The sequence below is a fragment of the Momordica charantia genome, assembly GCF_013281855.1.
Source record: "Momordica charantia cultivar OHB3-1 chromosome 3 unlocalized genomic scaffold, Mcharantia_2.0 BLBB01000003.1, whole genome shotgun sequence".
In the NCBI taxonomy this organism is placed as follows: Eukaryota; Viridiplantae; Streptophyta; class Magnoliopsida; order Cucurbitales; family Cucurbitaceae; genus Momordica; species Momordica charantia.
Window position 1 is genome coordinate 12,776,664 of NW_028275161.1, and position 117,830 is coordinate 12,894,493.

Sequence of the window (117,830 nt, forward strand, 5' to 3'; positions counted from 1 at the left end):
CTACCAATTTAACATGTAGAATAACAACTCAACTGAACTTTTAAATGGTACTAATATTTTGTTTCAAATAAAATATATTATTCGTTGTCAATTTTTCTTTTTTAAGAAAACAACAATAATCTTTTTGTATTCTCTTAAATTATTTACTCATTCTTTTATCTTTTGTATATTATGTAATAAGGAAGAATGAACCAAAATTAAAGAATTGAAATTTGAGAGAGAAACTGAATACTATGTATACCATGTCATTGAAAAAATATGGAATAAAGAATCACATGACCAAGAAAAATAAAATAAGAACAAAGCAAATAAGAAAACAAATACTAAAATATAACATGAATATATTTTAAAACGTGAAAAGAACATTAACTAAATATTAAATCAAACTTAAAAATAACATTAACTAAATATTAAAACACGAAGTATCATGAATATATAACTTAAAAGTAATCCACATAAAAATATTAAAATAGTATAAAAGAAATAAAAGTTGAAGATAATACGAAAACATGATTTTGTTACTCTACCTCTTAATCGATTAAATATGTTTCTAAAATCTCAAATATTCTTTTGACATGGTTCAGTTTTCACTCATGAAGATAAGAAAAATCTTTATTAATATTTTGAAAATGAGTTTTAGGTCATAAAAGAAAAAGATATAATCTTTCATTTTATAGATTATTTGCTATAACACCTATACGTGGATAGATGCATCACTTCATCAAAATAGTTGTAATTTTCATTGGATTAACTTCTCTCAACACACCTTTTCACTCGAACAGTTACAACTCTTTTGGATTAAACTTCTTGTTTCATCGAATGGTCACAACTTTTTAGATTTGTTATCTCAATAGACACTTTAACTCGAAGAGTCGTGTCTCTCGTAGAAATATGAAGGGCAAAATAGGTATATATTCAAAAGTTGGGGACAAAATGGGAAGGCAAAAATTCTCTTCCATAACCCCATTTAGATATAGTATAGATATAGATATAGAAAGTATAGATACTTAATTTATGGGTAAAACTAATAGATTTATAAATTTTTTCACAGAGATAATAGATTTATAAATTATCACAATGGTTGAAGCACATAAATAATATATATAATATTTACCTTCAAAAATTTTTTTTTTTTTGCAACACTACGTTCAAACTATTTATATGTATACTTTTGCTATAAAAAAAAAGTTAAGTTTTTTCCTCTTAAAAAATTGCTTTAGTTCTTTCGAAAAAGGTACTAAAAGAAAAATGTTTTCTTTCTTCTTTACATTTTTTCTTCATCATATCAAATATATATATATATTTATATATTTGCAAATTATTTAAAAAAACATAATTATGAAATAAAAGAATTAGGTTAAATTTTAAGTTCCGTTTAATAACTTTTAAGTTTATATTTAATAACTCATAAGTTTCTAAATTTTAAAAATTATTTAATAGGTTCCTAAATTTTTTATTTATATCTAATAGATTCCAAAATTTCAACTTTGTGTCAAATACGTTCTTGGACTTTCAATTTTATGTCCAATAGTCTTAAACATATTCAAAATTTTATAAAATCACAAACCTATTAAAAACATAACGAATAGTTTCGTTTAAGATTCTATTAGACACGAGATTCAATTTGATGTCTAATAAATCCGTTCATTTTAAAAAATTCTGATTATGTTTGAAACCTATTAGATACAAAATTGAGTGTTCAAGTATCTGTTAGACATAAAATTGAAATTTTATAGAACTAATACAGAATTTTAAGATTTCAGAAACCTATTAAATACTAATATGAAAATTTAGGTGTTAAACTCAACCCAAAAAAAAAAAACTACAATTTTGATGAAGGAAAAAATACGTAGGAATACTTCTAAGTTTTATCATCTATCTATATATATATATATATATATATATATATATATATAAACAATTTATTTATACTTTCTACTAAATAAACTAATCTCAAACTGGCCAAAGCGAGCATAGCTCATCGGTAATTGACATATATCTCCAACCAAGAAGTTGTGAGTTTGATCCCCACCCCACATATTGTACTAACAAAAAAAATCCGAAGCTATATCTAGTTATAGTTTTTTAGTATTTATGTTGGGTAAATATACGTTGTATATATAAATTGTGCAATACTGGCAAACAGATTACAATTTAATTGACTACAAACAATACAAAATTTGACAATTTGATGAACACCAAAACTTGATAAATATAGTCGAGGCATGATTCGATAGTGCTGACCTGAAAACAATTATTCGCTCTGCACAAGTTGCTAGTAGACTACAACTATCGTTTCAACAAGATACAACGACTAACTCTGGTAGAACTGCAACCTCGAACTTCTCGGATCTGGTAGAATTCTTAGATATACTTGCTCTAAACATAAACAAGAAGAACAACTCAGAAGAAGAGAGAACTCTTGTGGGAGGAAGAGAAAATCCAATTGTAATATACTTGGATATCTCGAAATTAAGGAACACAACAACTATATATAGTTGTCAAAATATGTAACATCTCACAAGTATTTTTAACACATATGTAACTTTTTTACATATGTTACATATGTAACTTAGCACATACAAAGTTACAAATGTGTAACTTTGTAACCTTAACAAACTAAAGAAACAATTTTTCATTTAAATAAATAACTTCAAGTTTAATAAATAAAGAAATAAAACCACTAAAGAAATAAACATATTCACAATGTATACGTGAATACATTTATTTAACTTTCACTTTCTTTCACACCTTAAAATCCAACAATCCCCCACATGAAAGAGAGTGAGACAGACAAAACACGACCAAAACATTGAGAGCAAACAGATAAGTTATGCATCAGGAGAGGTGTCTTTTGAACTTGAACATTCCTTAGTGAATATCTATCGAATTTACCGAAGAAATAGTGAGAACTAGCTCTGGAACTATCATTCTCATGATAAATTGAGACAACAAATATCACACATAACTTATCTTTTATCTTTGAGTTCTATACGATTGTGTCCATTTTGGTCTTGGACGAGATCCTGAATTCATGAAAGCTTTAGAGAACATAAGCCATTTAAAAAGTTTTCATAGAACTGACCTAATTCTACTCTCACATAGGTGATATTGATTAAGAGTATTCTGTCACTACCCCTCTTGTAATCAAGATATCAATATGACCTTAACATCAACAGATCATACACATAACATCATAAAAATGGGAAGAAACTACATGTTTCTTAGTGTGTCAACTATGAATTATCCAGTCAGTTTGCCTATTGAACCTAGATCTTGGGATCTCTAGTCAACTAGGTTATGTTACCACAAGATACTTCATTTCATAGGCTTTAGCTCCATTTCTCTCGATGTATATGCTCTTGCTCTCTTAACAATCATTTCGTCAATGGATCTGCAATATTTTCTTTTGATTTCACAAATTAATGGAAATTATTCCATTAGAGAGCAATCGCCTAATATAATTATGTCTGCTTCTTATGTGTCTTGACTTCCCATTGTAGACATTATTCTTAGCTCTCATTGAGGCTGATAAGTTGTTACAATAAATATATATGACACTTACAGACTTTGGTCACAATGGAATATCTTCAAGAAAATTTCGAAGTCATTCTGCTTGTTCTCCAGCTTTATCAAGTGCTATAAACTCTTATTTCATAGTAGATCATGTTATACACGTCTGTTTTGAAGATTTCCATGACACAGCTGTTCCACCTAAGGTAAATATACCCACTGGTTGACTTAGTCTCCATGCTATCAGAGATCCAATTAGCATCACTAAATCCTTCCAAATACAGATGGATATTTTGTATAATGCAATCCATAGTCTAAAGTGTACTTCAAATATTTAAACTTTGACTAGGCATTCCAATGATCATGCCCAGGATTACTAGTGTATCTTACCAATCTTCCTACTGAATAGGCAACATCAGGTCTTGTACAATTCATTATGTACATTAAACTACCCACAACCCTAGAGTATTCTAGAGAAGATACACCTTCATAATTATTCTTCTTTAACTTACAATTTGGATCAAATGGAGTAACTACCGGCTTACTCTCAAAATGTCCAAATTTTCTCAACACTTTCTCTATGTGATGAGATTGAGAAAGTATATATCCACTTGGATTTCTCATTATTTTGATTCCAATGATAACATCGGCAAGACCAAGGTCTTCCATATCAAATTTGGAATTCAACATCTTTTTAGTGGAATCGATGACACTTCTACTTGTGTCCATTATCAACATATCATCTACATATAAACAAACAATGATGCAATATTGGTCTATGATTTTAACCTAGACACATTTGTCACACTCATTTATCTTAAATCCATTAGATAACATAGTGTGATCAAACTTCTCATGCCATTGTTTTGGTGCTTGTTTTAACCCATAAAGAGACTTGACAAGTTTACAAACTTTATTTTCAAGTCATTTTACAACAAACCCTTCAGGTTGTTCCATATAGATTTCTTCATCTAAATCTCCATTTAAAAATGAAGTTTTTACATCCATTTGGTGTATTTCCAAACTTCGTAAAGCTGCTATAGAATTAACATCCGTATAGATGTAATCCTCGTCGCTGGAGAATAGGTATCAAAGAAATATAGCCCTTCTTTCTGACGATAGCCTTTAGCTACTAAACGGGCTTTATATTTATCAATAGTGCCATCAAATTTTAGTTTTCTTTTGAAAATCCATTTACTCCTAATTGGTTTATTTTCAGGAGGTAAATCAACCAATAATACCCAGGTATTGTTCTGTAAAATAGATTCTATCTCACTATTAGCTTTTTTTCAATAAGGTGCATCTAGAGATGACACATCTTCTTGAAAAGTTTGAGGCTCATCATCTATCATATAAGTTATGAAATCAGGTCTAAAGGAAGTAACTTTATTAGCTCTTTTACTTCTTCTAGGTTCGATCTTAGTTTCCTGATCATTTTTTGACCTTTCGAAGAGCTAGCCTCATGATTCCTTTTGGTACCGTTACCTTCTTGTATTTCTTCCTTAAAAGGAAATATATCCTCAAAGAATTCAACTTTAATAGATTCCATAATAGTATTCTTATTAATATCAGGTATTTATAATTTAATCACTAAGAATCTATAAGCAGCACTATGCATAGCATAGCCTATAAAGACACAATCAACTGTCTTAGGTCCAAGTTTTGTCCTTTTTGGTAAAGGAACTTGTACCTAACACCCTCACACTTTTAGTATTTTATATGAGGGAACCTCATTTTCCACACTTCATAAGGTGATTTATTAGTCTTTTTATGTGGAATTTTATTTAAGATAAAATTTGCTGTAAGCAAACCCTCCCCCCATAAATTATGGAGTAAACCTGAAGTATTTAACATGCAATTGACTATGTCCTTAAAAGTTCGGTTCTTTCTTTCAGCTACACCATTTTGTTGTGATATATAAGATGTCGTAGTTTGATGGATTATACCATTAACAACACAAAATTCAGAAAGTAGTGATGATTCATATTCACCACCTCTATCTGATCTAAGCACTTTTATTTTTCTCTCAAGTTGATTTTCAACTTCTACGTTATATGTTTTGAAAAAATCTAAGGTTTCATCTTTACTATGTAATAAATATACATAACAATATTTACTACAATCATCAATGAATGTGACAAAGTATCTCTTACCACCTTTTGTGAGAGTATTTTTTAAGTCACATACATCACTGTAGATTAAATCAAGTAACTCATTACTTCTTTCCACAGACGAAAATGACTTTCTATAAAATTTTGATTCAACACAAACTTCACATTTGTGTCTATTATCAATGTTAAAATTAGGTAATAGTCCTAAACTTACCATTCTTTGTAAAGAATGGTAATTGATATGCCCAAACCTAGAATGTCATATATCACACAACTCAAGAATATGAGCAAAAGAGTTGCTATTATTATTATTATTCTTGAGCACTTGTGCCAGTACATTCAATTTGAACATGCCATCATTTAGATAACCTTTTTCCCACATACATAGCTCACTTGGTCAGAATAAACTTATCTGACTCAAATATAAGCTTGAACCCATTTTTATTGAGTAGAGTTCCTGACACTAGATTCTTTCGAATCTCTGGCACATGCCACACATCAGTGAGGGTAAGTATCTTTCCAGAAGTCCATTTCAACATGACTTTTCCTCTGCCTTCTACTAAGGCTGTTGAAGCATTTCCCATGTACAGTTTATCACTGCCATCTAGCTTCTCATAAAGTGGTGAACAATGATTTGTCCCCACAAACGTGCCTAGTAGCACCAGTATCAATCCACCAGCCTTTGGTGTCAGATGTCATATTTACCTCAGAGATGACATCTATTAGGTTGTCATCTTCCACAATGTTGGCCTGGTTGTTGGAGTTTTGTGCCTTCTTGTGTCTACAATTTGCAACTATATGACCACGTACTTTTACCACAATCCCAGCAGATTGCACGAATGTGCTTGTTAGCATCATTAATTGGCCCAAGATTGACGTTCTTCGTCTTGGAATGTTGCTTTTTGGGACGATGTCTTGAAGCATCAGCAATATGTGCATTAGTTTCAACTTTTTGTGGCTCTTTGTCTCCCTTTTTGTTGTCCTCTTCAATGCTGCCTTAACATGCAGAAGAAGACCCTTTTTATTTTATTAGGCTGCTAACTTTACCGGCTAACGGGGGGTTAAAAGATGGTGCATGAGCGAAGTAAGAATCTTTTGTAACTAGCTTCCGTCGCATGAATAAAGGAACATGGTTCTTTCTATATCCGTCTCCCTCAATCCCCCCAGGGGGTCTGCTTGCGGAGTTTCACAGTAAGATTATCCATGGACAACTCCTTGTATTTGAGATAGATAGCATTTGAATTCTCTCCAAGTAGGAGGCAATTTCTCAATCACAGCAGCAACTTGGAATGGTTCATTAATAACCAATTCTTCACTTTGCAAATCACTAATGATAATTTGCAATTCTTCCAACTAATTGACTACCAACTTGGTATCAACCATTTTATAATCTAAGAATTTTTCAACAAGGAATTTCTTAGTAGCAGCATTTTCCAGCTTATAATTATTGTCTAATGCCTCCAACAATTGCCTTAAAGTATCAAAGACATTGCAGTAGGCATTATACAAGGTGTCATCCAGCTAACTCAGAATGTAGTTGCAACATAGGAAGTTTTAATGCAACCACGCTTGCTTGACAGCTTCAGTTTCAGGAGTGATTACTTCTACTGGAATAGTTCGGCGTACCTCCTTTAGGATGTGAGCAAGGTTCAAGGTGGTGAGGTAGAAGATCATCTTCTGTTGCCATCTTTTGAAGTTTTCTCCCTTGAACTTCTCTGGTTTTTCAGCATGAGATTTGACAATGGTCGATCACATCATCGTTGGAGCGTTGGTGGAAGTATTTGCAGCCATCATTAATTGTCTTCAGATTGTTGGGTAAATATACGTTGTATATATAAACTGTGCGATACTGGCAAATAGATTACAACGTAATTGGCTACAAACAATACAAAATTTGACAACTTGATGAACACAAAAACTTGATAAATGTAGTCGGGCACGCTGCAATAGCGCTGACCTGAAGATAATTATTCTCTCAGCACAAGTTGCTAGCAGACTACAACGATCGTCTCAGCAAGATACAACAACTAACTCCGGTAGAACTGCAATCTCTAACTACTCGGATCTAGCAGAACTCTTAGATACTTGTTCTAAACATAAACAAGAAGAACAACTCAAAAACTTTTGTGGGAGGAGGAGAAAACCCAATTGTGATATGCTTGCATATCTCAAAATGAAGGAACACAACAACTATATATAGTTGTCAAAATATGTAACATCTCACAAATATCTTAAACACATATGTAACCTGTTTACATATGCTACATATGTAACTTATCACATACAAAGTTACAAATGTGTAATTTAGTAACCTTAACAAACTAAAGAAACATTTTTTCATTTAAATAAATAACTTCAAGTTTAATAAATAAAGAAATAAAATCACTAAAGAAATAAACATATTCAAAACGTGTATCTGAATAAATTTCTTTTAACTTTCACTTTCTTTCACACCTTAAAATCCAACAATTTATACCATACAAACTAATATCAAATATAAGGGTTTGTAGTTCGATTGTCAAAATTACCTAACTTAGTGTCATTATATAAAAATAAATATATTTTCCGTCAATGTGTTTAAAACTATATTTATACGAATTGTTCCACTGTAACATGGATTTGTTATTGTATGTATATATTCTTAATCTTTAAATTTTGAACTAAAAATGATACGAAATATTTCTTTCTTACCACTTGGCTAATTTGTCAATTTTATTTCTAAATTTGTCAATTTTATTTCTAAAATTTCAATTTTATTAAATTAAACCGAAAAGAATCAATCAAGCAAACCTATTATTAAAGGTACTTAAAGAAATCTAACCAAATGTATGATTAAAAGAATTTTATTAAAAGTTTTTAAGAAAAAAACTAACGTGGAATTGTATGTCATCTGATACAACCATGTTGTTTTAAAAATAAAAAAAAACTTACAACGATACGTACATTTTTTTAAGTACAATATGTTAATGTGAGGATTCGAACTCATGACCTTTTAATCGTAGTGCCTTAATCTGTTAAGTTATACTAGATTGACTAGATGACATATACCTAATTTAAACAATTATACTAGTTTGTTGGAGTAGCTACATATCCATCTTACTAACTTAGAAATCCTATGTTCAATCCTCAATGCTCTAATTACTATAAAATATTAGCAATCACTATATAATAAGCCTATATTATTTCCTCATTGAAACTAAATGTAATTCTCAAACCAATAAATTTAAGATTGCTCTTAACTTCAATGGTTGTTTCACTGTTAATAGTCCATGTCTTAGCGGTGACCCTTGTCTTTTTTGGAGGGATCTGGTTGACATTACTATTCGGTCATTCTCCTCCCATCATATCGAATCCAGTGTTAGCTAATCCTCCTTCCATTGGTGCTTTACGGGCTTCTATGGCCATCCTGTTGCTCACAAAAGAGTCCAGAATTGGGAGCTTCTTAAACGTATTTATAATCTGGATGATTCACCCTGGAGGGGACTTGAATGCTTTATTATGGCATCATGAGAAGACAAATCCAGATCATACAGATGACAATTTGATCTCAAATTTTTGTGCCGTCCTGGATTACACATCACTAATTGACATGGGCGATACTGGCGACAAATTAACCTGGTGCAACAATAGATTGGCAACAGCCCAACAGTGGATTATGGTGGATCACCATAATACTTGACGGATTCCTTTGTAACAACTCTTTCTCCACAATTTTCCATAATATTATGGTGGATCACCTCCATTGGTCCAAATTTGATCACCGAGCCATTTCGGTGAATATCTTCCCAAATCCAATCCAAAGTAGGCATTCTTCTCGGAGACCTTTCGTTTTGAAGAGATTTGGACCTGTCATGATAATTGCAGGGATATTATCAAAGAACAGGTTGTTGGGTGGTTAACAACCCTGACTTCTCTCTTGCCGCCGATCTTTATGCCACTTATATGGCTCTAATCCGATGATGAGCTTTAACAATTAGAAGTATTTTTTCCCAAATTAAGAGAACCAAGGCTGCCCTTGCATATGCCTATAAACAGCCCTCACCCATTGATTTTAATGTTATTCATGGCTTTAGAGAATGATCTGGCAAACTTGCTTAAACAGGAAGATATTTATTGGAAACAACGTTCTCGCGAGGATTGGCTTAAATGCAGTGATAAGAATACAAAGTGCTTCCACAAAAAGGCCATGCTTCGGAAAAAATGTAACACAATCCTAGGTATCACTAGGGATGATGGGTCCTAGATGGAGGAAATTGAGGAGATTATTTGACTTTCGTCAACTATTTCCAATCAATCTTCACCTCATTTGGTCCTTCTTCGGCATCTATTGATCATGTTCTCCAATTCATCCTGACAAAGGTGATGCCTAGAATGAACTCACTCCTTACTGCCTCTTTTATTTAAAGTCGAGATTGAGTTAGCTAGTAAGCAAATGTTTCCGACCAAGACACCTGGTCTATATGGGTTTCCAGCCTTGTTTTATAAAAAGTACTGGGATGTCATTGGAACAAAAACTGTGGAAGATTGTTTGGGTATCCTAAATAATGGAGGCAGTCTTCAGGATGGAATGCGACTAATCTGCTTTAATTTCAAAGACTAATAACCCAAAGCATGTTTCTGACTTTCGGCCTATCATCTTGTGTAATGTCTCTTACAAGATCATCACCAAGGTCTTGGCTAAACGCCTCAAACGGGTTCTTAATGACATTATCTCTCCAGCTCAGTCCGCCTTTGTGCATCACAAAGCAATAAGTGATAATATAATCATATGCCATGAATGTTTACACTTTATCAGAAGCAAAAGAACCAAAAGGAAAGGCCAAGCCGCTCTCAAGCTTGACCTCAGTAAGGCTTTTGATAGGGTGGAATGATTCTATCTGGAAAAGCTAATGCTGCAAACCCTAAGGCTTTTGATAGGGTGGAATGAATCTATCTGGAAAAGCTAATGTTGAAACTTGGGTTTGCAGCTTCATGGGTCTATATTGTTATGAAATGCATTACATCGGCTACGTTACCTATCTTGGTTAATGGTAATCCAACAGGTCCTGTCACCCCTTCACGTGGCATCCGCGAAGGTGACCTTCTATCGTCCTATTTATTTCTTCTCTATGCCGAAGGCCTTTCTCAGATGCTTTACAACGCCACCTCGATAGGAAAACTTCATGGAGTCTCTTTTGACTCTGAAGTGGTCCCTACTATTTCGCATCTCTTGTTCGCATATGACAGCTTGATTTTTCTAGATGCTAACGAACTTGAATGCCTTTTCCTGAAGGATTTACTAGTTACTTATGGTAAGGCCTCAGGCCAGTCTATTAATTTTTCTAAGTCAGTTGCCAAATGTTCACGTGGATAGACAAGCTTACCTGCAGTCTCTTTTGGGCATTCAACTTGTTACGGACCTTGGAAGCTATCTAGGTCTACCTTTCTCTTTCACTAGGAGGAAAGGAAATGACTGGAACTTCCTCAAAGATAGGATTTGGAAAGTGATGCAGGGTTGGAAGTATAAGTTTTTTTTTTCTGTCTGGGGCAAAGACATCCTTATTAAAAGTGTGGCCCAAGCCATTCCCTCTTATGACATGAGTGTTTTTCACATTCCGAAAGGGTTCTGTAATGATATTGCTAATATTTTCACCCGTTTTTTGTGGGACTCCACAAAGTGACAAGAAGAAAATGCATTGGATGTCTTGAGATCGATTATGTCTCCCTAAAGGCTCGGTGGATTGAATTTTCGTCACTTGGAAGGTTTTAATAAGACCCTCATTGCAAACAAGCTTGACATTTTCTTAGGGATCTATCTCTATTGGCCTCCAAGGTTCTAAAGGCGATTTATTATCCACACTCTTCTATCCTGGAGGCCAGTGATCGCTCGAACTCATCTTATTTTTGGAAGAGCCTCCTTTGGACTGTGACCTTCTTGCCTTAGGGGTTCGCAAGCCAGTAGATTGGGGAGATACCATCAAAGCTTTCTCAGATCCTTGGTTGCTGAGGGAAGATTCTTTCAAAACAATTTCCTCTCTACCTCCTAAGGGTGATCTTTGGGTTTCTAGCCTTATTGTTTCCCCTAGCTGTTGGAACATTGAAAGGCTCTCTAATTTATTTTGTCAGGAGGATATTGATCTTATTCTCAAAGTCCCGCTGAGCTCAACAAACCTATCCGACTACTGGTTATGACATTATGATAAGAAGGGGTTATTTAGTGTCAAAAGTGCCTACAAACTCTTCATGAGTACTAAAATTACATCAAAACCTAGTAGTTCAATAATCAGAAAGAAAATTTGGCAACATATCTGGAAACTCAGTGTTCGCACCAAAATCAGAATCTTCCTATGGAAGTCGGTGCATAATATTATTCCTACGACATATAATCTCAGGAGAAGAGGCATTGAAGTTTCACTTGTATGCCTTTGTTGTAAGAACAAAGTGGAATCTACAACTCATGCTCTTTTCAGGTGCCTGCGAGCAAAAGAGATTTGGTCTTCTGTTCTCCCCAAGCCCTGCGTCTCTCGGATTCAAAGATCCCTTTCCCAGACCACTAGGAGTATTGGCAAACCGTTCTTTGTAAATCTGAGATTGAGATTACAGTTATTACTTGTTAGGTTATTTGGAATGACAGTAATTAAATTATTCATCAGAAAGTTGTTCCAAATGTCCAATTAAGGAGTGAGTGGATTACCTTGTACTGGGCGGCTTCCGAAAGGAGAATGATGCTCCTCGCTCGTCTCCAGCTCCTCGTGGCTCAGATGATTCTACAATTCCCCCTCTAACGGGGTGACCTTCAAACTAAACTCTGTGCAGCTTGTGGAAAGCAGAGTAGCTCGACTAGTTTGGGGTTTCTCGTCAAGATTTGTGCTGCGGGTTGTCGATTTTGTCTTGTTGCCTACCCGCCTCTGCTAGCTGAACTTTTAGCCATCCGAGAAGGCCTTCAATATGCGATCTCCCTCGATTACACAAGCATTTATGTGGAATCGGACTCGCTTACAGCCATCAGTCTAATCATGGGATTACGAACACTCCAAGAGCTGATAAGCCTTGGGTCCATAACATACAAGCTTCTTCCCTTACCTTTGACAACTGTTGTTTTGTGCATGTTCCCCGTTCAAGCAATCGGCCGGCTGATCCTCTGGTGAAATTTGGTCTTCATTCTTGTAATTCTCTGTCTTGGACATATTTTTTTCCTCTCTAGCTACATCATTGACTTTTAGAGGATACCTCACTTGTTGCCTCAGTGGCTTTCTTGTCTTAATGAAAGTATCTTTTACTCAAATAATAATAATAATAATAAATCTAAAACTTGCTCAAGAACCAACCAATAAAATTACATAAACAGTATAAAATTCAACTAACAACACACTCGGGATAAGCCACATAAACACTATAAAATTGTGAACTTAGCAAGAAATTTAAGCATGTACAAAAATTCTCAAAATGAACAACAAAATGTCCAAAATGAGTAAGAAAACATCCAACATGACCAAAAGGTTTAATTCTCTAAGGTAGTCACAAATCTACCCTAATTATTACAACTTAGGGTTTACTTTGATAAATGAAATGTTTTATGTTAAAAGAAAAGTATTTTAGCTAGTGTTTATCATTATTGTTTTTTTTCTTTTGAAATTGTTTAACAAAAACTTTGACAAACAGACATGTGTTTTATTCATCTACAGAATGATTAGATTTCTAAATGAACAAGTATATATTTTTTTAAAAAGAAAGTGTATTAAAAAGCCACTGGGGCATTAAGTGAAGGGAGATCCCCTTGAACAAACATGAAAAGCCACTGAGGAGAGAAAGAAATCATGAATTTGGAGCTAAAGAAGACACCCCCATTGTGCTAGATAATCCACTGGTTTGTTGCAATCTCGTGGAGTATAAGCAAAATTGATGGAACTGAAGGTTGATGCAAGGTGTCTGATTTCAATTATCCAGTTCAGTTCATCTCCCAGAGTTGAGATATCACCTTGAATCAAACGAATTGTTGAAAGAGAGTCAGATTCCACCTGTAGAAGGGGACAATTAAGAGATTGGGCAAATTTCATGCCTTCCAAAATCCCGTTTGATTAAGCAAAGAGAGGCGAAAGAGGATAAGGGATGAACACAAATTTTGCCGCATGAAAACGCCCATTCTATTTGCGAAGAAGGAGACCTAAGCCTGATGGGGAAATGTGACATGCATCATCCACATTCAATTTAAGGTAATTTTGTGGAGGGGGAACCCAAACCTGATGAATCTGACCTCCACGGGATACCGAATTGGATCAAGAAAGAATCCCGGATGGAGTTTGAAGCCGATTAGAATGGGACTCAGATGCGGAACGATTAGAACATCCTGCTTGAGCGAGTAGAAAGTTCCACGTATACGAGTTTATCCAATCACATTTTTGGCCTATATCAGATAAAGGAATTCCATGGAGCGATGCATTCCTATCACTCCAAATAGCTCAACAGGTTATTGCCGCTAACTCCCTTTCTTCTGATTTTATTTTAGCAAGAATAGCCACCAAAGATCAAGAAAACTAATATCTGAACATGCAGGAAAGAAAGACAGAGAAGGAAACAACATATTCCAAATGAGACGGGCTTGCTTGTAGAGGAAGATAGCATGAATATAACTCTCTAACTTCAAAGGACAAAAAGAGCAAACAGGTAACACTTTGAATTCCTTACTTGTTTAGAATGTGATTTGTAGGAAGATGTTCATGAGCTGCTTTCCATAGGAAAAGTTTAACTTTGGTAGGGATAGATAGGCCCCAAATAGAATTTGATTAGCCTCCATGATGAGAATTGCTGGTAAAGGGCTCTAAACATTTGAGGTTCATAAAGAGTTTGTAACTACTCTTGACACTGTAGGTTCCCCTTTTATCATGGTGTCATAACCAAGAGTCTTGAAGATTATGCGGGCTTATAGGCAGCACAAGAATGATGTCTTTGTCTTCAGCATAAAAATAATTAGAGACTAAATTCTCATCTCATTTGCTTCTTTGGTTAATAAACGTAGAAATCCGAAGATCAAAATTACCATTGTGCACTGTAATAGGACGAAAATGAAGGGGTTGAGGAATCCAGGGGTTGGAAAAGACCCGTACAGAGGATCCATTACCAATGCGATAACGAAGCCCTTTAATAAGAAGCTCTTTCCCTCAAATAAAGTTTTTCCAGGAGTAAGAAGAGTTGCAAGAGTCCAAAGCATCGAGCACACCCGAGTTTTGGAAATACTTGACCTTCAGAACCTTTGAGACTAAGAGGATTGGATTTTGAAGAAATCTCCAAACATGTTTAGCCACCAAAGCTTGGTTAAAACCTTCAAGGTCTCTACAGTTTAAACCCCCCAATTCATTAGGATAACACAAGTTGTCTCATTTCATCCAATTAATCTTCCAAGAATCCAACGTAGACCCCCACCAAAAGTGGGCAAACATACGAGTGATTTCATTGCAGAAACCTTTTGGGAGTTGAAATACACTCATAGCATAAGATGAGATAGCTTGACCAATACTTTTGATTAGGACTTCTTTTCCTCTGTAGAAAAGAAAGAACGCTTCCAACCTTGCATGGCTTTCCAAATTCTGTCTTTGAGAAAATTCCAATCCAAGAATTTTCTTCGGTGAAAGACGAAGGCAACCCAAGATAGAAGCCAAAGTCTTCACCAAGTTAACATGTAGAATAGTCTAAAGATATTTTTTCCTCTCAGGGTGAACATTCGGGGAGAAGAGAAGGGCTGATTTTATGTAGTTTATGCTTTGGCCCAAAGCGCGCCCGTATGTTTCTAGAAGCCGCTTAATGGTGAGGCATTCAGATTTAGATGACTTGAGAAAGATGAGGCTGCTATCTGCAAAAAGAAGGTGAGAGATAGTCTGGTTAATATGATCAAATTGGATACCTGAAAGGCGACCCGAACGGTTGGCATTGTTGATAATCGCAGAGAGACCTTCTGCACAGAGAAGGAAAAGATAGGGGATAATGGGTCGCCATGTCTAATTCCTCAAGAAGCTTGTAAAGCCATTAATGAGAATAGAAAATCACCGTGGAAAGGCATCTCATAATTTGGAAGATCCATCTGTCAGCAAAACCCAATTTTCTCATGAAACATTCTAGATAATACCATTCAACCCGATCGAAAGTTTTGCTTAGATCCAGTTTAAAGGCAGCCAAACCATTTACTCCATACTTGTTGTTTTTAATATAATGAATGCACTCATGTCCAATAATGACATTATCAGTGATAGTCTGATTTGGAATAAATGTCGATTGAGAATCAGAGATAACAAGCCCGATGAAAATTTTAAGCCGATTAGTGATGGATTTTGTTATAATCTTGTAAGAAACATTACAAAGGCTAATAGGCATATAATTCGACACTAACCTCGACTGTTTAACTTTCGGAATAAGGGCGATGTATGTAGAGTTCCAGGCTTGAATATCAACATTGTTATTTAAAACATTCAACAAGCCTCCACTAATTTTGGTCCCACAATTGCCCAATAATTTTGATAAAAAAGAGCTGGTAGACCATCGAGACTTGGAGATTTCGTCGGGAACATCTGTTTTACTGCAATCACTATCTCTTCTCGGCTATAAGGAGCGAAAAGACGGGAGTTCATTTCCAGTGAGACTTTGTGAGGGATGAGATGAGTAACAACTTCAATGTCTGTAGAGGAAGGACTAGAAGTTGTGAAAATGGACTGAAAGTATGATATAAATGGAATCACTTAGTGTTGCGATCACCCCATTTAAGTCAATTTTGATGGGAACGCTGTTTCCAATAGATCTCCTCCAACTCAAGAAGGCCAGTAAGATCATCCTCTAACAAGTATTTGAGGATGTGAAGAAAACATATAATCAGAAATAGAGTAGATGAGCTCAGATTTGAATGAATGTTGATTGAGGAAAAAATACACTTTTTAAAGGACACGTCATCTACTACTTGAATGGATACCTGATTAAATTATTTCACGTAGCATTAATTCGGATTATTTCTAGTTCGGCGAATGACCGAACTTGTGCTCAACATTCCAATTATTAACCGCATAACCATAACACCTCTTTTAATGCATGTGGTTTACTAATAAATGAGGAGATAACAGTAGGTTTCAAATTTAAAATCTTACTCCAACGATTATCAGAAGGGCATTATAAATATTCTAAAGTAAATGAGGACAAGGTACGCAAATTTGAAGATTCACATCTATTCAACTTATTTCTATCTTTTACTGACAAAACCTTTGGAGTGTTAACTCCTTTTGCAGGCTCTCATCTTTGAGTGTTCTTGAAGATCTATTGTTCATTATCGGGAATTTTACGGTAAGAACAAATGTGATATGATCAAATATGGCTAAGGCAAAGCATAACCTTCTCTGTTCAATGCCCAAATTTATGTTGGGTGGATAATTTCAAAACAAATTTAAATTATCAATTTGAGCATAGCTCAATTACTTAAGACACTTAAGACTGTGAATTTAAATTTCCACTTCCACATGAAAAAAACAACAAATTCAAGTTTATATTAAATAATTAATGGTAAGAACTAAAAGAAATTTACACGTGAAGTTGAAAGATTAATAGAAGATTTGAAAATCGAAGGATTATAAAAAAAATATATAGTAATTAAAAATATTGGGACAAAATAAGACCTAAACTAAATGTTTAAATAAATTATCAATAGCATGATGAAAAACAACAATAAAAATTAACATGGAGTTTAAATTTATAACAATTTTTTAATTATTAAAAGATTTATTTGAATTCAATCATTAGTTTATATGTAACATATTAAAAAGTTATGATATTTGAAAAAATATATTCTCAATTTACCACTTATAATAGTTATGAATCATTGTGAATAACATATTTAATCTAAATTATAAAATGTGATTTAAAAATTAGAATGGTAGCACATGTGTTTGATCTTTTCAAAGCGGCCGCGCAGCACTCTCGAGAGATCTTCTCCTCACCTCAGACGATCCCAACTCCCTTGGGAAGCGTATTAGACTACTCGAGCCACAAGCCATTTGACCATTTGAACTCAAACGTATAGATGGTTTCAACCCAAAAGGCCAAGGGTTAGAGGGATTACCTTTGTAGTCGTTACTTGAGCAGACAGAATACTCACTATACTCAAGGTCGAAAACACTCCACGAGTTTGGGACCGACCAAACAAGCATGCTCCGAGGGGTAAAATATGAAAACCTAAGTTTAACCACACAAAGGGATTTGGTATTTTGGGGGGGGGGGGGGTTTGCACACGGCAAAGGGTGAGAGAAACTCTCTAGTTTATTCAATAAGGATTCAAATTCAAAGGTCTAATACAAGAGGGGTGCAAGCCTAAAATTTAAAAACAAAAATATAAATGATAAATACAGGAAAATATAAAAACAAAAATAAAAATGATAAATTCCTAAAATCTAAGAAACTTGCCTAAAAGTGAGAAAAGTTGCTAAAAATTAAAAAGAAATTATCAAAATAAAATCCTTCAAAATATCTCAAAACAAAAAATGAATTGTTTTGGAGTAGGCGGCAAGGCAAGTTGGGGGCGCCCATGCGGGCTGGCGGTGGCGCGCGCGCAGTGAGGCTAGCACTAGGGGTGGGCGCGCGCATGGGCGGGCCCTCGTGCTGGAACTCATGGCTAGTAGGTGTGCGTTGTGGGCGTAGGCAGCAGGCATGCGAGGCGAAGCACGCAGGCGGTAGAGGGGTGCACGGCGACAAGGGCATGCTGCAGGGGCGTGGGTGCGCTGTAGGCGGTATACGGCATAGGGAGTGCGCAAGCAGGGGGCATGCGGCGTGGGTGGTAGGCAGGGGCGTGCGGTGTGGGCGGCAGACAGCACCGTGCATGAGAGGTTTTCGGGCATAGTGCCGCTGCATTATAGCGCTGCAACGCTACGGCTGTCGCTTTTTGCTGCAGCAGCGCCGTGGTGCTGCCCTTAGGCACTGAGGCGCATCACGGGTGTTTTTAGACGTGTTTCTTTGGCTTCGGTTCGCGGTTCGAGGGCGGTTGCGGGTTTTTTCTTAATTTTTTTGGTATAATTTTTATTTCTTAGGGTGCCAAAAATCAGTTCAACTTTGCTATTTAATTATTTTATGCATTATGAATGTGTATTTTAATTAAAAGCATATTGCATATTGTATGTCATATAGTTTTAAAATCCCACCAGTTACATGCATAATATGTATGTTTGATATATAGTATGTATGTATGATCATACATTATATAGTTATAAATGTTATAATGTATGAATGCATGTTTTATTTTCATGATTAATATAAGTGTTGTATTAATTAGATGAAAATAAAGTTGCATTGAGCATGACATTACTTTAATTAATATAATTGTTATATTAATGTATGCTTGCAATGCATGATTATACTTTCAATTTCTTAAATTTTAGAAGAATTATAAAATTTTGGTAGATAGAAATTAAAATCTATAATAAAGAATTGCATGCAAACATAGGGTCTAAGTTAATTAATTTTAAAGGGGTTTAAAATTAATTAGACCTTAGGTTACATCTTCTAATATGATTAGGGGTAGTCTTTTATTTTATTTTAACTAGGTTTAAAATGAAATGATAAAAGACTAAATATAAAATATTGCCTATAAGGGAACCTTGTCTAAGAAAGGTTCTATCTAGGTTGAGGTATTTAAGCTGACCGTAAGGGAACACATCTACCTGGGAACCGACCTGAGGGTTGAATTAGTCAATATTTTATATACATGCAATAGTGTCGCTGGTTTATTAAAATGTTTAATAAACTAAAACATTAATGTACAACTACCAATATAAAAAGTTATATTTGGCCGACTAAAAATTCACTTAGTTAATTTCACTTAGCCGAGATTTATCTAAGTAATATACCCTAATTTTAGAATACTAGGTGGGAGCAAAAGAGAATATGTGATATACCACGTATATGTTTGATATACAAGGTGTATATAACATAATTTTCTCTCATTCTCGTGTTCTCCTTTATATTCACACTGTGAGTTCCATGCTCGGCCTCGTGTCGCCCTTGGCACGGCCTCCCTACGGAAGGTGTTTGCATAATTCAATATTGAGGTGAATGGAGATAGTATTCATAGTAAGTGGGAGAAGAACGTGTGACAACATATCCTGCGGTCTCCACCATTGGTTTGCACCGTGAGGTTTCATACATGACCTGCGTGTCGTCCTGGAGCGACCATCCCTACGGAGGGTTCATTGTATGGAATCAAGACCAAGGCAAACTCCAAAAATGGATAAGGGTCTTTTAGGTTTTGCTCCAATATTTTCCTTCTCTACGGCGGGATTATTGGGGCGGACCTCTGAGGTCCGAAAATGATAGGTCATACTTACAGGGAGTTGTTAAGTTAGTTAGCAATTTCCTGATCAAATAAACGATGACTAAAGTTTATAGGAATAAGAGTTATTCTGGTGTAAAATTTAGTTGAGAACGTCTCAATTCAGTGAAGGAATACCTGTCTTCCCTACGGTGGTTGTTGCTCTAAATCACTGAAGCGTCGTTGCAAAACAATTATGTTAGGGTGCTTGATTACTTTTGCTAAAATATGATTGGGTTTAAAGGCTAATGCATGAAACTAATATATGTTTGTTTTTACTTTCAGCATGTCTACTTCTATTATTGCACTCCTAACCGCGCAAAAACTTAACGGTGAGAATTACAAACAATGGAAATCGAATCTAAACACTATTCTCGTGATAGATGATCTTAGGTTCGTCTTGCAAGAAGATTGTCCTCAAGCTCCTGTGTCTAACGCCACTGTGGCGGTGTGCAACATCTATGACAGATGGATCAAGGCCAATGATAAGGCCAAGGTCTACATCTTGGCGAGCATATCTGATGTGCTTGCTAAGAAGCAAGAGGACACGGTCATCGCTAAAGAGATCATGGACTCGCTACAGAGCATGTTTGGACAACCGTCCTCAGGCTCGACACGAAGCCCTTAAGTTCATTTACAACTCCCGCATGAAGGAGGGCTCCTCAGTGCGAGAACACGTTCTCAACCTGATGGTCCAATTCAACGTGGCAGAGTCGAACGGGGCTGTCATAGACGAGCAGAGTCAGGTCAGATTCATTATGGAATCTCTTCCGAAGAGTTTCCTACCATTCTACAGTAATACGATTATGAATAAACTGGAGTACACTCTTACCATACTCTTAAATGAGCTGCAGACCTACTAGTCTCTTATGAATAGTAAGGGACAAGAAGGGGAGACAAATGTTGCCACCTCAAAGAGGTTCAACCGAGGTTCATCCTCTGGAACCAAGTATGCGCCCTCTTCTTTTAGAAGTAAGACTTTCAAGAAGAAGAAGGCTGCTAGTAAGGGGTCTAAACCTGACTCCGTTGTTGCCGCTGCCAAGGAAGGCAAAGCCAAGGTTGCAGAGAAAGTAAAGTGTTTTCACTGCAATATGGACGGGCATTGGAAGCGTAACTGCCCAAAATACTTGGCTGAAAAGAAGAAAGCCAACGAAGGTAAATATGATTTACTTGTTTTGGAAACATGTTTAGTGGAGAACAATGACTTCGCTTGGATACTGGATACAGGAACCACTCATCACGTTTGTTCTTTATTTCAGGAAATTAGTTCCTGGAGGCAGCTTAACGCCGGAGAGATGACTCTCAAGGTCGGAATGGGAGAGGTCTCAACTGTGGCAGTAGGGGAGCTCAAGTTGTTTACAAATAAGAATATGTATATATTATTAGATAATGTGTACGTAGTTCCTAAAATTAAAAGGAACTTAAATTTAGTTTCTTGTTTGTTAGAACTTTTATATTCTATTTCTTTTAATTTAAATGAAGCGTTTATTTCAAGAAATGGTGTCAATATCTGTTCTGCTATGCTTGAAAACAACTTGTATGTGCTAAGATCAACCATAATTAAAGCAGTTTAAAATACCGAGTTGTTTAAAAATGCTAAAACTCAAAATAAAAGGCAAAAAGTTTCTCCTAAAGAAAATACCCATCTTTGGCACTTAAGATTGGGTCACATTAATCTCAATAGGATTGAGAAATTGGTTAAGAGTGGCCTTCTAAGTGAGTTAGAAGACGACTCTTTACCACCATGTGAATCTTGTCTTGAAGGCAAGATGACTAAAAGACCTTTTACTGGAATAGGTTATAGAGCCAAAGAGCCTTTAGAACTTATACATTCAGACCTTTGTGGTCTGATGAATGTTAAAGCTCGAGGAGGGTATGAATACTTCATCTCTTTTATAGATGATTATTCAAGGTATGATTATTTATACCTAATGCAACATAAGTTTGAAGCCCTTGAAAAGTTCAAGGAGTACAAGAATGAAGTTGAAAATCAATTAGGTAAAACCATTAAAACACTTCAATCCGATCGAGGTGGAGAGTATATGGACTTGAGATTTCAAGACTATATGATAGAACATGGAATCACGTCCCAACTCTCAGCCCTTGGTACACCTCAACAAAACGGTGTATCAGAAATGAAAAACATAACCCTGTTGGAAATGGTTTGATCAATGATGAGCTATGCTCAATTGCCTAACTCGTTTTGGGGTTACGCAGTGGAGACTGCGGTTTACATTTTGAACGTAGTTCCATCAAATGGTGTTTCTGAAACACCCTTTGAGCTATGGAATGGTCGTAAAGCTAATTTACTTCACTTCCGCATTTGAGGATGCCTGACACACGTGCTCATGACTAACCCAAAGAAACTGGAACCTTGTTCAAAAGTATGCCTATTCGTAGGTTACCCTAAAGAGACGAGAGATGGTCTATTCTTCGATCCTCAAGAAAACAGAGTGTTTGTATCGACAAATTCCACTTTCTTGGAAGAAGCCACGTTCGAGATCATAAACTACGGAGTAAGGTAGTGATTAACGAGATTTCCGAAGAGGCTACAAACACGTCAACAAGAGTTGTTGATCAAACTGGCACTACAACAAGAGTTGTTAATGAAGCCAGTACATCACGTCAGTCACATCCACCTCAAGTTGAGGGTGCTTCGACATAGTGGGAGGGTTGTGTCACAACTTGACGCTATGTTGGTTTAACTGAAACCCAAGTTGTCATACCTGATGATGGCGTCGATGATCCATTGACCTACAAAAAGGCAATGAAAGATACTGACAAGGACAAATGGGTCAAAGCAATGGACCTGGAAATGGAGTCGATGTACTTCAATTCCGTTTGGGAACTTGTAGATCAACCTGACAGGGTAAAACCCATAGGGTGCAAATGAATTTATAAGCGAAAATAAGACGTTGAAGGAAAGGTATAGATCTATAAGGCGAGCCTTGTGGCAAAAGGCTACACACAAAGGGAAGAGGTGGAATATGAAGAAATATTCTCCCCTGTACCTGTGCTTAAATCCATCAGAATACTTTTGTCTATTGCCACATATTATGACTATGAGATATGGCAAATGGACATCAAGACTGCTTTTCTAAATGACAATCTTGAAGAAAGTATTTATATGTCTCAACCCGAAGGGTTCATAGCACAAGGTCAAGAGAAAAAAGGTTTGCAAGCTTAAACGATCAATATATGGATTGAAACAAGCATCTTGATATTGGAACATAAGGTTTGATACTGCGATCAAATCTTATGGTTTTGACCAAAACGTTGATGAGCCTTGTATATACAAGAAGATCGTCAACAACACTGTAGCCTTCTTAGTGTTGTAGGATGTAGGATACCTCACTGACATAAAGAAGTGGCTAGCGACCGAGTTCCAAATGAAAGATTTGGGAGAAGTTCAATATGTTCTTGGCATCCAAATTCTAAGGGATTGTAAGAACAAAATGTTAGCCCTATCTTAAGCAACTTATATTGACAAGATGCTTGTTCGATATTCGATGCAGAATTCCAAGAAAGGCTTATTACCCTTCAGGCATAGAATTCATCTGTCTAAGGAACAGTGTCCTAAGACACCTCAAGAGGTTGAGGATATGAGACGTATACCCTATGCTTCAGCAGTGGGCAGCCTGATGTACGCTATGATGTGCACTAGGCCTGACATTTGCTATGCAGTAGGGATGGTCAGTAAGTACCAATCTAACCCAAGATATGATCACTAGACTGCTGTTAAGGGAATCCTCAAGTATCTTAGGAGAACGAGGGACTACAAGCTCGTGTATGGCTCTAAGGATTTGATCCTTACTGGATACACTGACTCTGACTTCGAAACAAATAAGGATTCAAGGAAATCCACGTCGGGGTCAGTATTCACTTTTAACGGAGGAGCGGTAGTTTGGCGAAGCATCAAACAAGGATGCATCGCTGACTCCACCATGGAGACTGAGTACGTTGCAGCTTGTGAAGCAGCAAAAAAGGTGGTTTGACTGAGAAAGTTCTTAACAGATTTCGAAGTAGTTCCAAACATGAACTTGCCCATCACACTTTATTGTGAAAACAGTGGTGCTGTGGCAAATTCTAAAGAACCTCGAAGCCATAAGAGAGGCAAACACATCGAAAGGAAGTACCACCTTATACGGGAGATAGTGCAACGAGGAGATGTGATCGTCACAAAGATTACTTCGGAGCACAACATTGTTGATCCTTTTACGAAGGCACTCACGACTAAAGTGTTTGAGGACCATCTAAAAAGTTTAGGTCTACGAGCTTTGTACGATTAGTCTAGGGTAAGTGGGAGAAATGTAATGGGTATAGTGTATGCCCTAGTTTATTGTATTTGCCCTTTGCCTTATGATAATGTACACCCCACTTGAGTTTAGTTCAAGTGGGAGTTTGTTGGGTGTGTTGCCCTAAACTCGTAGTTTGTATTTATGTAGAAACAAATGTATATTCAATAAAGTTTTATTCAATAAATTTGTTGTTGAATTCATAACATTGCATTGTCCAAAATCCAATAAACTAAACATCCAAGGTTATTATCATTTAACAGGGACAATATATATATTGGGTATATAATTGATATACCCCTGATATACGAGGTATATATTTGATATAACCTTGATATACAAGTGGATAATGTCCCATGAATAACCTAAAGGTTTATAGTATATGGATAAGGCTGGGTGCCTTATCCTAGGAACACTATGGATACGGCCCACTCTATAAATGTTACAGACGACTCGATGCAAGTCGTTCGTGTGGAGACATGCAAGTGGGGGTATCCTATCAATGAGTTTGTATAAGACCGGACTACGAAATAGCCAATCTTTAGATGTAACGTCGTTGAATAATAGATTGCTATTTCATAGGATGACCAGACAACTCATTTTCAATCCTGAGTGAGTTATGGACTTCTGTCCGTGAAGGCTCGTCCTTTGATCTGTATGGGTGAGAGTGGCCCGAGTTGCTAACTCAATATTCCTACCATTTTGGGGACGAGATCGAGTGGGAAGCTGAGAACATAACTTCACAAGATGGAATTCACTCCTCCCGACTTTAAGGGAGTAGATGCGTGTTCTCTTAATTACTGACTCCGGGACTTGAACAATGAGCCCCACCCACTCACTGGCCCGACAGGGACTTCTGGTTATTGATCGGACCATAACCAGATTGTTCATTAGATGAGTAGTGGTATTTAGGAGCAAGGTGTAACTCAGGGGTAAAACGGTAATTTGACCCAGCTTGAGTTACGAGCACTCGTGAAGGATTGACTTTTTATTAATGGTCGTATATCCGTGGACACGAAAACATTCTGCAGTGAGAAGAGTGCAACTGCGGGTCTTTGGTGGAGTGACCCGTAGTTAATTAATGTTGATTAATTCGGTCAATGAGTTTGACCGATTAATCTCGTATCGTTGGAGCTTCTGATCTGTAGATCCATTAGGTCCCCTTGTTAGCTCATAACGGGTAAAACGAGGATCAAGTTTTTGGAAGAATTTGAACTGTTCAAATTGCTCAAGGGAATATATGTATATTGATACATTATAATATATAGTTAATTCTAAATTGAGACTATATATATAAGAGAAATTATTTGAATGAGATTCAAATAAAATTAATATGAATTAATATGAATATGATTCATATTAAAACTATAGGTTAAAAAACTAATGCACATAAGATGTACATTAAATCTATAGATTATAGAAGAGAGAATATGGTTTAATTAAATATGAGATATTTAATTAAATGTTAAATAATTAATTGTTAATTATTTAATATTACATTTAATTAATTAGTTATTAATTAATTATTAATTTGATTAATAATTTTTTAATATATTAAATATATTAATTTTAATTAATTAATGTTATTAATTACTAACTCCCCTGCATTTTAGCAGGGGAGCGGGTAGTTTAATGACGTGGGGTAACTCCCTACGTCATTTTGGTTTTGGTTTTGAATGCAGAACTGTTCTGCTGAATAAACAGAACAAGAAAAACAAAGAACTCCCAAGGAAATTTTCTCTCCATCTCGATCTCTCTTAGTACTCCCTCTCATTCCAAACGAATTGCTCCCACAAGCCCAATCTCGGTACCCAGAGGATAGCACAGAAGACCATTTGGTGTTGTTCGAGAGATTGAATCATTGAAGAAGAGTTCTTCAAAGGTAAGGGAAAACATTTTCCCCTGTATTTTCATCTTTGCACCTTTTGATTTTGTTTTCTCAAAATTGGTGAACAAAGATCCGCTTCCGCTACGGGATTCACATCCTATCAGGTGCGTGCGGTAAGGGGCGCACTGAGAGGTTGGCGCGATAATGATGCACGTGCGGTAGGGGCGCGCACTTGGCTGGGTGTGCGTGCGGGCAGCCTCTTGATGGGGATTTATCCTTGGGGTGTGGCCATTTGTTTGGCTTCTCCTCCACTCTTCGCTTCCTCTTGATCCTTGTAGGTTCTCCATTGGCCTTCAAAATTGTCAAAATTTGTTGTTGGGTCCAATGAAGTCTCTTTCATTTTGTGGGTCTCTCTTCAAGCCTATACTCTTTGTTGGTGTAGGTGGAGTCTTGGAGCTTAGGGTCTATTATGATCACATCATCTCCTCCTTCTTGATTTGGATTCTCCTCGAATCAAGTGGTTTACTTACATCCAAACGAAGCAAGTTTATCCAAGGATAAGCATCTATAATAGGACTATTAGCTTGATGATGTTGAAAAACTTCATTTTCTCTCTTCTTGTCAAAGATCTTCACTAGGTCTTCATGTTGATTCTCCTCATGTGGCTCGGCCTCTTGAGGTATTTGGGATCCTTGAGTGGGCGGCTCAAACGAACTTCATTGTTGTTGTTGTTCTTCTTCTTCTTCAATTCCTCTCTCCAACGGTGGTAACCTCCTTGGCACGGCCTCGGGTAGTATATCCTCAATTTCCTATAAACACTCAACACAAGTACTAGGAAAAGTATTTTCTTCTTTATTGATTTAGGAGATTATTACCTTCTAGATATAGAAGAAGAAATTGTGTAGCACATAGAGCTCGCTCTAATTCATCACTTCTAGCTATGAGGGTCATAACTTTCTCATTATTTTTAGGGGCCTTCTCTTTCTTTTTATTTTGAAGTTCAACAACTTCTTTCTTTTTGGCCTCCAACCTTTTTTCTTCCAATTTCAATTGATCAATATCTACTTCTTTAGGAGAAAGAGGTACAAGTGTGATTTTCTTTCCTTGATGCTAAAAAAAATATTTATTAAAAAAACCATCAAAACTTACCTTTTTGTCAAATTGCCACGGTCTCCCTAGCAAGAAATCACTAGCATGCATAGGCACAACATCACAAGTTACCTCATCTTTGTACCTACCTATGTTGAATGGAACTTGAACTTGCTTTTGGACCTTCACATCCCCACTATCATTTAACCATTGTAGGCTATAAGGTTGTGGGTGGGGTTTGGTCGTTAATTTCAATCTCTCCACTATATCCTTACTAGCAACATTAGTACTACTCTCACTATCAATGATAACACTATATAGGGTGGAGTTTAATTACTATGCACCTAGTACAGAATAGGTTCTCTCTTTGTGCCTCAAGGGTTCTTCCATATATTGTACATTGAGGTTCTTCCTAGCCACTAAGCCCTATATTCTTTGAATCCTCTTCTACTTCCTCTTTTTGACTACTTTTTTCTCTTCTCTCCCCAACTTCTACTTTTTCTTCCTCATCATCCGTGACTAGCTCTCCCTCTCTAAAGATCATGGCTCTTTGGTTAGGGCAATTTCGGCTTATGTGGTCTACTCCATGACACTTAAAATATTTAATCTCACTAGCTCTAGTCTTAGGAATTCCAGGTTGGGTTTTGGACTTGGATGACTCTCCCTTTTCATAAGTAGCTTTCGGTTTTGACTCTAGGGGCCTGCTCTCAACTTTGCTACTAATGGTCTTAGTGGTAGATTCGACATACCTCTTAGCCTTCCTTTGGTTTTGCTCCTCTATTTTGACGGCGAGGTGTAGAAGTTCCTCCATGTCGTCATAGTGTTGCAAATCAATCTTGTCGACTATGTCCAGGTTAAGTCCATTTAAGAATCGGGCCATGGTGGTTTCTTCATCTTCTTCTAGTTGCAAACAACTCATCAACATGTCCATCTCTTTGAAGTAGTCTTCAACTTTTTTAGTGCCTTGATAGAGTTTATTAAGTTTCCTTAACTCGCTCTATGGTAGTATGGTGGCACAAACCTCCTCTTTACGAGCTTCTTGAATTCGATCCAAGAATCTATGGGTCATTCGTTGTTCCTCCTTTTATGAGACATCACTTTCTCCCACCAAGTTAGTGCGTAATCTTTAAAGTGAGTGATTGCGAGAATTACCTTCTTGCCATCATCATAGTTATGACATGCGAACACTAACTCAAATTTCCTTCTCCTATGATTAAAACTCCTCGGGTGTAGATTTTCCATGGAAGGTTGAGATTTTCAATTTGATACTCCCTAAGTAGTCCTCCCTTTTTGGCCTCTCTCAGTTAGGTTGGAATCTTCCTCTTTCTTGGCCAATGTATGCTCTCCTTGGAGGACCTATATTAAAAGGATCTTCATTAGCAAAATATTTATCTAAAGTCATTATCTCTTCTTCTTGAGAGTCTTCGAATGCCTCTCTTTGACTCCTGGGTCTCCTTTGGTGTGGCACTCTTTGTGGCCTCTCAATCCTTGAACACGAGTGTTCATCATTTGTAAAGATCTGGTAAGATCTTCAAGTCATTGCGTGAATCTTGCAAACACTTGGATTTGATCTTCTCAAGTCTTTCATCGCTCACTGTTAGGGTTGACCTTTTATTGTAGAAATGTGTGTTGATAGGCCCTTTTGACCATAAAAATAACCCTTTCCCATCTCATTATTAGCTAAAAAGGCTCACATATTCTTAAAGTAAAATATGCATAGAACATTTCTTGATAATTTGCAATATATGGTACTTTAGGAAAAATATGAGAAAAATGTTGTCAAAGTTGGAAGAAAATAACAGAATTCTATTTGCAGGAAAAAACACTTAGCGCTTTTTTGGTCAACATTTCTTCAAAACGTGTCTTTCACTTAATGAAGGGCAATGAAGTTATTTCCAACATGTTTGAATCAACCTAAAATTGTGAGTCCAAGTCAAAGAAGGTTTGTTGAGAGAATCTCAACCCATCTCCACCTAAAATGGTGGGAAGTTCAACCATCTTGAGGGCCTATAAAAGGAAGTCACTCCCCCAGCAGCAAAGCATCCATTCTCATCTCGTTTTCATCTTACTTTCTTTTGTTCTTAGCTGTAGAGTTCGTTCGTAGGCTTTAGATTTACATTTTAGTTGTTCTTTTCTTATATTTTCATTCTTTTACTTATGGTATTGCCTTTAATTCGAGTTTGTATTTTCGTTCTTCGTCTATTCCGTTCTTTTAGAGCTCTTAAGCAAGTTTACACTCCCCTCACGCTCGAAAGAGAAGAGGGTCAAGCTAGAACGTCTTGTACGCTGTTATTCTTTATTTAAATTCAATGGAAATTATTTCTTTTATGTTTATGTGTGTTTTATTTCATTTAATTATGCACTAAATTAGTTATGGACCTCTCTGTGGAATGTCTTAGTCAAATGATTTGATTTTCGAACATGCTCGGAATTTAACAAGATTGTGCCAATCTTGGGTTGGTTTCTAAAAAATTGTCTTTACGTCTTTTTTTCCATTTGGCCACTGGGAATTTGACTTATGCACTAAAGTCCAACTCTGAGAAGGGTGAGTTAAGTAAAATAATAGGAAACCAATATAGGACGTGACTTAGACATAAGCGCATAAAACACGGTCCTAGATATAGGTCATCTGACCCATAAATGAAAATGAGTTGATAATTACTTTATAGGATTGTAATCACACATAGAAATGTGATTGTAGGTTACCCTAGCCTCTGCAACAACCAAAAGTGGTTCGTGAAAGAGTAGAGCTCATATTCCCAAGATTTAGCCAAATAGTGGTTGGTGCATTTTTTCCGAAGTGTGTATCTTCCATATTTTCCATCAAAACTAAGGTAGGAAGCAGAGAGATTGTGTTTTATTAAATTGCTTGATATTTGAAACCCCAAACAACATCATTTCATCACTATTTTCTTCATAAACCACAATTGCATTTTGAACCATTCACTTATTTAAAACCATTTTGAAAAGCACAAGTCCCTAAGGATTCGACCTCGGATTACTCCCAAGTATTGCTTGTGACCGTGTACACTTGCACGTGTCTCTTATCTTTTGAAGGTAGAGAAAGTCCCAACACTCACGTTGGCCTTGTCTCGTTCTTCTTGCAAGTCTTGAGATTTTCCTCTTATTGTCATCACTACACAAGCAAGGTTAGAAAATAATAAAGAAAATTCTCACTCACTTCCTCACTTGACATCTTGGCTTCTCTCATTTTGGTAGGGTGGATATTGGTGTGGATACCCTTTTGGAGATGCTCACTTGGTTGTTCGTGGCGAATTCGGCTCTTGAACAAGAAAGCACAAGCCTATAAGTAACTATGCAAAAATACCTTCTTTTTTTTATTTTTACTAGAGGTCGATGGTATAGATGATACCAAAGACAAGAAACAAATGGTATGAAAGAAATATCAAATGATACTACAAGAAGAATGAAACAACCAAAAGATATAAACAAAGAAAGATAAGATGCTAACCTCGAGCCTAATGCTATTGGTACTAAAGACTTGACAACAAGGTACAACTTGAAGTCAAAGCACAACAATAAAAGAACTATGCAATAAAAATCAATGAAAACAAAAAAACTTTTAAAGATGTACAAAATTCTACTCGTAGTGTAAACACGCGCAAAAAAAAATTTCTTACCAACAAAACAGTGAACTTTGCGACAAGAGGGGTAACTTTGGGTAAGGGATGCGTGCTGTATACGGCTCAGATTTGACTCAGATCAGTGGCAAACTAAAGTACAAGGGGTGTACTTAACGTGTATGAGCTGCCAAAATGTTTTGAATTCGTTGGACGGGGCTACTCTCTCAAAAAGAATTATGAGGCTGCACTAGGGGCCTCTCTCGGGTAGCTCAGTGGCTTAGGCGCCTGTCCTCCTTTTGGGCTGTCTTAAGTTGACAAAATTATCCACAAATATTTTTAGTTTAAAAATAAACCAATAAAGGGACTACTTGCCAAAAATAATTTGATTTGGACGGATTTGATTGCTCAAAGAAATTCTCCAAAATTATCCAGCTCCAAATATGGAAAGTTTTCTACTTGGACATCTTCTCTTCAAACGTCGATAACTTTCACTGGGCCTCCATGGATTGTATTGATCACATGAGGTCGGTCTTTTCACTTAGTGGAAGTTTTTGACTTCTTCCTCCTTTGCTCTTTTCTACTACTTTAAGGATTTGAGCTTTCATCTCGGTCTCTCTTTCCAACATACTTTTTTAAGTAGCCCTATCAAATCACAAGTCGTAGCAGTCCGAGGTGTAGTGGTTGTGATCACGGTGGAACCTGCAATACTTTGACTTATCGCGCTGCATGGGATCCATTTGCATAAGTCTGGGATTTGTCACCAAGTCTAAGTTTGCATCCTGTATATTTGTCAGGATCTCGGATAGAGGAATTCTGAGTTAAGTGAATGAGCTGAACCTCTTGGGCTTGTCGCTCTTCTGGTCATCTCGTAGATTAAAGTCTGGTCAGCGGTACATATTCGGCTGTTACTATTGCCATTGTTGTTCTTCTTCTCATCTTTCTTCTTCTCAAACTTCGTCGGAGAGCCCTTCTTCCGATACTTGTCGTCTTTGGACATCATGATATCCTTAGCCTCAATAAACTTGGTTGCTCAATCTAAGCAACCCTTCAAGGTCAGCTCCTGCTTCTTTGCCAACGACCAGATTAACTTCTCGTGAGTCACGCCATTGCAAAAGGCAGATCAAGCTAACAGATTGGTGCAATTCTGGACCTTGATTTTCTGCGCAAGGAATGGTTTGATGTAGTCTTTGATGGGCTTTTTAGGCCTCTACCGGATTGAAAAAAGGTAAGTATCTGAGTGTTTGGCATCCTTATGGACTGCAAACAGGGCCACAAACGCCTTCCTCAATTGCTTCCAGCTTGCAATTGAGTACGAGGCCAGCAACCTAAACCACTTCCGAGTTGGTCCCTGCAATGTGATGGAGAATGCTCTGCATTTCATCGTGTTTGAGTATGCGTGGAAATCCATGATCGACTCGTAGGTCTCCACATGGTTGATGGGGTCCTTTGTCCCATCGTACTTGTCCAAGATCGGTAGGCATCTCTCTGCATGACAAGTGCATTGAGGATGGCCTAAACGAAAGGAGGCTCGTCCGACTCATCATCTTTAGTAGTCGCCTTTCCGGCCTTCTTCAGATCTCCTTTCAACTCACTGATCAGCTCCCTCCTCAACTAGTCGATCTGCATCTGTAGGCTCAGGTTTCCTACCGATTCCTCTGGATGTTTCTTCTCGGGGTCCACACGCTTTGGACCTCGCATTTTGCTTTGTTCTCCAACTTTGGAGGGTCGGGGTGACAGCTCTGGACGGAGGTCGTCTAACTTAGGTCGGTCATTGCCGCATGGGACCAGTTTCGGAACTATATTTTCTGCTGGTCACTTATGAGGTTCTTGCCCACCTTTTCATTCCCTTTATTTGGGTCGCGCTAGAGCTGGGGCTGTGGGAGGCCAGGTAGCGGGACCCCTGCATTGAGTAATGCATAAGTTATGACGTTAATGCTCGCCTGCATCTCGATCAGTTGTGACTGCATCTGCTTGGAGGATGGCACCTCCATAGGCGTGGACTTGGTCTTGCGAGCATTAGCTCGGTTTTTTGGTTTCCTCGGGAGCGGTGGGCGGTCCACATCCTTCCCTGGTTTGCTGTTAGGCAGTCCTCCATCTCCGTTTTCGTTGCTTCCAAAACGGGAACTATTGTCTTCAGCCATTTGTAAGAGTATAAGTAAGTTTTGTATGCCGGTCCCTACAGACGACGTCAAATGTTGATGTTGTTTTCTGCCGAGCTCATAGGTTGGTCATGTGCCAACGAGGACGATCTGCCGAGGTATCCAAGTGAACCTGCACAAGGAACAAACACTTCGACGCGCAAGTTAGTTGCAAGCTCGAGCTCTTTAAGTCGTTCTCGAAGGAAGTTTAGTACCTGCTCCATGGGTGGAGTGTCCCTTTTATAGGCAGGTGGGGGGAGACAAGACCGTTAGACGGTTACGACATGTGGTTGCGGTTGTCGGGTCCTCTAGGTCGGTGGTCGGACCTAAGGTCAAATTCCTCAGGTCGGCGAAGGTATTCTTCTTTCATCTCAGATCGGTATTAATTAGTCCGTCGGGTTCCGATCGTCCGTTTTCTTAGATATGATGCTCCGAACTGAGTTGATACTTACACGTGTCGATTATGATTTTTTACGATCAACAAATTTAGTTCTAAATTTTGATCATAATTTAAAGCTAAATTAATGTGAGATATTCCGGTACACTTAAACATCGAAATTTTCGCTTACGTTTTTTAAGAATTTGGAAAATAAAATTTTGAAGTTTTTTTTCTCCTTCTAGGTGGCTTAATGTCTCACTAAAAATTATAATGTCATCAAGCAATTTAACATTTATCACCTAAAAAAATCTTACATTTTCAATATTTGAAATACTTTCTCTTTAATTCCTCCAACAATGTTTTTGGCATCATATTTAAACAATTAGGAATTTGTAGTCACTAGCATATGCTGTTTTATTTTTCCTTTTTTTATTTCCTTCTAAATTCATGTCAAAATATTTAATATTTAATTTCAATGGAAAATATATTTATTTAAATTTGAATTTTAAAAAAATAATAATAGTTAACCAAAAGTTCAACGGTAATTAAGATGTACCTCCAACTAAAAAATAATTTAATCTGAACCACATGTAAATGTGGTTGATTCTCACTAATAATTCTAGAAAGTCGTGGAATGTGGACTAACTTTATATCATTTCAAAATTACGTGGCCTTTATTTCACTGTTTCCTTCTCTCTCATCCTCATTCTTCTCCCAGTATTGAAGTCCACTAGCTACACCAATTTCTCCCATTCCGCAGCAAATTCCTTCATCACCTTCTGCAGCAAATTATGACTGCTCAAAATCGGTTACTCTTCTAACTATTGAATGCAATTTTTTTTTCCTTCTAATCGATTCAACGTCCAAACGAGTAATGAATCGATATTTCCATAGTAAAATATAGAAACAATAGTGAAAGTGTATAATGTCAAGCTGAGAGAAAATTTAAATAACCGTATTATTTTTCTTTTTGGAATCCGTGTGTCCGGGCCAGCTTGCGCGCACCTCGACTAATCACGGGTCAACCGCCTGACCCTACATTTGGTTGACAAGGTAACTCGTAGGATATTTAAATAACCGTATTATTGAGAGGCAGCTCGCTAAATAAGTATTCCGAGTACAACAAATAATAATGTCTAAGTTACTCTTCTAACTCTTAAATGCAATTTCTTTTTTTTCTTTAATTCATCTTACCACTATCAAAATTTGTAGTCATATTGCGTTAATTTGAACATTGCTTAAACCTTGTTATTGAATCTATTTACTATCTAAACATAAAAATTTTCTTAAATTGTAGGTTTTAAGAGTGGATAAAAATAGAACAAAATTAAAAATTTGGAATGGAAAATTTAGAAATTAAGGGATCGTTTGGTAATGTTACCATTAGAAAGGTTTTGGTTGTTCCAAAATTTCTATACAATTGTGAGAATGTTTCGAAAGAGGGAAAACAAAAAACAAAATTTAAAAAACAAAGTAACGCTACGTAATTGAAATGGAAAGAATGGACCAAAATGGTATTTAAACGGAAGTGACGAGATTCGGTGGCTGAAAATATATAAGTTCTTTATACGGGTGTCATATAATTACTCAATTGAGGGAGATATCAGAGGATTAGGTACCATACGAACAGGCTTGACAAAATCCTTGTCTACTCATTTGAGTGATTTTTGATGGTGTCCTTTAATCTCTGTAGAAGGGATTGATTTGATAAGATACAAACACTGGTATTAGAGAAAAAAGAGGGGATTAATTTGATAAGATACAAACACTGATATTAGGGAAAAAAATTGGGTTATTGAAAATCGATCGACCGAACCGAAATGGTTAGTGTCCGACAACATGTTGATCGGTTGAGATTTTGACCTAAAAACCGATCCGACGACAACGAACATGCCTAACGGACTTGTGTGCTTTTAAAATAATATAAAATTAATAAAATTTTAACCTATGAGTGCCACGTAAGTATTCAACTTTACTAACGTAATTTTTTACTCTAGATCTTTAGAATTATTTTTCAAAGTCGGAATCAAACTGTCACTTTTTTAAAGGTTAAAACACAACTGGTCGCTATACTTTTACTAAAGTAATAATTTAGTTTATGAACTTTAGTTTATAACGATTTAGTTTTATACTTTTAAATTGGTTACAATTTAGTCCCTATAATTTAAATTTGTAACAATAATCCCTATAGTTTAAAATTTGTAACAATTTAGTCTCTTTTGTGAAAATTTTTGTCAAAATTAAATATCTATTTTTATGTTATAATAATTTAGTCTTTGTAATTTATAAACACATTTCATCAATTTATAGATCTAAATGTGTAAGAAACTTAACTAAATTTTTCCCGATGGGACTAAATCATTACAAATTTAAAACTACTAGGATTAAATTGTTACATGGTTTTGGGATCAAATTGTTACAAAGTACTTCACTAAAAATAGAAGGACAAAATGTATTATTTAATATTTTATTTTTTAAATTTAAGACCAAAGTATTTCACCGTTTTGTTTTTTTATTTCTTTCCATTGGTTTGTTTGAAAAAGTAGAAAAGTAAGAGAAAAAACCGACTAAACCGATCGAACCAAAACGATTCGGTTATATTTTCTTTCTAAAGTTTGCCCTAATTTCTTCTCTTCATTTCAGTACATAGCCATTTTCTCTACTACACTCGGCCTCTACCACTCCCCCCATATCCATTGCAGAACTTCCGACCGGCGACCACCACCCCTCACGGCGTTCTGTTTGTGACGCCTTTCCACAGACTCACCAAACTCCCCCCAGAGCTAAAGTTTGTCTTTTGTACTCACTTGGTCTTTCTTACTGCTTAGATCTCTCTCCCTTATTTGCTCTTTTTTACATCCTTAATTTCTCTCCAATTTGTTTCTTTTAAAATTCTGCTCTGTTTAGATATCCTTAATTTCTCTCCAATTTCTTTCTTTTGAAATTCTGCTCTGTTTAGATAATAGTTGGATTGAAGAAGAGAACTTTGAGTTAGGGGGTGGATACGTAGATTTATTTATTATTCCATGTAGGAAGTTTGCATGGGTTAGATTATTTATCATGTTCCCCATGTAGGCAGGTTTTTGAGTCATTTGATGGATATGTCCATTCTAGATAATAAACCCACTTCATACTTCCAAGTTAATATGATCTGAATTTTATTTTCTTGAAATAAATTTATATCTAAGAGAGGAAACGGTGGAAGAATAGGAATGGAATTTAAAAAATGCCATAAATATTTGGGACCATTCTTTATGTTTCGCTTATAAAAGACAGTATTGACAATGGTTGATTATTTTATAACTATTTTTTATTTGCTGCATTCTTCTTCTTTACCATTCTGCTTAACTTATTTTATATCTCATTATCAAAAGCATTTGATTTACAGGGCAAGCACAATCTATCTCTCGTTGGTTAAGAATTTACTAGCCTCTCACTGGCTTTTTCTCATTCCTCAAAGAGCTTTTTGCCTTTTCGCCATTCTGTTCTGAATATAAGGTATAGACATGACTCAACCTTCTCTGTCTCCCTCTCTCCTTTGAAGTTCTACCTTTGTGCTTTAAATTTGGGAGTAAGTTTACGTTTTGTTCTAAGACTAATGTGTGTGTGTTTTCCGGGTTTTGGTGGGTTGGGGGGAGGGGGGGGGGTGTCGTCATTGGGTGAATGTGAGTATGAGCTTCACTTATGTTGTGGAATTTGAAATGTCAGGGGAATAACTTGGTTCATGATTGCATTCGTTGTTCTATAGCTACCCTACCCAGACAAATTAGTGTATTTTAGGTATTGAATTCACTTTTAGCCCTGTTTTGACTCGTGTGTATCAATTGAACCTGTCGAGATTTAACCCTGTTTTTTTTTGCCTGAAACCAGTGTGGAGGGTATCTAGTTCCTACTTTGCTGTGAGATTTTTTCATATATTGTTTTAACATATGATTGACATTTGGTCATTCATAATTTGTTGGGGTATTTCAAGTTTTATCATTTAGTCTATGGTTATATAGTATACTAGTGATCTTAAAAGATCTGCATGAAATTTACACACACACACACACACACACACACGTACATACATAGATATGCACAGTCTTAAAACGATGTAGGAAAGTTCAGAACTCGATTTGCTTGTCTGCCTTGTAAGTGTTTGTGCATGACAATGGCTGTCCTATGGTAGACTGCTTGAAATTATATATATGCACAGTCTTAAATGATGTATGAAAGTTATAGAACTCAATCAGCTTGCATGTTGTATTTTTTATAATGTTGTTGGTGCCTGCAGGTTTTTTAGTCTTGCTGAAATGGCATCAGAGAGTGGGAAAAGCTTTGCTAGGAGGGACAATCTCCGAGAGATTGAAGCAAAGGTTCGAGCTTTGTGGGAAGAGTATGATGTTTTCAGGGCAGAGGCATTAGAAACACCTCCTAAAGTGGGCGAGAAGTTCTTTGGAAATTTTCCTTTCCCTTACATGAATGGATTCTTGCATATTGGTCATGCTTTCTCCGTTTCAAAATTGGAGTTTGCTGCAGCATATCACAGGTTAAGAGGTGCACGAGTCCTATTACCATTTGGTTTCCACTGTACAGGCATGCCTATCAAGGCCTCTGCTGATAAGCTTGCTAGGGAAATCCAACAGTTTGGTGATCCTCCAGTCTTTCCTAGTGAAATCGAAGACCAAGAAAATTTGAAAGTAGAAGCTGAGGATGCTAATGAAAGTAATCCAACATTACCTGACAAATTCAAGGGCAAGAAATCTAAGGCAGCTTCAAAGTCAGGTGGACAGATGTACCAGTGGGAAATAATGCGCAGTTTTGGTCTGTCTGATAGTGAGATATCCAAGTTCCAAAGTCCTTATAACTGGTTGACATTCTTCCCTCCTTTGGCTATGGAGGACCTTAAGGCTTTTGGTTTGGGTTGTGACTGGAGACGTTCTTTTATTACTACTGATATAAATCCATTTTTCGATTCATTTGTACGGTGGCAAATGCGGAAGTTGAAATCTATGGGGAAGATTGTGAAAGATGTAAGATATACTATATATTCGCCCTTGGATGGCCAACCCTGCGCCGATCATGATAGGGCATCTGGGGAAGGGGTTCAGCCACAAGATTACACTCTCATTAAGATGGAGGTTGTGCCACCTTTTCCTCCTAAAATTGGAGTGTTGGAGGGTAGAAAAGTGTATTTGGCTGCTGCAACGTTGAGACCTGAGACCATGTACGGTCAAACAAATGCATGGGTACTACCTGAGGGTAACTATGGAGCATTTGAAATTAATGATACTGATGTATTTATCATTACTGAACGAGCAGCCCTTAACCTAGCCTATCAGAAATTTTCTAGGGTCCCTGAAAGGCCTACATGCTTGATTCGTCTGACTGGTAATGATTTGATAGGGCTCCCATTGAAGTCCCCTCTGGCCTTTAATGAGATCATTTATGCCCTTCCCATGCTTACAATTCTCACGGATAAGGGAACTGGTATTGTGACCAGTGTACCTAGTGATGCCCCGGATGATTATATGGCCATGCATGATTTAAAATCAAAACCAGCTCTTAGGGCCAAGTATGGTGTTAAAGATGAATGGGTTCTTCCCTTTGATATTGTGCCTATTATTGATATCCCAGAATTTGGAGACAGGGCTGCTGAAAAAGTTTGCTTGGATCTGAAAATCAAGAGCCAGAATGAGAAGGAGAAGCTTGCTGAAGCTAAAAGATTGACATATTTGAGAGGATTTACTGATGGAACACTGGTTGTCGGTGAATTTGCTGGAAGGAAAGTGCAGGAAGCAAAGCCTTTGATTCGGAGCAAGCTCATTGAAACTGGCCAAGCTATTCCATATAGTGAACCGGAGAAGCGAGTTACCTCCCGGTCTGGAGATGAGTGCATTGTGGCTCTTACCGATCAATGGTAACTGTCTCTTACAAGCAACTCTTTAGTTTATTTATTTATTTTTTATAAACTACCGACTCTTCCTAATCTCTACTATAATGGTATTCCTAACAGGTACATCACATACGGGGAATCAGAATGGAAGAAGTTGGCTGAAGAGTGCTTGGCCAACATGGATCTGTTTTCTGATGAGACTAGGCATGGATTTGAGCACACATTGGGTTGGCTCAACCAGTGGGCATGCTCACGAAGTTTCGGCCTTGGAACGCGCATCCCTTGGGATGAACAATTTCTAGTTGAGTCGTTATCTGATTCCACCATTTACATGGCTTATTACACCATTGCTCACTTCTTGCATAACGGGGACATGTATGCGTCCGGTGCCTCTGCAATAAAACCCGAGCAGATGACTGATGAAGTGTGGGATTTTATCTTTTGTGGTGCTGCAGAACCAAAATCATCTAGCATCTCACAGTCAATTCTTAAGCAGATGAAACAGGAATTTGAGTACTGGTATCCTTTTGATCTTAGGGTTTCTGGAAAAGATCTTATTCAGAATCACTTGACATTCTCTATCTACAATCATACTGCAATTATGCCAAGGCACCATTGGCCACGTGGGTTCAGATGTAATGGGCACATTATGCTCAACTCTGAGAAGATGTCCAAGTCGACCGGGAATTTTAGAACTTTGCGTCAGGCAATCGAAGAGTTCTCTGCTGATGCCACACGATTCTCATTGGCTGATGCTGGTGATGGTGTTGATGATGCAAATTTTGTCTTTGAGACTGCAAATGCTGCAATATTACGTTTGACGAAAGAAATTGCATGGATGGAAGATATTCTAAAGGCTGATTCTTCTTCATTCTTGAGAACGGGCCATCCATCAACCTATGCTGATCGTGTTTTTGAAAATGAAATCAATATAGCTGTCAAAATGACTGAGCAACACTACAAAGATTACATGTTTCGAGAAGCTCTAAAGACTGGTTTTTACGATCTCCAAGCAGCTAGGGATGAGTATAGGTTTTCATGTGGTGCCGGGGGCATGAACCGTGATTTGGTTTTCCGTTTCATGGATGTGCAGACACGACTTATTACTCCGATATGTCCACATTATGCAGAACACGTTTGGAGGGACATGTTGAAGAAGGAAGGATTTGTTGTTACTGCAGGCTGGCCCTCGGCTGATTCTCCTGATTTAACACTCAAAAGTGCAAACAAATATCTGCAAGACTCAATAGTTCTGATGAGGAAGCTTCTTCAAAAGCAACTATTAGGATCCAAAAAAGGCAACAAGAAGAGTGCTCCCGTCACATCGGTGATCGAGGACAAGAAATTGACTGGCTTGATATATGTGAATGAGCAATTCGATGGATGGAAAGCAGAATGCTTGAGGATACTTCGAAGTAAATTTGACTCGACTAAACGCACGTTTGCACCGGACAGCGAAATAATGGAGGCACTACAGAAGAGTTCAGTTGGGCAGGCAGCGGATTTCAGACAAACACAGAAGCTGTGTATGCCATTCTTGAGGTTTAAGAAGGATGAGGCTGCTGCACTTGGGGTTCAGGCCTTGGATTTGAAGCTTCCTTTTGGGGAGATGGAGGTTCTTAAAGAGAATTTGGAGTTGATCAGAAGGCAAATAGGTTTAGAAGAGGTGGAAGTATTGTGTGCATCTGACAGTGATGCCCTTGCAAAAGCTGGTGCTCTGGTTTCACTGCTGAAGCAGAATCCTCCATCCCCAGGGAATCCCACTGCTATTTTCTTGACAAGTTGAGAACAATACTCAAGGCATTTTTGGTGAGTGGTGAATTGTCTTTTGGGTTAATATAATACACTCAACTGTTTTATTAGAGCTACTATTTTCGTTTTGTTCGATTTTCTCTTTTATAAAGAGAGAATTTCTCTTAGGACAAATGGGTAAGGATAACACTGGATACAAAACTGTGAGGATGGGTAGAATGTTATATCTCTGAAGATATTTCTAGGTTAGAGAAGCACGGATACGGACACGAATATGGCACGTCATGAATGTGGTGACACTTCATTTTGCACAACATAGCAAAGATAGGTTTATTAAACCATACCATTTTTTAAATGTGAAACTAAATGAGTGAAGTATTTTGCTCAAATTTATTCTTTTGTCCTTTATATCTATTTCTTATACTTAACCAGTGTTATGTGCCTAATATTTATATTCCCTTAGTACAACTACTGTGACACATGTATTGAGCTAACAAGTGTTGATTTGTGTTCAATAAGTGCTGGAGTGTCCGACGTGTGTTTGTTACCCAAGCTTTCAAGTGTTTGTGCTTCTTTGATTCTAACTATTTGTTCTTGGTATGATGAAGGGAGATGAGGCCTCATTACTCAATATGGTACATAAAGAAGTGTCATGAGTACATCGTCAGTGGCATCTCATGTTCGCCATCTGCGTATTTGCCATCCGCGTATTTGCAATGTGAGGATCGACTATCGGGTCGAGTTTTTCGTTTTGAACTTTTCACATCGGCACTATTTTTGACTTAAGTGAACATAATTTATAGTTTCTTGCAGCATACTGTCGATCTCGAAGTACAGGGTTCATGATTTTTCGTTTTAAATTCTACAATCCTCTCTTCTGTTGTTAGCTATGGTAAGGCTTCAATTGCGAGCATGCCTGTTGCCATAGAAAACTACTTAATTTGAAGCTTTAGGAACTGAACTGACAATGTGTAATATTTTGTTAATGTTAATTTGTTTGCATTTTGTTACATAACATGTGACATTTCCTTAACAAGAAACCATGAGATTGCAGTGTTGCTAATTTTCAGTTGCAGATTGGTAATATTTTCCCCAATTTTCAATTAAAACTATGCTCAATTTTGGTTGTTGGAGACTAGTGCAAGTGGTTGAAATTATTAATATTGAATAATTGTATTTTATTAATAAAATTTTGTATTTAGGATCAGCTTCAATTGAAATCTCTATTACAGATGGGTATATCGAGCCTATCCAAGGTCATTTTTTCTTTTCTTTCTTTTTTTTTTTTTTTAAATTCTCGTATATAAATTGAATGGGAATTGATTATTTAAAGATTAATTCTAACTGATAAAACTTGATGTAAAATCTATTGAATCGAAATTAACCAATTAGTTTAGTTGAAAGAAGTAATGTTTTCAATAAATTGGTAAAATTATAGATAATTAATTAGCACTAATGTGTAATAATTGGTTAGTGAGAATAATAGAAATTGTTAGCTTGACCAGTTTTAATTGACAAGAGTACATTAAAATGCACTAAAAAAAAACATTAAAATGCAATATCTAATTAGGTAAGTTCGCTGATATAAATAAAATATGTGTTTCTTACCCTTATTTCTATCTTGACCGCCATTATAAAACTAACGCTCATTATTTTTTTTTGAATATATGTTTTTTATTTCCTTCTCTTAGTTGTTTAACATTTCAATGGTGGTCGGAACAACATAGATCTAGAAGTTGACCTAGTGCTCTTACCATCAAGTCCTAATTACACTGTAGTTTAGAAGACTCGTTTTTTACCCGACCCAATTTATGTGTGTGTATATATATATATATTTAAAATAAAACTCCCTGATGTAATTAAAATATCTCATTCACTTGAACTATGCTTAGTCTATATTGATCTTCAATTTCTTAAGTTGCCTCATTAATATATGCTTTTTAATGATCATATCATTCAAATCAATCAAATTAACTGTCTGTCAACTTGAACTTAACTCAGCAAGTTAAAGATGTCTATGTTCAACTAAAATAAACACCCCACCATAACAGTGAGTTGTATTAAAAAAACAAATCAATCGAACTAAAGCGAGAACATATTTAATCACTCACTCATTTTTTCCACGTAACCAAGTTGGTGTAGTAAACCAAAGATGCTATAATTAGTTAGTATACAATTTCCTTCCATTTTAGTAGCATCCGAAATCGGCTCATTTCATACCATTTCCAACACATGTTTTGATTAAAGAAACCAAAACAAAAAACATACGTTGTGGATCCGAAGATCAGATCAGATCAGATCAGATCAGTGTTTGGTCTGTGTGTTCCCTCCAAGAACAAAACAAAAAACAAAGAACGAAAGCAAACATGGGAAACAAGAACATCAGCAAGAACAAAACTGAAGATCCTGACAAGAAGGGGGGAGTGTCGTCCCCATGGTCTCGCTCCACCTCCCAGCCACACCGCCTTGCAACATTCATCGGACTCAAAAGCCCCGTCGTCTGGATTTTCCTCATCATCTTCATTCTCTACGTCGCTTACTCCTCGAACATCCTCACTGCGGATCGCCCCGAAGAATGCGCCCCCACCTTCACGGAAGAGCACCTCCACAACATCTCCACGGTCGCCCAATACAATCTCCCTCTTTTTGAGGATGGTGAAGTCGAAACCGACGAAACCATCCAGCCGGTCCTGCCGCTCAAGTCCCAGCGCTACGACACGGACCTCAAACATATCGTCTTCTGCATTGCAGGCTCCGCCAGCCTGTGGGCTAAGCGGAAGGAGTACATAAAGCTGTGGTGGCGCCCCAAGGAGACGCGGGGAGTGGTGTGGCTCGACAGGCGAGTGGCGACGCGGAGGAACGAGGGGCTGCCTGAGCTGCGGATCTCGGGCGACACTTCTCGGTTCAAGTACACGAACCGGCAGGGGCAGCGGTCGGCGGTGAGGATATCGAGGGTGGTGTCGGAGACTCTGAGGATGGGGATGAAGGAGGTGCGGTGGTTCGTGATGGGCGACGACGACACGGTGTTCATGGTGGAGAACGTGGTGAGGGTTCTATCAAAATACGACCATAGGCAATTTTATTACATTGGGAGCTCCTCGGAGAGCCATGTGCAGAACATTTACTTCTCTTACGCCATGGCTTATGGTGGGGGAGGGTTCGCCATAAGCTATCCGCTGGCTAAGGAGCTGGAGAAGATGCAGGATCGCTGCATTCAGCGCTATCCTGGATTGTATGGGAGTGATGATCGAATCCAGGCTTGTATGGCTGAGCTTGGGGTGCCCCTCACTAGAGAACCTGGATTTCATCAGGTAAAGTTGAGAAACCAAAAGAGTATTCATTCAAACCAGCTTTTATTTTAGTCGTTAATGTTTGAATGTTTTTGCATGCAGTACGACGTGTACGGAGATCTATTGGGACTTCTAGGTGCTCATCCAGTGACCCCCTTGTTGACCCTCCACCACCTTGACGTGGTTGAGCCAATATTTCCACGCATGACGCGGGTGAAGGCCCTGCAACGCCTATTCCAGTCCGCAAGACTCGACTCGTCGAGCATAATGCAGCAATCGATCTGCTACGACAAGAAGCAGCAGTGGTCGATCTCGGTGTCGTGGGGGTACGTGGTTCAAATCCTAAGAGGAGTGATCTCCCCTCGAGAGCTGGAGATGCCCACAAGAACATTTCTGAATTGGTACCGAAGGGCAGACTACACAGCCTACGCCTTCAACACAAGGCCTGTCACCAAGCACCCTTGCCAGAAGCCTTTCGTGTTCTACATGACTACGACGCGTTACGGTCGGGCCAGGAAGCAGACCATTGGCGTCTACTTGAGGGATAAGTCTCGCCACCCCTATTGTCGCTGGAAAATGAATTCTCCTGACAAGATCGACTCCGTCGTCGTCTTGAAGAGGCCCGATCCCTATCGATGGCAAAAGGTAACCCTTCCACCCTTATCACATGTTTAATAGGTCGTTCAATTCTGAAGAGTGTTTGATGAGTTCTTAAAATAAAACTTAGGTGTTTATCGCCAGTAAGTATATCTCATACTTCCTGTTCCTGTTAAAAAATTGACAACTATAAATGGATCTTTTATTCACAAAATTGAAAGTTAAAAAATTTATTATTCAGAGATGTATTAAATACATTTTTAAGTTAAGAATACCTATTGGACAAACTTCAAAACAAAACTTATAATTTGACTCATCGTTACTTCATGTTAAATTGACTAATGATAAGCTTTATATGACATTATAAGTGAGGTTGCATACCGAAAGAATTAAACTTATAAGTGGAAAATTCCTAATTATTGTCCTCCAAATTTCTAGCATGTCAGCAAAATTTGGACTTTTCCTTTGACCGAACTCACTATGTATTATGTCAGGTAAGTTTATCATCAATTTAATATTTACGAGATATAATTGAAAATTACCGTTAAAATGTAATGGATTAAATTGAAAGTTTTAAACACCAGGGACTAAATTGAAAGAAAACACGGAAAATATTCGACATTTTTATTCACCTAATTTGTTTTTGTTTGAATTATATATAATATTGATATGCAGTCGCCAAGAAGGGATTGTTGCAGAGTTCTTCCATCACATAAGCCATCCACAATGTACTTATCAGTGGGAAACTGCCGGAATGCTGAAATTAGTGAAGTTGATCAATCATAGCTATCTCCAAATCATCATTTAATTAGAAAAATCCAACCTAGACTTCTATAGAATCTAAATTTTCATTACTTTCAATAGTTTTTTTTTTTTTTTTTTGTTATTTGTTTTACCAAGAGCAGAGATCATGGAAAAAAGTGATGAATTATTGTAATCACGACATTAAGAAATCAACTATTCTTCTTCAATTCAAATAACCAAGTTTTTGTTTTTCTTTTCTAGTTAAACTAAAACAAAATACCTCCAACTCTAGGGTAATTAGTTTCAATAATACCTCTATACTTTGCAGAAGTTTTATTTTTACCTTGAAACTTTAAACTAGTTTCGAAATTACCTTTCCGTATGCTATTATGTTAAAATGAAGATGGAAAAGTGACTGGGTGGGTGACTCGTAAATAGTGGTATATGTAGCATATAGACGACAAGTTTCAATTATATGTCTCTAAATTAACTTAGGGTAGGTTTCGATTATGCTATTATCATTTTAAAAGTTTCATTTTAACCTTCATCTTTGGAATTGTTCAATCCAACCTCATTAGCTTTCCTATTAAAATGAAGATGAACATATAATGGAGCGATTGGTTGAGAAATAAAAGTTACATGTGAGTGTACTTTGATGGTGAGCTATAAAAGAGTTGAAGTGTTTTAATCACATAAAAAATGTCTTGATTAGAGTGGAAACAAATTTAAAGAGATAGGGTTTTGGGTTGAAATGATGCGGAAGCCACATAGTGTGAAATAAAGAGATAGGGTTTTGGGTTGAAATGATGTGGGAAGCCACGTATTGTGAAAAAAAAAATCATGTATTGGTAAAAATCACAATCTTTTTTACTCAAATACTGGAAAAGTCAAGCAAGAAAAGACCTCAACAGAAAGCTTCATAGTGCATGGAATGAATATGTTTATGAGAGAAAAATTGTGGAAGAGTGGGGTCGATGAGTATATGAAAGCTACGATGATAACAAAGAACAAGACTAAATGACAAAGGAAGACAATTTTCATCCTCAAATGTAAAAAATATGTCGACAAACATTGGTGTTTAGGCTTGATTATCTTCGATTTCTTTGCTTGTCTCTTCCTCTCCTCCATGCATGCTCTAACATTTATTTTTGTGAGATGGATGTCCCAAATTTTATCTAAACTTTGTGATCTACTTAGCCCTCAAAAAAAAAAAAAAAAAAATTCTCTTTTGATTGGAAGGAGGAAACAATATTTTACCTAATCCCAAAATTCGTTTCTTTGGCCCCAAAATTATATAACGTCATTTCGAATGTGACAAATAAGACTCTTTGATTTTTTTCTACCGCTCACCACGACGTCATATTTCCATCTTCATTTTAAGCGGTGAAAATAATGAAATGATTGATCTGAAACAATTTCCATGGTTAAGGGTTAAAATGAAACATTTAAATGATAAGGACATAATTGAAATGTCCCCGAGAGATGCACAATAGGAAGAGACTTGTGGTGATTTTTCAAGTTTCAAATTTGAGATCACAATGTTGTATAGATGAAACATATCCTAAAGTTCAAGAGCACAAATAAAATATGAAACATTTGCTACATGTACCACTATTTTACAAGTCACCAGTCTTCTTTTTTACGGAAGGGTAGAAAATAGACTAGAAAATAACATGGTATCATCCCTGGCCGAAACTAGGCTACAATGGACAGTAGTGCCATTCAAAAGCTGATTCTTCCAAAGGAGGAAATTGTTATCATTTAATTTGAGGGTCAGAGGCTAGAGGTAATTTTGGAAACATAGGAGCAAAAAGGGCTTATGAGGATGAGGACAAAAGTAAAACTGATGAATCCAAAAGGGCTGAACGCGCAACAAATTGGATTAAGTTGGGGTTGTCGGAGAGGTCTCTACTATGGAATTTGCTGGAATCAAAGTTTTCAGAGGTCCCGAGAAAGAATATGAACCTTACGTCCAAATACATATTTCTCATTTCTGGAAAGTAAAGACTGCACTAGCCCTCTTTCACACTCTTCATGTAGTTGCTCCTCATGTAGTTGCTGCATTACTAACGTTTAAATTTCTGTTCGAAGTGTCAAAGGAGATTAGGGTGCAGAACTTCCCTAGGTGCTAGTACATCCGATATTGTCTCTTGAACTACCCCCAATTTTTGATTGAAGTTTTGTTTTATCTTGTTCCTATTATCCTTAGATCCAAAAGTAATATGTTTCTTTCCTTCGGCAGTACGTCTCAACAAAGCTGATCAATTTGGATCTTGGTCCATGATACATTTTATTGATTTTGATGATTGAATTTCTCTATGAAAGAAAAAAAAGGTCATTCAAATTAAAAAATCACTAGTGGGAGGACAAAAGTGGGACAAAGGACAAAAGAAAAGTTGGGAGCTTTGATATGAAACTCCCTTGCTAAAACACACTGAAGTGCGTGCTTAGGTGCAAGTGCACACACGTCCTAGTGCGGTTTAAAAGCCTTATTTCTTTGGACGACCCTCTTAACTTTTAGAAAATGTTGCTAATATTGTAGCATTGAACTTCTGTCCACATGTCAATATTTCCATTAACACTGTGTGAATTAACATCTCATTTATATCATAAAGATTTGACAAAAAAGAAATATATATATATATATATATATTATATATATATATCAACAAATTATCAATAATATGAAAAATGTTGACAATAAGAAATTTATTACTTATTTAAAATTATTAACTTAATTTGTCAAAATGAACATAACTCAACGGTAATTGACATATAACTCCAACGAAAAGGCTGTGAGTTCGAATCCCCACTCTCACATGTTGTACTAAAAATATATATATATATTAACTTAAATTCTTTTTGACGGTGTTTTAAAAATGATATTTAAACCTTGCTTAAGACTACAACGTAGAGACAAAGATCTGACTACAATGGTGATTCGCTTCCATTCTATATGTATTGTACTGCTCACAAAGAATACCCACAGATGCAACAAGAATCTGCAACCACTTTAGAACTTCAAATTACGACAATTATAAACAACGATAGTCTCAGTTGTCAAGAAAAATTGTCAAAATTTTGCCCATACCACAACTAGTTCGATATGATAGTGAGCTACATACTTTCCCTACGCAAATAAATAAAATACGGCCTATAACTCCGACTATATACAAACCCTGATCACTGAAAAAGCTGAATGCCATCGATACCTGATTGCAAAACAACAAAATGATGAGCTTGTTGAACAGATATTTATCACAAAGTAACTCCTTGAAACTGAGCAGAAAACAAATAAATCGTTTTAACTATTACATTATATAAAATACTTTACTTGTTGAACTCAAGATAGAATTGCATCTGGTCCATAAGGCAGATGTTGTGGCACAGAAGCTCTGTTTAAAAAAAAGAAAAAAATGCTTGGTTAATTGTTCATGTCAATTCTGAACTCTCTGATAACCTTGAGAATATCTTATGTTAACTCTAAACCATAATGTTGGAACTTCAAATCAGGATTGGAGACATTAAGAAAGTATGCATAAGACAGTGCCAATGATATCAAATCTCACAAAAAGGAAACTTGAGCTTACTAAACCTGACTACAGGTCAGAATACAGTATGGTTGAGTAACAGCATCGTTTTACCATATAAAATGAATTGATGTCTGTTCTATAAGAAAAGGAGTAGATTCATACCTTTGTCTAACCTTTAGCATGCCAGTGCCTAGTGGCATCGGTATGCCCATGATTACACATTCACTGACTCCTTCAATTTTGTCATCCCTTCCGTTTACCGAAGCATTAAAAAGATGATCAGCGGTTTTCTCGAATGAAGCCAGCATCAGTACACTTTTGTCCATTTTTTGAATGCCAAATCTTGTGATTCCAAGAACTTCACCCTGTCACACAGCCGAAACATTTGTTGCTTCATCCTATACATCACACATGTAATTAACAATATTTTTTTTTTTAATTCCAACACAGAACTTACCCTGAATGTCATCAAATCTCCTAAAAGCATCATATGACGTATGTCTATGCTCATTCCATGACTTTCCATGGTATATTTTATCTCTTCAATAATACATTTCCTTGCAGCTTCAATTCCGAGTACTTGTTGCACTTCAATGATGTGATTACTCTTTGTGCTGCATCCATCAACTCCCTCCGTGCCCATAACAGCTTGAAGTCCCGTTCTGCAAAACGATATAACATAACATATATATAGATTATTATTCCTTTCCCCTATAGTTGTTGGGAGTAAGAGGCTACTAAGGACCTTGCAGACATTAGAAAATCACTGCAACTGGTATTAAAAACAGTATCAAAATCGAGAGGAACTCATCCATTGAAGGCCTTCTATGAAATTAATAAGCTAAAAGCACCTAAAAGAGAAGCTGTCTTCCCCTATTCATAGAACAGGTGTCATTAAAAACAATTTGGATTCTAGAGATGAGAATACAGAGGCTAGATCAAGTAAAGGTTGCAAAATAGAATTGGGGTAAAAAGGGTAGTGAAATTTTAGCCTGAAACTTCTTAAAAGTTAAAAGTAAAAATGGGATTTGATTGCCTCAGGGCGCAAGAACCATTCAACACTTCCTCTTTTCTGGAGAACGTACAAAATGCTTGTGGGGGTGTGCCACAATGAAACAAGGGAATGAAATTGCGTTGGAAGCTCTTTAACCTCCCCACAGTGAACAGGCAATTCAAATAAGCAGGAAAAAGTCATAAACTAACCCTTCAACCAGCAAACTGAACTTTTTGGCATTTCTTACTTTGTCCTTTTCCTCTTTGATGACAGCACGCCCAACAGTTTTTATACCCTGCAATTCAATAAAGTTAGTTATATATCTCCTAAAAGTCAAAAAACCAAAGAACAAAAATTGGTCTATCCTGATTAATAAATTTGGTTCACTCACCTTTACAACGACTATTGGAAGCATGTTTTTAAGGAAGTGTAGATTAAAATGAAGTTTACTCCTATCTGCGTCTTGAGGAAGAACTCGTAACTTTCTATCATCCAAAACATTAATATGCTGCAGAATAATGTGGTATTTGAGATCAAAGGAACCTTGAAATTAGTCAAACAAGAAAAAGAATGAACAATTACTCTCACCTCATGCTTCAGTTTGAGTTTCGGAGTAAGAAGAATTGCTTGTTTTACAACATTGGCATCTATATAGAGTTCTGCATCTCTGATTTTCTCCATGTCAAGTTTGATTTCTATTAAAGCTGATCTGGAACTCATTACAATTTGTATGCACTTTGCAATCTGATCAAAGGCAAGACATCAAGAATGATCAATCAAGATGAAAACCGGGAGGTCCCAGAATGTATACTAAGAAAACTTTCTATCTACTCCTTATAGATTAAAAACTACAAAAATGTTATAGGGATTAAAGTGGGTAAGAACCTCCATATGCCAGATAACAGTAAGTATACAGTCAACAGAGAATTATTTCATTATTCCTCTGAAGTTCCCGTGAATAAAATGTTCTTGTGATAGTTAGAATCAACCTGTTTTGGATACAAAAAGAGGAGAAAATAAAACCCCTCCTAAATGTCTTCGGGACAAGTTTGATAGACCACTGACATTAAATGGAGTTTGTATCTTTGATTCTCAATGAAAAGTTCGTATCTTGTTAAAAAAAAACACACACACACTTGTTGAAGGGAAAATAGAATAATACCAAGAAAATAGTGAAACTATTAGTTGAGGAACAACATTTATTTTTAATAAAGATGAGCCACGTGGTAAAATCTTAATCGTTTGTACAAAATCAAGAATTAAAAATACACAGTTGATTAATGATAAGGTGAGGTTTCTAATTGATGAATTAATAACAAAAATGCATAACATCAGAGTTGCATAATCCAAGTTAAATAAACTATATACCTGTCCTAGATTTGTTTTCTCTATCCGAGCTTTTACCATTCGGGCAATATTCACATTATCATCATGCTTAAGTGCTGCAGTGACAATTGGTGTGCTAATCCTTTTGGCTCCATTTATAATTTCTTTGATCCGGGGAACACCAAGAGTAACGTCTATCAACAAGTTAAAAGATCACAAGAAGCACCAATAATATCCAAGGACCCCAGTATTGTATAGAATATGTTATTGTTCAAGATATCGGTTACTATTCTCATTAAAAAGAAAATGGAAAGTAAAAAAACAAAGGATACTCATGCTAGCAACTCCTGCAAAGTGAAATGTTTTTAGTGTCATTTGTGTCCCAGGTTCTCCAATACTTTGAGCTCCAATGGCACCGATGGCAGTTCCAGCTTCAATCTTTTTTGTATGGTAGCGAGACAAGCAGGTGTCCAAAAAAACCTAAGATAAACACATTTTAATAATAAGAAAATAATGCAGACATGATTTCTAGGCTCGATCTAAAATTATCCCAAACCAAAACTAGTTCCCAGTGAGAGAAGAAAAAATCATATTCCCTATTCACAAGGAGACCATCATGTAATATAAAAATACTGGCGGAACAGACATGGCTTGCTAATGAGAGGTATTTATCATTGTCATGGATCACTAATTTTGCAGCCAAAACACCTTTGGTGATCAAGGGAAAAAAAAAAATCCTTAAAAGACAAACTGCCCAACACTCATTTTGCCAGCCAAAATACCTTTGGCGATCAAGGGAAAGAATAACATCCTAAAAGAAAAAACTGCCCAACTGTGAACTGTGAAGTACAAGGTCTGTGCAAAAATTTCCATTGGGTTCATCAAGGCAGTAGTGACAAGAAGAAGACTGCAAGAAAGGAACATCAAAGTGGCAAGAAAGTAATCCAAGAAAATGACTCAGAATAATCCACAGAGGACACCACAAGTGACTCAGAAGAGGAAGGATTTCAAGAATACAAGAAAAGGACATGCAATGTAACTTGGGAGGATTCTCAACAACTGGAAGACTTCTTCGACTATGAGGGGGTACTGAGCATAGAAAAGTTAAAAAGGTTTCCTATAAATTGAAAGTAGGGTTGCTGCATGGTGGGATTCATTGACCGTGAATCATAGAGGAATTGGAAGAACTCAAATTAGTCATTGCCAAAGATGCAGAGCCTGCTGAAAGAACGAATTCTACTGATTAATTTTAAGCAACAATTATTCGAAACTTACCAAGATTGCCAGCAAGGAGACAATCCAGTACATGATGGAGTGGTATAGGCTCAACACGTACAAATCTTGCCAAAAAAACAAAAACTAAGTATTAAGTGATTGCCAGGTACATTCATGGGTCGAAGGAAGAATTTCATGACAGAAGTGACCACCATCCCCTGGGTGGAATCGACAAACCCATTTCTACGGGATAAAGAAATGAGATGTTTGAAAAATAAAGCTGAGAAGGCGAAAACGAACAGGTTAAAAAAGGCATCTAAGAAGCAAGGACACAGAGACACGAGACACAACACGAACGCAGTTACACATTAATTTCTAAAAATCTAGGACAAGGGCAAGAATCACGTCAAGGATATGTTTATTATAAAATACATTTTCTAGATACATATTATTTTTGTACATTTCAATGATTCTCATGCTAAAACTTAATTATTCTCACGCGAAAAATATAGTAAACTGACTTGGGTCTTTAAATTCAAATACCCAAAAAACAATCTATGAAACCAAGACTTCGCACCGTTAGAGTTTAGGTTTGAAAGGATTAAAAAATCTTCCATGGCAGGAGCTCGGAATGGTTAGATTGTTTTGATATAGCACGAGGCTTCCCAATGGTGCTCACTTTCAAAATTATTTGAGAACTTCTCCCCCAGTATTATCTGTTGTTCTTGGATGCTTTTATTTCTTCTATATAGTTTACCAAATGGCTCCTTTATTTTTATCTTCGTTATATATCTCTTAACACTTTTCCTCGCTTGGGAGTTTTTTTTTTTGTTTTTGTTTTTTTGTTTTTTTTTTAAATTTCCATTCATCAATGAAAATTTTATATCATGTTAAAAGGAAGAGCAATCGAATGAAATATCCTTGGAAGAACAAAATGAAGTGACAGTATTAATGGAAAATTTTGCCTAATACCTGTAGTTGTCTGTGTGTGACACCAGCTATATTTTGGACTACCTTCTTCCGAATCACAATGTTATCATTCTCAGAACTTCCAATGATTGTTTTTCCTGCATCTGATTCATTATCTGCCAACAATGCGCTCCATGCTCTTTTCTGTGTTTCTACGTATTTGTTGAGGAAAATCTTGAGAGATTCAATGAATGCTACAGAGCAACCCCCCTCCGGAGTAGCATCATTTTTTGAGAGCCTATCTTCTACTGTTTCAGAAAATTCTGATGGAGACAATATTTTGTTTCCATCGATAGGACATGTAGCCTGTACAAATGCAAATGATACTTTTCTTATTCTGAAGTAAAAAAAAAAAATGTGAGCACCTATTTTACAAGAAAAAGAAAAAGTAAGCATATGAGATTTGCTTCCAAACCTTAGCTTTCAAAAATAATCGCTCAAAATTCAAAGGTGCTCCACTTTTTCCTTCCATTTGCGCTGGATCCATTCCATCATCCCCATAACAGAATTGAACTATACATCCACCAGCATTTCGTACAGAGCTGTCATAATGAATGGATAAATCTTCCAATGCTTTGATCAATCTACGAGACATGTAGCCAGTGTCGGCTGTTTTCACCTGAAAAGTATCATTCAATGATATGCATTTCAAAACTTCACTTACTCATCTTTCACACTAACAAATCTCAAATTCATCCCTACAGTGTACTTCTATACCTATTCCATAAGAAATTCAAGACTAATCCTAATGATTACTTAAGGAGGCTCTAACACTAATTTAGTTCTCAAGGATTTGCCCAATCTCAAAAGTTTAATATAATATTGATGCACACTTGCACTTTAGTTTCTTGAAGAATAATGAAATCTATCTCTTATTAATGAAGAGGAGCCTATTTATAGAGGCTGCCTCCTATGAAAGTACACGGTAAATACAAGTTATTGTGTAGTAACTACTAAACTAACTAAACAAAAGGTATTCCTCTGACAATCAAATGGTAAAGCTGTAAAATAATCAGCTAGCTACTACATCACGACGGGTCTCCAAAACAAAGTTCACTTGGGGTGATGACCAAGATTAGAGGTCGGAAAAGTACCCACAGCACAACCCACTGAAGATGCCCCTGCCCATTTATGAATCTTAGTGGACTCTTTATTGATGTCTATGACTAAACTCTTGCTTCTATTAATCTTAAGGCCAGAAATGATTCAAAGAGAGACAAAATGTGGTTAAGGTTAACCAAAAAAAAAAAAAAAAAATTCCCTACCTAAGGGAAGATGTGAGAGATGAAATCTTTCCCTCCCCACCCAAAAGCCTGTAATGACCTCCTTATCTACCCCAGTAGGCACTACCTTGCTAAGATCATCCATGACTAATAGGAAAAAGAAAGGAGGGAGAGGGTCGCGTTGCCTAAGGCATCTAGAAGCTAGAACTCTACCCGTAGGTTTACCATTAATCAGAAAAGAGAACTTAACTATCCTACTACGGTTCCAAATCCATAATCTTCCTTTCAATCCAAAGCCTTTATTCTAAATGACTGTATCCAAGAAATCCCAATCTATGTAGCCCATGAGCTTTTTTGAATTTGATCTTAAAGATGACACTCTCCTAGTTACGGCTCTTACCATCTTTAATAGCCTCATTTGCAACTAAAATTTGATCCATAATTTGTCTCCCTGCAATAAAGGCCACTCGGGGATTTGAGACTATGCTGATCAAAACCCTTCTCAATCTATCAACCAAAACCTTCGCAATAATTTTATCCAGACTTTTAAAAATGTTTATAGGTAAAAGATCCTTACCCCTCCATGCTCGAGACACACAAAAGTTTCATTTATAGTGTTATCAATGATCCTGCCTCCTGAAACTCGCTAATCACCTTCCAAACATCCTCTCTTATGAACCACTAGTTTTCTTTTAAAAAAGCAAAAAAAAAAAAAAAAGTCATTTGGGCCAAGGAAACTTATTACCCTCAAAACCAAAGATCACCTCTTCATATCCTTCAAGAAAAAGGGAGATTCCGACTCTTCCCTATCCCTAGCAGAGATGAAACTCCAATCTAAAACATCAACAAAAGGTTTGGGATAGAAATAGGGAAGAGAAGAAAGAAACGACCACCTAATCGACTTCAAGGGCCTCAACAAAATTATCTCCCCAGAGATTGCAATCTTGCAAAAGAAAGAAGTGTTACAATCACGATCACCCTCTTTGATTTAATTAGCTGGTTGTCACCATCAAACATCCTTCTTATGGATAGGTTCCTCAAAGTTCCCTTTCACTTTGACCTTCTCTTCACTCAACTCCTCGCTCATGGCTTCTACCTCATCCAAAACATCCAAGAACTTGATTCTATCCAATATCTCCAGCTTTCTAATTTCACGATCTCCAAAAACATTTTGATTCCACTCTTTCAAAACCAACTTGAGAGAGTATAGCTTCCTCATAAACCTAAAACCTTCCCACTTTCCCTAGCATTCGACCAAGTGTAAAAAGACAATTTGAAGGACGGATGGGAAAACATGTTCTCAAACCCGGAAGGGCAGGGACCTCACCTAATAGGGCAGACCAATATTAAAATTGATGCATTCAAGGATTTGGGAACATATCAAAGGAAAAAGGATATTCTTTCTCTTCATAATGACATAATCGGGGTCAACGTCCGATTGAGTAATTGATTCACTTAGTTTTGAACTTCTTATTTCCCATTTAAATAAAAAAAGACAGAAAACAAAAAGAAAACATAAAGCTAAATTCCCCATAGATATTGAGTAATTATAAAGCTGTTGAAAGGTTATAATAGACCTACCGCTGTGTCCACAAGGCCTTCTCGTCCTCCCATAGTATGAAAGAAAAACTCTGTTGCTGTCAAGCCACTGTAGAAGGAATTTGCAACGAAGCCTTTGGCCTGCATTATGATTAAGAAATGTTTTTTTTTTTATTTTAAAAATCAATACTACTTCAAACATATAATATAACTATGTTACATAAAATAGAAAATGTAACCACTTAGTTATTACATAATTATTCGATGAAGGAGCTAAATCAGGGAAACTTTGGTAGCCATAGATGTTGTGTCAATTCCACCTTAGACACAGATATGAATAACTTGGTTTTAAACAAGGACAGAAATATGTTGAGGTGCAGTGTTAACATTATATGAGATAAGTATAATGGAAGATTTTCTGCCCTTACTCTTAGGAATTTTAGATGTCATACTCGGATGCAATACTTTTTTCCTTTTCCACTTCTCCCCTTTTAATGGTAGCTACTGATGCACACAAGCACAATGATTTCTTGAAGAGAATTTTACATAGCCTTTCTTAAAGAGGTCAGCCTCCATTTATAGAGGCTGGTTGCCAACTAACTACACGGTAAAACTAGTTACTGTGAAGTAACTAACAACTAACTAAAAAAATAAGGTTTAAAAGCTAGAACTTAAACGAAGGTCTTATCATAACAACAGAATACTACATCAGTTACTATTCAAACTATATTGAATACAATCAAACCTATCTTAGCCAAATGGCTTATACTTTTTGTGATTTAACATAACATTCTCCCTTTTTAAAAACAAAATGCTAACTTTTCATTGATACATTGAAAGGAACAAATATTCCAACATCTTACACTTCAGGTGATTTAACATAACATACAATAAAAGAAGTTTTAAATTCAAACCCCTACAATGTTATTTCCCCCCTATTTTACACTTGAAGTTCACATGTTAGGCCTTTTGTTAATATTCAAACCCTCATGTGGAAGAAAATGTTAAAACCTGATGAAAAAATTAAAATTATCTAAGCCAGACAACAAATTTTTGGGTCTAGTGGTGACTTTAAATCAGTAGGTTACAAGAGAGTAATAGTTCAAGGTTCATGGGAAGAACAATGCTCCACTGTCCTACTTTTCTTCTTAAATTGACTAAATTACTGGTATTTTTCCCTTAAAGATAACTTACCTCCAACATCTCCCATCCTAAATACATTGGCTACCGGCTGATTCAAACAAAAATGATTTACCAATGTCTAAACAGTCTTACAAAAATAAGTTTTTCAAATAGAAGCCCAAAGAAAAAGAGAGGCAGATCTCACTGCTGGAGTTTTTGCTTTTCTCTGAAAATGGGGAAGGCTCCGATCTATGAATCCATCAGGTGCACGGCGGCCCCCAACTGACTGTTGACCAACACAAGCAATCATCTGGCTAATATTAATAGGAGATCCTTTGGAACCACATTGCGACATAATCAATGGGCTGTTTCTCCAATGTAAGTTTTGCATACACACCTGCAGAAGAAAATGCCAAGATTAAATATGGTGGATTGAATAACAGACATGATTTACTACAATCATGGATAAAACAAACCTCAAACGAAAATTAAAAAGTAATGATATAAGCTTCTAACAAACTACATTCATTCCTACCACCTTTATTACTCCCATACCACCCCTGATTAACCCACCTACCACTTCATATAAAGATGTGCTGTCCTCTGCACCCATTAACCTTCAGAATCCTTCCCCCTTGGAAGATCCTACATCACAGAACTCCTTTGCCTACAATGACCTGAAAGTTTCCATGGAAGAATATTCTGAGGCAACAACACCTTGTCCATGAATGTGTATCCTCTAAGTCAGAAACGCTGCTTTTACTTCTTTCTGGTTTTATATTTGGCTACCGGTCTCACCATTGACTACCCTCTTCCCTCACCTTCACTCTATTTCCTAACAGAAAATAGGATGAATTTGGCATATGGGACATGAGATTTTGTTGGCATCTTAAAGATGTTGGAATTGAAGAATGGGCTTTGCTTACAAATCACCTTGCCTCGGTCCACCTCACCCATTCTGATGATTTTGGATATGGAAGCTTGACAATAAGAGTATCTTCTCAACCAAATCTCTCCTCCTAGACTAGACATGGGCACAAAGAAGAATTACACCCCCCCACTCTTCCTAAAACTATTTGGGATGACAACTACCCAAAAAAGATAAAATTCTTCATTTGGAAGGTAGCACGCAACGGCATGAATACGAATGATCGATTGCAACATCGGTATCCATACATGGCCATCTCTCCACATTGGTGCGTTCTATGTAAAAGTGATGCGGAGTCTCAATCTCACATCTTCCATATTTTCCCCTTTGTATCAAAATTTTGGGATGAGATTCTTGTCTTTTGATTGAATGTGGCTTTACCCTTTGGCACCAAAGACCTCACATACATTCTCATGGGCCATCCCTTCATAAAAGAAAAGGAGCTCCTTTGGTTGATAAATCGTAGGCTTTTCACCGAACAGAGCTTTCTTTTGATGGACTCTTTGATAACATTATTTTCCATGCTATCAAGGTGTAAATTATCATCTCTCTCTTACTCAGTTTTGATTCACTTTTGACCAATTGGAGAAATTTCTTGTAACTCCTTTAGTTTGTGGGGTTAGCACCTCCCCTTTTGAAATTTTACACGTCAGTGAAATTATTTATTATTAAAAAAAAAACAAACTACATTAATTCCTCAGGATCAAACACCAGCTTAATTAGATGGTACACAAAGGTCCGTGTATCTGTCAGTACACGGATGTGTTCATTTTCATATACTGAAAGTTCCATCATTGACATTAGAGGACAGAGCTTGTAATATAAAGAATGGAACTCAACAATCAAAATCTTACATTTGCAGTAGCTTCTCGAATACCGTTTAAAATTTGAGTTATCTTAGCCTCCAAACTTTGAGCAGCATCACAGCCAGCTTCAGGAGGTAAATTTCCTGTGTTGAACAAATTGATCTGCTTATCACAGTTACGATAACCCTCCAAAATAGTTGTTTGTTTTTGTTTGATCAATTGCTCTCCAGGTTGCACATCATCAATTCCAATAGAGAAACCATGGTTACCTATCCACCGAGCACTGCATTTATTCAAATAATGGTATGATTTTGAATATTATCATCAATGCCAACACAAATTTAGCAGCAAGGATGTCATATGTTCAAACTCCCATAATAACAAACTTTTACATAAAAACAAGTTTAATTGCTAATGATTGGCAACTACCTCTGAGCAGTCCAACTACGATCAGAGACTGCACTTGACACCTATCAAGCAGTAACATAACTTTTATGCTAACCTAAGCAAAATGTATTATGGATATAGTAGGTACAGCTGCTAAGTGTTATGTACTGGCTGGTACTTGGTCTATGTTAAATAGTAAGGCACATGGCGTCTAAGGTAACCATTAAAAGTGCTTGAAGGTGAGAGGCACAATTACCCTCATAGCTGATCAGACCAAGGCACATAATATAAAGTGAAAGATACATACACATTCTGGAACAGAGTTGGTGTAACAGAAATATGATGTAGCAGTGCATGGCAAATTTATTAATTACTTTTATAATATTCAATATGCTAATGTGACATTAAAAAATTATTTTGTTTGTTTGTTTTTTTTTTTTTTTTGTGCTATTGCAGCTAAAAACTCATTGCACCCAAGACTATTTATTTACTTAAAATCAATTAAATAAAAATTAGTTAAAAAAAAAAGAAAAATAAAAAACACAAAACCTATCTTTAGGACTCGTGCACCAAACAAAACCAATTGAAAAGAAAAGAAAGAAGTAGCAAAAATAAAGAAATTCAAGGGAAAGGAGAAAACCCACACTTTTTGGAGGGTATAGAATACCCTCCTTCATGGGTATATGAGAAGCCAAGGAAATGGTTATTCCCATTCCTTATCTTCTAAGTTCTAACCCCTGTTCCAAACAAGTTAACTCTAAAGCCATTCCCATTCCCACCCTCTGATTCCCCTGTACCAAATGCCCAATGATGGAATTGTGTAAGGATCAGAAACTTCTCACTCCACTGAGTTGGATATTCTACAAGTACGCTCCAGTCAAATATGCCATAGGAGCTGCAGGCATTGACCTATAAGATGTATTTTTGGTCCCTGAAAGCCTGGTCAACAAAAATACCAAAGAGGTGGTGTCCAAAAGACTGCCAAAATGAATTGCACTAGAAAATGCCCAAAATCTTAACCCAGAGGCTATACAAGTAAAGGCAAGTTAGAAAAGGTGGTCTTGGGGTCTATCAAATTTGCATTCCAGAGGATACTTGTGGTTGGAGTGAGTAGAAAGTTCGAATTTCGAATCTGAATCTTATCATTTGTATCAAGAATCTGAGACCACCCAAACTAAGAGACAAGAACTTACATAACATACTATGGGACACGGAGAGCCTAAAGATTTTTATAGAATTGTGGATGTCAAAAACTTGTAGATGGAATGGATCTAGTCAAAAAGGTGTCCGATATATCCAAAATCCAAGTGAGAGAGTCTTCTTCACCCTATAGAGTTGGAGTGATCTTTGGTAAGACCCAACTTATTTATTTAAACCAGAAATACAAGCAAGGGAGCTAGAGCTCCTTAACTCTACCTTTCTACACTCAAAATTTGAACCTCAAAATGATACAAAAAAAACATACCCCTCCTCTCAACTGAATAAACCCTTACTCATTATGTGGCCCTCCCTTCCTCGCTCGCTTACATGTATAAAACTTGGTAACTTGGGGTCTATCAATCTTCTTCAAGCGGCAACAAAACCTATTCCAATCAATTTGTTCCCTATCCAACATAGGGCATCTAAAGATAATGTTCCATACAAATTGAGGGATCCAAAATTTCCATATCAGTGCTTTGCTTATGCATTGTCATAGCAAAGAATTAGGAGAATAGATTTAAAAGGTTAAATATATAATTTTATCTCTGATCATATGTCAATTTTAAATTTCATCCCGAATAAATTAAAAGCTCCAATTTCATTCTTCATGTATTGAACTTTTTTTCCAATCTAGTCCATCACTATACATTAAAAGATTTGTGAATTTTATAAGGGTTGTTAATATAATACCATTCACAATGAGTCTCCATTTTGTATAGCAGCAAGCCACTTCAAGTTAGAGATTTAGTATGAGTTAGATTTAATGGGTTGACATGTCCATTAGGTTGATCAAAGTATAAGATATTTTCAATTCCACAAATAAAATAAATTTTAACGTCATATTATTATTTCATAATAAATTTTAGCATCTTATGAGAGTAAGGATTTGATTTAAAATAATACATAAAGAATGAAAATGAAACTTTTAGAAGATTAGGGATGGAATTGAAAAATAGCACAAATATAAAGTACAAAATAATATATTTAGTCATTTTTAAAAATAAATCTAAAAATAGGTTTTTTTTTTTATATCCGTGAGTATCCGGGCAAACTTGCACGCAGCTCGACTAATCTCACGGGACAACCACCTGATCCTACTACAGCCCAAAAAAGCAAACTATTGAAAGATATCATTAGTTTGGTCCCCACTGTAATAAGAAAAGCAAAAAAGCTACAATCACCAACAATGAAAATGGAATGCAACATACAGTGAAAGGAACCTGTTACAGGTTGCCAATTACCTCAGCTTAGCAAGACGATTCATGCAAACAGCAGCAGCATGTGCCTTGTAATCTCTAAGAAGAACAGAATAAAGACCATCCTTGTTGCCATTTCCTGGGATAGGATCAGAAACTTAAAGTATGAAAAATGACTTACCAAGAGAAAGAAGAAGTTTAAAAATTTTGAAATCAACTTAATAGTGTTACTTAAATACAACCAAGTCAGCCAAACTTACTTAAGCATTGAATAAGAAGGCATAAGTAGAAATATTTAAAGGACGTTCATTGTCATTGCCTTCTTAGAAACAAAGTATTATACAATAAACTTACCTAAAGTAGCCTTCCCAACTTGACCTGATATTAGCTCACTATTGCGGAAGTAGACAAACCCATCATTAGGACACATAGTTTCTCGCTCTCTCTCATTTCCTTTAACTTTGCTGTAGCTTTTCTCCTTAACTGTAAGATTCAGGTAGACCTTCATGCTTGCATGTGGGCGAACCAGGACACTAAATAATTGTTTGCCAGTCCAAAGTTCAATTGGCTGCAACAGACCCCAACACAATTTAGAAAAAGCAACATGTTCAAGAGAAAAAAATAAGATAACCTCGTTTATATTTTGTGATTGTATGAACATAACATCAGATAAATTCAATAGCACAATAAAATAGAAGGCAACCATTGAAGAGGCACAAACACTAATATAAGGAGGAGCCATTTTCTAAGAAGTTGCAATTTTTATGATAGAACTCTCTTCTATTATTCATAAACAGAGAGGAGGATTACAACGCCCAGGGGAGGTTTCAAGGGCTCCCTACCTCTCTACGCTCTCGCTAACAGATACTAGCTAAAGCCTCTCCCTCTCTCAACAGAATTGGATGCATATTTGGTCTTTCTGAACTCCGAGCTTGTCAAGCTTCATAAAGAACGGGTTTTGTTGTTAGAAGAGTATGCTAGAAGAAGATTGGAGATACAAGCTGCTCGGGTTAGAGAAAAAGCTGAAATTCAAGCCAAATTTTTCCAGGAACTCAAAATCCTCTTTCTAAAAGATAAAGATGGAGCGGACAGAGGGCCTGAAGTTAAAGACTCTTGAAGATTATCCTGTTCGTGTTCGTGTCCTCATATCTTGGTGGATCGTTTTGATTAGCATGATCTTATTGTTGGCTTTCATAGTTCTTATTTTGATGGTATCACTCCTTGTTGAGCCTCTTTTTTTGTTTTGTTCTCCCTTCGCTTTCTCACTCTTTCAAAAGTTTGTATCTTTGAAATTTTTCTCTTTTTCATATATCGATATAAGGTTGTTTCTTGTTAGAAAAAAAATGACCTAACCATAACTAACTTGGGCCCCCAAGTTAGCCCATAGACGCTCACTGTCCACTTTGCCTTTCTACCTCTCTTACTTGCATACACCTTAGTAGCTAGAGGGCTATCATCACTCCACCCCAAAGAAACACCTTGGGTGAAAATTAGGAAATTGAGCAGTTATACTGGCAATCGGTTTCCAGGTAGTTTCTTGAGTAGTTGCACCTTCCCAATGCACCAGCACCTTCGGATCACTCAGAAACTCTTACTCCCAAGATTTCAGCCGACTGAACCCTCAATACTCCCTCGATACTCCCTCGGTAGTCAAGTTCTTCGGAGGGTAAAACAAGCAGCGGTGAGTGTTCTCTTTAGAGTTTTTATAATTTCAAATGAGTTCTTTACCCCCTTCATTTGTTTTACTGCAGACTCTTCCCATTATTTAGAAAGTTGGCTTCAATATCTAAAATTATTATTGGAAAGATTGTGTTAGGATCCCAAATACAAGGACCTAAAGAGAACCTAATGAGATAACTATATTGTAATCTCAAATCGAAACTACAATATCGATAGCCTTTTGAGAGGACTATCTCTCCCCAAGAACTCTCTCAAGTTCCTCACCAAAATACTATTCCCCAAGATGCTCTTCTTCTTCCCTACTATCCTTATTTATATCCATCTTACCCCTAACTAATTACCATACTACCCCTTCATACTAACAAACTAATATTGCCCTATACCCTTAATAAGGCTCCCACAGATTGCAAAAAGAAATAGTTTCTTGTGAAGAAGCTCGGGCTAGAAGAAAGGTAAATCTGCCATCCGAATGGTAGTTGGAGTATGAGACCAGAAGATGAGCCAGATTTTATTTTTTATTGAAGATGGTCTCTTAAAAGATGAAGTTTTTCATTGTAAAGCTGAAGTCTCGAGCCCTCCTTTGCTTGTTCTCTATTGATGTTTTTACAGCCTTTTAAGTCCAGGTGGAGGGGTTCAATTCAATTTTTTGGCACGTCTCATTGTCAAGCTTCATGGATTTTGCGCAACAAAGTGTCTTTTTTATTCTTCTGATTTATCCTTTGGCGGTTTTCTTTGGCAATTTTCTGTACTTCTTACTTTCACTCCCATTGGCAGTTTGTATCCTCTAAACATTGTATTTCCCTTTCATTATTTCAATGAGAAGTTCATATCTTGTTCTAAAAAAAAAGATAAAACTAAATCCAGGGACAACAACTGCATGAGGGAAAAATCTTCTTTAGCACCAAGAACGGAGACCAAAACTCTAAAAAGAACCAAGTAGAAGATAAGGCACAAGAACAGACTGTAGCCAAAATGCTAATAAGGAGAAAACATCAAATACAAAGCCTCAATGCTGTCTTCAAAAAGCCTCCATATATAAACCACTAAATGTCAAACCATACACTGGTGAAAGACTTTGAAAACCTCATCAACCAACCAACCGAACTAAAACTGCAAAGCTTTAAAATAAGGCATATTTTAAAGCTTTGCAATTTTTCTGAGTTCTGTTTTAGAATGCTTTTATCTCTTTTGAGCTTGTATCGCTCTTGTTGCAATATTTATTCGTTATTTTTCTATTCTTCTCTCTTTTCTTTTCTTTTCCACCCCCTTGGGGTTTTGTATCTTGAACATTTTTCTTTTTCATATATCAATAAAAAGTTGTTTCTTGTTAAAAAAAAAAGGAATAAAACTAGCAGAGTGTAACCCACACCCCTTGCAACTGGGAGACCTAAAAAATTGGATGGATATATGGTACTAGCTGATTCTGGCGATGCTAATTTGTAGGCCACAACACCTACCTTCTCAATTATAGCATTTCTCAGTTTTTATTCTGAAAGGTGGAGGCTAAAACGAAAAAAATAATCTACCGTTTAAGTATTAAAAATTGCACTAGAAAATAATAGAAAGAGGGGCAAATAGAAAATGTCTATATATCTATCTAAATTGAATTTTATTGAATTTGTATAGAAATGATAGAATGATTTTAGATAAAAAAAAATACGAGTCTCCGCAAAATGGAACGGCACAAAGTTTTCTACTTTTCTTTTTTCAATAACATAGTCGAGGGAAAAGCGAGTGCCCTATATCTTGCCACAAACTTGCAATAGTATCCCATGAGGATGAGGAATCCCCTAAGTTCTTTTATACTAATACAAGCCAGTCTCGCCTAACCACAATTTTAGCTAGGTCGGCTACCACTCCACTTCTCAAAACAATATGACCCAAGTATTCGATTTTGCAGAAACCAAATTGGCATTTCTTCATTAGCGATCAGTTGGTGCTTGGATAATGCCTCTGCAGAGACATGCTCTAAACCAAATTATTGTAAAAAAACCATAGCAAACTTAAGGGTCGTAACACTTCATTCATGGCAGATTGGAATGTTGAAGGAGCATTTTGCAAACCATAGGATATGACAAGGAATTTGTAGTGGCCTTCATGGGTCCAGAAAGTTGTCTTGGCCTCTTGGGTATATCCCGCTTTAGAACTTGAATCTGATGATACCCTCATTTCAAATTGATTTGAAAAATGTTATGGCACCATATAACTCATCAACCAATTCCTCACCCACCAGAATCAGAAATTGGTCGGGAACTATGACTTTATTCAACGTTCTATAATCAACACAAAATCGCTAACTTCCATCCTTTCTTCACACAAGTAGAACTAGGCTGGAGAAAGGACACGTGTTGGGCTGCATGATTCCAACTAACAACATCTCACGCACCAATTTCTCAATTTCATCCTTCTAAAACTACCAATATCAGTAAGGTCTAACACTCACAAGCTCAACTCCAGGTTGAAGCTCAATCACATATTCTCTCCCACAAAATAGTAGTAGCCTAGTGTTTTAAAGAAATATGGAAACAAACTGATGCGTACTCCAAGCAATTCAACAGAAATCTCAGTAGGGCTGGACCATCCAGCCTCACTTAGTGCCAGCGCAACAGCATTAAATTCTCGCAAGATGCCAGATTTCTCTCTCATGATAGCTTTCATCATTGCTTTCAATAATACTTTGGTCTTTTGCAAACTAGAATCCCCTCACAATACGACTTTCCATTCACCCATTTTTAATTTCATAGTTAACACTCCAATTCAGTGTGAATGCCCCGTGTGTCGTAAGCCACTATACACCTAGAATTACATCAACGTTTTCCAACATAATTAAAAGGAAATCTTGGATAGTCATCACTTCTGGGCAAACAAGAACCACTCATTATAGATTCTAATGGATTCCAGGGTCCTAGTTCCCAAAGCCACCCCATACCCCAAAGTTTCACTCGACAGAAACCTCAGCTCCTTCACTAAACCAGTAGAGATGAAGTTATGAGAGGCCCCATTATCAATTAATACAAGGACGTCCTTTCCATCGAGCGCTACTTTTACTTTGAGAATCTTTGTTTTAGGTGAAGCCAACCCTAACAATGAGTGTAGTGATAGTTCGACCATAGTCACATCCAATACCTATAAAACACGGACACTTATTTTTGGGCGAAGTATCTGTGTCGGACACGTGTCGGACACAGATACGCCCGGACACGTGCCGGACACGTGTCAGACACGCAATTTGGCGTGTCTGAATTTTTTTTTTTCATATTGGACACGGCTGAGACACGACCTGTGTAAGTTGGTGGGTTTTCTGGGCCCAAATAGAAAGGCCCAATGGCCATTAGTAATTATTAATTAAAAAACAAAACAAATCAATAATAAAAAGTAAAAACCTAATACCCAGTACCCACCCAACCCACGATAACAATCTCCCACTGCACACTTCTTTGCCACCGATGCCGCTGCCACCGCCGCTCGCCCTTGCCGCCGCCGACGCCCCTGCCTCTGTTTTTCTTTTTTTTCTTAGGTAAAATGATTTTTTTTCGTACGTTTTGTTTCTGTCCAAGTTTTGTTTATTTCATTTTCATTTTCTTTCATTGTGCTTACACATTAAGATGGCATCTTCATCAAATTCAAATCCATCCCAAGAAACAACCTCTTCTAGCATTGAAGATGATTCAAAACCTCTTTGGCAATACGTAACTAAAATTAAAAAATTGAGGGGGGTGGAAATTTTTCATGGCAATGCAACTTTTGTCAAGCCATCAAGAAAAGCTCTTACACAAGAGTTAGAGCTCACTTGTTAAAGATAAGTGGTCAAGGAATAAGGATATGTTTAAAAGTTACTCCTACAGATATTGCGGATATGGAGAAATTGGAAGAAGAAGCGAAAAATCGGAAGGAGAGAAAAGCCCCTAAAAATATTCTTTTACCACCTTCATTCATATCAATCGATTGTGTTAATGTGAGTAATTCTCCCGGCACGAGTAATATTGAGCCAAAAAAGAGGAAAGGCACTCCAAGTGCAATTGAGAAGTCATTCAACAAGGCATCTCGAGATCAACTAAATGCACTCATTGCGTGAATGTTTTATTCTACTGGCTTGCCATTTCATTTAGATAGAAACCCACACTTTAGAGGTGCCTTTAGTTATGCGGCGAACCATATGTTGACCGGATATGTACCTCCGGGATTTAATTCGTTGAGGACGAGTCTTTTACAACAAGAGAAGGCGAATATTGAGAGGTTATTAATACCAATTAAAGGTGAATGGCGTTTGAAAGGAGTGAGCATTGTGAGTGATGGATGGAGTGACTCACAAAGAAGGTCTTTAATTAACTTTATGGCCATCTCTGAAGGTAGACCGATGTTTTTGAAAGCAGTAGATTGTTCTGGCGAGGTAAAAGACAAGTTTTTTATTGCTAATTTGATGAAATAAGTGATCAATGAAGTTGGTCTTGACAATGTAGTGCAAGTGATAACCGATAATGCTCCTAATTGCAAAGGTGCAGGACAACTCATTGAAGGACAATTTCCAATGATTGTATGGACACCATGTGTAGTACATACATTGAATCTTGCCCTGAAGAACATTTGTGCTGCTAAGAAGGTTGAAGACAATCAAATTGCATATGGAGAATGCAGCTGGATATCTGATGTTGCTGGAGATGTCATGGTTGTGAAACATTTTATCATGAATCATTCTATGAGGTTGTCCATGTTTAATGAATTTGTACCTCTTAAATTGTTGTCTGTGGCTGAAACACGTTTTGCATCGATTATTGTTATGTTGAAGAGGTTTAAATTGATTAAAGGTGGCTTACAAGCCATGGTCATCAGTGACAAGTGGGCAAATTATAGAGAAGATGATGTGGGAAAGGCCTAACATGTAAAGGAGTTATTGCTTAATGATTTATGGTGGGACAAAATCGACTACATTCTTTCCTTCACTTCACCTATATACGACATGAACAGAGCTTGTGATACAGACAAGCCTTGTTTGCACTTGGTATATGATATGTGGGATATGATGATCGAAAAGGTGAAGAAAATCATATATAGACATGAAGGATTGCAGTCAAACGAAAATTCATCTTTTTATGATGTGGTGCACACCATTCTTGTTGATCGTTGGAACAAAAATAATACTCCACTACATTGTTTAGCACATTCTCTAAATCCAAGGTATTTACTACTTAATTACTATCTATCATTTAATTCTCACTGAGATTAGCATGATTTATATTTAACATGAGAGTTTAACATTTTTGTAAAAACTTAAATTTAGGTATTATAGTGAAGAGTGGCTTGCAGAAGACTCTAATCGTGTGCCTCCGAGTCAAGATGTGGAATTAACTAGGGAGAGAATGAAGTTGTTGAAGAGGTATGTTAGTAGCCCTCTGGATCGTACAAAGGTGATTACAGAATTTGCAAATTTCTCTACAAAATCTGGAGATTTTGCAGATTATGATTCTATAGCGGATAGATATGTATTAGATCCTAGAAGTTGGTGGGTAACTTATGGTGTCTATGCACCCATGCTTCAAGCAATTGCCTTTAAATTACTTGGACAACCTTCTTCCTCCTCATGTTGCGAAAGAAATTGGAGCACATACTCTTTTGTTAACTCTGTCAAGACGAATAAAATGACGCCTAAACGTGCAAAAGATTTGGTATTCATCCATAGCAATCTTCGTCTCTTATCAAGAAGAACCCCAGAATATTCCCAAGGAGAGACTAAGTCATGGGATATTGCTGGAGATAGTTTTGATTCTCTTGAAGACGTTGGCATGCTTGAAGTAGCAAATTTGTCTTTAGATGAACCAGATTTGGAGGTTGAAATTCTTGACGAGGATGGTCACGCTGACAAGGATGATATGGAGACTTGAAATGATAGCTTTAGAACTTTGGAACTTTGTAGCACTGTATTGGTCATTTGGGACTTTGTTTTTGTAACTTTTGTTGAACATTGGATCATTGGATGTAATTGACTTCATATTTATGCATTTATTGTATTTAGCATTTTTTGTGTTAAATTTATATATATCCTAAAAAAATATTAAAAAAAATTAAACGTATCCCCAACGTGTCCGTGTCCTAAGTTTTTAGGAATTGACGTATCGCCGTGTCCGTGTCCGTGTCCGTGCTTCTTAGTCCAATACTATTTGCTGTTTCTCTAGGCTATTCTCAACCAAGCACGCATTTCTTGACTCAGTTTCTAATTTGATCTCCCCTTCCTGCAGAACCAACACTTGAAGCTTTCTCTTCTTGCATATGTGGCCAAGCACAACTCATCACACCTAAAACACAGGCTTTTTCACGCTTACATCATAATTCACATTGTTTTCAAAGTGCAACGTGCATCTTAAGGCGACAAATATATATAAATATAAAAGTGTGTAGATGAATGTATTAATAAAACCATTTGATGAATAACTTAAATAATTGAAAAACTAAAGATATTAATATTTAAAAAATATGGTAAAAAAGTAGTTCGATTATAATCAAAGATTAGAAAACACATTTGTTGACCGAAATTAGACAAAAATTAAACAAGAGTAATCTTAAATACATATAGCACAGAGAATTAGAAATGCTGCCATTGGGGAGTTTTACTACCAAGCATGCATGAGAATACTACAAACCAGTGTTTTTAAAAGCTCGAGGCACACTAAAGCGCAATTTACCCATTTTTAATTTCATAGTTAACACTCCAATTCAGCGTGAATGCCCCAAGTGTCGTAAGCCACTAAGTGATCGAAGCTATTGCTTGAAACTTTATTGCTTGCCTCCCTGTCCACTCTCATTGGAACCTCCTTCCGTCTGAGCACTATATCTTATCTTGTTAATCTAGCTAAGTGATTGGAGCTATTGCTTGAAACTCCATTGCTTGCCTCCCTGTCCACTCTCGTTGGAACCTCCTTCTGTCTGAGCGCTATATCTCATCTTGTGAATCTAGCTTCTAAACAACTGTTGAAATCATCGAGCGAATATCTTCCTTATAGAGAGCCATATCCTTCACTCACTCTGGCTCTCTTCCATGGCGGACGATGCACCTGTACATTTTTGTTTCATTGCTTCGACTCTACTTTCCATTTTCTTATTTGTGACAATTTCCCATAAATCGTTTCTCTTATACCAATAATGTTAGATAATCGGAGAGGATTACAAGGATCAAAGGAGGTTTCAAGAGCTCTCTGCCTCCGCACACACTCTCACTAAAAAAGACTAGGCAAAAATATCTCTCCCTCTCTCAACTTACTGCTATATACAACCTATTATATTCCCAAAATAACTCAACCATATCTAACTTGAGTCCACAAGTGGGACCACATAGTGCCCATTGTGCCCTTCTACCTCTTTTTCTCGCATACACGTAATAATTGGAGGCCCATCATTTTAATGGGCCCATTTCCAATCAACTTTTTGTAATCCTCTTGGCTTCGATATCATGCCCGCTTTTCATGTTTCTTCTTCATTGATAATAAAAGTTTTGTTCTTATTAAAAAAAATATATATACACAAATGAGGAGAAAAAGTGCATTTCATTAGCCATTTTTATTTACAGAACTTCACTCCCCTATACCGGGGGCACTAGCACGCTGCCCCAAGACCCGGATCCGGAGACATCAAGGATTTTGGTACAAAAATCATCGGAATGTTTTTTTTTTTTTATAAGAAACAAAATATATGTATTCAAATCAAGAAGGCCGCTAAAGGGGATACAAACAAAAGGCGGAGGGTAGAGCTAACCCTCCCCAAAGCTCTATACAATCACCATTTTCCAATCTTGTGTAAGCAAAAGAAGATCGTAGTTACAAAAAACTTTCTTGTGTAGTAAAGACCACCAAGAAGCTAGATGCTTAATATTCACAAAAAAAGAATCTAACAAAATCAACTTATCTTCAAAAAGCCGACTGTTCCGTTCCTTCCATATCGACCATAAAAGAGCCCAGGCCACACAAATCCAAAGAACCCAAGCTTTGCCCTTGAGCTGCCTTCCTCCATAACCTTTAGCAATGAAATCCTCAATTCTTCTAGGAATGTGGAGAGAGAAATCTAGCAAAGAAGCTATAAACCCCAAGCTTTGGAAACAAAAGGGCAATGGAGAAAAAGGTGGTCCACCGTTTCATTGTTGCTTGTGCACACAGAGGGAGAAAGAGTCCAGTTAGGTAATTTCCTTTGAAGTTTCTCTGCGGTATTTACCCCTCTATAGAAGAAAGTCCAAATGAAGAATTTTACCTTCTTTGGGACTCTAAAATTCCATATCAAGTTTGCTGTAGCTGAATTAAGTTTAGGAGAAGGGGACGTGAGAGCCATGAAGGCTAAATTGACTGTGAAATGGCCGAATGGGTCTACTTTCCACCATAAAATGTCCTTTCCATTTCCGATAGCTACACCTTCTATTTTTTCCGTGAAGTTTGTCCATCTACTCATTTCCCTTTCAAAGAGATTCCTTCTGAAACCAAGATTCCAAGTTGAGGCCTCTGCACACCAACAATCTGCAATGGACATACCTTTCTTGGAGGATAATGCAAACAAATCCGAGAAAGTGGTGGAAAGAGGGGCATAATCAATCCATATGTCTTCCCAAAATCTGACTTGGACACCTGAGGATACTTTGAAGAAGGAAAACTTTTGAAAAGCTCTAAGGTTCTCTTGTATGTCCCTCCACGGTCTTCCAATAGAAGAACCACCTAATGGTTTTGCCCACCATCCAAAAGACTCCACACCATAAATAGTGGCTATCACCCGTCTCCAAAGGCTATTTCTTTCCACTGTGAACCGCCATAACCATTTCATTAATAGAGCATTGTTCCTTAGCCTCAAAGAACCAACTCCAGGCCACTCTGCCTATGAGGCAAAGCCAACCAAGACCACTTCACCAAATTCCCCATCGATCTAGGAATCACACCATTCCATATGAAGTCCCACGTAAGCTTCTCCATAGACTTTATGATTGTCTTTGGAGCTTTGAGAATCGAAAAGAAGTATATGGGGATGCTATTGAAGACCGACTGAGCAAGAGTAAGCCTACCACCCTTGGAAAGAAGCAAAGATCTCATTTTTGGAGTCTTTGTGCATTTTGTCCACCACCGAAGCCCAAAAACTAGTGGTCTTGTGGTTCCCTCCGAGGGGGAAACCCAGATAATTAAAAGGGAAAGAATCCATCTTGCAGCCAAATAACCTCTGACCTTGTATAATTAACACCAATTACAGCAGTTTTTGAGACATTCAGAGAAAGACCTGATGCCAATAAAAACACATGAATGAGACCCCACCAATTCTCCATTAATTGAGCTGAAAAGGGGCAGAAAATAAGCACATCGTCGGCATATTGGAGATGAGTCACCTCTAAGGAGCTAGTTCCAATATTGAAACCTTTGAGAATATTCTTCTCATTACAAAAGTGAATTAATCTACTCAATGCATCACCCACAATCGTGAAGAGAAAAGGGGAGAGGGAATCACCTTGCCTTAAGCCCCTCTTGGCCTTTATCTTATCTCTAGGCTTTCCATTAAGCAACACAAAGACATCAGAGACATTCCATTAAGATCATCGAAATGTTTGAACCCAGAGACATCTAAACCTATATGACCAAGACACCCCAAACCCTTGGCAACCAGGCTAGCCATTTCTAATAATTAGTCGTGATTTCCCTCTAATCCAACAAAACTTTGAGGATTTTATGATCCATCGTAGCCACATATTTTCAGCCTATATTTGAACGAGAATGTCGTGTCGTCCAGCGAAGCCTAGACCCCGTTTCCCGAGAGGGGGCCAGGCTGTGTTTCCCCAGCGGCCGACCCAACAAATATGGTCTTCATTTTGTGAACTTCCATGAAAATTGTTATAATTTCCCTTTCATGAACGACTTTGAGCTGGTTGTAAAGAGATAAAGTCTACTAATGTAAGCAAAAATATAATCCCTACAACACCAGCTCCTACTCCTGTCCCAATCCCATAAGTGTCATTAAAGCCGCAATCCCCCTGTCACCACAACTCCTATCCCAATCCTAGAAGTGTCCTCCATGATAATATGTTGTAAGAAGTATGGTAGTTCCCGAACTAATGTTTTTATTTTTTTTGGATAAGAAATTAATGTTCCCAAACTAATGTTAAGGAAGGTCATCGCAACTTTTAATGGATGTCGTCTTTCTTCAACTGTTATGCAACAGTAAAAGCAATGAATTTGTGTAATATTTCATCAATCCTAAAGGTCACTTCAATTCATTCAAGTTTTGGGGTATGGACCATTGCTCTGTTGCAGCACAAGTAATATGCAAAATGGCCTATGAAATTTCTACTGTGACGATTTCAGCAATAGAATACAAGAATAATGACTTTTAAATTGAAATATGCACAGTATATATGGATAACACGAACCAAAGCAAAGTAGTATTATGAACACAGAACACCTCTAGTTATTGCTATTCAGAAGGAAACAATGAATCGTCAACTCACTTTAACAATTGTAGGTGTAGGCAAGTCAACCAAATCCATGCCATCTCCCATATAAGAACACATAAGAGAAAATGCTGCACGGTCATAAAATGTGTCTTTTCTTGTTATGAGAAAAGATGATGTCAAAAAATCTTGAGTTGAAGCAACTAAAATCTCCCCATTTTTGGGAGTGCATAAATTATTTTGCACCTGAACACAGAGAATACATTATTTTAAAATAAGAATAAAATATTGACCCGGAGGATGGTAAACAACTTAAATACCAAAAAAAGAAACCATTCGATCAAATGGAAACACTTGAGCCTCTCAGAAGAGTATCCAACTTCATATACATTAGAGTGACAAAAATCGGGAGAATGAGAGAAAACATGCATTCTTAAAGAGATCTAAGACATTTCATTCAGAAAGAAGGAAAAATCAATGAAAAGGGTAAAAGCCAGTTTCTAATATAAATAAAAAAAGATGATTTAAGATCTTACGTCTTGCAGTGATTTTTGTTTTTTTATATAAGAAAACAGCACATTATAACCATTTATTCTTTAGGTTTTACTCAATAGTAAGCTCAATACAACGGATAATTTTACAAAAGAGGCTGCCCAGCACTTTTCTTCAGCCATCAATTTGATACTTGTGTTTTGCGGCTTCATATCATAACCATTTATTTTCTGGTTGTCCATACTCCATATTCATTGTCTTGCTGGAGTTATTTTTTAAGAATCTTCAATTTTCATGGGTTTTTTATCATGACTTTCAGAGTAATGTTTTCCAATTACTTTCTGATCCCTCTTTGGCTCCTAGATCAAGCTTACTATGAGTTAATGTAGTAAAAGCCATCATCTCCGAACTTTAGATGGAACGCAATCAAAGAATGATGTAGTCTTGTAAAGTGTATTTTTTGGTTAAAGGCTAAAGTTGTTAGTTGTTAGTTGGTTATAAGCCTAACGGCTAGTTTCTTGTTAGATGTTAGTTAGTAACGGCTAGTTTCCAGCTCCCTTATTATAAAAGGAGCTTTCCTGTCCAATAGAAGACAGATCTTTGACATTCTAATAAAAATTCCCTTTCGGTTTCCACCAAATTGGTATCAGAGCACCGAAATTCTTGGGCTTTTCAATGGCAGGAAAGAAACCTAATCCAGCTATTGGAGATTCTCACCTGGCCAACAAAGAGACGGAAGAAATATCCCGCCTCTCTCCACGAACCTCAACTAACCGATTAATGGTGGTTGAAGGAGCTGTTGAAACACTCCAAAGGAATGTGGTTGGGATCCGTCAGATACTGTTTTCAATCGTTGACAAATTGGATAACATTTATCTGCATCAAGAACAACAAAGAAACAACAAAGGGAAGGAGGTGCGTGACAAGGGGATCAAGATTGATGATGACGCTAAGCAAACAACTTCAAGATTACGTCAAGAACCCATCCCATTTCAAGATCCCTCCCTCAGGCAACTACCACTTCCTTATTCCCCTCTGCAACAGGTCTGTTGCCACAACCCTGACCATGATTTACCAACTGATTGTCTTGGTATTCCTCCAGACATGTTTCCCTCCAACCGGAAAAATCAAGAAACCCGCCGATTTTATAATCCGGCCTATAGACAGCATGGTCCTCATCGAAACAGAGCTGTGTTGGTCAATTCTTCAAGCGATGAAGATGGCATTCCTCCTTGGGAGATTCACCCATATGGCAATCGGTATGATCATCCCAATCGAAGAGAACCTTCAGATTATAAAATGAAGGTTGACCTACCCATCTTTGATGGGAAACTTGATATTGAAGGGTTTCTTGAATGGATCAAGAACGTCGAAATTTTTTTTGAGTATATGAACACCCCTGACCATAAGAAAGTCAAATTGGTTGCCCACAAATTAAAAGGGGGAGCCTCAGCCTGGTGGGAGCAACTCGAGACAAATCGCCAACGTTTTGGCAAACTCCCCATCGGTACGTGGGAAAAAATGAAAAAACTTATGAGAACTCGGTTTCTTCCCATCAATTATGAGCAAATCCTCTATAATCAATATTCTGATGTAGTCTTGTAAAGTGTATTTTTTGGTTAAAGGCTAAAGTTGTTAGTTGTTAGTTGGTTATAAGCCTAACAGCTAGTTTCTTGTTAGATGTTAGTTAGTAACGGCTAGTTTCCAGCTCCCTTATTATAAAAGGAGCTTTCCTGTCCAATAGAAGACAGATCTTTGACATTCTAATAAAAATTCCCTTTCGGTTTCCACCAAAGAATCCTCAGAGATTTTGAGAATCATTGGTCGGTCCAAATAGTTTTCAGACTACTCTCTGCAGGACATTTGTTTGAATTGGGAGTTCTTCACCACCACCACCACCCCCCTCTCTGGCTTTCTGTTGTATTTTTCTTTTTGCTTTTGGAGGTCTGGTTCTATGTTTTCTTGCTTTTTCTTTCACTCTTTCGCAAGTTTGTCTCTTTGAACATTTTTCATTAATCAATGATAAATTTGTTTCTTATTCAAAAAAATATATATAAAAAAGCAGCACTTTTCATTAAGAGCCGTGAAAAGTACAAAGCAAGACCATATCCCCCTTCCTTTTTATGCTCTATGCAGAATTGTTTAGCTCACTGTTGGGATAAGGCCATCAGAAAGGGTCCTTCAAGGCCAAGTGGGGAGAGATTCCATCCATTTTAGTCATCTGCAATTTGCAAATGACACTCCTTTTCACCAGCCACGACCATGCTAAAATCAGAAATCTACATTAAGTTATTAACCTGTTTGAAGTGCTAAAAGTCCGTCTGAGCAAGATTTCTATAGTGGGTATCAATATGAAAGACAATGAGGTGGATACATGGCTTTAATGTAGAGGTGTTCTGCTAGGAGATGGCCCTTTAGTTACCTTGGAAGAAAATAAGCTAGCCAAATGGAAGCACCGCACCAGGTTTTCTCAAAAGGTGGCTGATTCACACTTGCAAATGCATTCTTATCTAGCATTCCTATATAGTATCTATCTATTTTCAAATGCCCAGGGAGGTAGCAATCTGGTTAGATGGAGTGAAAGACCAACATCCTGTGGAGGAAAATTATTACTGCCAAATACCTCCTCTCCAACAATGAATGGATTTCTTCTCCTAAGAGCTCTATCCATTATAAAGCGCCAAAGTGCCATGCTGAAGCTGGCAAGTTGTACAAATTTTTTCCTTTTTTGACAAGAAATGAACTCTTCATTGATATCGTGAAAAGGAACAGAAAATTGTTCAGAAATACAAAGTCTTGAAGGAGTGAAAATGTGGTGTACACAATCTAGGTAGAAATCTTGAAGAGAATTGTATTCTTTAAACACTGAAATCCAGCAGCTATTTATAGAGGCTGCTGGGATAACAACTACTCAATAACTAAAATAACAACTACTCAATAACTAAAATAACAGCAACCAAGAACTAACAGTTTAACTAACTAACCGACATAACCTACTAACTACATCAATTTCCCCCACCCTTAAAAAGAACTCGTCCTCGAGTTAAGGGTTTATTTGAAAGGAATCTGGTGGGCTATAAGTGTAAAGATCAGCCACGTTAAATATGGGGCTGAAATTGTAAGTTGATGGAAGCTGAACCTTGTATGCATTCGATCCAAAGCGCTCGATTACTTGAAAGGGTCCCAATTTCTTCTTTTTGAGTTTAGAGTAGGTCCCCGTTGGAAATCGGCTTTTCCTTAGATGAATCATGACTAGGTCACCTACTTGGAACTCTTTCGGTCTTCTTTTCTTGTCAGCAGCAGCTTTATACTTGGAATTGGATTGCTCAATGTGTCGTCGGACCTCCTGATGTAACTCGGTCACGCGGCTGGCCATTTCTTCGGCTTCTAGGCTGAGATCAACAGAGGAAGGAAGTTTAGCCAAATCTAAAGTTAATCTAGGGAGTTTAGTGTAGACTACCTCAAATGGGGACTTCCCTGTGGTTCTGTTCTTCATGTGGTTATAGGCAAACTCAGCTTGAGCAAGCGACATGTCCCATTGTTTAGGATGATCCCCGCTGATGCATCGAATGAGGTTTCCCAAAGATCGGTTGGTGACCTCTGTTTGGCCATCAGTCTGCGGATGGCTGGTGTGCTAAACTTGAGAGACGTGTCAAATTTCTTCCACAGTGTGCGCCTAAAGTGGCTTAAGAATTTGACATCACGATCCGAGACAATGGATTTAGGAATGCCATGAAGTCAGACAATGTCTCTAAAAAATAATGTAGCTATGGCGATTGCATCGGAGGTCTTTTTACATGCCGCAAAATGTGCCATTTTGCTGAAGCGGTCTACTACCACCATGACAGAGTCGAATCCCCGTTGTGTTCGGGGTAGTCCAAGAACGAAGTCCATGGACAGATCCTCCCATATACTTTCTGGGACTGGCAAAGGTGTATAGAGGCCAGTATTTTCCGTGGAGCCTTTATATGTTTGGCAAGTAAAGCATTTGGTGACATAGTTAAAGACATCCTTGCGGATGTGGGGCCAATAGAAACGAGAAGTGACGATGTCCAAAGTTTTATCACGGCCTAAGTGCCCCGCAAGGCCACCCGCATGAGCATTCCGCAAAATAGCCTCCCTTAAGGAAGTGTGCGGGATACCGAGTGTATTTCCTTTGAATAAATATCCTTCTACAATATGGTAGTCGTCGATGGCCATATGATTAGAACATTTGTACCAAATGTCTTGGAAGTCTTTATCGATTTCATACAAGTCCGGTAAATAGTCAAAGGCAATAATTTCACCCTTAAGGATTGTTAAGAGGGTGTTCTTCCGACTCAAAGCGTCTGCCGCCTTATTGGTTGTTCCCGCTTTGTGTTTAATTACAAAGTCAAATCGTTGGAGGAAAGACAACCAACGGGCATGCATACGGCTTATTGTTTTTTAAGTATGCAAAAATTTTAAGGAAAAATGATCCGTAAACAATACAAATTCTTTGCTTAGCAGATAATGTTCCCATTGTTTTAATGCACGTACGTACAAGGGCATAGAGTTCTTGTTCATATGTGCTCCACTATTGATAGGATGAGCTAAGTTTCTCACTAAAATATTCTAGAGGGTGATTATGTTGAGAAAGGACAGCTCCTATACCTATACCGGATGCATCTACCGCGACCTCAAAAGGGAAATCAAAGTCTGGAAGAGCGAGGACGGGGCTCTGACAAAGTTTAGTTTTAATGAGATGGAAACTATCAAGTTGTGGTTGTCCCCAGTAAAATTGTCCCTTTTTAAGACAGTTGGTTAATGGAGCTACTATCGAGCTAAAATGTTTAATAAATTTCCTATAAAATGATGCAAGCCCTAGAAAGCATGGGACATCTTTAACTGTTTTAGGTTCCCCCCATTCGGCTATGGCCTTAATTTTAGAAGGGTCCATCTGAACTCTATTATGACCAATGATAAAGCCTAAGAATGATATTTCAGTAGTGACAAAAAGGCACTTTTTGATATTGATTACTAATTTGTTAACGGCCAAAGTGGTGAAGAGTAATTTAAGATGTTCTAAGTGGTCATGCATATTAAGGCTATAAATGAGAATATCATCGAAGTAAACAACAATAAATTTGTTAATGAAAGGGAACAAAACCTGGTTCATAAGTCTCATGAAGGTACTTGGGGCATTAGATAACCCGAATGGCATAACAAGCCATTCAAATAAGCCCTCATTCGTCTTGAATGCGGTTTTCCACTCATCGCCAGGTCTAATGCGAATTTGGTGGTAGCCACTCTTGAGATCAGCCTTGGAGAAGATAGTAGTGCCGCCCAATTGGTCCAAAAGATCCGTAATCCTTGGTATGGGAAATCGATATTTCACTGTTATTTTGTTTATGGCACGACTGTCGACGCACATTCGCCAAGTGCCATCCTTTTTGGGATTCAAAAGGGCGGGCACCGCACAAGGGCTCAAGCTTGGTTGTATATGCCCCTTATCAAGTAACTCTTGGATTTGGTCATGAAGTATCTTATATTCGATTGGGCTCATTCGATAATGTGCCAAATTAGGGAGTGGTGCCCCTGGTAAAAAATCAATGTTGTGCTGGATGTTTCGGAGAGGGGGTAGTCCTATTGGTGTTTCCAGTATGGACGCAAATTGTGTCAATAATTGACTGACAGCAGGAGGAATATTCGAGCTATCATCCATGGAACCAAACTCTTTAACAATCAACCTGAGGATAGGATCATTCGATTGTCCAATGAATTTTTTGGCTGAAGTAATGGTGAAAAGGCTACCCTTCCCTTTATCACTGTCTTTTAAAGGAAGAGATTTAGACGGGTTTAACGGTAGAAGGACCACCTTTTTACCCATCCACAGAAACTCATAAGTATTGTCTCTCCCTCTATGGAGAGCTTGGGTATCAAATTGCCATGGTCTTCCCAATAGAACATGACAGACATCCATGTCGAGTACATCACATACAATTTGATCTTTATAGGTTGCCCCAATGGACAATGCTATCGTGCAAGTATGTGTAACATGTACCTCACCCCCTTTTTTAATCCAAGACACCTTATAAGGGGCAGGGTGAAGGGATAAAGGTAAATGTAAAGTAGTAACCAACCTACTTGAAATGACATTTTCAGTGCTGCCACTATCTACTATAACATTGCAGATTTTCCCGTTGATCGTGCATCTAGTTTTAAAGAGAGCGTGTCTTTGATAAGCCACTTCGGTTTTAGGTGTCAACAACACTCGTTGGAGAACACATGAAACAATATCTCCTTCATCTGGGGCAACATAGTCGACATCCTCCTCCAGCTCTTCTCCACTGTTGTCTTGTGTGTCGTCGTCATCAACAATGTTGATAGCTTTTCGTTGAGGACAGTCATTAGATAAATGCCCAGTTTGTCCACACCGGAAGCACTTGCCTAATGTTGGTCGGGAATACATGTTTCCTTGTCGTTTTCCTGCCACACTAGCAATGGATTTAGCCTTAACAGAATCAGGTTCAGAAGACTTACCTTTAGGAGGTGTTGACGTGAAAGGAGGAGCAAAATCATTATCTCCCAGAGGAGTGGACCGTTTGGATGTTCCCCCTTGGTCCCAATTCCCTCTTCTTGAATACTGTTTCTTGAAACGGTTGCCAATTTGTTCTTCAATGGTAGTTGCTGTTGAAATGGCTTCATTGAGGTAACTGATTGGTTGCAATGCGATCTGTTCTTTAATATCCGCACGCAAACCACCAATGAATCTTGCAACCAAATGTTGTTGGCTTTCCAAGAGGTTGGTTCTTGCACCTAACCGATGAAACTCTTCGGAGTAATCAGCTATGGATCGGGAACCTTGTTTACAATTCTGGTATTGATTGTATAAAACTTGCTCAAAATTGATGGGGAGGAAACGTTCACGCATGAGTTTCTTCATACGCTCCCAATTACGAATGGGTTGCTTCCCATAACGATGCCGATTGATTTCCAACTGATCCCACCAAGCTGAAGCTCCCCCTTTCAGTTTCAACACGACTAAACGGACCTTTTTATGTTCGGGAGTACCCATGTAGCTAAAGAAATTTTCCACGTTCTTTACCCAATCTAAGAATCCTTCAATATCCATTTTTCCATTAAAACTAGGAAGATCAATCTTCATTTTATATTCATTTTGTTCTGGATTCCTAATGGGATTAGGGTACCTACCAAAATGTTCCCCTTCAAAAGCAATCATTTCATTGTCTTCATCGCTTGAAGAATCAAAAAGTACCTCATGCCGCCGCTGAAACAGGGGATTCCGATTGATTTCTTGATGGAAAAGGCGTGGTTCTTGAAAGTTTCTTGGACCTAGACGGGCCGCCTGCTGTCTTCTTGGAGGGTTGACATGCCTTTCTTGGGGATACGCCTGATCATGACCCTCACCCTCCCTTCTTGACCCATTCTTTCTTGCAGCAAGGGCGCGTTTCGCGCTGGAGTTTGATGGACACTCATAGCTTCTAGCTTTTCGTGAATAATCTCCAGAATTTGTTTAATCTCGCCGACATCCTGTTGGATGGCTTTCACCTCTCCTTCAACCGACAGCAAGCGTGCGGTTGACGATCGTGGTGAGAGAATGGAGGTTTGCTCCATTTCTTTGTTGGCGAGGGAAGAATCTCCAATGTTGATTGACTTCTTTCCCGCCATAACAACCCAGAAAATCGGGATGCTCTGATACCAATTTTGGTGTACACAATCTAGGTAGAAATCTTGAAGAGAATTGTATTCTTTAAACACTGAAATCCAGCAGCTATTTATAGAGGCTGCTGGGATAACAACTACTCAATAACTAAAATAACAACTACTCAATAACTAAAATAACAGCAACCAAGAACTAACCGTTTAACTAACTAACCGACATAACCTACTAACTACATCAAAATGTAAACGAACAATAAACATCATAAACAAAAATTAAGGGGAGTTATAAAAGCCTCCAAGTTTGAACAAATCATACTCGAAGAATAATCGATGAATAAATTAGAAAGCGCACACCATTGAGAAGCCTTAAACTTGGCTAAGTTGAAAACATCAACCGAAGCTCTTCTTTTCCCCTCAAAAGTCCTTTGATTCCTTTCAAACCAAACGTCGGACAGCAAAGCTTCGACTCCATTGCACCAAAGAAGACCTGCCTTCGGTGAAAGCCTCAAACCAATTAACAAAGAGTGAACAGCCTTTGAAACATTGAAGTCAAAAACCCAAGAGACCTCAAAGATCTCGAAGAATAGTTTCCAACAAAAAGTAGAATATGAACAATGGAAGACTATATGTTGCTGGAACTCACAAGAACTGCTGCACAGTGAACAGTGCATACATATGTACAAACTAGGAGAGGTGAACCAGCCAAGAGGATCTAAACCGTGAATACTCTCCACTACCTTCCTCCAATGAGAGTGTGATTCACTAGCAAACCGCCAGCCCCATTTAGCAAGGAGTGCATTATTACGTCTCATAAGACCGATACATTTGCTTTTCAAACACAACATTCAATGAATGAAATTTCAGATTGAGTTTAATCTCTCTCAAGCTTTAAACTTTCTTTGTATTCTTGTGTTAGAATGAATGTTTTAGAACTTCCAATCTAGTTTGATCAGTTAGATTGTGGAGAGTTCGAAATCTTGAATATAGGAACAAGTTCTCCTTTATTATTGATCTTTGATCATATTTTTCCAAGTAAAAATCTGTTTAGCTTTCTTCGGGTGGTTTATCATCTATTTATTGGGGTTATTCTTATTATTGCCGTGGGGGTTCATCTTGTATAAGGGAGTTCTCAAGCATAATTGAGGTAGTTCCTTTATCAAGCCTTCTAGCTGAGATGACTTTGAAGTGTGGACTTTTCACGTCACAGCAGTGGTGCTTTCAAAGATAAATCTCTTGTTCCCAAGATTAAAGCTCATTTCACAAATACCATATTGAAAGCAAATTATCCTAAAAAGGTAAAGGTTTTCCTATGGATTTTTAGCCAAAAGAGCCTGAACGCTTGTGCCAGGTTGCAAATAAGGATGCCAATGATGTCACTGTCCCTTATTGGTGTGTTATGTCCAAAAGAGCCCTGGGAAGTCATGCTCATCTTTTCTTCCTCTGTCCCTTCGTTAAGGCTGTTTATTCCATTCTTTTTACCTTCTTTGGCCTCAGTTAGTGTTGGCCCAAGACGTGGAGCAGCTCTTACTCAGAGTATGGTTTGCTCCCCCTTAAATGGGCAAGTGGGAGAAATTTGAATTAAACAGTGGCTGACAGTTTTTTGGACAATTTGGCAGTAGAGAAATCAATGGATTTTCAAAAGCATCAAAACCGGCATGGAGTTTCGAGATCACACTAGGCTTTTCTCCTCAACTTGGTGCACCTTAGCTAAAACCTTTTGTACTTATGATATGTTTAGAAAGTCAAAGCTGAAATTTAGGAGAAATTACTTCAAATTTATTTCCTTGTATACTATCTAATTTAAGTTTTCCTTGTAGATCTAGATTGATACCTAATTTCTAGTCTTTTGATTTAAGGTACTCTTGTATATATTTTCATCCTACTGTATTGAGAATAATAAGAAAAGTTCTTTTCTCTCTTTTTCTCCAGAGGTCTATTGCGCTTTAGTGCGCCTAGAGCTTTTTAAAACACTGGACATTCCTAATGAAAGACAAATCTGAAACTAGCCAATTATTCACAACCTTTCATAAAATGATCCAAAATCAGTTTCAAGTCAATATCCAATTACAGAAAACTAACAATGCACGTGACTTTTTCAACTCTTCCCTTGGAACATATCTCCAAACTCATGACATTGTTCACCAAAGTTCTTGTATTGACACACCATAACAAAATGGTGTCGTTGAACACAAAAATCGTCATCTTCTCGACGTAGCCCATCCCTAATGCTCACATCACACATTCCAAAATATTTTTGGGGTGAAGCTGTTCTCACTGCGACCTATCTCATAAACCGATTGCCCTCCCGTACTCTCAAATTCAGCACACCCTTGCAAAGTTTACTGACGATCTATCCTACATCTTATTTGGTGTCCCAACTACCATTAAAAATATTTGGATGTACTGCATTTGTTCATGTATATCCTCAGAATTGTAGTAAACTTGATGCGAGATCCATAAAATGTGTCTTCCTTGGATACTCATCAAATCAAAAAGGATATAAGTGTTATCATCCTCCATTTCAAAAATTCTTTCATACCATGGATGACACATTTTTTGAACATCAACCATATTATCCCAATTCTGTAATCCAGGGGGAGCATTATGATCTTGAATCACAAAATTGGGACTGCACTCCTGTTTTTCCTGTAGTAACTTTAAATCTATCATCTGAAAGTTCACTTGTACCATCTTCTGAGTCAACTCCCTTATCTACCCCTGAGCCTGAATTGCAAGTTTATTCACGAAGAGCGAGACAACCTGAGAGGACTGAGATACAATCTACACAAGTTCAGCAAAGCCAAGATCTAAACCAAAATCCTAGTGTCCTTGAAATAGCACACAAGATGTCAGAAGATGATAGACCCATTGCTGTAAGGAAAGGTGTTCGCTCATGTACTCAACATCCCCTACAATATCACTTATCTTACACTAATTTGTCGCCATGTTTCAAAGCTTTTGTGACTTCACTAGATCAGATACAAACTCTCAACTCAGTTCAAGAAGCTCTACAGAGACCTGAATGGAAAGCTACCACCCTAGAAGAGCTACATGCTCTGGAGAAAAATGGGACTTGGATCCTTACAGACTTACCCCAGGTAAACGCACAGTTGGTTGTAAATGGATTTTTTCGACCAAAAACAAACCAGATGGTAATATAGAGCGGTTAAAAGCTCATCTTGTGGCTAAAGGATTCACCCAAGCTTATGGGATTGACTATCAGGAAACGTTTGCTCCAGTTGCCAAGTTGAATACTATTAGGGTACTTCTCTCTATTGCGACAAATCTAGATTGGCCCATGTTTCAACTAGATGTAAAGAATGCATTTCTAAATGGCGATTTAGTAGAGGAAGTGTACATGGCCATACCTCCTAGATTTGAGAACAGGTATACTAGAGGAAAGATATGGACTAAAATAGTCACCTCGGGCTTGGTTTCACAAATTTACAGTTATGTTAAAACAAGATGGCTATACTCAATGTCAATCCGACCATACCCTCTTCATCAAGCTTTTCTCACCAAGTAAGATCACTGTATTAATAGTATATGTTGATGATATAATTCTCACAGGAAATGTTTCTAAGGAGATGATTCGACTGAAGCAACTTCTCTCAAAGAAATTTGAGATCAAAGACTCGGGACACCTAAGGTATTTCCTAGGAATGGAAGTCGCAAGATCTAGTAAAGAGATTTCTATTACTTAAAGAAAGTACACACTAGATCTCCTAAGAGAAACGGGGATGAGTGGCTGCAAACCAACAGATACACCTATGATGCAAACTCAAAACTTGGAGTTAATCTCGAAGATGAACCAGTTGATCGAGGCAGATATCAACATCTAGTTGGGAAGCTTATATACTTAACTCATACGCGACCAGACATTCAGTTAGTGTGGTAACTCAATTCCTGAACAAACCTTCAAAGGAACATATGGAAGTTGTGTATAGAATATTGAGATATCTGAAGCACGATCCTGGAAAGGGACTCATGTTCAGGAAGACCACAAACCGAGCTCTTGAAGTCTTCACTGATGCACATTGGGCCGGATCTCCAATTGACTGGAAGTCAACATCAGAATATTGTTCATATGTATGGGGGAACTTAGTAACCTGGCGCAGTAAGAAACAACCGGTTGTAGCCCGAAGAAGTGCTGAAGCTGAGTTTCGATCATTAGCACATGGGATTTGTGAAGGAATTTGGTTAAAACGCCTTCTCACTGAGCTCAAGATCAAGATTGAAGGTACTATAGAGGTACTATGTGACAACCAATTTGCCATAGCCATCGCAAGAAATCCAGTACATCATGATCGGATGAAACACGTTGAAATAGACCGTCATTTCATCAGTGAGAAGATTGAGACGCAGCAATTAACCTAAGATATGTGTCCTCCCAACAACAAGCAGCTGATATATTAACTAAGGCATTGCATCGAACCAAGCTTATTTGATTGATTTCGAAACTTGGAATGACGAGCATATATCATCCAGCTTGAGGGGTAGTGTAGAAAGTCAAGTTGAAATTTAGGAGAAATTACTTCAAATTTATTTCCTTGTATACTATGTAATTTAGGTTTTCCTTGTAGATCTAGATTGATACCTAATTTCTAGTCTTTTGATTGAAGGTACTCTTGTATATATTTTCATTCTATTGTATTCAGAATAATAAGAAAAGTTCTTCTCTCAAAAAGCTTCATGTAACATATCTCTACCAATTGGGATTCATTTTTGTAACCCTTTAGTCCAGGGGATATTTCATCTCCCCCTCTTGTAAAGTTTGGCTTTTTACTTATGCAAGCTTTTCTCTGCTCCTATTAAAAAAAGGGTACAAAGCAAGACCCAGATGTTACATGAAGGTTCCCAGTTGACCATTAAGGCCTAAAATCTTAACAATCCAATTTTACAAAATTTAATACATGATATAAGAACCCTAATGAATAATCGTTTTACAGTCACCGATCCCATAACTTAAAAATTTATCAATCCTACATGTAATTCAATGTTTCACAACATCAACAACAGTCGACGAATGTTATTGTTGCTATTATAAATACAACAGCAGCAGTGAAGAGAATCTAAAGGGCATAAGAACACTGACTTGGATAACACAATTAATTCCCACATTAAGTAAATAAAAGTGATAGTGATTTCCATTCGAATTTACCCCCATCAACAAAATTGCCTCCGTGCGAGCCTCCTCTGTTTGTGGAACATGCATATTCATCTCATCGCCATCAAAATCAGCATTATATGGATTGCAAACAGATTCATTGAATCTCAATGTTCTCCAAGGCATAACTCTCACCTGCACCAATTACATGCTAAAATCTAATGCCACAAGAAGTAAATATAAAAGTTCAGTCAAAAACATCTCAGAAAGACAGTTTAATCACCCTATGACACATGATAGACATTCGATGTAGACTAGGCTGTCTGTTGAAAAGAACAATATCTCCATCTTCAAGATGACGTTCAACTATTTCACCATATTTCAATTCATCAGCAAGGCGCTTTCTACCAGAAATCATCAACGACCTACAATGAAAGTAAGAAAACACTGAACATCCAAGGCAACAAATTAATAACAAAGTTTGTGTAACAGGATTATGATAAAATTTTTAACCTCATAGAACCATCAAGATGCCTAAGCATCCTTGCACCAGGATATTTATCGGGACCATTGCTAACACATTGTCTCAACTTCTCTATATTGTGACTAGTAACTCGTTCAGGATAAGTTAGAATTCGAGCCATGTGTATGGGAACTGCAACCTAGATGTAGCAAACAAAGAGCATGAGGTAAAATAAGTCAATGCAATATTATTAAATACTCCAAACATAATCGACTTAAGCACAGTGTCCTCACCTCCGTAATTTTTAAATTAGGATCAGGCGATATAACAGTTCTACCAGTGTACTCAACACGCTTCCCACATAAATTTCCTCTAAACCGCCCTTGCTTCCCTTTCAGACGCTGAACAAAACCAGCCAACGGTTTGCTAACTTGCATTGTAAATGGTATACCGCGAACATCACTATTTATTAGTTGTGCAACTTCACTTTGAAGCATATCCCAAGATTCCTAGACAAAAAAAATAATAATAATAAAAACCCACATGAAATGAAGCATAAGTATATTGTTCACATAATTATCTACAATATTACTCTTCATTCAATAGTAAAATAAATAGTCAAAAATGGATAAATATAAAAATACATTTGAGAGAGATTTTTTTCATGTCACTCATTAATAACAAATTTTTTGTTTAAATTTTTTTGCTACATCACCCATAAAATATTACAAAACTATTTTTTGCCACATAAGCATAAAATGTAATATAAATTAATATTAGATGGACCTTATCAGCATTGGTTAGGGTTCCCAACGATTCTGTTATCTCAAGGACTAAAAATGAACATTATTGAAACTTTACATATAAAACTATAAAATGTTGAAGCCTAAGAACCAAATAGAAATTAAACTCAAAATTCAGGAATCAAAACGCTATTCTTTCCCAAAAAAAAAAAATTGATTTTCAAATTAGTGAAATTCAAAGAAACAAAAGTATACCACATTCATTTTTCGATTTTTTTTTTAAGCATGTATTCATTTTGAACTTGGTCATATTAAAATAGCATAAATATATGGTATTTAATTTTTATCTTCGTAATTTTATAATAACCTTGAAAATGTATTTTTTTATGTTAGTCAAACTAAAATAACAGAAGTAGTGCCCCCAAAAAAGGCAGCCCGATTGGCAATGGCTTGGAGTCTCTTGATGGCTTATAGGTCTCAAGTTCGAACCTTCTGGTGAGCTTAATACCAAAAACCATTGATGTCTCCTAACTTAATTATATTTGAACAATAAGAAATTTTATTTTTAACCTAACCATATTAAGACAACAAATAGTAAATATCTAAAAGGAGAAATTTAAACAAATTTAAATCCAACAATTAAACAAGGACTTAAACTCAATCTTAATCTGAGGGTGGGCAGAAACAAATATTTCAATTTTAAAAATTTTGAAACAATGCAGTGGTTGTTCTGAAATAAATACAGTGGTTGGATCAATGCAGTGGCTGGGCCTCTTGTGGAGAATTTGGTTTGAAAGAAATACGATAATTTTTCAGGGTGTGGATGCTTCAAGGGAGGATTTTTGGGATATTGTTAGCTTACACCCTTCGAATTGGTGCTTACTTCACAAATATTTTTGTGATTATAGCTTGTCACAAATCTATGCCAATTGGAACTCATTTTTTTAACAAGAAACAAACTTTTCATTGATAAATGAAAATGAAGTAATGACATAAAATGACATTGCTAAATTCAAGGTATGCTCTGTTCTCTCTCCTCTCTCTTCCTCTCATTTCCTTCCCTTCGGATTCTTCTTTGGTAAAGGTTTCCGAATTAGCCTGTCCCTAGTTCGATCTTAGTCTCATTGCACGAATTCTATCCGATTTCATTTATAATGGAAATTAGCAATTGTTGTATTTGATGGTTCCTTTTTCTGTATTTGGACTGAAAATGACATGTTCATGTTAGAAGATGTGGAAAGAAAAGTTTTGATCACTCTGCACTCTTCACAATTCTTATGGTTTGAAAATCACATGATGGAAGTTACTCAGCAACCAGTCCCCGCTTCATTATTTTTTCAGCTTCATGACGATCTTGGATAGTGTCATATACAAAAATTTAGATCTAATGGTCTCTGGATGGATTTGGAAGGAATCTAAATGGATCCAGGTAATCCGGAAAAATAATCTGTCTTATTACTGAAAATTGTACTCTATTGTATAAAAGGTATTTTACTCAACCCTCTCTTCTCTCTCTTCTCTCTCCTCGCTTTCCGCCTGCCTCTCTCCCTCCTTCTTCCTCCCTCAGCCCCTCCCACTCTTCTTTCCGATGGCCGTGTTTAATGGTGTTCTGAAGCAAAGCTCCATGGAAGTCAGCAATTGTCATATTGAAGGAAAGTACTTCTGTACTTGGGCGGAAAGTGATTATATTTGGATAGAGGATGTTATTAGGAAGGAAGCATTACAGCCTCATCCTTCACAGTTTTTATGGCTCGAAAATCATATGGCAGTAGTAGTTCAGAAACCGGTTTCAGCATATTATTCTTTTAAGGGTCGTTCTGCATATGGAACCTGTCAAATTCATGAGACGAGAATTAAGCAATCGTGGTATATCACTTGGACTTTATGGTCGTTTACTGGTGGTTGCCAGATTATTATGATTCCGGCTTGTTCTGATAAGATGGGATGGAAGGACTTCTGGACCATGCTTCGAAATTTTTCAACTAGAAATGCAGAGAGACAGATCAAGGAAGTTTCGATTTTCAGAAACTCGAAAGTGGAAGAGATCATTGCTCCGGCTAAAAAACAGCTTCGGATGAAGGAAGATGGAAATCCTCTGTCCTATGCACAGGCAGTTAAACGGAAAAAATGCCTCCATTGAGTCGTACGGCCACTAATTCTAATCCCAAAGCTAGCAATTTCGTTGAGGTTCCAGTAGCTGGTGAAATGCCTTTTCGTCGGTTTGCTCATAAGCCGACTTCTGAGAACTTGATGTCTAAGTATTGGATTCAAAAGGAAACGGAAGTAATTGATCTTGATTGGAATAATTTAATGGTAGTACCCAGATGTTGTGCCCATGATTAATGGTCCAAGATAGCTTTGGCTTTGAAAGAAAAATATTCTCAGCCATGCGTTCTCAATCCTTTCATGGAAGATAAAGCTTTACTCAAGTTTAGTAATTCCAGATTGTTAAATTCAAAAGAGTTATCTGGAAAATGGGCTTCTGTTGGTGAATTCCGAATTAAGATTGAGTTATGGAATCCATAATGTCATTGTAGAAAGGAGTTTATCAGAAGTTATGGAGGTTGGATTACAATTCATGATCTTCCCCTGATTTTCTGGGATAGAGAATGCTTTGAAGCAATTGGAAAGTATTGTGGTGGGTTAGTTGAAATATCAACTAAAACGTTGAATCTTTTGGATGCCTCTAAAGTGGTAATTCGAGTTGATTAGAATCGATGTGGTTTTTTACCAGTAGTGGTGAAGATAAGTCATAAGAAGCTTGGGCCATTTACAGTTCGTATTTCGGATTGTAACCCTTCAAATCACCTCCGTTCTAGGGATTCTTTGTTTGATTTTGAGTCATTATCGAATCCTCTGGATTGTGCCAGATTTCAAACGGTTATGGAACTTGAAAGGTCCCTTCCGAACGGTTTTGATATCTACTCAAATACAAAGTTGAACTTCTTGGCTCAAGAAGTACCCGATTTGGTTAATTTTCCAAATAAAGACAGCCGACATTCACACTCCCTAGGCCAGCTGGACATTAATGGCGAAGTTTAAAAAGAGAGAGAGCAAAAGTCATACCCTCCTTGCCGGCTGGATAATAATGGCAGAATTTCAAGAGACTCAGGTTGTAATGAAAGTACAGGTGAGCCGCTGAGATTAATTAAAGGGTCCTCATTTCCCATTGAAGCAAGGAAGCCAAACGGTCGTGTGGATCCTCTACCATTCTTTTATTCAAGAAGTTGGGGGGAAAAGGTGGCTATTAATGATATAGTCATGGCTGAAGAAGTAAGAACAAACTTAATTTCTGCATTCAATGAAGAAAGAGAGTGTCCTCCCTCAGGAAACGCTTCGGGTTCCAAAATGCAACCTTGTGATCATCTGCCTTCCTCCTTAACACATGGACTGATCAACTCTACCAAAATAATAACTTCCCTGACTGCCTCTTCTGATGAATCTCTTGGCGACGATGAATCAGATCTCAGCATTAGTAATCCGGATTCATCACCAGTTGCTAACTCCATCGTCACTCCAGATGAAGTTTTATGCGAGCAGTATTTTGAGGTAGACTTGCAAAAATTGTTTGTAGAAGACAATGGAAACGAAAAGTAGGTCTTAATTCCTCCTTTCTTTAAAGAGGTGGGTATCAATTTAATTCCTATCTCTCACTCACAATGAAGATTGTATCATGGAATATCAGGGGGCTGTGCAAGGATGAAAAAAGGTTGAAAATTAAGAAATTTGTCCAGAACCACAGCCTGGATGTGGTATGCCTACAAGAAACAAAAATTCAACCGTTTGATCCATCTTTGATTAAATCTCTATGGAGTTCTAAAGATATAGGTTGGTCAACCATTGATGCACTTGGAAAGTCTGGAGGAATTCTAATAATGTGGAATGAAGGCCGGATTAGTGTAAAAGAAGTCATCAAGGGGGTATTCTCTATCAGTTCTTATTTCCTTTTCTAGTATTGACAATATTTGGCTCAGGTTCGTTTATGGTCCGACAGATTACAAGGAAAGGAAGTTTTTCTTTCAATAACTCCATGATATTTCGACGCTATCTGAAAAATGTTGGTGTATTGGTGGCGATTTCAACACAATCTGGTGGCCTTCTGAAAGGTCATCCTGTACCAGATCATCTAAAGCAATGAAGAGGTTTAATAATTTAGATCATCTAAAGCAATGAAGAGGTTTAATAATTTGATTCACAAGCTAGATTTGGTGTTAATCCCTTTAGCCAAGGGCAAGTACACTTGGTCTAAGCCTGGTCTCGAGTCCAATCATTCCTTATTGGACAGATTCATGTTCTCCAATGGTTGAGAGAGCGTTTTTTCCAACTCCAAGGCGTCTCGTGCTGAAAGAACCACTTCAGATCATTTTCCTATTATTTTGGAGGCTGGTGATTTCCAATGGGGTCCAATCCCTTTCAGTTCTTTAATTTGTGGCTGTCTAACAAAGATTGTATTTTTTTTTTAACAAGATACGAACTTTTCATTGATATATGAAAAGGAACAAAATTGTTCAAAGATACAAACTCCCGAAGGAGTGATAGAGAAAGCAAGAAATAGAAAATAAAACATAAGACAAGACTACAAAGGAGAAATAAAGGCCTCCCAATTCATACAAATCATACTAGGGGAATACGAAGAGAACAGATCAGAAAGAGCACACCATTGAGAAGCTTTGAATTTGGCAATGTTGAAGCATTCCAATGGCGGGCGACAAGAATCTTCAAAAATCCTTTGATTTCTCCCAAACCATAATTCTGAGATGATAGCCTTAAATCCATTAATCCAAAGTAGATTAGCTTTAGGTGCCAACCCAACGCCATGTAGAATCTGAAAAATATTATTAGCAGCCTCACGATCCCACACCCATACTAATTGGAACATCTGGAGAAAAAGATTCCAACAAACAGCAGCATATGGGCAGAAAAAGAAGACATGATTTAAGCTTTCTTCATTTTCTGCACATAAAAAGCAAATGGATGGCTGTAAAGCCAGCTTTGGAGACTTTCTCTGCAAAATATCTGCTGTATTGACTTTGCCATATAATAGAATCCAAATTAACATATTAACTTGTTTTGGGCTGCCCGAACTCCAAAGAGAGAGTAGAAGAGCTTTTGAAACCCGCAAATCAGCTCTTTCAGACTTGCACAGAGAAGAAACGGAGAAGAGGCCCGACTTTTCCAAACTCCAACAACGAACATCATCATTTTCTGAAATAGTAACTGAAGAAATGCAAGAAAGAAGCTCCGAAAGCTCCAAAATCTCCTCATCTTTCAATGCCCAGTATGATTGAATCTAACTTAGCTAATGATCAATCCTATGGTTGGGCAGGTTATTCTCTGAATTCTAAGCTGAGAAATCTAAAGTCTTTGCTTCGAAGTTGGTACTTGCAGAATGAAAAAAGTAAAAAGGAGTCATAAACAAGAATTCTCCAGCAAATTTCTTCTTTGGATTCCAAAGAGGAAGACTGGATTATCTAATGAGGAAGCTAAAAAGAGGAGTGATCTCCAAGTGGATCTGCTGATGCTATATGTGGATTCCGAAAGGAATTTGTTCCAAAAAAACAAGATTCAATGGCTGAAGGAGAGAGATGAAAATTCTAGCTTCTTCCACAAATATTTAGCAGCTCGCAAGCGAAAATCGGTTATTTTCGAGTTGATTAATGAGTACGGTCAAACGTTAGTCAATCAGAAAGATATAGAAGAAGAAATTTTTACCTTTTTCGAAAGGTTATATTCTGCAAACAGTGGTCCCAGATTTTCTCCAAGAAGGATTAATTGGCGACCCATTTCCTCATTTGATCGGGTATGGCTGGAACGTTGCTTTGAAGAATCAGAAATAAGGTTGGCAATTGGCATTAGATGATCTTGGCAAAAACAAAGCACCGGGTCCTGATGGATTTACCTCAGAATTTTATATTTGGTTTTGGCAGTCACAGAAAGCTGATTTTTGTCCGGTTATTCAAGCAATTTCATATAAACGGCCACATTAATGCTTGCCTTAAGGAGAACTTCATTTGCCTTGTTCCAAAAAAGGCAAAGGTATCAAAGATTCGGGACTTTAGGCCAATAAGCCTTTGTTCTTCTATTTATAAGCTACTGGGGCTGGCCAAAGTTCTAGTAGAGCGTCTTAAGAAGGTTATGCCTTCTACAATCTCAATTAATCAAAGCGCCTTCATTGAAGGTAGGAATATTCTTGACCTGATCTTGTTAGCCAATGAAGCAGTGGAGGATTATAAGGCTCGGAAGAGTAGTGGTTGGTTGTTAAAGCTAGACCTTGTAAAGGCATTTGATAAGGTTGATTGGGCCTTTTTAGAAGATGTGCTTACACAAAAACAGTTTGGGAAGAAATGGCGTAGATGGATCAGTGGCTCTGTAAGAGGAACTAAGTTCTCCATATTTATTAATGGTAGACCTAAGGGTCGTATTTTGGCCTCTAGGGGTTTGAGGCAAGGTGATCCTCTTTCACCCTTCCTCTTTCTCCTAGTTGGGGATGTTTTCATAGCATCTTGGACAGTATTCACATGGGATAATTCTTTGAAGGCTTTTTGGTTGGAAAGGATAAGAGTCACATTTCCCACGTGCAATTTGCAGATGATATCCTCTTCTGTAAAGATGATGATGGTATGTTGGATAATCTCATTCAGGCTAATCAAAGTTTATGAAAAGATGTTTGGTTTTTCTGTTAAATTGGGAGAAATCAGCAATATGTGGCATTAATATACAATCTGGAAAAGTTTGTCAGATTGCAGATTCCTTGAATTGTCAGATTGCTTCCCTTCCATTCTCGTATTTAGGGCTTCCCTTGGGAGGAAATCCGAGATCAGTTGCTTTTTGGAGCACTATTGTGGAGAAAATTGAAAAAAGGTTGGATAGGTGGAAACGGTTTCAACTCTCGAGAGGAGGTCGCTTGACACTTTGTAAGTCTTGTCTTATCCAACCTTCCGCTTTATTATATTGAAGAAGCTCCACAAAAGACTATTCTAACCAAAGCAATCTTTATTATCCAAAAGAAATGCAAAATAATGAAAAAATTATACACACACACACACACACACACACACATATAATCATTTAAAATAAAAACACCAAAGTCCACAATGTACCAGGCATTTAGGTAGTGAGTTTGATGTTGATAACTCTTGGCTAACACTTGCATTCTGTTGGATGATTCGTTTTAACCTCTCAGTTATATCATTTTCATTGCTGCAACAGGAAAAAGAAAATTTTTAAAACCATTTATAAATGCCACCTTGAGATGGTTTACAAATGACAATATGATGTCTTAAAAAAATATACAATCAAAAACTTGAATTTCATTGTGGTTCAATATATGTGAAGGAAGGGAAGGAAAGAAAAAGAACCTTTGTGAACCATCCATAATTACAGAAGGACGGATAGCTATAGGAGGCACTGCAACGTTAGTAATGATGAGATTATCAGGCCTATCTGATAGAAAGAGTAACTCACAGTCCTGCACAAAGGAGGATGTCATGAAAATAAAAATGGAATGCAATGAAAGTAAAAGGAAAATAATATGCGTCACACCTAGAGAAGTTATGCAATACACAACTCATTTCAATGGCCACAACGATCGAAGCAAGCGACATTAGTGAGTTTTTTTTAACAGGAAACAACTTTTCATTGATATATATGAAGAGAAATAAGTGTCATTGATGAGTGCGTTAATATAAAGAAGATCCTAAATACTATCAATGTATACCTCATCTGTCATCCTTTTAAAAAGAGAAAGAACTCTAAAAGGGTTCAAAATATCATTCGACACATTATAGGGTGCTCTAAGATCCTCTGATACCATCCCCGCATCCTTGGATTTCACACGATAATGTAGTATTCCCAACATAGATACAGCCTTCTTCACCGAACCTACAATAGAATCATAAAATATATGGCTAATAATTATTGATCTCAAAACCAGAATGTACACAGCTGTCATAAAGACATTAAAATCAGCCACATTCACCTCAATGATACATGCTCTACTCTAAAACGTGTTCTCATAATGATGGAAACACATATTAATGAAACCTTTCTTTCATCAAAATATATACAAAGACTTGCACTAATATGCAAATTTCTTGGACACCTTAAAATGCAATGCATGCTGACAATGCCAAATAACATCCACGTATACACAGAGATCTAAGATAAAGAGCACTTAAAACATTTTTAACCCAATTCTAATCCAGTATAAAATTGTGTTTGTAACAGAGCTCACAGAAGAAATATAGGATCCCATATTACCCACAAGAAAGGAAGTACAAAATACAGCAGACTTTCAAGAGGTTTACACCCTCCCCACTTCCTACGACTTCAATCTTCAATCATACCCTTTTCTGTCCAAAAACATTTGCACATCCCTACACATTCTATTACAGTGTTTTTTGGTCAAATGCAGTAAGTGCTTTTAAGGAGGGGAAAAAGGCACAGCTTACTACATCTTTATGGTGCCCTAAACAGAAGAAATTTTTTCTGTAATTACAACTTATCTTTTATCCTTCAAGATTGGAAGGCCTTAATGTTAGAGATTTGGGAGTGGGTCTTTCCATCCCCACCTTTAGGTTGTTTCTTTTATATTGTGTTAATATATTCGTTTCTTATCTTATATAATCAAATCGTTATACATCCGTTTCTTATCCAAAAAAAGGAAGAAAAAATAAGGGCACGAAATAGAAGGCAGATGAGGAGTTTTAGAGATGCTAATTTTTTTAAGAGATGAGGCAGATGAGGAGTTTTAAGCGAAAAAACAAAAAACCAAAAAAAAAACCAGTCAGTTTTCTGACCTCGGAAACCAGTCCTATATGTAAGAAGTTAAAAAATATGAAAAACAGGATATATTCCATCAAGGACAGCAATTGTAGCTTGTCAGCAATCTCACCACTCGTTCTAACACCTAAAAGGAGCTCCATCTGACTGAGGGGCCAACTTCTTGTTCCATTGGGCTACCAACGAAGACTTGTAGTACGAGTGTAGCTTGAGGCAAACCATGTCCTCAACTTGATAGGTTGCACCCCTTCAATGCTTGTCAGAATCTCTTGGGCCTTGTTGGCAGCTTAAGTTTAAGGTCACTGACAACTGTGCCTTGTTCTTGCAACAACTGATCTATAGAGGACTACTCATATCAGATCAAAGGTAGTGGTGGTGGCTTGCCATATATCAATTTCGAGGGAGTGATTTTAGTGATGACATGGTATAAGGTGTTTTATCAATATTCTACCTGAGTCACTCATTTAATGTCTTTGGTTTCTTAGAAGCAAAGCATCTCAAGTATGTCTACAAACATCTATTACCTACCTCATATTGTCCATCCAAGTTGCAAACATGGTGCTTCACTTGAGACTAGTCCCTTGTAACTTCAAAAGCTCCAACTGGAACGCACTCATGAACACAGGGTTAGTTGTCCCCATTAAAAACTCATGCACCCTTATTACCTCTAATTAATAAGCGAGATAGCTTCGGCTCCTTTCTACATAGCAATTAGCCCATCCCTCCCACCAATGTAGCAATGTTCTCCATTTTCAAAACCCTTGAAAGCTCCTCAACCCACCATTGGTAGTGATGTAGTGTTTTAGTTGTTATTTTAAGGTTTTCCTTTAAGATGTAGCTTTCAAGCTTTGTTCTTTATTTAGTTATTAGTTACTACACAGTAACTAGTTTTTACTGTTTTGTGAGTTGTTAGCCAAACTCTATAAATAGAGGCTGATCTCTTAATAAAAGATATCTTTCATTCTCTTCAAGAAACCATTGTGTTTGTACATCAAGTTGGTATCAGAGCACCCAAATTTCTGGGCACCAAATGGCGGGAAAAAAGTCGATCACCGATGACTCTTCCCTCATCAACAAAGAAATGGAGCAGCCCTCCATTCTCTCGCCACGATCGTCAGCCGAACGCTTGCTGTCGGTTGAAGGGGAGGTGAAAGCCATCCAATAGGATGTTGGCGAGATTAAACACATCTTGGAGATTATACATGAGAAACTTGATGCTTTAAGTGTGGAACGATCCCCGGTCCGACGCACCACGGGACAACAAGAAAGATTGGATCAAGAAGTACAGAGGGAGGATCGAAGACATTTATTTCAGCAAGAACAGCAAGCCGATCCACCAAGAAGACCACAAACAATCCGTTTGGGTCCAAGAAACCTCCAAGAACCACGACATTTCAATCAAGAACTGAATCAGAATCCTTTGTTTCAGCGGCGGACTGAGTTCAATGCGGATTCTTCCAGCGAGGAGGAGGAAGAACTACTTGCCTTTGAAGGTGACTGGTTTGGTAGATATCCTAACCCACATAGAAACCAAGATAGTAATGAATACAAGATGAAAATTGATCTACCTATGCTTAATGGTAAAATGGATATTGAAGGGTTTCTTGATTGGGTAAAGAATGTCGAAAATTTTTTTGGTTACATGGGAACACTTGAACATAAGAAAGTAAGACTTGTAGCATTAAAACTCAAAGGTGGAGCTTCGGCGTGGTGGGATCAGCTGGAAATTAATAGACATCGTTATGGTAAAAAACCCATTCGAAGTTGGGAACGCATGAAGAAACTCATGCGGGAACGCTTCCTTCCTGTTAATTTTGAACAAATTTTATATAATCAGTATCAAAATTGTAGGTAGGGATCCAGATCGATTGCTGACTATTCTGAAGAATTTCACCGCTTGGGAGCTCGAACAAATCTGTTGGAAGGACAACAACATCTTGTGGCAAGATTCATTGGGGGACTACGTTCGGATATTAAGGAATAGATCGCCCTCCAACCAATAGGTTATTTAAATGAGGCCATCTCTACGGCCACAACAATTGAAGAACAAGTGGGAAATAGATCTAAAAAACAGTACACCCGAAGGACCAATTGGGAACAAGGTGGAACTTCCAAGAAGCCTACTTCGACGGGTGACAACATTTCCTCTCCCAACCATGCCGTTACTACAACAAAAGGTAAAACTCTGGACACTGATTTAGTCAAGTCTAACCACACTGATTTGGTGACAGGAAAGAAACAGGGCAATATATACCATCGCCCTACATTAGGGAAATGTTTTAGGTGTGGACAAACCGGTCATTTATCCAATGAATGTCCGCACCGCAAGATAATCAATATGGTCGAAGAGGATGTCCTACAAGAGGACAGCAGTGAGGAAATTGTTGATGATATTGATTATACGGCACCAGACGAAGGTGATATCGTTTCATGTGTTCTTCAACGAGTGCTGTTAACTCCTAAGACCGATATTTCTTATCAACGACATGCTCTCTTTCGGACTAGGTGTACTATCAATGGCAAAATCTGTAATGTCATAATTGAAAGAACAAAATACAGCAGAGTTCCAAGAGAAATGTAACCTCCCCACTTCCCAAGGCTTCTCATATCCATTTCTAATATCACATCACACAACTTATATCCTACCACCCAAAACATTTCCCAGATCCCCTACAAATTTTGATTAACAGAACAATAAAATGATCACACAACTAGTTCAGAAGGTCAAATTTCCAACAAGATTAACGAGCATGTTCAAGTATGGTTTCAATTTTTTTTTTCTTTTTTGGATAAGTATGGTTTCAATTAAGTTGGAAGAATAGAATTCTGAAGTAAAGGGTTAAAAAATATGATAACAATCATGTCATGGGCCCTTCATTGTTATTTATACCATGAAGATTGAAAGCTATTTTGGAGTTAACCATCATGAATGATGGCAGAAGTTCCAGCTGCTCCAATTCGCAAAGGAAGAGAGATATAATTACTTGCCCTTTTTCAGTTTATGAGAAACCAGACTTTCATTGAGTTGAATGAAAGAACAACAAAAACTAAATAAAAAGAAAGATGAAACCAAAAGGGAGATATAATTACAAACTCTGCTATATATTTACAAGCTCTGTAAAATGCCACATCTTCCTATATTGTGACTTTGCAGCAGTTTTTTGGGAGGCATCCTTGTAAGCTTTTGGGTGGTCTACAGCTCTTCCATGACCCTACTCTTCTCCCATGGCCACTCGTTGAAGAAGGAAAAGAAGCTTCTTTGGATGAACTTTGTCGCGGTCTTTTTCTTGGAGTACTTGTATTGAAAGGAATAAGAGAATCTTTATTGAAAAGGAGATTTTGTTAGGTTTTTTGATGCTATGGTTTCTTTAACTATTACTTGGTGTAAATATTCTCTTCTTTTCCATCACTATAGCTTCTATTTCATCTTGTTGGAGAGGTTTTTTTAACTCCCATGGATTGGGATCTTTCCCCTCTTTCGTAATTTCATACTATCAATGAAACTATTTCCCATTAAAAAAATGGAGTTCAATCAATTATAAGCCCACTTTTATGCAGGTGCAAACCAATCACATGGTTGAGATTCAAATAAGAAAATGAAAGATCACCACATCATGCAAGAACACATGAAAACAAAGTGGATTGCCTTTTTATTTTATAATCAGGTAAATCATGCATGTGCATTTGCAAATCGATTTTAGTTGAGTATGAATTCACTAGTCCCAAACATAGCTTAGGTAACAAATAAAAACAAGCATCCAAAAATTAGAGAAGCCTTATAAACAGAGGTGAATAAATTATAATTGACATATAAATGGGGCTTAGCTCGAGTCTACATCAAAATAAAAGGTGAAATCCAAACCATTTAAATATCCACATCTGGAGCATTTCATGCTTTTATTGCTACTTGTCAAGGTAGTACACTTCTTTACGATTTTTTTCGCAAGCTCACACTTCCTCAAGGCTTCCAATTTAGGATTTCTCATCTTCCTCAAGAAGTCTTTGTAAAGCTTCTCTTCCAAAAGTATACGAGAACATGACTGTAGAGAAACTTTAGACATGAGAAATAATATTCCAAGAAAGTTTGCACTAATCCAGGGAAAGCATTTCACTTATCTGTTCAATACCTTGCAAATGCACTTTAGAATTTCCAATATCGTAGTAAAATAACCAACATTAAAAACAGGGAGAGCAAGACTCAAGTATCCATAATGTCCTGGGCAGTCACCAAAATTGGCATGGCATGTAGAACATTTACATCCCTTATTTGCAGGACCCTGACACACAATCCCAAGAGGAAAAGCAATCATTTAGAACAATATTTTTCTGAACAAATAATAGATAGAGAGAGAGAATGAAAATATGTAATAAATAAAGTCGTAAAATTTGCAATCACGGCCCCAGCATCAACCATGAAATTAAAAAAACCGATGACAGTAATTTCAAGTTTTTTTTCAAAAGAGACAGACTTCCATTAATGAAAAACGGAAATACAGCCAAAAGGTAGAGGGAAGAGAGATCCCTCAGCCAAGGAGGTATAAATTGATTAAAAAGCTGCTATAATTACAAAAATCTATATGAATGGCACGGCAATTTGAGGCCATAAGCTGATACATTTTGCCAAATAACATTTGAGGACTTAAACCATCGTTGAAGATCCTATTGTCTTTCTCTAACCAAAAAGACCAAATAAAATCCCTAATATCACTTCTCCATAATATTCTAGTTGTTTTTTAGCCACCATCCTGAAAGCACTTCCAGAAGTCAATCTTTTCTGTTTTTTCGGGGCAAAGTTGAGGTCAAATAAACCAAAGATAGAGAGCCAACCTTTGACCCCAAAATCACAATGAACAAAGAGAGGTTGGTTTCCACATCCTTTCTACACGAATAACAAAACTGCAGCATAACTTAGACACAAGAGTTCCTTTCTGCAGGTTAAATTTGACTCCTTTAGAATCCTCACAAAAGAGGGGGCAAAGCAAAGGTTGTTGCCAATGCAACATAAGTTTGACTTCTGCAGGTTCCTACGATGCAACTAAAGAAGATAGAGAAAAATGTGGTTTTCTTGTAAGAGCCATCTAGATGCTCTCCTCTCTCTCTCTATTTTTGATATTCGTGAGTGTCCAAACCAGCTTACACACACCTCGACTAATCTCACAAGGCAACCGCTTGACCATACAACATTTGGTATTGGGAAACACATTAATTTCTAAGATAGGTGGCCATTATGGGGTTTGAACTCATTCCCTCTCACTTTACACTAGCCCCTTTGAACCAATGACTACCCAAGATGGTTTTCTCTCTTCCTTTTTTTTTATATGAAACAAATATTTCATTGATGGTATGAAATATACAAAAGGCCTCAAAGGCAATTACAAGAAAGCTCTCCAACTTGTAATAAGATCATGAAGAGAGTAATTGTTGAAAGGGGTAGAAACAATTACACACCAACCCAAGGCTAAAACAAGAACTCTATCAAAAAAGTTTCCAAAAGAGAGGGTTTTATCATTGAAAACCCGACGATTCCTTTCTAACCATATAGACCATAAGAAAGCCCGAACAATTTGAACTCATAGAATAGCTTTGCCATGTTTGAAAGGATGGTCCACCAAAAAACAATCAAGAATAATGGTTGGATGCGAGTGACGGACTGTAGACCATCCAAAAGCCGAGAGAACACTGCTCCAAAAACGTGTGGCAAAAGGACAGAGAATAAAGAGGTGACTTTGTGTCTCTTAATTTCCAAAACAGAGGTGATAGCAGTGGGGGAGAGTGATATGTAAGGGTGCTTCCTCTGTATTCTGTCATGCGTATTTAAAGCCCCATGGCTGGTTCCCAACAAAAGAATTTGATTTTCTTGGGACATTTTCTTTGGCATATACAAGGGTAAAGGGTGGGAGCTGATTGGGCAGGGTGAGTGTTGAGAAGATTGAAGGCATATTTAGTGGTGAACTCTCCCGATGGCTCTAGGGGCCAACTCCAAATGATCCTCAAGAAGGGGGGGCAGATCGGGCTGAGCAAGACAGATAATTGCATCCGTTCTTCAATCTCCTCCTCTTTAAGGGGTCTGCAGAAATTATAGTTCCATGAGGAAGTAGTTCTAGACCATTGGTCTCCAATTGTAGCTCCCACATTCATTGCTAGAGTGTATATATTTGGAAAGAGAGAGGCAATGGTGCCCTATGCAAACCATCTATCATTCCAAAAGCTGATTTGGCTACTCTCTCCCGCCAGACAAATGGCTATTGCCTTTACGAGGTTGGTTTGTAGAGTGATCGCAGGCCAAGGTCCTTTTAGAATTGGATGGCAGCTATAGGCAAAAGAGTTGAGAGGGTTCCATAGTACTTTGCTGAGATAAGTCTTCTCCATAGTTGTTTAGGTTCGGTTATGTAGCGCCACACCCATTTTGAGAGGAGAGCATGGTTCCTCTGTTTAATGTTCCCAATGTCGAGACCTCCTTCATTGATAGGGAGCTGTGTGCGATTCCAATTGATGAGATGGGGCTTGCCGTTGTTTCTTGGTCCTTCCCATAAGAAGTCTCTAAAATTCTTATCCATCTTCTCTACCGCTTTGCCAGATATTTTGAAAAGAGACAAGAAGTATGTGGGAAGGTTCGTGAGGATGGATTGAAGAATGGTATGCCTCCCCCCTTAGAAATGAATTAGAAATGAAGTAGTTGTTCCATCTACTAAGCCGAACATGAAGCTTCTCAATGATTGGCAACCAGAAAGCTTCCTTTTTGGGTTACCGTTGAGTGGTAATCCCAAATAAGTGCATGGCCAACTTCCCGATGAACAGCCCCATGCTTTGGTGATTTTGTTAATGGTCCGTGTGCAGATAGAGATGCCAAATACACTGGATTTGTTGTAGTTGATGTTGAGACCCGAAGCAATCTCAAAAAACTTAACAATCTTGTGTAGGTTTTTGATGTAGAAGGGATCCTTTTTGGAGAGGAGGGTGTCATCTGCAAAAAGGTGATGATCAATTCTAATCAAGCCACAATTTGAGACATAACCTGAGATATGGCCTTGTTCTTCTCCATGATGAAGCAGCCGACTGAAGACATCAGTGATGAGAATGAAGAGAAAAGGGGAAAGGCGGTCCCCTTGCTCAAGCCTCTTGTAGCAGTGAATTTGCTCCTCGGTTTCCCGTTTATGATGATGGAGAAGCTTGTAGTAGAGATACAGGCCGTAATCCATTTCCTCCATTTCTCCCCAAATCCTTTGTGAAATAGGATTATATCAAGAAAGTCCCAACCTACCATGTCGAAAGCCTTTTCAAGATCCAGTTGGATCACCACCCCTTCTAACTTTCAAGTTTTCCATTCATCAATGATTTCATTTGCGATAAGGGCGGAATCCAATATCTATCTTCCTTCTAGATTGATGGTTAGTGATAGTGAGAGGCAATACCTTTTTGAGGCGTTCGGGGAGAACCCTTTCAAGTATTTTGTAGGCACATGGGATGAGGCTGATCGGTCTATAGTCGTACACTGTTTTAGCCTCTTTCTTTTTAGCCTCTTTCTTTTTGGGTATGAGACAAATGTAAGTCTCATTTTGGACAGCATTGATAACTCCATTTTTTGAAAAAATCTTGGAACATAGTCAATGAATCAGCCTTGTCAATGTTCCCTGACTTTTTAAAAAAATCAGCAGTGGATATTTTGAAGCTTCACCCCGACTCTCTCCCTCCCAACCCTAACCCTAGCCGCCGCGCCGTTCACCGTCACCGCATCTTGCAAACCCTAACCCTAGCTGCCATCTATCCCTAACCCTAGCCCTTATCGTCTTCTTCCATTCGTCGTCGACTCTCTAATCCTAACCCTAACCCTAGCCGCCGCTCTAACCCTAACCCTAATCTTAGCCACCGGCCTCTCCTCCATCCGCCATCGCCACTACCCACCCTCACCTCTGCTCTCATCTGTGCCGCTAGGGTTCCTCGTTCGGTCCTCTTTTCGCCATCGCCGCTGCTCGCCATCCCTAACCCTAGCCGCCGCTCTACCCTTCGGTGTTGTCGGCCAACCCAACACCGTCGTTCCCCTAACCCTAATCTGTCGCCGACGTCCTCCTCCGCTGCCAACTCCCTCCTAACCTTACTCCGCTGCCGACGTCCTCCTATCCTAAGCCGCTGCCAATGTCTTCCTAACCAGCTCACCGTCCTTTTTGGCTGCTTTCAAATGGATTGGAGAAATTCCAGCATTCAATACAATTACTATTGGGTTGGGTGCGATAGTGACCGTTTTCTCAAGACTCTAGGAAGAATATTCATATTTCTCTTCAACTTTCCCAACTTCAGTGGTTAGAAAATGTTTTGGTGGAACTTCTGCATTGTCCTTTGTATTCAAGATTTTCCATGCAAGTAAGGGATGGGAACAGAACTTGTCGACTCCGAAAAAAGACTCTTGAAAGGTTGGTTTTTGAAATGGGTTGTTTGGCCCCCTTCGGGTGGAAGAAAATTCATAATTGTACCTGCAGGGATTAGAAAGATCGATTGGATAACCTATTGGGACATGATAAAAGAATCATTGGTGAATTTCAAAGGGAAGGTATTGTAGGGTGCCTCTAACTTTTCTTTTGCAGAGTGGGCTAAGATCAGAGATAGTATGATGGCATCCCCTACCGTAGAGGATGAGGTTTTCGAAGAAAAGGGAGCAACTATTATTGTGTTCAAAAGGAACATGAAGTTGTGGAAACATATTTGGATAATGTCATGGTTATCTCAAGATTTTGCACTCAGGATAGCTAAAAGGCAATCGATGCCTCCCTCAAAAGTTTCTTCTCGAAGAATTGCTAAGTTAACCCTTTCTTAGCAGATAAGGCTTTATTTAGATTCGAAAGTGGAAGACCCTTGAACTTTGATTGGCTCAATGGTAAATGGTGCAAGTTAGATGGATTTCACGTGAAGATGGAGAAGTGGGATCTTCTATAATCTCATTGGCAGTGAAGTCTGAATCATTCCAGAGGATGAGAATTCCACCAGCTGTTCCATTTGCATCTAAGGCAGTCCAATTAAATCCATGAGCGTTCCACAGGGACTTTACAACGATGGTGTCTATAGTCTTTTTTTTTTTTTTGAACAAGAAACAAGTTTCTCATTGAATTAATGAAAAGGAATGAAAATGTTCAAAAAAACACACTCTCGAAAGAGTGAAAAGAAAAGAGGAAATACTTTGGTGTCTATAGTGGAGAGCTTTGTTTCTTGAAGAATCACCACGTTTGGATTAAGGCGGGAGATGGATTGCTTTATTAGAGTTCTCTTCTTCCACGAGCCCAACCTTCTAACATTCCATGACGGGAGCTTCATTTAGCAATGGAAGGCCCCCCTGAAGAAGCTTCTGTTTCTCATAATTGATAGATGAAGTGAGGCTTTTGAGCTCACGGGTTCCCACCTTTGTTTTACCCATCTTATTAGGCTTTTTTGTCTTTGGTTTTGTTTGTGGAACCGCCATAATGCAGAGGCCTGACTCCTTTAGATAATTTTCTAAATACTACCGAAAACCATTAGGTGAAAACAAGCCTTTTTCCAAAGCCTTGTCCTCGTATTTGATGCTGATAGGTTCTGCAGTCAATGGTTGTAGGGTAGATATATTAGAGGTGGCTATGTTTGGTGACAATGCAGGTTTTGTGGCCAGGAGAGTGATGTAATCCGTTAAGTTACCTTATGTTATATAAGAGTTAGTCTTAGTACTTTCTGTTTTAGTTAGTTTTAGTCAAGTCTGCTTTAGTCCTTGGTTGGTCTCTTATAAATAGCCAACCCACTCCTTTGTACAAGGCAGAATCAGAATAGAGTTTTCTTCGAGAATTGGTTTACACCAAATTGGTATGAGAGCCCCGAAAAACTCCTTGGGATCTGATGGCAGGAAAGTCCACAACACCTTCCGGCAAGGGACCTGCGGCAGATCTCTCAACAACTCAACCGCTCTCTCCAAGAACAGCTACTGATCGTTTATTGTTGGTAGAAGATTCCTTGGGGGAGGTTCGTTCCAGTGTGCAGACTATCCACTGGTTGATGGAAAATTTGTCAAAGCACCTGGAAAACATTGCTTTGGAACAAGAACGGTTACGTGAGGATTTGGGTAATCGTGAGGGCCAACAAAGATTTGGACTTCAAGAACGTCCAAGAAACCGATCCCAAACTCTGGTTCCACCAAGAAACATGGAAGGCCGTGGAAGACGACATCAAGATTGGCAGCTGAGACTTCAAGAATCAGACTCTTCTGGCAAGGAGGAGGATTTTTTTCGACACAATCCTCGTTTCAGGGGGGACGAACATCAAAACAGAGGAGGCATGCGTACAGACTTTCGAATGAAGATTGACTTACCTCCTTTCAACGGTAAGATGGACGTTGAAGCTTTCTTGGACTGGGTAAAGAACGTTGAGAACTTCTTCGACTATACCAATACACCGGATGATAAGAAGGTACGGCTTGTGGCATTTAAACTTCAGTCTGGTGCCTCAGCCTGGTGGGATCAGCTGGAAATAAATCTACGGCGCCTAGGTAAGCGTCCCATTCGTAGTTGGCCACGGATGTTGCGCCTCATGCGTCAACGATTTTTACTGTCCAACTTTGAACAATTATTGTACCAGCAATATCAGAAATGTCACCAAGGTTCTAAGACCATTGCCGATTACATCGAAGAATTCCATCGTCTAGGCACCCAAACAAACTTAACCGAAAGTGAAGATTACAAGATTGCCTGCTTTGTTGATGGCCTCAGAGAAGACATTCAAGATCAGTTGGACATCCAACCCATTGGTCTCTTGACAGATGCTATCACTATGGCTACAAAGATTGAAGAAAAGATAGAACGAAGATGGGGCAGGCAACCGGTTCGTCGAACAGCTTGGGATAAGACGGTTAGTTCTAAATTTTCTCCCTCGAACACTGGCAAACCAATCACTGTCGGCAGCTCTTCCTCTGCCTCCAGCTCCAAAGTAACAGAGGAACAACCTAAAACTTTTCCTCCAGTCAAGAACACTGATTTGGTATCCAAGAAAGGGATGAATCAGTATGTCCGTCCGACAATGGGAAAATGTTATCGCTGCAGACAAGTGGGTCACTTGTCCGACGAGTGTCCGCAACGACGAACCCTGGCATTGGTCGATGACATTGATACCGGTGATGCTGAGATTGAGTCCCTTGGGGAGGAAGAACTCACCTATGTCGAGCCTGATGATGGTGATTTCATTAATTGTTTTATCCAAAAAATTCTCTTGGCACCAAAGGTCGATCAGCTCAACCAGTGACATGCCCTCTTCCGTACCCGTTGTACTGTGAACGGAAAAGTGTGCAACATCATCATCGATTGTGGCAGCAGTGAGAACATGGTTTCTCATAAGTTAGTCTTTGCCCTTAACCTCAAAGTTGATGCACACACCCATCCATATAAAGTTTCGTGGATTCGGAAAGGGGGTGAGACATCCATTTCTTCTTACCCTTAAGCATTGGTAACCAATATCGTGATCAGATTGTGTGTGATGTCATCGATATGGATGCTTGTCACATTCTCTTGGGCCGTCCTTGGCAATATGATCTCCAAGCTATACATAAGGGCAGGGAAAACACTTATGAATTTCACTGGATGGGCAAGAAAATTTTTCTATTGCCTTCGACGTTGGATCACAAGACCCGGAAAGAATCACCTTCTCCTTCTAAGCAACTATTTACCATTTTTAATGGTAAGTCATTTATTCAAAAGGGCGACCCTTTGATATGGGTGTTGGTGGTCAAAGGTGACTCAAATCCTACGCCTCATGCCCACCATCACCCGGATATTCAGCACCTATTGGATAATTTTGCTAACTTGACACAAGACCCCTCGAGCTTACCTCCTTTGCGTGATATACAGCACTGCATCGACCTTATCCCTGGTGCCTCCTTACCCCATTTACCACACTATCGTACGAGTCCCACTGAGTATCAGATTCTACAAGACCAAGTCAATGACCTTCTTCTCAAGGGACACATACGACCGAGCCTTAGTCCCTGTCCAATGCCTGTGTTATTGGCACCTAAAAAAGATGGTTCGTGGCAGATGTGTGTCGATAGCCGAGCTATAAACAAGATCACAATCAAATATAGATTTCCTATCTCGACAGTCTGGCCTTTTGGATCAACTTAGTGGAGCACAGCTGTTTTCAAAGGTAGACCTAAAGAGTGGCTATCACCAAATACGGATCAGACCTGGCGACGAGTGGAAAACAGCCTTCAAAACAAATTAAGGGCTATTTGAATGGCTCGTGATGCCTTTTGGGTAATCTAACACACCGAGCACTTTCATGCGCCTCATGAACCAGGTTTTACGTCCTTTTCTTAATAACTTTATCGTAGTTTATTTCAATGACATACTTGTCTATAGTAAAACAGTTGATGATCACTTAACACACTTACAAACCTTATTTCAAGCTCTTCAAGACAATCAGGTATACATTAACCTAGCTAAATGCTCCTTCCTCACTAGTGAAATAGCATTCCTAGGCTTTTATATATCAAAACATGGTATCTCGGTCGACCCTTCAAAGGTTGAATCTATTCAAAACTGGCCTACTCCCACATCTGTTAGGGATATTCAATGTTTCCTAGGCTTGGCATCCTTTTATCATAAATTTATCCGACATTTTAGCTCTATTGCAGCCCCATTAACAAATGCCCTGAAAAAAGGTAAATTCGGTTGGGATAAGGAACAAGACATTAGCTTCCAAACTCTGAAACAAAAGCTTAGTTCCACACCCATTTTGACCCTACCTGACTTTTCCCACCCCTTTGAAGTTGTCGTAGATGCTTCAGGAATTGGCATAGGGCCTGTGTTGTCCCGACGGAAGTTACGGAACCACCCAATAGAATACTTTAGTGAAAAGCTTACCCCGCCTAGACAAAAGTGGTGTACTTACGAACAAGAACTTTCTGCTTTAATTAGAACTCTCAAACAGTGGGAACGCTATCTAATTGGCAAGGAATTCATACTATTCACGGACCATTTCTCTCTTAAATACATACAAACACAAAAAACAATTAATAGAATGCATGCTAGGTGGATTGCTTTTCTTCAAAAATTTGATTTTGTAATCAAACATAAAGCTGGAACAACTAACAAAGTTATTGATGCTCTTAGTAGGAAGGCTAGCCTATTAACTCTACTCACTGGACGAGTAATTGCCTTTGGTCATTTACCAAATACATATGAACATGACAGTGACTTTCATACTATTTGGCTCCAATGCCATGAGCATGTTAACAACAATGATTTCCATATCCTTGATGGGTACCTCTTTAAGGGGACCGTTTATGTATCCCACACACATCTTTAAGGGAGATATTGATCCAAGATTTACATAGCGGAGGATTGGCTAGGCATTTAGGCAAGAGACAAAACATATGAACTAGTGGCTGCTCGTTTTTTTTTTTTTTTTGCCACAGTTGAGAAAAGATGTTAATAATTTTGTCAACAGATGCAATATTTGCCAAAAAGCCAAGGGTCAATCTCATAATACGGGATTATACTGCCCTCTCCCTTATCCCTACAACTATTTGGGAAGATCTTTCTATGGATTTCGTTCTGGGATTACCAAAAATACAACGAGGATATGACTCTGTCTGGGTCGTGGTTGACCGGTTTAGTAAAATGTCTCCCTTCTTACCATGTAAAAAAACTTCGGATGCTATATATGTGGCTAATCTGTTCTTCCGAGAGATTGTCCGTTTACACAGCATACCAAAAACAATAGTGTCCGACCGTGATGTCAAATTTCTGAGTCGTTTTTGGAAAACCCTATGGAAGAAATTTGACACCAGCCTCAAATTTAGTACTACCAGCCATCCACAAACGGATGGACGGATGGGCAGACGGAGGTAACAAATCGCACCCTCGGCAATCTAATACGATGCTTAGGGGGGAGCAAACCGAAGCAATGGGACCTTACATGGCTCAAGCAGAATTTGCATCTAACCATATGCGCAACCGTTCGACAGGGAAGTCTCCCTTTGAAGTTGTTTATACAAAATTACCTAGGCTTACTGTGGACCTAGCTCATCTTCCCTCTTCTATTGACTTGAATCAGGAAGCTGAGGAAATGGCGGAAAGAATAGTAGAACTACACAAGGAAGTAGTAACGAAGATTCTTACCAAGGCTGCAGCGGCCAACAAAGCAGCAGTAGATGCCCACCGAAGAGTGAAGACATTTGAGGAGGGGGATTTGGTCATGGTTCATTTAAAGAAATCCAGATTTCCAACAGGGACTTACAGCAAACTCAGTGACAAAAAGATTGGCCTATTTGAAATACTTAAAAAGTATGGCGACAATGCATACCGAATCAACCTTCCTACTGATCTAAGGATCACTCCAGTCTTCAATGTTGCAGATCTGTATAAGTATCGAGCTGAAGACGCATTTACATTGGCCAACTAAACTCGAGAACGAGTTTTCTTCAACAAAGAGGGAGTTTGATGTAATCCGTTAAGTTACCTTATGTTATATAAGAGTTAGTCTTAGTACTTTCTGTTTTAGTTAGTTCGTTTTAGTTAAGTATGCTTTAGTCCTTGGTTGGTCTCTTATAAATAGCCAACCCACTCCTTTGTACAAGGCAGAATCAGAATAAAGAGTTTTCTTCAAGAATTGGTTTACACCAGAGAGTGTCAGTGGCCTCGAGGATTGGCAAATCACCAAAAAGGATGGTGGGGGTAATAGGAGTATTAGGGTTGTTGCAGATGGGTAGGATTGGACTATCCTCGGGAAGAGGGCTAGAGAAATAGTTCATTTCATCGTGGCCATCAAAGGTGGGGCTGTCTTGGATAAATCGAGGTTTCCGTTTTTGGAAGAGAGGGGATGGGTAGTGTTTCTCCCGTACAGTCACGTCTCACGTGATCCCTACCTTTATTGATAATTAATGGCTTTGTACCATGACAGTAGGGGGCAGGGCAGAGGAGGCAGGGTGGTCATTGACTTGTGCTTTTCTTTTGTCAAGGACAGAGAATTTCGTGATGGGTCCACATCCCTGTCAAATGATTACGTGCAGCAGAGGCAAATGGCCTTGCACCTTGGTTTTCGAGCCCAATAGCAGCAGTCTCGATGCAAACCGCGCCGGAGGGAGTTTGACAGCGGGGATGGCTAGCTCCGGCAATGTTGTTGTATGGTTGTCCTGGGGCCTTATTGGCAGGTCTACGATTTCCGATCAAATTACTGGCAATGAAGAAAGGATCAATGTGAACAAGGAGGTCATCTTCATGTGTAATGGCAGATGGGATCTCTACAGTCGCTGGAATGAAGCCATAGCCGTTGTTTCTGATCTTAATCCTCAGTTCCATAAGATCTCTAAGGTTTGAAGCTGCCTTCGATATTTCTAAGAATCCACTGCACTTGTCACTGATGTAGGGGATGATGGTATCGGTCCACAGATGAAGGGTAAGATCCCGGATTGTGATCCAAACTCCATAAGATGGAACTTGACGATTGGAGTTTATATTCTTCGTGCTCCATATAAGGAAGTGAAGTTTGCATGGCCAAAGGTTTGCCAATCGTCAGTGAAGGTGAGTGCAATGGCTTGTTTGTCATCTTCACATCTGAGGAGGGCTATATCAGGGTGAATGAGGTTGATGGAGCAGAAGTCACTCAGCGACTCTTGAATGGTCTGAAGGATGGAGTACCAATCATCATGTAAGGAATGACATTGAACAATGATCCACGACTCCATTCGAAGATTTTAGGGATCAAGGTCGATTTTGAGGGAGAATCTGTGGTTTGGTTGTAAATGGTCGGCGACTGCTCATTAGAAATAGGGTTCTGTTGAAGAGAAGGGTGGTTTAAATGATCCCCGATAGAAAGGCAGTGTGCCTTAGGTTTGTCATCAGAGGGGTAGTTATGGAGGAGATTGTAAAATGCCTTCCATCCATCCTTTCCAACACCATAAGGAAGCATAATCCTATTCTTGCCTCCATTACTGTCAAGCTCGTTAATCTCAAGCCAATAGCCTTTCTTGTTGCTCAACTTCTCAATCCAAAGGGTGTAGTCATCACTACGGTGTTCTTTGAAGAATTTGTGTGTGAGTGAGGAGTCTAGCAGTAGGTTGATAGATGAAGAAAGCCAGTAGATGAATGCCCAAGTCAGGGAAAGGGAGTAGGTGACATCCCTTCCAATCTAGAATAAGCGGGCACGACTCCCTCAGAAGAAATCATCAACCTTGATCGAGAAGGTTTTACACTCTATCTTAGCTTTACGGGCAGGGTAGTTTCAAGTGTTCATTATGTTCGGTAGAAGGGTGGAGAGGCGGGTAGGGGATGGGATAAGGTAGCTAGGGGAAGAGAAGGCCATGGTTACCGGCTGCGGTGGGGTGGTGGGTGGGTGGCTGGTTGGTTGATGGTTGGGGAGGGAGAAGAGTACGGAGAGAACATTGGGTTTCCTAGCAATGGTTTGCTCTCTTCTCTCTCTTAAAAAGCATGTATTTTGTCCGACTCAAGATATTTGGTCAAATCTAGTTGCATATTCTATTTAGACACTCACAAATCACCCGTGGTTTTGATATTTTTTGCAGAGTTCAACAGTTCTCAGAAGGCTAAGAAGCAACCAATGACTACTCATCTTCACCAAAGGCTTAGTATAGACTTCAATTTTTCTTTTTTACCAAGAAACGAACTTCTTGTTGAAATAATAAAAAGGAACAAAAATTTCAACGATACAAACTCTCGAAAGAGTGAACGATAAACAGAAAAAACTAAAAATGGGAACAAAAAGTACCCCAATTACAACAAATAAGAGAAGAATAATAGTTCTCAACCACTGAGAGGCTTTAAACTTAACTAGGCTAAACCGATCGAACGAAGATTGAAATTGGGGAAGTATAGATTTCAGTTGTTGCAAATGAGTTAGTTAACTGATCAACAACTTCTAGATTTTGTCACTTACAGCCTTGCTATTCATGAAAATTATGCATCTAATTCTACATTGTATCCCATCTAGCTTTCTTGAGCGTCTAAAATATATAGACATTGGCTTTCATTCTACATAGGTCAACATTATACAATACTACAACTCAACTCTCAATCTTGGGCCAAACAATTCCATTCCTTCTCCATCTTGAGGGAGAGCATTAGTGTATATCATTAATTGTGGTAGTCAAATACAGCAGCTAGATTCAGTCCGTAGTTGTTTATTATGATTGATAATAAAAAAAAAAGGTAAAAAAAACTAAACTTAATGAACATGAACCTCCAATCACCCATGAGAATATAAGAAAGCAATTGTACCATTCGAGGATCCAACAAGCCGCCCTCAATGGGTTTCCGAGTGGTATCATAATATAAGCCTTTGTACACCTGAACTTCAGCCATTTTGCTAATTTCAGATCCGGAGAACGTAGTAAACTGCATACTCTTGCTACAGAAAGAGCCAAACAAAAAAATAGACATAAAAGATTATAGACTAATAATAACCAGCATCTTAATATGATGATTAGAAACCAATTAATCTTACATTTTACGAGGTCCAACATCCTCAATGTATGGTTCTTTAGTGAACACCAGACCTTCCACTTGCGCTCTATTCATCTCCGATCAAAGATGAAGACAACAACTAAAAGATTTTAAGTCTGATGGCGAAAAGCAACAAGTCGAAACTTCGTGACTGCGTCCTCACAAGTCTCCCCCTAATTCAAATTACTTGAATATTTGATGCAACGAGCAAAAACACAAAGTAAATGTCAGATTAAATAACAATCCAACTTGAACAAAATTCCATGAACTTAGAAACAAATTACAAGCAGAATGCTTTATATTTCGATAAATTCCACCCAAATAGATTGCTAAAGCAGCATTAGAGTTTCGAAACGAGTGTGAAGCATGAAGAGGAGAGATGGTAGTGAATACCAGAGAAGTCGGGCATGAGAATGAAGAGTGGGGAGAGAGGCGGCGGCCGCACTGCTGTGAGGAACTGTGACAGCGGCGGTGGCAGCACTGTCGTGATGAGCGGCGCTGACGGCGGTGCTATTAAACTGCTGAGAGGGAGGGGAAGAAAGCGTAATGTGAAGAGAGAGGTTGGGGTTCGGTTGGTTGTTTAAGGGAAAGAACGTGGTTAACAGGGGTGAACATTTGAACACCGGCTGGTTGGGTGGGTTGAGGGAGTGGCTTTGGACCAACCCAAAATCGGCTCTTTTACCCGGTGAACCCAATCAAGTTTGCAACTCAACCCACTTCGATCCTTATATTTTCGGGTCAGATTGGATTTGACGAGCCGTTTGTAATAATGAAAAATAACTCTGCGGGTACCCAATCTGATGGGGTCAGGAATCTCCGATTTGACCCGGATCCTAAACGGGGTCCCTGACGAGAACAGGTCTCCCCGCCCCATCCCGTTTAATATTTTATTATTTTTTATATCTTTTATATATAATAATATTAATATATATTAGTTTAATTAATACTTTTTTAAATTTTTTTGAAAAAAGCCCGATCACAATTCTTATTTAACCACATTTCCTTAATTTTAACTCCCATTAAAATATATATATATAAAAGTAAATAATAAATATTATCAAGAAATCTCGCCCCGTCCTCACCTCCAAAAATTCGGAGACGGTAGGAGTGTAGACGGCTCGATTCGGTCGACTTGATGGTAGAACCAAAACTATACAGTATAAAATATAAAAAATTGAGCTGACTGATAAATTCTTCTAAACCGCGCCTAACCAACCGAAGAACCGACAGGTTCGTCGGTGTGGCTTGGCGAGTAAATCGCACACGTGCGGATGAGATTGAGGCGCAGGGTTCGGGTCTAGGCGAGTGGGTTCGCACGTGTGGAATTGGGCTGGACCTTGCACGGTTCAGGCTGAGCCTGCATATCTGTTTGGGCCAGTCCTCAATTGTATTACTAAGGGAAATTTAAGTAAATGGCTAAAATTTGGTCCCCCACTCAAGAAAATGTTCCTTAGTTTTATATTTTGCAAAAATGGCTAAGGATCGATTAGGAATTTACATTTTTAAGTGTTTTCTCCATAATGTCCTTCCTACGTTTTAAACGTATTTAACAATCCAACAAACTTGCTATTCAATTCAAAACTTGATTCCTATCTTCAAGTGATTTTATCTTCATTATTTTAATTCTTTTATTAGTAATTCAACTTAATTTAAACGTATTACAATGTTCCACGTCTTCATCTCATCCTTCTGCCATTCTACTATATCTTCTTTTTTAGCTCCTTATTTCTTTGTAACAATGGTGAATGTAGTAATCACAATTTTATATGGTGGTACGTGAAATGGAAAAAATGGATACAACAATTTCTTTACAATGGATTCTTTACCTTTTATGTTCTACCTTTCTTCTTAAATTTGTAGCCTTCTTTGGACGCGCATCCTCATCAGATTCTGTCTCTGAAACATTTTTAGAATAAGTTATTTACCTTATCTTCATCGGTAGATTCATTATTCACCCTTTTATTTTCTTCATTAGTTTTTGTATCATCCTTATATTAGAAAAATTATCAAAATTATAAGAGATCAGTAAAGTATATACCAATTGATGATTATAAACAATATGTAGAATACAATAACGTACGTTAGTAAACATATCAATTCAAGAAAACAACCAAGTACGTAGTGTATACATCTATTTACTGTTGTACAACTAAAGTATCATAAATAAATAACTAGTAAATGTATATTCCAATAAATAAAACATCTATATATGTATGTACTAATTAATTCAGCAATTAGCAAAATATGAAAGTAAATAGATGTATAGATATCAATTCATAAACCAAATTAAAACGTCAATATATCTATTGACTTCTGTACAACTATAGTAAGTACATGTATATCCCAATAACTACCTCATTACCAACCTCCTCTCCTTCAACTATCTTGATACCTTTTCCTTTTCCCTTAAACATAAAATTAGAATTAAATTAGTGAATCTAATTTTAAAATATTATATTCAACAGCAACATCTTTTGAGTTCTTACCCAAGTTTCCTCCACCTCTCTTTTTGCTGGTCTCATTCAATTTTTTACCTTTCTTTCCCTTATTTATTGGAGTCTCTACTTGAGTCCTTGATGATTCAATCTGTATATATAAGATAAAGACATCTATGGAAAGATTTAAAAAAAAAAAAAACAAAACTCTATATAAACTGTGTATCTATACCTTTCTTCACTATCTAAGTGATTGTACAGGTTTTTGTGCAGTTTTTTTCGACGTCCTGCTATTCCACCAACCTTTAATCGTTCCACTTGATCGTCGAGTTATTCCACACCTCTAACTTTAACCATATAGAAAGTTTGTTGGAATTAAACACATATACTCCTCAATTTTGGTTATTAACAACACGCTCATGTGTAGGCCCCACATTTATATATTTAAAAAATACACCTGAAATTTAGGAAGACAAAATATATCTTTTTAAAGTAAGCTTTATACACAAAATAAGAACAAAGATTTTTACCTTCCTCTCACACACTAGAGGAACAGTCTTGGCGACGACGTGATGGGAGCGGCCGCTGGATGGGAGGGCGGCGGGATGGAAACGACGGGGGATGGGAGCAGCCAGCTTGATGGAAATTCTCGGCGTCGTCGGCTGCTATCTTCTGCGGTT

General features: G+C 37.7%; 3 protein-coding genes and 1 pseudogene across 5 annotated transcripts; 3 read left to right on the top strand and 1 right to left on the bottom strand.

Annotated features, from left to right (window-relative positions):
* Nucleotides 1-35,875: 35,875 nt before the first annotated feature.
* On the top strand, nucleotides 35,876-41,938 carry LOC111023537 (ATP binding/leucine-tRNA ligases/aminoacyl-tRNA ligase). The gene is made up of 5 exons (XM_022300999.2): nucleotides 35,876-36,033; nucleotides 36,634-36,743; nucleotides 37,522-39,147; nucleotides 39,244-40,932; nucleotides 41,484-41,938. Exons 3-4 carry the CDS (start codon nucleotides 37,541-37,543, stop codon nucleotides 40,907-40,909), a joined length of 3,273 nt encoding a protein of 1,090 aa, XP_022156691.2. The 5' UTR covers nucleotides 35,876-36,033; nucleotides 36,634-36,743; nucleotides 37,522-37,540; the 3' UTR covers nucleotides 40,910-40,932; nucleotides 41,484-41,938.
* Nucleotides 41,939-43,149: 1,211 nt separating this feature from the next.
* On the top strand, nucleotides 43,150-45,697 carry LOC111023540 (uncharacterized). The gene is made up of 3 exons (XM_022301002.2): nucleotides 43,150-44,186; nucleotides 44,268-44,810; nucleotides 45,438-45,697. The coding sequence occupies exons 1-3, from the start codon at nucleotides 43,242-43,244 to the stop codon at nucleotides 45,546-45,548; spliced, it is 1,599 nt and encodes a 532-aa protein (XP_022156694.2). The 5' UTR covers nucleotides 43,150-43,241; the 3' UTR covers nucleotides 45,549-45,697.
* Nucleotides 45,698-48,431: 2,734 nt separating this feature from the next.
* Nucleotides 48,432-115,287, bottom strand: NRPC1 (nuclear RNA polymerase C1). Of its 3 annotated transcripts, none has more exons than XM_088122060.1 (29): nucleotides 115,109-115,287; nucleotides 114,717-114,901; nucleotides 114,491-114,620; nucleotides 101,381-101,530; nucleotides 101,116-101,293; nucleotides 96,190-96,353; nucleotides 95,831-95,940; nucleotides 95,573-95,672; nucleotides 88,023-88,238; nucleotides 87,780-87,928; nucleotides 87,550-87,691; nucleotides 87,321-87,461; nucleotides 74,081-74,269; nucleotides 62,299-62,512; nucleotides 61,990-62,083; nucleotides 59,210-59,444; nucleotides 57,633-57,824; nucleotides 56,348-56,446; nucleotides 53,959-54,162; nucleotides 53,547-53,849; nucleotides 51,692-51,839; nucleotides 51,402-51,553; nucleotides 50,622-50,777; nucleotides 50,425-50,541; nucleotides 50,243-50,328; nucleotides 49,497-49,701; nucleotides 49,202-49,404; nucleotides 48,841-48,901; nucleotides 48,432-48,718 (listed from the first exon to the last, which is right to left on the bottom strand). In XM_088122060.1, the coding sequence occupies exons 2-28, from the start codon at nucleotides 114,788-114,790 to the stop codon at nucleotides 48,850-48,852; spliced, it is 4,203 nt and encodes a 1,400-aa protein (XP_087978186.1). In that variant the 5' UTR covers nucleotides 114,791-114,901; nucleotides 115,109-115,287; the 3' UTR covers nucleotides 48,432-48,718; nucleotides 48,841-48,849. The 3 variants fall into 3 exon arrangements, with proteins under 3 accessions (XP_087978186.1, XP_087978185.1, XP_087978187.1); XM_088122059.1 differs by having other exon boundaries at nucleotides 48,822-48,901; XM_088122061.1 differs by lacking the exon at nucleotides 74,081-74,269 and having other exon boundaries at nucleotides 48,822-48,901.
* LOC148212409 (uncharacterized) lies at nucleotides 67,074-69,685 on the top strand (annotated as a pseudogene).
* Nucleotides 115,288-117,830: the final 2,543 nt, after the last annotated feature.

What these genes read in the sequence shown, in the direction of transcription:
- LOC111023540 (XM_022301002.2), top strand. Translation starts at nt 43,242, where the DNA reads ATGGGAAACAAGAACATCAGCAAGAACAAAACTGAAGATCCTGACAAG. An exon ending in GAGAACCTGGATTTCATCAG is followed by an intron (nt 44,187 to 44,267) that starts GTAAAGTTGAGA and finishes TTTTGCATGCAG; the next exon opens with TACGACGTGTACGGAGATCT. An exon ending in ATCCCTATCGATGGCAAAAG is followed by an intron (nt 44,811 to 45,437) that starts GTAACCCTTCCA and finishes ATTGATATGCAG; the next exon opens with TCGCCAAGAAGGGATTGTTG.
- LOC111023537 (XM_022300999.2), top strand. Translation starts at nt 37,541, where the DNA reads ATGGCATCAGAGAGTGGGAAAAGCTTTGCTAGGAGGGACAATCTCCGA. An exon ending in GTGGCTCTTACCGATCAATG is followed by an intron (nt 39,148 to 39,243) that starts GTAACTGTCTCT and finishes TATTCCTAACAG; the next exon opens with GTACATCACATACGGGGAAT.
- NRPC1 (XM_088122060.1), bottom strand. Translation starts at nt 114,790, where the DNA reads ATGAATAGAGCGCAAGTGGAAGGTCTGGTGTTCACTAAAGAACCATAC. An exon ending in AAGGCCTTGTGGACACAGCG is followed by an intron (nt 54,163 to 56,347) that starts GTAGGTCTATTA and finishes GATACTTTTCAG; the next exon opens with GTGAAAACAGCCGACACTGG. An exon ending in TTCCAATAGTCGTTGTAAAG is followed by an intron (nt 50,329 to 50,424) that starts GTGAGTGAACCA and finishes ATTGAATTGCAG; the next exon opens with GGTATAAAAACTGTTGGGCG.